Raw genomic sequence first — 144,179 nt, 5'->3', positions numbered from 1 at the left:
CATGTTTAGTGCGAGCATGGAAGTTGGGGTTGGCGGTTAGATATGTCGTGTCGATATTATCACACTAGAGAATTGGACAATGAGGAAGGTGGATGCCAAGTTCACGTAACAAGGATTGTAACTAGAGAGTTTCCACAGTAGCATGCACGATAGCTTGGTATTCAGCTTCAGTGCTAGAACGCACCACAATGGGTTGCTTATTGGAGCTCCAGGACACTAGATTATGTACCAAAAATATGCAATAGCCGACGTCGATTTATGATCATCTGGGCACCCTGCCCAATCAGCATCTGAGTAGATGGACAACTGAGGTGTCTAGTGCGCATTAGCAGGCTTGTGCATGAACTGGCAAGCTTTGTTTACTACAAAAGAGATGTTAGGACGTGTTAGACAGAGGTATTGTAAAGCACTAACAACACTCCTGTATAATGAGGGATCGGCGCATGGAGAACCAGTGAATAAAGAGAGCTGCTGTGTTGAAGACATAGGCGAAGAAATTGGTTTCGTAGCATGCATATTGGTCTGCTTGAGCAGGTCGGTGATGTAGCAACTTTGAGAAAGTAGAAGACCATGTGCAACCTGAATAGCTTCAACACCTAGAAAATATTTCAAGTCACCGAGATCCTTTACAGCAAATTCTTGGCTAAGATAAACAATGAGCTTTGTAATGGCAGAGGAGTTGGACCTTGTGATTAAGATGTCATCCACGTAAACTAGAACAAACAACTTGACTGAGCTGTGGCTTGAGATGAACAAGGAGGAATCCGAGGCTGAGTTGGTGAAGCCAAGAGTACAAAGATGTTCATGGAGTCAAGCATACCAGGCTTAGGGGCTGAGCCCGTAAAGGACTTTATGTAGTCGGCAAACATGGTTGGGAAAGCTTGGATGAACATATCCAACAAGCTAGCTCATATAAACTTCTTCGGACAAGTTTCTATGAAGAAATGCATTTTGGATATCAATTTGTCGAATAGACAACTGATGAGAGACAGCCAAGCCAAGAACCAATCGAATTGTCGTGGGCTTGACCACAGGACTGAAGGTGTCGAAAAAAGCAATACCTTGTTGTTGATGGTACCCTTTGGCGACAAGCCGGGCCTTGCGCAGTTCAAGTGTGTCGTCAAACTTGTGATTGGATTTAAAAATCCACATTGAGCCAATGATGTTCATATCTAGTTGCACAGGCACTAAAGACCAAGTGCATTTTTCATGAGAGTCGAGAATTCGGCATCCACGGCTGCATGCTACTCACCATGTTTGGAAGCCTCTGAGTAACAAGAAGGTGTCTCCAGGACAGTGGATGTGGAGAGGTATGCCCAAGGAATCGGGTATCTAACAGTGCCATTTGTGAAAACTTTGGGTTTGACAATGTTATGGTGAGCTCTGGTTGTCATTTGGTGAGCACGAGGTGCAGGAGATTCTGCAGCCGTGTCAATGTCAGGTGGTGGAGAGAGGTTGAGGGAAGGGAAGTCACTGGACGAAGGGGTTGATATAGAGTTTTCGGGCAGAGGAGATTGAATGTGATGTGAGGGAGAATGAGACATAGATTGTGATGACGTTTCTAAAAAGGAGTGCTCATATGGGTTGACGGCAGTATATTAGAAGAAAGAGAAGTGTTGTTGAGAAGTATAGGCATGGGCAAGGTGGTCATTTTTGGAAGTGATCGTTGCGGCAGAGTGGTATTAGAAATGTTTGAGTGAAACAGAAATGTGGACTAGTCAAAAATCACATGACGAGACACAAATATGCGGCTTGAGCTGAGATCAAGGCATTTGTAACCTCTATGAAGATTACTAAATCCAAGAAAAACACATCGTTTTGAACGGAAGTCAAGTTTATGTTTATTGAAGGGCCAAAGGTAAGGATAGCAAGTGCAACCAATGATTTTGAGAAAGGAGAAATCAGGAGCACGATTATGTAATTTTTCAAAAGGAGAGGTTCCAAGAGGGGAAGTGGGAAGACGATTGATGAGATATGTTGCTATTAGGAAGGCATCATCCCAGTAGGAGTGAGGAACACTACTATAAGAAAGTAGGGGGATGTCAGTTTCAACAATATGACGATGTTTTCATTCGACAGCACCATTTTGTTTTGAAGTGTGCGGACAAGTGACTCGATGTTGTATGTCGATGTTGGTAAAGAAAGTACGTAATGATCGGAACTCACCACCCCAGTCTGTTTGTACAGATTTAATCTGGCAATTAAACTGACGTTCCACAAGTTTTTGAAAAGAGCAAAAAACTTTTAAAACATCAGATTTTTGAGAGATGGGAAAGAACCATGTATACTGTTGAAATGATCAACAAAAAAAACATAATATTTATTTCCATTAGTAGATAGAGTTGGGGAAGGACCCCATACATTAGAAAAAATTAACTCAACAGGAAATTGAGAAATAGATTGAGAATCTGAGAATGGGAGACTGTGACTTTTGCCTTGTTGACATGTGGAACAAATGCTAGAAGGCTTATTTGTTGAGACTGGAAGCAAAAGTTTGGAGATGACATGACGGACAGTGAAGTAGGAGGGATGACCCATGCGACAATGCCAAATGTCGAGGGGAACACGCTTGCAAAAATTGGAGTGAGGGATTGAAGAAGAGGTCGGTCGTGATGGAAAAGTGTAGAGGCCATCCTTAGTGTTGCAGCACAGCAGAGTTGTCCCCGTGGCTTCGTCCTTCACCAAAAAACAAGATGCATGAAACTCAATAAAAAATTATTCTCAAGTGTAAATTGGCTCACTAAAAGTAAATTCTTCCTAATACTGGGAACATGTAGTAGATTAGATAATGTGAAGGAGTGTGAGGGAGTTTCAAGAGTTGTTGAACCAATATGCTTGATGTGCAAACCTGACCCGTCTCGTACTTGAATTTGATCACCGCCAAAGTATGGCTTTGAATTGATCTGGAGATTTTGTAGTTCATGAGTGTGATGATTCGTTGATCTTGTGTTGGGATACTAGTTTGTATCTGGTAAAGAGGAAGAGGCACTCAGATGGGCTACCATGTTGGGAGATGGTCCTTGAAAAGCTTGATCAAACTGATGATAACATTGGATTGCCGTGTGTTCAGTTTTATTACATACTTGACAAGTTGGTCGAGGAGTGGAAGAAGAAGGACTAGAGGAGTGAGCATGACTCCCTCGTCCACAGTAGCTGCGGCCACAACCCCGATAGTGTTGGTTTTGGTTTTGGCCATAAGAGCGTTGAGGTGGTCTTCCACCACGGTCACGAGGCTCATGTCTTGTTGCAACATTAACCGATCCAACAGTTGTTTCAAGAGTGGATTGATGTTGCTCAAGTCTTAACTCAAAATTGAGGAGATGACTGAACATCTCTTCAGTAGGCATTTGATCAATGCGAGTGGAAATATATGTTACAATAGCATCATAGGTGGAGTTGAGACCACCAAGGAGATAAGCTGTAAATTCTTGGTCCAGAAGAGGCTAGCCAATGACAGCTAACACGTTCGAGAATGACTTCATTTTCTAAAAATATTCAGAAATGGTCATGTTGGCTTTCTAGGTCGTAGCCAAGACTTGACAGGTTTGTATGGCATAGAAAGTGGAATAGGTAGAGAACATCTTCTCTAACGCCAACCATACTTCCCTAGAAGTGGTAAGTCCAACCATTTGAGCTAGTATGCCTTCAGAAAAGGAAGACACCAAAGTGCTTAGCACTACTTGGTCTTGAAGAAACCAAGTAGAAAATTTTGGGTTTGGAATTTCTGGTATGACATCGGATGTAGAGGCACCATTAGGATTGGGAATGGTGATAGGGGGAGGTGGATTTGATCCATTTACAAAACCGAAAAGACGCTGTCCGCGAAGGTAAGGGACAACTTGGGTTTTCCATATCAAATAATTATCTTTGGTTAGTTTTACTGTGAAAAGGCTCTGGATATTTACTGGGTTGATAGATGAGGATGAAGGTGAGGCCATTGAAGCAAAATTGACAGAGGTCATGATGATTCTCTAATACCATAAAACAGAGAAGATATTTTGGAAAAACTGTGGTCTATAATATTGCAACACATTACAAACATATAGACAATTTACAAGGACCGAGTATATTGTAAACTAGCCTAGAACCATGGATAGATTTGTAGGGATACAAATTAGAACTACAACATCTATTACTGCATGAGTTAAGGATCTAAAATCACGTTGCATGGGTGGCAACTCGTTGGCATGGTTGGCTATCAATGGGAAGATCCTCTGTTTCCTTAGTAAGACTTAATTCCTCTCGTGATATTTGGCTAGCACTTGAATGCAGGTTCTCTTCCACGTCTCATGCACATATTATCTAAATTTTTTTTAACCATCTACATTGAAGAAATGTGACTCATCGATCTCGGATTACTTGCAGAAGATCACATCTCTTGCTAATATTCTTGCTGCCGTTGAAAAACCTCATGAGGACTTAGAATTTATCTCGTACTTACTTACCAATTTGGACTCTTCATATGATTCTTTGGTGACATTTGTGATCACACAGGTGGATCCCTTCACCTTGGATGATCTCTTTGGAGACCTCTTCAACTTTGAAGCTCGACTTGACCAATAGAATTCAACAATTAATCTCAACATTGCCTCGGTTAACCTTGCTAGTAAATCTGATGCCACTCACAGATGTGGTTCTTCTAGTCGTGGTTGTGGCCGTGGCAGTGGTCATGCCTCGCTGAATTCATTTTCTTCTTTCTCCCATCCACTGTATCAAGTTTGTGGCGAATCCAATCACACTTCTCTCCAATGTTGGCTTTGATCACTCTTATCAAGCTACTCATCAACAGCTTCCCACTGCCTATTTTGATGCCCCCCTAATCTTAGCTTTGGCTCACAATGTTATGCTAATACAGGTGCTACCCATCATTTAATTAATGAGTTTCAAGACATGAATCTCCATGTTGAGGTGTATCAGGGTCATGATCGTATTCAAATCGGTGATGGTTCGAGCTTACCTATAGCCCATGTTGGGTCCTCTCGCCTTTCTTCACCTCAGGCAACTTTTCTTTTTAGACAATTGTTACATGTACCAACTAGAAGTAAGAATTTAAATATTGTCAATAAATTCACCATTGATAACAATGTTTTTCTTGAATTTAATAGTCCATACTTTTATGTAAAGGACGAGGAAATGGACCAAAACATGTCAAGACTAAAGATCACGAGCTCTATCCATCCTTTCCTACCTCCACACCTAGCTAGATCCTGACCACAAGCACTCCTTTCCTCTTTTGTGTCTCTTCAAACATGGCAATTCAGACTTGGTCATCCCTTTGTGCAATTTATTAAAGCTATCGTGTCTAGGTTTCCATTCTTGTGTCTTTTAATATATTAGTGTCTATCTTTGGTGCACGCTTGCCAACAAGGCAAAATGCAATACCTACCTTTTGAGTCATTTGTACCTCATTCTCAAGGTCCTTTAGGTTTAATATTTTCTAATATCTAGGGCCTTACCCCATCTTTCCAATTTTGGTAATAAATACTATATATATATATATATATATATATCTATTTATCATTGTAGCTAGCAAGTTTTCTTGGTTCTATCCCATATGTAATAAGTCTGATGTGCTATCTATTTTTTGATCTTTTTCCCTGCATGTCGAACGTCTCTTTCACTGCAAAATTAAAATGCTTCAATCTAATGAGGTTGGGAAATACCATAGTCTAGGCAAGTTTCCTCAGTTGAAATTCCATATCATCTCAAGTGTCCCTATACTCACCAACAAAATGGTCTTGTCAAACGTCAGCATCGTATGGTTTTGCATTTTGACTACCCTGTTACTTGATTAACTACCTCCCTATGCCTAGCTTGTCAGACATCTCCCCTTTTGAAAATGGATTGTGCTACACGAGCCTGAGAGAATCTCCTGATAAGGCATTTGGTCTTTCTTTTTCATATATTTTTTATACTCTTAAACATTAAAAACCAAATTTACAACATTATTAATCACTAAATTTAAAAAAAAAATTAAAATGGAAAAATGTCTCGGTACCACTCTCTTAAACCCCAAACATTTTCCTTTGAAAAGTTATTCACATAGCCCCTTGATTACACTTTATTGCGTGTGTTCGAGTGTGAGTGCTTTGCCCTACCCACAACCTTGCCAGCCTCATAAAATACATTTTCGATCCAAAAAGTGTGTTTATCTTTGCCTAATCTCTCAACATCGTGGCTACCTTTGCCTAGACCCCTCCACTAGTACCAAGTATACCTCCCACCATGTTGTGTTCAATGAATCCAGTTTTCCCTTCTCTCACTCACACCCTCCTATATCTGCTACACGTATTGAAACAATGCCACTTCCTACCACTTGAAATATTACACCCATTGTGTCCCCACCAATACTAAATCTCTCATTGGTCCAACCCTATCTTCACCATGTTCACAAGCATCTCTTGCAACCAGCACCCCGCCTCCTAACCATACTTCCATACTTGGTTTGCATCCATCATGCCGGCCTACTTCTAGTCCTATACCTGCCACAACAATCACTCTTGCCCATCTTTGGACCTGTCATTACCAATATGCCTTTGAGAAGTCATCCAATGCCTTTAAGGCTCCAAAATGCCATCTCTAAACCAAAAACTCACATTCAAGGCACAATATGCTATCCACTGCCCAAGTATTCGCTACTTACAATCTACCAGAGATAGAGCCTACTTGCTTTAGCTCAACTATCAAGTTTATAGAGTGGCGTCAGACCATGGATATTGAGATCAATGCAATGCTTCGTAATAGCACCTGGTACCTTGTAGAGCCTGTTGGATTAAGCAATAAAGCAAAAAATAGCAGACTAGCAGCATAAAAATAGAGAAAATGAAGGAAATATAAGGTATTTTCTGAGAAACCTCAATCCTACTGTTCATGGATTGATTCTAAAGGTTCTACCATTCATCTTCCAATAATCATGCTTATAAAGACTTACATAGAGACTTATGAAATACATTAATGCAGAAATACAACTTCCAAAATAGAACAATAAAAGGAAACTTAATAGAGCATAAATAGGAACATGAAAAGTCCCTTTGGAAATAACATCACACTTTAATACTTCTCCTCGATGTGATTTCCAATTACACCAGGCTATGATCTAAGAAACTGACACTTGTATCTTAAAAGTGCCTTTGTGAATATATCAGCTAGCTACTCCTCTGACTTGCAAAACTTCAAAACAATTTCCCCACTTGATTCTACTTCACGCAAGAAATGATATTTGATTGCTATGTGCTTAGTTCTACTATGTTGAATGAGATTCTTGGTAATTGCAATGGCTGATTTGTTATCACAGAAAATTTCAATAGATTCCTCCTATTTCTTCCACATGTCTTCAAGTGTTATTCTCAACCAAAGAGCTTGATTTGCACAACCTGCAGCTGCCACATATTCGGCTTCTACAGTGGATTGTGCCACATTGTTTTGCTTCCTTGAGATGCATGAAAACATAGCTGAACCCAAGCTGAAACAATAACCTGATGTACTCCTCATGTCATCAGTTGAGCTTGCCCAATCACTATCAGTGAATCCAACCAGCTTTGTTCTTGTAGCTTTCTCATACCAAATGCCAAAATTGATTGTTCCTTGCAAATAGCTCAAAATTCTCTTAGCAATACCAAAATGAATTTGACTAGGACTTTGCATAAACCTTGAAAGCAAGCTAGTGGCATATAGTATGTCAGGCCTGGTGTTGCATAAGTATAGCAAACTTCTCACTAAACTTCTATATGTTGATGCATCCACCTTCTTCCCAACATCATCTTTAGAAAGGCTGACTTCACATCTAATTGCAACACTTTCTAGCCCTTTTGAGCAGCAATTGAAACCAAAGCTCTAATGGTATCCGTTCGAGTAGCAGGAGCAAAAGTTTCATTGTAGTCTATATTGTTGTATATATCCCTTAACAACTAGCCTTGATTTGTGCTTCAATATGGAACCATCCAGAGTTAATTTTGTCTTATAAATCTATTTTACTCCAATAACATCCTTATTTGCAGGTTGAGGAACCAACTCCCAAGTGTTATTATTCTCAATCATCTTATAAGAAGAAATTAATTAATTTCTTCTTCCATAGCTTTTTGCCAAACTCTTTCTTTTGATGCAACAACAAAGCTCATGGGTTCAAGAGTGGCATAGTTGCATTGCTCATACACTTCACTCAACAACCTTGTTCTTCTTAAAGGAGATTCAGGAGATGATTCTTCATCACTGTCATCATAAGAAAATTAAGAATCTGTATGTCTTCTATTTTCAGGTTGCTGAAAAACATTTTCTTCAACTGTTTCTTCTTCTCTTATCTCAGTTAAAGACTCGAACGATACTTCAACATTCTTTTGAATTACTTTTTCAGCTTCCCAATCCCAAGAGGCATGTTCATTGAATTTAACATCTCTACTTATCACCAATTTTCTTGTTTCCAACTTAAAAACTCGAAAACCCTTTGAAATTGTGCTGTAACCCACAAAGACTCTTCTTTCAGCCTTCTGTTCCAGTTTAGTTCTTTTTTGAGATGGTATATGGACATAGCACACACAACCAAACACCCTTAAGAAACTTGCAGAGGGTTTTATCCACTCCAAGCTTCATAAGCAGCCTGTTTTTCCACAGCTTTTGTAGGTACCCTATTCAGCAAAAATACAGCAGTATTTACTGCTTCACCCCAAAATTTCTTGGGTAAATTTTTCTCATGTAACATGTTCCTAGCCATCTCCATAATTGTCCTATTTTTTTTTTTTTTCTCTCGAACACTCCATTCTGTTGTGAAGAATAAGCCACTGATAATTGATGCTCAATTCCTTCAACCTCACATAATTTATCAAATTCTTTGGAATTGTATTCAACACCTCGATCACTCTTAGACACTTAATTTTGTGACCAGACTGATTTTCAACTAAAAGTTTGAACTTCTTAAATGTTCCAAAAACTTCAGATTTTTCATGGAGTAAACAAACCCAAATCATTCGAGTAAAATCATCTATAAAAAGAATGAAGTACCTGTTGTGATTGTGAGTTGGAGTTCCCATTGGACCACATACATCAGTATGGACCAGCTGCAATTTTTCCTTGGCCCTCCAGCTAGTCTTGGATGGAAATGGAAGCTTATGCTACTTTCCAATCATGCAACCTTCACATACTTCAATTTCTTTCTCCAATAGAGGTAAGTCTCTCATCATCCCCTTTTGATGCAATAATCTCAAGGAATTGAGATTGTAATGCCCAAGTTTTTGGTGCCATAACATTGTCTCATTAACAGTAGCTACCATAGCATTAGGAAAACTCCATTGAATAGGAAAATTCCTACTTCTCCCCATTTTTATTTCAGCCAACTCCACCTTATTCTTTTTATCATAAATTATGCACAAGTTGTTTTCAAAACTTAAGGAGTAGCCATTTTCCATCTTTTGGCCTACACTCAATAAGTTTTGATCAAGAGAAGGAACTAACAGCACATCCTTGATGAGTTTGGTACCTTTCTTAGTTGAAATAGCTACTCTCCCCTTGCCTTTAGCTTCAACAAGCTCTCCATTGTCTATCTTCACTTTTGTTTTGACTAAAGTATCCAAGCTAGTGAAAAAGCCTTGATTAGAAGCCATGTGATTGCTGCAGCCACTATCAATGAACCAGATTTTCTCTTCTTGAGTGAGGCTTAACAAGCAACGAATAAATGCTCGTTTGCCTCCTTCTCTTATGATTAATTAGCTTGTTGATTTTTTTTGTACCTACAATCCTTTTCCACATGCCCAAATTTTTTACAATTCCAGCATTGTGGTTTCCCGGCATAGTAACAATTTTTCTCAAAGTGGTTTGTTTTTTTTTTTTTTTGCAAATACCACATGGTGGAAATTCTCCCATCTTTCCTTTTAACTTGCTTTCCTTTTGAGCTTGATCTGAATTTTTGTAATCCATTTGAGACTTCCTTTTATAATCTTTTACTTTCTTGTTCTTCAGATTCACTTTGGATTGAAATGCATGCTCTAAAGTATGATCATTTCTTCTAGCCAACCTTTGTTCATGGGCTTGAAGAGATCCCATTAATTCAATAACTGAAAGTGTTTGCAGGTCTTTTGACTCTTCAATGGCTACTACTACATGACCATACTTCTTGGGTAGACTAATCAAAATCTTTTGAACTATCTTTTGATTAGTCACTTCTTCACCTAGAGCACGCATCTAATTTACTAGATCAATTAATTTGGAACCATACTCTTTTACTACTTCAGATTCCTTCATTTTCAAGTTTTCAAACTCCCTTCTAAAGCCTTGAAGTTTGATGATTTTTACCTTAGTGTTTCTTTGAAACTCTGATTGAAGAATATCCCATGCTGCCTTTGAAGTTTCAGCCCTTATCAATCTTGGAAAGATTGATTCAGACATTGCCTGTTGAAGGATGAACAATGCTTTAGCATCCTTAGTGGTTTCTTGCTTGGATTGAGTTAAAGCCGAGGTTCGTTCTGCTGGAACTATCACCCTCTTCTCAACTACATCCCACAAATCTTGAGAGATGAAGTAGGTCTTCATTTTAATGCTTCAATACTTGTATCCTTTACCACTGAATACAGGAACTAGTGTTGATGCTCCAAAAGCAGCTATTGACCCTTAAATGAACTTGGCTTAGCTCCACTACCAGTTGTTGGATTAAGCAATAAAGCAAAAAACAGCAAACCAGCAGCAGAAAAATAGAGAAAAAGGAGGAAATATAAGGTATTTTTTGAGAAACCTCAATCCTACTATTCATGTATTGATTCTAAAGGTTCTACCATTCATCTTTCATTAATCATGCTTATAAAGACTTACATAGAGACTTACGAAATACATTAATGTAGAAATACAACTTCCAAAACAGAACAATAAAAGGAAACTTAATAAAGCATAAATAGGAACATGAAAAGTCCCTTTGGAAATAACATCACACTTTAATAGAGCCCACCTCCCACATGAATGTCATTGGCTACCAATGAGGCTGTCAAATCAAGCATAAGCAAGATGGCACCTTGGAATGTTATAAAGCCTGGCTAGTCGCCAAGGGCTTTCATCAACAGGAAATGATCAACTTTCAAGACACTTTCAGTCCAGTGGTAAACTCATGCACCATTCGATTAGTCCTTGCACATGCAGACTCTCATCGGTGGCTTATTCGACAATTAGATGAACAAAAATTCTTTCTTGCATGGTATTTTAAGAGAAAAGGTTTACAGGTAGTAGCCACCAGTTTCATTCACACTCAGAGGCCGAACCAAGTTTGCAACCTCCATAAGGCCATTTATAGCTTAACATAGGCTCCAAGAGCCTCGTATCCCCGACCCGGCTCAGTGATAAGCTCCTCTCCCCTTGGCTTCGTTAACTCAAAAGTCAACACATCTCTTTTGTATTCAAGGATTCCTCGATTTAGAGGCTCTAATGATCATGCGCTTACATTTCTTATCACATTTCTTGGTCTAGAGTTTGCAATTAAAGATATGGGCTAGTTAGATTACGTCATGGGCATCAAAGCAAGCTTCCTTCCATTTGCTCTTTTCCTCACACAACAACGTTACGTCGTCAACCCACTAAAGTAGACAAATATGATCAATGCAAAACTTGTTTTTTTCTCCTATGTTCACTGCTCATTCTCTCTCTTTATTTTGGCAATCTAATTGAAGATCATCACTTGTACCATAGCACAGTGGGAGTTCAACAGTATCTCTCCTTAACGAGCTTAGATATGAGCTTTGTCCACAACAAAATCTGTCAGTTTATGCATCATCTAGCCAAGCTTCATTGGACTGCTGTAAAACGTATTCCTAGGTATTTGAAGTACTCCATTGATCTCAGCCTACCACTAAAGTCCAGTCCATGTTCCACTTTGGCTACCTATTAGATGTCAACTAGGCTGGCTTTTTTAAGGATAAGCATTCGGCAAGTGGCTACTACATATTCTATGATAATAGTATCATCTCATGGATCTTTAAAAAGCAGTCTACTGTTGTACGGTCGAGTACAAAGGTAGAGTATCTTGTGGGCCCACGTGATCCCCTTCCTGAACTTCCTTATCACCTCCATCATTTCCCGTCAATTTTATTAAAGCTATTGAAGCAGTTGACTTTACTGAAGCAGCTGACTCTACTCTACAAGTTATCGAAGCAGCTGACTTTACATATCTTAGCCCTCCATTGTTGACTATGTGACTTTAATTATAATTGTGTCAAATCCCACTAATTGTGATGTACTTATATGTAAATGTATACACAACCTTATAAATAAGACAAGAGACTAACTCTCAATAAAGTGAAAGTAATTCACGAGAAATCTGTGCAAAGCTATCGTTCTTGTATTTGGTATCAGAGCCACTGTGAAGAGTGAGCTCTCTTTTGTTTACTCTCTCATGGCTTCTACTTCTTTGAATGTTGGGAATTTAGTTACATTAAAACTCAAGCCTGATAACTATCCATTGTGGAGAGAGCAAGTTCTTGGCTTGGCAGAAAGTCAAAACCTTGTTGGATATCTAACAGGGAAACTTTCAGTTCCTTCTCTTTTATTACAAGTTCCAGAAGGCTCCAGTGATGGTAAACAGGACGTAAATCATGAATATAAAAAATAGAAGAAAGCTAATCATATTCTTTGTGGATGGATCATAGGGACTCTATTCAAAGAGGCAATTGGACTGGTGATTGGCTTAGAGACCTTAGTTCAAGTTTGGACTGCTCTCAAAGAGGCATATGCTCAAGCTTCTCAAGAGCGTGAGTTTCAACTTACACAACAATTAACTTACATGCGTAAGGATGCTTCCACACCTCTCAATGACTATCTCAAACAATTTAAAAATGTTTGTGACAGCCTACCTGCCATTGGAAGTCCGATAAGTGACAAGACTAAAGTCTTTTCTCTATTGAATAGTCTTGGTGGAAAATATGAACCCTTCACCACTTCTATGTTAAAACCTCCAATTCCCTCATATAGAGAGATCATACTTTTGTTACAGAGTTATGAGACTCACATTACTCTACATGCCCATGGCTCTAATAATTATGTTGCATTTTTTAGCCATAATAATCCCAAAAATCCATCATCTCACAGTCCTAAAAATGGGCGTAACAATAATGGCTAATACACCTCTAAAGGCAAAGGTTTCCCACAGTCAAATAGAACACCTCATACATCTTCCTTTGGTCAAACTTTTCACTCTAATGGTTCTAAAGAACGAAATAAAGATGTTTACTATCAGATCTGTAGCAAACGTGGCCATGATGCCCTCCATTGTTGGAATCGCTTCAATCATTCTTATCAAGCCAATGATCTTCCTAGAGCTCTTGCTGCCATGACCATAGAAAATGGTGTTTCTGATGCAGAATGGACAACAGATTCGAAGGCTAGTGCTCATATGACATCTGATGTAGGTATTCTGAGTAACTTGCATCCATATATTGGTGAGGATCATGTTCTTGTGGGAAATGAAGATACTTTGCCTATTACCCACGTGGGTGAAATGTCTATACAACTCTGTTCCTCCAAAATACATTTAGATAATGTTCTGCTTGCTCCTGAGTTAGAACGTAATTTATTATCTATTGGCCAGCTCACATCTACTCATCCTATAAATTATGAATTTGATCATACTGGTTTTAATATTCTCAACAGGAAGACAAGGTAGGTATTGATGCGAGGGAGAAAACGGGATAATCTGTACGTGTTACCAATAGCGCCTACAACACACTTTTTAGTTCGGCATAAGGTTGTTCCTTTTAGCATTTGGCACCAAAGACTTGGACACCCACAGGAGACCACTGTTTCTCAGTTAAAAATCCAAGGATTGATACAAGTCCTTAATAAAAGTAAAGATTATTCTCTGTGTGAGAGTTGTCAACTTGGGAAACAAAGTCGTCTTCCATTTTGTTATTCTTTTAATAGATCATATGGTCTTTTTGATAAGATACATTGTGATTTGTGGGGTCCAGCTCCCACCATTTCAGTTGATAAGTTTAAATATTATGCATATCTCGTTAATGATTGTAGTCACTTTATGTGGCTTATTCCACTAAGAAATAATCAAATTTCTTCTCTCATTTTATTCGCTTTGAGATATATATCGACAGGCAATTTGGAAAGAAAATTAAACATTCCAATCGGATGGAGGAGGTGAGTTTACTAGTGCCGAGTTTAAACAACATCTTCAGCAAACTAGTATTATACACCAACTAAGTTGTCCTCGCACTCCTCAGCAAAATGGAGTTGTAGAGCGTAGACATTGAACCATACGTGAGTTAGGACTCACCGTGATATACCATAGTGGAGTTCCTAAGAGATTTTGGGTTCATGCTTTTGCTACGCAATTTTTCTAATTAACAAATTGCCTTCGGCCTCCTTGCATAATGCATCTCCATACTTTAAGCTCTATGGTCAATAGCCTGATTATTCATCTTTTAGAGTGTTTGGCTCAAAATGTTTTCCTTACATTTGGGATGCCAAGCAAAAAAAACTTGATCCAAAGTCTAGCCCATGTGTTTTTATGGGATACAGTGAGCATCATAAGGGCTATTGTTGTCTTCATCCTCCCACTCACAAGTTTTACATCTCAAGACGTGTTGTCTTTGATGAGCAGATTTTTCCCTTCAAAAATCCTGCCAATCTCTACTCACTGTCTTCTACTGTTGATGTATCCACTTTTCACAAGTGGCTCAATTTCCAGTCACTCCCTTCAGCTGCTAATCAATTTATTGAAGTTGGTATACCTGCTACGTCTCAGCCACTATCTGTGCCTCCCATAGAAACTGCTCATGAACTCCCAGCTGCCTTGACTGAACCTTCAATGCCTTCATCTTCCATCACAATAGCAAATATCTTGGATTCTAAGGTAGATTTGTTGACTTCTTCACTGGTTTGTGAACCATCTACCTCAACTAGCTTAATTTGTGACCTTACCACACCATCACCAGTGTTGCCTCCACTTGAAGATGTCACTTCCCCATCAACACCTGCTGTAAGGGACTCCACTTCTCCTACTATTGGCTCTTCACATCCTATGATTACTCGGGCACGTGCTGGCATTTATAAACCCAATCCCTGCTATGCCAATCTTCACAGTTTTATTACCCCTCTTTTGGAACCAAAGACAATACGTTCAGCTCTCAAACATGAAGGTTAGCACCAGGCCATGCTTGACGAATTAGAAGCTCTCCATGCTAACCATACTTGGGAGTTAGTGCCTCGCACAAATAATATGCATGTTATTGGATTGAAGTGGGTGTTTAAAACCAAGCTTAAAGTTGATGGCACAGTAGAAAGGTTGAAGGCCAAGCTTTTTGCAAAAGGATATCACCAAGTGCATGGATTGGATTTCTCTAAAACTTTCTCACTAGTGATTAAACCAAGGACCATTCGACTTGTATTATCTCTTGCACTTGTCCAAAATTGGTCTATTAAGCAATTGGATGTTAAAAATGCATTCTTGCATGGTACTATATCTGAAATTGTCTTCATGGATCAGCCTCCTGGGTTCTCTCATGATTTATTCCTGAATCATGTTTGCAAGTTGAACAAAGCATTGTATGGACTTAAACAAAACACAAGAGCTTGGTTTGATTGATTTAGCTCATTCCTTCTTATCTATGGTTTTAGTTGTAGCTTGGCCAACCATGCTCATGGCACACTTGTTCTTCTTCTATATGTTGATGACATAATTCTCACACGATCAAGTGATGCTCTCCTCATTCAATTTGTCGCTGTGTTACATTATGAATTTTCAATGAAAGACTTGGGTCCTCTTCATTTTTTCTTGGGTATTGAGGTCACTTATACAACTGATGGTCTTATCCTTTCTCAGTCTGAATATGCCTTGGAAATTCTTGACTGTACTAATATGACGGAATGCAAACCCATTGCCACTCCATTATCCACCAAAGTCAAAGTTGTTCACTCCACTACTCCATATTCAGACCCAGCTCAATTTCGAAGCTTAGTGGGTGCTCTCTAATACCTTACCATCACTCGTCCGAATCTTGCCTTTAGTGTCAACCATGTCTCTCAGTTTATGCAATCACCCACTAAAGGGCACTTTCAAATGGTTAAGAGGATACTTCAGTACATGCATGACACTCTTGATTTTAGTACTCATCTCCACTCAACCAGCAGTTTGGATCTTTATGCATTCTCAAATTCTGATTGGGCTGGGTGCTCTACTACTCGTCGCTCTATGACTGGATACTGTACTTTCCTGGGAAGCAACCTTATTTCGTGGTGTGGAAACAACCCACAATTTCTAGGTCTAGTACTGAGGCTGAGTACCGGGCTATGGCTCACACAACTGTTGAATTAACTTGGTTAAGTTTTCTTCTTTGTGGTCTTCAGGTTGTTGTATCTTCTCCTCCACTTTTTCTTTGTGACAACTTAAGTACTCTCTACATGACTATTAATCTTGTTTTTCATGTTCGAAGTAAGCATATTGAACTTGATTATCATTACGTTCGTGAACGAGTTGCCCTTGGCCTTTTAGAAACTCAGCATGTCTCATCTTCCTCTCTACTTACTCATCTTCCTCTCTACTTACTGATATATTTACTAAGCCTTTGAGTAAGCCTTCATTGCTTCATTTGCGTGCCAAACTTGGTCTCATGCCTCGCCTCAATTTGAGGGGGCCTATTAAAGCAGCTGACTTTACACATCTTAGCCCTCCATTATTGACCATGTGACTTTAATTGTAATTGTGTCAAATCCTACTAATTGTGATGTACTTATATATAAATGTATACACAACCTTATAAATAAGACAAGAGACTAACTCTCAATAAAGTGAAAGTGATTTACGAGAAACCTATGCAAAGCTATCATTCTTCTATTAATTCCTACGTAAAGTCAGCTACCGTTTCCTTCTCAGACGCAGCTTTATTCGCATCTATAGTCACGGGATTTATGGAGTTGAACATATGCATGTTTTTGGGAAACTCCCTTCCCACACTGATTCTGATCCTTCTCCTTTACTGCTTCCGTAATCACATCACCCAAACAGACACCATGATTTCCTCTGTTACCTTCGGTAGCATTATCTTTTCCTGTATCATACGCTGGAGAAGTCCCCCGATTACTGCTTCCGATCTCACGTTGCATATCCTGACGATTCCAACGTCTTGTTCCTTGATTTCCCGCTCACAACCAACCTCCATATGAAAAGACACTCTGTTCGTACGTACTTTGATCACATTGCGATTGATCACATTCTAAATGTCCATGACCCAAATGACCACAGCAGTAACAGAAATTAGGTAGTCTTTCATAGGAAAGCCTAACCCAGACAGGATCATCAGAGCCAATATTACTCATCTTACCTCGTAACAGAGGTTTCTTAACATCAATATTAATTTGGTATTTGTTTATTGTTTAATACTTTTGTATTTGTTTTGTACGAAATAAGTGTTATTCTTCTTTCTAGATTTCTCAAAATGACTTCTTTTATATTCTCAGAACAATTGTCATGTGTTGATCTAAGTGCAGTAGATTTAGCTTTCCATTATGCTACACTGCATTAGTCATCACGGTTAGATTTTATTTCCTACGGTGGCATGTAAGAGATTGCAGTAGATTTAGATTTTATTCAATCAATCCCTTTTGCAAAGACGTCCAGATGTATGGAGGGGTACTTAATCTCGTTATCCAAAACAACAACAATAGGAAATAGGATTCGGGTTTCAACTTCAAGCCAAATATATGATGCAGTAACTGATGATCAATAACGTCCTGACGCCAGAAATACAGCAGCTGTTGATCGGAGAAGGAAAATATAATTGCTGAGATCATAACTCTTTCGAAATCTTATATATAATTGAAAGATAATAAATGGAAAAGGCTGTGTCGCCGTCGTACCACCGGCCATGCATACACTTGGATTTTCAAATTAATACGCCAACGTGCATACTAATAGGTGATCACAGTAATCGTGCATATCAATCTGCCTTGATTTCAGTCGACCATAATTCATGGAGTTAATTTTTGTTTATTTCCTGAATTCAAGCTTTTGTAATATTCTGTACAGCAAGCAACTTAATTAATTGCTCATTCCTTTTATGCAAACAATTAGCTGTGTATAAATAGGCATATATCTCCCTTGTAATACAATATATATAAGTTTCAAATACAACACCGAAGAACAATTATTTATTCCTTTTACGTACGCCTTATATATAATAATATTATATATCTATGTATACGTACATGTCCAGACCGAAGAGCAAATGATTTAGGTATAATTAATACATATATGGAAGAGCAATCATTTTCTTCTTAATTACTTTCTGTTTTTGGATGACCATCATCAAGATCGATGATCTTACCGATCGTCATGACGTTGGCAATGAGTTGCATTTTCACAGCCTCTTCTATATTTATTTGCTTGAGTTGGATGGCAAATTGGATTCTCGGGATGCAATTTGCAGTTAAGACTACGAGCGTCACCGCGTCGAATAGCTCCATAGCTGATGAAGCGTGCATTTGCATCTCGAGCCAAAAGCCCACAGACCATAAACACCCAGATCAGGAAAATAACAGTTCCTTTGGACATTGCCATCATCTTGAATGAAGACTGCAAATAAATTAAGGTTCTCTGGTCTGCCGGATCACTTTATGGCGGCTCGAGATGCTAAGTACTAAGTAAGAAAGAAAGAGGGTTGCCGACTTGAACAATTCGAGGAGTAGGGTGCTAACATTTATAGCAGAAGGTTGTACTATATATAACCTTTTTCAACTTGAAAAAGTTTAAAGATGCTACGTACGTACACTTTGCATAGATCTGCATGCTTTAGTTTGTTAAACTCTATTTGTGGTTAGAGTTAGAAGGTGAGTTGTAGCATTTAGCTAGATAGCTAGCTTCTTGTTCACTTGGGCATATATTCTAAATATAGGATTTGCAGAGATTAAGTTGGTATATGTAAAAAATAAAAATGATAAATACACAGGTATTTCGGTACACAAATAAACACGAACTGTAAAATCATAGTTCACGTGTCAATTTGTTTTCGTGGATGTCCATGATGTCTGTAGCAATACTCATTAAAAATTTGTTTCATGACGAGGAACTCCAACAATCATGCGAATTTTATGTCTTTTATGAATTAACCTAAATCTCGAAGGGCAACGTACGTTGCCAAATTATTAGAATAGGAAAGATCATCGGCTTTTCATTGATAAGATCATCATGCGCGCGTGTACTAAAACGTGTCATTACGAATATTGATGCTAGAATATTACCAAGCTTTGTAAGAAATTTAGACATAATTATGCAATATAATTGCAAAAACATTGTGTGCCTTTAAACATGATAATGTTATTCAATTATTATTATAAAAAATAATCTCAAGTAGCTAGAAATTAAGAACTCCTCTCGATTTCGAAAGTATTGTACTTGCCCATCCATTCTCATTAAGGCCCGTTTAGATATTGAAAGTATTTCATCTCATTTTATCATTACAACTTTATCAAATTTTTATACAAAATATAATAAACAATTCAACTTTTCAAAATTCTAAAATAATAATAATAATAAAAAAAATATTTTAACAATATTTTATTCAACTTTCATCTAAAATCATCTCATCTCATCTCACTATACGTATAAACTGCATCTAACTCTTATAGATGCATGGAATCCGCAACTGAAATTGATATTAGCATAGAGATCGACCATTCGGTTTTACCATTCCATGTATCTGCATCATGGGAAGCGATACTTATATATATATATATATATATATATATATATATGTATCACCAATTGATCATATAACCATGCGTTGATGATCATGCATGAGCGATTAATTATCTCTATGTTAACACTACGATATTTAGGCATTTTTCTAATAATTTTTAATTTCAAGCGGTTGGATGCTAATGTCGGGTCCCGAATGATATTCTTCACATGAAATACCGAATTGGTGACAAAAAAGATATTATTTGCAATGAAATATTTCGCCAACATAATAAATCGCACAATATTGGAGAGGGACATAGAGATATGTAGAGTACCAGGTGGCCTTTGAGTCAATTGGAGAGATTTGAGAGTAAAAATAAGAGCATCAGAGGGAAGAAAAGCAAAAGATCGCACATTAATGCAGAAAGCTGGGAAGTATTTCAATAGACCGGCCTCATGTATATTAAACTCATAATGAGAAAAAGCAAGTGTACTATCCTTAGAATGAGATCGAGATCAGTATGTAAAATAATTATTGTGTGGAGATACTTTTAAAACGTCTAATAAGGTCATAACATACATTAATTATTTGATATTTTTGATGTTCTCTTATTGAGTTAATCGTTTTTTATTGGGAATTTTTTTTTTTTTTTCCTTTTAAAAGATTCTGGCACTTGAAATATCTTTTGAGACCTTCTTTCACTATAGACAACTACCTAAATCGCCTAATGGAAGAGCCGGCCCGCAAATACTCTGTATTAATTGTAGATTATACAAATACATTATATAGTGGCTGGGTTATTAACAAACTCTAGGTCTTTTAAGTCTTATCCTTAGCATGATCAGAATTATCCTTTAGATAAGGAAGGTCTAGAAAAATCAGTACTGAATTCACGCAAGACAAGATGCTTCAATTGCATGTCTTGTGCGAATTCCCAGTGATCCTTTTGCTAGACCTCCTCGTAAGACTGATCTTTCTCGTGCAAATGAAACCAAAAGTAAAAAATAAAAATAAAAATCTATTTTGATAGATTCACGTCATGAGATGCTAGGTGGAGCAAATGTCTTTAATCTCATCATATTTCGACTATTCTTAATAATTGGTTTTGGCATTTTTCTATTGCACTAATTTAATATTGGGTATTTGTTTTGTAGGAACTATTGCTATTTTTCTCTCTAGATGGATTATTCGCAATATTCTTGTTATGTCAAAGTGAGTTCTTTTTTATTTTCAGAATATTTGTGTGATCTAAGTGTACCTAGTAAAGTTATTTTCCCATAATTACATGCACTAATTTAGTTATGAGAGTCAGATTTTATTTCTTACCGTGGCATATAAAAGATCATTAATTACTTGGAGGACAATAAGTAATTTGGGTTGGTGATCATGTGCATGAATACGATGGATGATAGGATGGAGCGGTGTAAATCAAAAATTCTATGTGAAGTCGTTTTTGCGTACTTTTTTATGCACTCTACCGATATGATTGATTGCGTATTAATAAAAATTGATGTAGCCAATTACATCAATAAAGCGTACAAAGAGTATGTAAAAGTGACTGAATGTAGCATTACTCAATGTACGTAAATATAGGCACATTTTCATTATTGCATAAAGGATCCGATCTATCGAGCTGATCATCAGTGGAAGTAATAATTTGTTCAATCAGTAATGAAGATCATAGCAGTATCAATGAAGGAGTCGCCAATCCCTTTTGCAAAGACAGGTAGGTAAGTGTATATATGGAGGGGTACTTAATCTTGTTATCCAAAACAACAATAGAAAATATATAGGAGTCGAGTTTCAAGCTAATTAAATATTTGATGCTTGCAGTAACTGATCAATACACGAGTTTTGACGTCTAAAATGCAGCAGATCGAACGATCGTCGATGTCGTAGCTAGAAAGAAAATATGCTTGCTCGCTGATCAGATCACATGACGTCTTTTGAAATCTAAAAGAAATTCACTATAAGATAATAGAAAAAAATTACAAAAACTCTCTTGAAGAGTATTGATATATTTTTTCTAAGAAAACATTATTAGTTAATCATCTCAGCTTCCAAAGTTTTCAACCGCATGCATTCGCTGGTTGCTTACAATCAAATTAAGACTTCAAAATAAAATAAAACAAACTCTGAATATATCAAATACTAATAAAACTTTAAATAAAAGCCTAATCTCTTGAAATTAAGTAGAACTCGTAGACTAAAACTGTACTTTTGCAACAACTATATTGGGTGTCGTTTTACGCATATGTGCTTTGCGCGCATTTGACCCTAGAGAGAGATCCAGAAGCAGAAAGGATGAAATTTGTGTTGCCTAGGGGTGTAAAAAAATCCAGACAAATCGGAAAACTAACCCAAACCGAACCGGACCAGACCGGTTGTGCTGGTTTTGGACCGGTTTCTATAAATGAAACACTAGTCCGGTTTCGATTCCGATTAGTTTTGGACCGGACCGAACTGGACCGGACGGTTACTATTTATATATTAATATTATATATAATTTTTAATCACATAAAAAATAATCACATATATACTAATACTAATATTCTAATATAGACTATAGTTATACCCATACTAATATAATTATACTAAATCATCAAAATTAATACTAATATATAGCTATACTAATAGTCTAATATTAATACTATTATATTGTCTAATATATTATATAGTTATAACTAATAGTAATATATATATACTAATACTAATATTCTAATATAGGATTATCGCAGATTTTTTTTTTTACACTAGATTTCTTATTTTAGTTTTTGTTTTATAGATTTTTTATATAGCAGAATTTTGTTTATATAACATCTTTTTTTTTTTTTTATAAAGAAAATTTTTTATATCAGATTTTTTTTACATAGCATATTTCTTTTATAAAACAGATTTTTAATAGCAGAATTTTTTTACACTGCAGATTTTTTTTGTAAAGCAGATTTTTGTAAATGGTAATAGATTTTTAATAAAAGAGAATTTTTTAAATCAGTTTTTTTTTTAAACAGAATTTTTATGGCAAATTTGTGTATTATTAAAACCGAAAAACCGGACCAAACTGGACCGAAAACCTGTAAAACCAGAACACCGGTTTATGAGGAAAATCGGTGCGTAATCGATTTTGAAAAATGCAAAACCGGTGTCTACCAGTTTATCTTAGATTTTATCCAAAACCAGACCGAACCAGACTGGTTACACCCCTAGTGTTGCCGCATATGTAAAATTGTAAGGTTCTTGATATCAAGAACAAAAACTCACCTTCCCAGAATGCAAACAATCGAAACAAGACTCAAATGATCAAATGCAAGATTCTATTCTTGAATCTTGACAGAGAACTTTCGAGGAGCTCTCAACCTCCAATTCATTGACTCTAGAATTCACAAGATGGTTTTACATGAAAATGGCTACTGCTTTTATAGTTGCAGAAGCACGAAACTGAATTATAAGAACCAAAACTCACCGTATAGCTAAAGACTAAACGCAGGAACTAAAACACAAAATGAACACTTACAATTACAAAACTACTTACAACATTCCTTATTAAAACTAAACGCACCGTTTCATTAAAGGAATTACTTAGCCTAAACTGCATGTCGTATTCCTCCATCTTCTCATATCCTCAAGACCGTTTGAGCCGTTATTATTTCCTACAATATGCTACTTCTACTGCATCTATCACACAGTTTCTCCAAAGAGCAATCATCACCAACCTTCCTCCTCTCAAGGCACTGCCCCCAAGCACCCGTAACAATCCCTTCCTCTTTAGACCTTGCCCCAAGGCACCCGTAACAATTCACAAAACTGTGCTTACTAAATGAGGATACAAGGACTTTAACTTGTACAATAATTCCCATGTGTTATCTTCCATGCTAGCTCCTACACATTTCACCAAAACTTCCGTGGCAGCAAAATTCCTAAGCTTCTTCATTCTTCTGTCAAGAATCTATTCTGGCTCAAGTTGAATACATCCCTCACTATCAACTGGTGGGAGAGTAGATAAGGGAGAAATCTGGTCTCCTATTTTTTTTATTGAGGCATGAGACATTGAAGACAGGATGGATTCTCGATGATGATGGCAAATTCAACTTATAAGTAACTGTGCCAATCTTATGAAGTACTTGAAAGGGACCATAATATCTCAGAGCAAGCTTCATATTATGTCTCATGGAAATTGATTTCTGTCTATAGGGCTGTAACTTAAGATAAACCCAATCTCCTTCTTGAAAAATTCTTTCAGACCTCTTGTCATCTGCATAAATCTTCATTCTATCTTGGGCCTTTTTTAAATTTTCTTTCAACAGGCCTAGAATCTGCTCTCTAGTCTTCAAATGATGATCTACAGGAACATCGGCAGTAGTGCCAGCCACATAAGTTAACAGTCTTGGAGGGGGTTTGCCATACAAGGCATGAAATGGTGACAGCCCAGTTGAGGAATGCACAGTAGTATTATAGCACCATTTTGCCATAGGTAACCATGAAGACCAACTCTTGGGTTTGGAGCCACAATAAGCTCTCAAGTAAGCCTCAACAACCTTATTCAAAGCCTCTGCTTGACCATCAGATTGTGGATGATAAGCTGAACTCATTGCCAAAGTTGTTCCTTGTAGCCTAAAAAGTTCTCTCCAAAATGAACTTGTAAACACCACAACACGATCAGACACTATGGTCTTAGACAGTCCATGAAGCTTAAACACTCAAAAAAAAAAAAAAAAAAATCTACCACTTTAAAAGTTATATATGGATGAGCTAATGAAAAAAAAAAAAAAAGGCCAAACTTAGTTAATCAATCAACCCTAGTGAAAATAACTGTCATACTACTAGAAGAAGGCAATCCCTCAATGAAATCCATAGCAATGTCAAGCCAAGGATCTTGAGGGATGGGCAAGGGCTGAAGTAACCCAACTGGAAGCACATTCTCTCTCTTATTAACTTGGCAAACCTACTCTTTTACTAACTGCTTAACATCCTTTCTCATTTTAGGCCAAAAAAATTCTGACCTTGCCTTTTGTAATGTTTTATGGTAACCCAAGTGGCCTGCTTTAGGACTGTGGTGAATAAATTGTAATTTTTCTTCTGAAAAGAGGATACAGGAGCAATAACAATCTTCCCTTTTCTGAGCAATAATCCCTATTGTAAGGTATATTCCATAGGAACCTATGTACCCTGCTGCAAGGCATTTATCATATCAGAAATTTCCACAGAGTGAACATAACTTTCTTTCAATTCTGTCAACCAAACAGGAGTGGGAAAAGAAATCAAGGTCAGAGTTGCTGAATCTTCCTCCATCTTCCTAAAAAGTGCATCAGCCACCTTATTATCTCTACCTTTCTTGTATTCTACTCGAAAGTCATAACCCATGAGCTTTGTAATCCATTTTTGTTGAGCTTCAGTAACTATCTTTTGTTCAAGCAAATACTTTAAAGCTTGCTGGTCAGTTTTGATCTTAAAAGTCTGCCCAAGTAAACAAGGCTTCCACTTTTCCACTGCACATACAATTGCCAGGAATTCCTTCTCATATGTGGAAAGTAATAGTGCATTCCCTTTTAAAAATTTACTAAAGAAAGCTATAGGCTGATTATTTTGTATTAACATAGCCCCTAATCCAACTCTTTATGCATCACACTCTATAGTGAATTCCTTGGTAAAATCTGGCAGCTTTAACACTGGTGGACTAGATACAGCTTCCTTCAATATTTTAAAGGCATCCTCAGCTTCCAATGACAATTGAAAAGCATTCTTCTTCAACAAAACTATTAATGAGGCAGCTATTGAGCCATAATTTCTTACGAATTTTCTGTAGTAGCCAGTTAGGCCCAGAAAATCTCTTAATACCTTCACTGTTTTAGGTGTAGGCCATTCCACCATTGCTGAGATCTTTGTAGGGCCTGCTTTAACTCCCTCTCCCAAGATGATATGGCCTAAGTAGTCTACTTCAAAAACCCCAAATCTACATTTAAACTTCTTGGAAAATAAGGTATTCTGTTGCAAAACGGGTATGCATCAAATGCTCCTTTAAATCTTGACTATATATCAAGATGTCATTGAAAAATACAAGGACAAATCTTCTAAGAAAGGGTTTAAAAATACGATTCATTAACCCTTAAAATGTGGCAGGTGCATTGGTAAGTCCAAAAGGCATTACCTAGAACTCAGAGTGGCCTTCATGAGTTCTAAATGCAGTCTTAGAAATGTCCTCTTCCCTCACCCTGATTTGGTGATAGCCCGACCTCAAATCAAGTTTAGAAAAATATCTTGCACCATGCAATTCATCCAAGAGTTCATTGATCATAGGGATGGGAAATTTATCCTTAACAGTTTCTTGATTGAGGGCCCTATAATCAATGCACATCCTCCAAGTGCCATCAGCCTTTTTAACCAAAAGGACAAGTGATGAAAAAGGATTTTGGCTGGGTCAAATTACCCCATTGCTCAATAAATCCTGCACAATCTTCTCAATTTTAGTCTTTTGGTAATGAGCATACCTATATGGTCTCACTGAAACTGGTGTAGTTCCCTCCTTTAATACAATCTGGTGGTCACAAGCTCAATTAGGAGGTAAACCAATTGGTTCCTCAAAAACAGTTTAAAAATGTTGCAACACTTCCTCTACTTCTGGTAAAACTTCAGCTTTAGCTTGTTTTTCATCAATGGCTACCAATTGTAACGACCATCCCTCTTATCTAACAAAGGAAAACTTCAATATTTTTACTGCAGGTTCTACTTGAACTTTTTCATACAGCAGCCCTTGCAGAAGTAACTTCTTACCAACAACTTCAAACTGCATTGACATAGGACCCAAGTTTCGAAGCCATTGGACCCCTAGCACTATGTCACAACCCCCCAATGTCAATACATGAAAAGGAACCAAAAATTTAGTCCCCTGTACCCTTATTGTTTCCTCACACCTTCCTTGAGTAGCAATTTTAGTACCATTAGCTACCTTAACTTGAACAACTTCATGGCATTACTGTTAATACAACTAGAAATGGCATGAATGGAAACTTCAAGTTCTTCTGACCCATTCTTCAACACATTTTTTGGTTCAGGCAATAACTGTGCCTCAAGTTCCTCTACACTCTCAATGACTTCTTGATTCTCACGAGGATCACCATGTAAAAAATACACCCGATGACTCTTACACACATGATTATGATTCCATTTCTCATAACAATGGAAACATAGTCCTTTTTTTTTTCTCTTTTCATCCATTTTCTCAGGATGGACTTTTCTTAGTGGAAACAAACCCTTCTAGCCTCTACTCAACGAATCTACAGGCCTCTCGTTGTGAACTGGCTACTTATTAGCAAAATAACTAGTTTGCCTCCAAGAAATCCTTGAAGACAACACATACTCCTCCTGTAGTTTAGCTAACCCAAAGGCAGCTCCAAGATTTAATGGATTGAACATCTTCACAGGTATACGAAGCTCATCCTTCAATCCACTAATAAAACAGCTCATATTATGTCTTTCAAATAAACCTTTGAGCCTATCTGCCAAGGCTTCAAATTGTGAAGTGTACAAACTAATTAAAGTAGTTTGCTTTAGCCTATAGTCAAAGCCTCCATTGGGTCATCAAATGTTGATGGCCCAAATCTTGCTTGTAAAGTTACAACCAAAGATTCCCATGAATTAAACTGTTCAGGATCTAAGGCATTTTGATACCACACCAATGCCTCCCATTCCATATGATGCGATGCCACCATTAACTTCTAATGAAAGGGTATTTGAAAACAATCAAAATACTGGTTAGCTTTGAAAACCCAACAAGCAGGATCATTGCCACTAAAACGTGAAAATTCTAGTCTAACACTTCTTTGAAAAACAGTTCTTTCTTCATTAATTTGTGGTTCACCATCTCTATTTCTAAAGGAATTCTAGTTAACAGATTCAACCAAAGAACTCAAAACATTCGAGACTTGATCTAACCTGTCTGTTATGCCCAGAATTGCTTGTTGATGATCCTCCAATTGCTTCTAAACCCCTTCTTGATTCTTTTGAGACCCATGTTGATGACCTTTCAGTGCAGAATGTGTACCCTCCTCCATGAATTCACCTTAATTATATATAAAGATCTTTAATTATATATAAAGATCAAAATTAAAGATATAATTGACAGAAAATAAGGGAAAAGATAAGTACTGCATGTCGCCGTAGCAGTAGTACCCAATATGAATGCATGAATATATACACTAGCTTGGATTTTCAAAATACGTACGTGACCAACGTACACGCGTCGTATGATGCATGCATGAGTTAAGATGAATATATTCATGATATATAAGTACTCATGTGGCTTCAAAAGGAAGTATATATATAGAACATACGCCTTTCATATACAAATGGTATAATAAATAAAACATTGGGACAATACACACAGTAAGTCGATATAATCTTATACATACAATATGTACGTCCAGAAGAATAATTAATTTATTTTAGATGCATGGAATCACAATCGTTTATTTATTCCTACTGTTGGACGCTTATCATCTTGATCATCATCTTATTCATGATTATGTAGTGGAAATCGGCAATGAGTTTCTGTTTCGCAGCCTCTCGTGTAATTATTAGCTGGCACTTGATGGCAAATCTCAGACTCAGGATGCGTTTTGCAGTTTGCATGAACATTACCACCTATTATAGCTCCATAGCCGAGGGTGCGTGCACTTGTATCTTGAACCCAAAGCCCGCTAATCATAAGCATGCAGATAAGGAAAATAACAGTTCCTGATCTGGGCATTGCCATCGTGCTTCAATGGAGATTGCAAATAAAGATTCTCTTGTCTGAGGGGAGTACAGCTTTATGGGCTGGTGAAATGTTAAGTGAGAAAGAAAGAAAGAAAGAGGGTTGCTAGCTGTCTGACTCTGGGGAGACTAGGAGTTGGGTGGTGTTGAGAGATTTATAACGCATGCAATCGGTTGTGCTAAATATAACCTTTTTGCATAGATCATGATCTACAATGCACGAGATTGTTGTTTACTATTAATTCATCGCCAAAGTTAGAAGCTGGCCGGGAGCAATAGTATATGGATAGCAGCTCCTTTTTCTAAATATAGTATTTAAACAAATACAGTTTGAACAAAAATTGGTTTGACGATGAGGAACTTGAAAATCATTCAAAGATATATGATGTAATCTTTCTTAGTTATCACGTAACTGTGACCGGTATATGAGTGTTAAGGGCCTATATATCCATATTTTTATTAATTCAAGCGGCGTAACACCGTTGTACGTATATATACTAATTTAGTTATAAACAATATTTAAAATTAAACCGATTATAATAATGACATACATGAACACAAGACTTATTTTATTAGTTTTTATTTGAAATTCAAATTTAAAATTTGAAATTTCATAATTTTTAATATAAGATCAATAACTAACACGTGGAGAATCAAGTTTGTTGTAATAGAAATGATATTTGCAGTCGTGGTTATGCAAGCGGCGTGCAGTCGCTTTGAAAAAAGTAAATTAATATAGGACCCACATGAAAAAAAACTAACTTTTTAATCGTGGACCCCACTCTTTTTCAAAACGATTGCGCGGCGTTTGCAATTCCACGACTGTATGTAGTATTGCTCTTTACATAAGAGATATTTTAAGTACATGTAATATAACAAGTAGTGTATGATGAGAGTATCATGCCATCCGTACTCCAAGAGTTCCTTACATATAAAATGTAGTGCATGCTTATCAATTTCATTTTAGCATGTACATGGTTGTCCTTGTTCTGCCCACTCCATGCACGTACATTGTCCCGTTTAGGCAAATTAACTCATTAGCTAGCTTATTGAATTCATGTGTTAAGAATTAATGCCCGGCTTCCTTGCATGCATTATTGCATGGCGCCTTAACTAGCTTGTTGGAGAAATTATTAATTATTAATTTTGTTTATGACTTCATTATGACGTTTTAAATCTAGCATTTAAAAATGGAGAATAACTTCCAGGCGGTCTAACCAATTTCTCCCAAATAACATCCTCCAATGGAAGTGTGCCACGTAGACACCACATATTATCAAACGTGTGACCGCACTGCAGAGGGACAATTTTTTTTTTCACTCCAGTCGAGCCCCATCCCCCCTCCCTCCCTCCGGAGGCCATGCACTCACTCCCTCCCCCCCTCTCTCTGACCTCTTTCTCTCCCAAGATCTGTAGCCGTGTTTGCACTCCATTCAACTAAAGAACTAGGGGTTTGGAAGCTATCTCTGTTTCTGCTTCAACAAAGTAGTAAAAGAGAGCTCTATGCTGCTTTTCATCAATGGTCATGTATCTTGCATACTGCTGGAAACTAACACGTGGCTGCCTTGGCAAGCTGATCACGACTTTATCATCTCAGCCTGCAACTAAGTTCAGTGCCAAGAACACTTGCAAAAGAGTTGCATAGATGGTTCCCATTATGATCCCGGATTTCTGTAGCATAATGAGATTTTGGGGGAAGAGAGAGAGATCAGAGAGACGAAAGGGCGATGCAATAGTGGGGAAAGATGATGACTTGCTAGTTTTTAGGAGTTGGTGATGGATATTCTTTAGAGAAATTAATGTGATTAAGAGCAAGAGAGGTGCGCCGGTGTGGAGACTGAGAGGTGCGGCGGTATGGGTAGTGGGTTAGGTTTGTGTTTTGAGAAGAAACTTTTCACACGATTTCTGTAGATTTGATTTTACTATATATCTTGTGATCATGCGGTTCAGTTCATGTGATTTGTATGTAGATTGGTCACGTGTCTACGTATTATTTGTGGCCATTAAAAGCCAGAGAACGGAAGCTCCGTTCCAAAGATCAGGGACTGTTAAAAATATTAAGTGTAGAGAAATATTGTTTGTAATTATTAAGAAAATACATTATAGATTTAATTTAATTTCATATTCCTTTAATTTAGAAGAAATATTCACTACAAGAAAAACGAACTTTTACGATCAATTTATAGCAACGAAAAGACTATCAATAGTCTTTTTGTTGCTATAAATTGGTCGCAAAAGCCCATTTTTTTTATAGTGATTTTTTGAATTGTATACTTTTTAGCTCATATTTTCAAGTATTTAAATTTTCAGTGGTATATTTTTTATTCTTTTTATGTATGTATACTCATTTTATATTTTGGATGCAAAAATTTTGAACTTTAAGAAAATATAGAAACTATTTTTTCATACCTTAAAGATTACTCAAGAAATATTTTAGATGGAATTAGAAAAAGATTTTTGTATTTTTAAAATATTTTAAGAAGTTTTTAAATTTTGTGGGATCAATATTATTATTATTTTAATCAAATTTTATTTAAATTTAAATAATAATAATTAGTTTTTTGTTTTGGCTCAACGTGGTTTCACCAATGGAACTGGCGGATGATGTGGCTTATACCAAGAGGAAACACTAAGGCCAAGTTGGCAAACTAGCCAATCGTGTACATCTGATCTAAATATCATCCTTGAAGGATCATAAACATTGGAACTAGTACTTAATTGGTCAATATTCTGCATAAAAGAAATATTTTTAAAATATCAACATGAACCAAACAATATCTAATAATAAAAATCTATTCATGGTCAACCACACTTAAATATGGGGGACAAAGGAAAACAAGAAAAAAAGAGAGAGGGAAATATTTTAAAATAAGGAAGAAAATTAAGAAAAAATGACAAGAATACTGATCAAGCCGCATGCTGCAAATGAGTAGCATAGACGTAGTACCCCCGAGAACTTGGAAAGAGTAATGATTCTATTCAGACTGATGATCAGTGTCCCAATACGAGCTCATGATTGCCGAGATCCTCAGACTCTAGGCCATCGAATGAGTTCACTGAGAGGCCTGTTGAGGCTGAAAAAGAGACTCCCATCTTGTTCTCCACCTTGAAAGTGTCGTCAACATCATCGTCATCATCGCCATCCTCGCCTTCCCGGCACAGCTCACCCTTATCGGTATGGGCATTATTACAATGACTACCATCATGTTTGACTGTATGAATAGGTGCAAACTCAGATTCATCGGCCTTTGCGACTTTGATCAATAATAAGCAAAACAAGAGTGTCCCCATGCCGAAAATAACCACTCTGGATATGGCCATTGTTGTTTGATGGATGGTGTAATGGCTCTCTAAGCTTTCTCGTGAATGTATATATTTTGTTGTTTTATGCGTAGATTAGTTATTTTCTGGTGTTTAATGGGGGTTGAAGGAATGAAGATTTAAAGAGAATGTTGTTAGCTATAATAAGGATCTGTGTTTGTGGCCTTAAAAGGAAGTTTTGTTTGAGTTGAGCTGGTCTCAAGGCAAAGGCAAAGTAGTGGGGAATTGACAAGTGTCCTCGATGTGAAGCATGACCGTTTGCAAATATGTTGTTAATCAAAAGGATTGATCCGAAGGGAAAAAGGCTGTCCTAGAAACTCTTGACTGCAACATATTTGAGTATTTGTGTCGGTTTAGAATTTGTGATGGTCAGTATAACAACTTTTTGTGACTGTTTCTTTAAACCGCCGCTAAAGTTGGAAGACAATTTGACCAACGTTCGAATTCAAACTTTTAAGGTTATAACATTAACAATACAAGCTGTCGTTTTATAGTTAAGTACGTTTGAATGTATATCGAAGAACATGCGAACACAGATCATACATTCGAATATATATTTATACGTACAAATAATGTTGAAATTTATTCGAGTATTCTAGATTTATGTGCGAACTTACTATTTTAAGATTATATTTATATTGTTTGGCTGATTTACGTTTGAATGTTATAAGCGACGTGTGAACGTTATACAGCTTGAACATACTTTCTTCTAGAACGAAATTAAATAAGTGCATGTTTGAAACTGCGGTTGAAAATATTATTTTTAACTTAAAATTTATAACTTAGAGTTTAACGTAATAAACTCTATTATTAAAAAGCTATTTATTGTTTAGGATCCGTATGTCTATAGCACTTTTAAACATACTTATTTATTTAGAAACAAATTTAAAAAACACTTTTTGACATAAAAATGACATAAAAGGGCATATACTTGATAAAAATAAAATATTATAATAAAATAATAACAAAAATAGTCTAATATATTTTTCAATAATGATAATGAAAAAGAAAATTTCTTTAACGATGCATAAGTGATAGGAGAATAATGAAATATATTGATGGGCAAAATCATGAGTAGATTATACGGAAATAATAAAAAATATAGATTGACAAAGTTATCATTGTGCTAAAATGACGAGGGTCATTTCGTAATGTACATAGCACAGTAAAATAGGTATTACTTTTTCTGAAGTGCTTATGACAAAAAGCATCACTTTAGTGCTTATGACAAAAAGCATCACTTTAGTGCTTTTGTTGAAATGTAGTTTTCTGCTTTTTCTTGGTTTAGAAGTACTTTAATATGAAACTACCAAACAGATAAATTTTGTCATATAAATACTTTATATTGTTCTACCACACTTTTTAGACATCCCACCACAATCACAAACAGGCCCTAAGTACTTAACATTTGAATGTATATATATTGGACTTTAAATTTGCAAATTTAAATATCAGACTAAAACAGAGAACATAATATTAAATAGGAAATTAAAAATTAAAAAATTTTGAGAAGCAAAATACATAAACAGGAAATAAATTCATTACTCATTTCATTATAGAAGTAGTAATTAGTAACCTGAATGGTTAAAATATGCAAATGCTTGTACATATGTTCAAACTAAGGGAGATAACATTTAAACTATTTTTAATAACTTTCGAGCATCAACATATACGTCCGAACCAGAGTAATTTACATTTGAAACACAAAGTTATATGAGAATCATGTGAAAAATCATGTGCGCATGTGACTAGTAATGTTTGAATGTAAATATGTTATGGTTCAAACGTAGGTAGTGTCTATTGTTTGAACATTAATTCCTAATGTTAGAACTAAAGTAGTTTGTGCAAATGTAAGTAAACTACATTCCCATGTAATAGTTATGTTCAAATAGTCAAATGTAATGTTTGGACAAATATGCAAACGTTCGAACACATGTTCGAACTATGGAAGATAACATTCAAACCATGTTCATAGCGTTTGAAAGTCAACATATTATTTGAACAAAACTAACTAACGTTCGAAGTATATAGTTATATAAGAACATGAAAAATCACGTGCGGGTATAACTATTAACTGTCGAACTTAAATATGTTACCATTCGAACACAGACAGAGTCTATTGCTCGAACATTATTTCCCGTTGTTAAAACTAAAGCACTCTGTGCGAATGCAAGTAAATTACGTTCACACGTAATAGTTATGTTCGAACAGTCAAATATAACATTCAGACTATGTTTGAGCGTGTGAATATAATGTTCACACATATACACTATGCTATGTAGAATATTACGTTTGCACACAATATAGCTTCGTGCGAATATACTTTAGTTTTAGTTCAAATGTTATTATCAAAAACTCAATTCCTGCCTTCCTTTCTCGCAACAATAGTTGTATTCACGTTTGAATTATTTGGTGTTAGCGTTTGAACATAAAGCGCTAATTGAATATATTTTATTTTTTAAGAATACATGATATTTGCAGTCCTATAGTATGTAAGCCTCGCACACTCTCATTTTCTTAAATGATTGTTTCATATAGATCATGAATTTATTGACTTTTTCTAAAGGGAGTGCGCTGTGCATGCACACCTTAGGGCTGCAAATAGCACTTAATCTAAATACAAAAAATAACAATGATCCAACACTGTTCCCAAACCCACTAACAATTTAATTCAAATTTATTTTGACATGTAATGTATATACTATACATCGTGCATAACATACCAAACTTGGAACACCCTATTCTTGAATAGTTATATATGATACTAATGATCACTATATATTATATTGTCACTATAGCGTGTGTGTGTATACATATAATAATATGTAATAATAAGATAGTACTACTATATGATACTAGTGATACTATAATGATCATATAATACTATACTAAAGTATCACTATATATTTTTTGTGGCGTCCACAACCCCTACGTGTGATTTGGCGAAAGTTGTGACGTCAAGGTATTAGCTGCTCGAGTCACACATCTCAAGCACATTATGAAAGCAGTATGTGTAAGCATGAAATGTATAAGTGTGCATTTATAAAAGTAGTGGACAAATTAAAAAGGGCAGTCTAAAATGCTATAATACCATAAATTAAAAATTACATCACCTAGCAATAAACCATAACTCACCAAGACTCCCAAATACTAACATAAAGTTAATTACAGTCATCCGACTAAATACTAGGAAAAACACTAATCAATGATACATAAGGGGAAAAGTTTCCAAGTCTTCACTCCTCAAGCGGAGTCGATCCTCCATATTCATATCCTTCCTCTGCATCAATGTTTACGGAATCGTAGGTGGGGACATTACAGTGAGATTTCGCAATCTCAACTAGTAAAGCCAGCTATTAACACCCAAAAATGCAAGCACGGAAAAATATAAATATTTCACAATAAAGGAAAAAATTGAGATCTTTAGCATTACCATTGTACAACCAATTTCTTTCTCAATATTTACAGAAAAAGCCACATACTTAAAATCACCTTTTTAAAAGCCACCATTTAATTAAGGTGTGCACCATGGTCTCTCATAGGGACCATCTGTACACTTTGGCTCCCTTTGTCATACCACAAGTAACGATCGCATGTGTGACTTTGTAATGAGTGATGCTCAACTCTACGCTAGGCACGTATGTGACTAATCATTCTCAAGCTTCCACGAGCAAACAATGTTATCATCTCATCCGAGCTTGTTGTTGCCCAGCAACAACCTAAGGCACGTCACTTAATTTTATACTCTCCTGAGTTATCATATGATCTCCACTGAGATAATTCCTCATCTCGACTTGGGGTTGTGATACGCACACATGTACCCACAAAACACATTTTAATATTTTGATGCAAAAACCAAAATCTTTCCAAGTTTACAGCACAAGCACAAAGTAGAGTACAAATAATAAATTAATGATAGATAATAAATAAAATGCAGTTATGCAACAGGTAATTATTATATGACATTGCATAGTACAATTCTGCAATCAAACATAGTGTAGCACACAATTTCATGGCTTCATGTCTTCACAACTACATCATGTGATTCACAACGCTTCATTCGAAACTCGACCAACAATTCATCACCAACTATAGATTTTATTCCAACACTCCACAGGTCCTTGGCTACTTAACCAATTACAACCAAACTGCAATAAAACACAATTTTTCAATGTCAGTATACCAAAGTCTAGGGTTTTACTTACAATATGGAACGACAAATTTCTGGATGATCAAGTGGGCTGCCTAAGGTATCTCGTGAGTTTACGTGCACGTGTTGCTACGAGACAGAAAAACAATTAGTTAAATCTAAACACTACCTAAACATTAATATATAATAAGAGTGGCACCCGGCTTATTGATGTGGCGTCTGGAGGGGTGAAGCATGGTAGCAAAGGTGGATATGCACAATTTAAGGGGGTTTATGGCTAGGGAAAACTTAAGGATGGTAGATTTGACATAAATAAAGGGTGGAGGAAAGGGTTCTCACAGTGGAGGGAAGCGGTTGGTGGAGGAGTAGAATTCTAAAAAGGGGATCTAGGCATGAGTTTGGTAGATTTAGGGGGGAAAGAGGTCAAGTAGAAGGGGAAAGGTGAGAGGGTGGCAAAAAATGGGGGCCCACAGTTGAACCCTAGATAATATTTCTAAATAGAATGGGAATGAAACAGAGAGAGGGAATGAGAGATCTGGGAGGTAAATGACAAGATTGAGGGAGAGAAGGGCAAATCTAAGGGGCTAGTTGTGGATAGTGGCTAGAAACGGTGTGGGTGGCGGCAAATCTAAACCGAAAGGGGAAGTGAGTCACAAAGCAAAACAGAGAGGGGGATAGAGGCGTTTGAGGGTTTGGGCTACTATTCACAATGGCTAGTGGCTCAGCTTTGATCATCAAGCGATACTACTGTGGATGAGACAAAGAGAAGCCGTGAGGGAGAAGAAGGAGATCTAGAGTTTGAGGAAGGGAGAGGCATCGCGGGTTGGCTTACCTATTTATTGTGCATGGTGGAAGGAGGTGGCGTGCTTGTTGGCTGTTGGTGGTGGCAAGGGCCGTGAGGGGTAAAAAATTTGAAGAGAGAGAGAGAGAGAGAGAGAGAGAGAGAGAAGGAAGAGTGGCCTATGAGGTGCAGCGATGGAGGTGGAGCAGAGGCTAAGCCCACTGGTCGGCATGGGAGAGAGAGCCATTGGGGAGGGTGGGCGGTGTGGGAGAGAAAGAAAGAATGGGAAAAAGTGAGTAATTTTTTAAGATTTTCACCTTTTATGCAAAAAGGGCATCATTTAGGAATAAAGGGCTAGGTTTTATTTTTTCTTCAAATGGGCTTCCACTCAGGCTGAGCCCATTGTCTACATACACACACATTCAGAGCATTCACAATGGTTTGTTTTATCTTATCATTTAAAATATATCATCAAACTTCACTTTTTTTTTTTTATTTTACATAATAACTTTTATAATATCATATATCAGCTTATTTATTTTTTTCTCATATTATTTAAATAATCTTTTTTTATTCTTTTTAAATATTTCATTTCCACCAATAAATTTGCAATATCCATATATTGTTTTATATTTGCAATATATTTTTATATACAATGTAATATAATTCAGTCCTATACACACAAATAAAAATTATAACCCAAATAAAAATTAAAAATAAAATCAAAATATGAAAAAATTGGTTGAAAATATTTCCAAGGCATTTTTAAGAAAAATAAAATAAAATAGATGTGTTACAAATGATGAACAATAAAAAAAGAATTTGCTTACATGGTAAAACTAAAACTCAAAGTAAAAGAAAATCAAGGAGTAAATGAAATTTAAATAGTAAAAAAATGTTTACAGGATAAACAGTACCTGCTACATGTAGCGGGTTACTGTAGCTAATTGTATTTTATATTACCTTTTATATAATCGGATGGAACTCATTTTTTGAGTAATTTTTTAAATAATTTAAATTTATTATATAATACATAAACCATTGAGAATACTCTAAAAGAAAGAAAAACCCACTTTCAAATCAGTCTTGGGCTTCACATGCGCTGAACTTCACATTTTTTAATATATCATACTAGTATATCTATCATATATGATGATATATGTCGTATAATTACGATATAATGATGATATATCATATATATACATATTGTGATATATGATATACTATAATGATATATATAGTAATTTACATTAAGTTATTTATATAGTATCATAGTGATATATCACATACTATATATATATAGGCTATATATTATATATGCTATATGGTATTAATTAATAATATACCACATAGCATGTATATATAGCATCTATCATATTAGCGTGTGTGTATATATATATATAGCATATTGTATAGTATCTTTTAACTGTGTAAATCTTAATTGAACTAAATTATGTACTAACTTATGAGAAATGATACGTTTGAACGGATAATATATTATACCATATAGCATGTATATATAGCATCTATCATATTAGTATATATATAGCATATTGTATAGTATCTTTTAATTGTGTACATCTGAATTGAACTAAATTACATACTAACTGATGAGAAATGATATGCTTGAATGGTTGTATTATCCCTTTGAACGAAAATAGGACTTGAAATGAACATTTGAGCAGGAACACTCCTGCATTGAGAGTATGGCAAATTAATAAAACTCCCTCAAGGGTCACGTTCGCATGTAAGGATTATAATGTTTGAATGGGTTATGAGGACACAACCTTGGCGGGACACTTAAGTGGGATGAGAAAACTTTTGTAATGTTGGAACGTTTATATGTTAACATTTGAACGTTAGTTAATTTGTTGCAGTAACTTTTCCTTTAAAAGAGTCCCCGTTATAAATAAATAGGAATGGTGTCGTTCTTCTTATTTAAAATTATTGTATTGACAAAAAGTTACTACGATAAGTAAAAAATTTACAAACAAAATTGTAACGCACTAGACAAGTCTAGGGCGTATTTAAGCTGAGGGGAATGACATTCACTCCTCATTTCGGCTACCTCTGAGAGAGAGAGAGAGAGAGAGAGAGAGAGAGAGAGAGAGAGAGAGAGAGAGAGAGAGAGAGAGAGAGAGAGAGAGAGAGAGAGAGAGAGAGAGAGAGAGAGAGAGAGAGAGAGAGAGAGAGAGAGAGAGTCTAAAATTCGTTTGCTATGTACGAACCCCCACATTTCTGTTTTGTTTTATTTGGATTTTTCTTTAATTTTTGATAGCATTTGTTTTGTAAATGTATATTAATTTAATGTTGTGTTTGTTTTTAAGAGTTCTATTTGGAGCTTGTTGAAGGGATTTGGAAGTGAGAGAGTGTGTTGGAGGTAGTATTCTAGATACCTTGTTGGAAATTTTGAGTTTGGTTAGATGTTTGAAATGATTTTAAGTAATGTGATGTTGGTGCTATGTAATGTTGTTAGACTAGCACTATGTCTTATGATTATATTTGTCCCTCGTATAATGTTTAGTACATATTGGTAGTTAAGTTGTTGATTTTTGTTTGAGATATGAATGTATTTATTTCGATTTTTATTGGATTTTTATTTGAATAAATTGATGGGGTTTTGCAAAATTTTGAAGACGTGGTTTGTATGGTCCTAATGTTTGGTGGTTGTAAAGTGGTTAAATAAAACACTTGAGTGCGTTTAATCAATTAATGGAATGGGTTAGTAACATGTGATAGATTTTATAACTTGGGTATGCTTTTTATAATTAATATATGCTTTGAATAAATTAATATTATGTTTGATCATTGATGGTGTGTTTTGCCATATAGAATGATTTGTATCATTCTAAAATCATATTGCCAACGTTCGAACAACGTACATGTGCAAACGTGTTTTACTAACCGTTCACTCTATAATCGAACGTTAGAAAAAGTAACATTTGGATGATAGTCGGCCGAGTTCACGTTCAAGTGTAAAGACATACGTTAAAACATACTTTCTATGACGAAGATGGACCATCACAAGTTCTTGATCACATTAGCCAAAAAAAAATAATAAGACAAAGTGCATACGTCCGACTGTCGCAGAAAATATTGTGTTGATTAGACAGTAAACCGACATAATATATATTTTATGAGGCGGTTGTTGTGTCCGTGTGTGGACGGGTTTTAACCGTCACAGAAATCATTTTGTGAGAGTTTGTTATGTCGCAAAAACTACAATATGTTGTAGTACGCCAAACTCTGCACGACCAATATCAAGATATGTTGGCCCATAACATCGAGGCTGCTTTGTCCATAACCAAAAAAAATGATAATGAAATCAAACCATCCACCGCCAATCTTCAGAGGCAAAAAGATTTTATTACCAACATAATATCAACAATTGGACACCAATTTTCCCCAAGTAAATGATAAGCATTCATCGGGGTTTCACATAGTGTAATATGGTGGATGCTGCCATCATACTTGGTGTGCAATCAGGGAATCTCAATTTTGAATCCTGTTGTAACAAGTTAGTTATAATCATTTCTGAAGGATATAGAAGTCTGATGATCTTTTCAGCAGCAATGATCTGTTCTTCTCGGAGGCATCTATCGTGTATCAATTCCCTGCATTCAACCAAGATGATAAAAGTTATACATAACAAGGTGAGAATCATCATTTCCGCTAATTTCAAAAGCTTTGCACTTCTGTACATCCCATAATTTTGATTAAAAAAAAAAAAAAGCAGAGTTTCAAGAATTATGCTTGCATCACAACAAAAATTGTACATGAGCAGTGGGGTAAGCTTTGTAGGTGTGCATGCTTCAAAGAGAGCTTCGGGAATAACAGCCGAGTCCAATAGAATATTGGGAAGCGAAATATATGATATCTTCGCTTTATAACGAATGAACCATTCAGTTAGGAAATGGGCTCGATAAGCAACAATACATGGCAACCGCGCAAGCTGCAACTCCAAAGCAACTGTACCAGAAGTGCATAACGCAACCCTACTCGCCTGCAAGTTGTTCAAGTCAATATGTGTAGAAAGCTTTGGCTAAAGTTTTAACAAGAATTGAAATCTTATGTAAACCATTCCTTTTAGCTATACTTCAGGTGCTATACCTCAGGTATCCAGACAAACACCCAACTAGATGCCAATTTTAACATTGCCAGGTTCAAGACCTAACAAACCTATTATGAGTCATGACAAGCCTACATATGATACACCGAAACACCAGCTCTCAAGGTAAGTCACTAGTATTTCATATTTCACTCATAGATTCATAAATAAAAACAACATAACCAAATGTGCATCACTAGGATCGACTAAACCAAATTTTCTAAGAGGCACTTTGACAAGATCTTGATGAATTTACATCATGTGTGCCTTCACGTATTATAATCCAATAATTTGTCTTCAATTGTAGTTCTATTTTGTTTTTTCAGTTGCAATTACAAAACAGTAACAAATGGGGTTCCAATAAACCCTTGTTGTGCCTCAGCAAGGAAATTTTGACATATCAAATGTTGTCATCATTTATTACACAGAGAGGAGAACGGGGAGGACTAACACTGAATGCATCATATTTGAGCTTTGGTGATCCTCCTGGAAGCAACAAAACAGGCACAGGCCACTTATGAACGACTTCCGTGATGTACTTCTCTACATGCTGATTCGGAGCAACATGGATGACTGACATCAACTCAGGAAATGATTCCTTTAATAATTCCATAGTGTTTGCAAAGATGGGAAGCATTCGCGTGACCTCTTGCAATCTGCTTCCAGGAAGCAAACTAATGACTGTGGCCCCTATTAAAAGTAAAGTACATGAAGTGCAAATACAAGGTGGAGCTGTGCATTTCAATGTCAATATATATAATATTGATACATGCAGATATGAGCACAAACACAATGTTCATGAAAAAAGAAATTCCAGCCCATGATTTATAATTTATATCATGATGTCTACTAGGAGATAACGTGTGAGTCTTACAAGTTGCAGTTATTTATTAATAATGTCTGTTCCACATATCACCTGATGAAAAAAGCAAAAAACTTAAGGTGCACCATCAAGAAGGTATGGAAAAAGGAATCATAGCATGCTAAATACAATTCAAAGTTTCAATCTAGTCATCTCCATCAACTCCCAATTCTCAGATGTACCAGAGACTGTTGTACTCCCTAAGAATAAACTATATCACTCTGCACTAGAGAATATTTATAAAACCGAGAGCTTCACCAGATAACTTTACCGGCAGGTATTGCATTTTTACTTCGAAAATCTTCACAATCTCCATCTACCTTCCACTCACATGGTGAGACGTCCTTTCCCTAAACAGAGTCACCCAGATGCATAAGTACTGAACAAACTTCACATGAAGTCAAATTGAATAATACTGACACTAGGAATGAAGTTTGGCCTTTTTTGGTAACCTGGTCACAAAGAAATTAAAAATAACAAATAGATGTATATTTTCCCTGAGAAAACAACACATATATCTGACTAATCGAACACGTGGACTCAATCAAAAAAGCTACCAGTAAATTTAAACCAGACCGGAACATGAATCCATACCGAATTCGGATAAACAATATCCTCCAGAATGGGGTGGCCAACAAAGGTTGCATCCAAGCCATTTGATTTGCAAACTTCCTCCTCATTTGGAAGTATGCAGAATACTTGATCCACAAATTCAGCTAGGCCTTTGAGCCTTGCTTCACCCCCTCTCCATGCCCAGAATGATGGTGCTACATAATGGAAGTGTACTGGACTAACCAATCCTCTCTGACTGTAATTAGCTGAAAAAAAGATTCCTCAATTTTTCTACACCATACTAGTGGTATAAGCAGCACACAACGAATGATTAAAACTGCAATTAGCTACCGCAAATTACCCCGTAACTGCTTCAGGAGACGAAATGAGAACCCCTTGGAATCCACTGTTACAACAACATGGGGCTGGAAAAGAAAAGCGGCCTCTACTGTTTCCTTCAGCTTCAACTGAAATTTTCAAGCTTTGGTATTAATATGTAAGGTAGGTAAGATGCATTCATACAAAAAGCTTTCCCTCACAATGCAACGGACTCAGAAGTAAAAAGACCATTTTGTTGCTCCTTACTCTGAATTTATTCAAATGCGGCAACAACTCCCATATCCCCATCACTGAAATATGCTCCATAGGAAACAGAGAGTTTAATCCTTGCCTGGTCATCATGGATCTGAATAGATACAACAGTATACCATCTTAAAGGGAATTCATAAAGAGTGCAGTAAGAAAAGAGGTGACACTGGAGGGGTAGCTCAATTGGTCAAGCTTTGGGTTTGCTCCCCAATGGTCACTAGTTCGAGTCCCCTCAGGGCCACTGGAGGTTTACCTAGCCGTTAACTTCAGGGCCCCATGGGATTAGTCAAGGTACACGCAAGCTGGCCCGGACACTCAAGGATATCAAAAAAAAAGAAAAGAAAAGAGGTGACAGGTTCATATTCTGTTGCAAGTTATTAATTTCACAAGCATACTAAGATAAGCAGAACAGGATTATCTGTTCAGAATTCGTTGGGAAGGATTCATGCTAAATCACTATTTCTTACTCCATGCATGGATGTCATTCACACGAATCTTTTCTCTTTCCATGACAAATCTTTAAGAAGGAAAGTAAACGCCAAGTAAATCAATTTACCAGAAAAATCTTACATAGTGTCAGGTCACTTGTTGGACTAATCAATAACTGGAAACTTATCAGGGAAAAAAAGAAAAAAGAAAAAAAATGTAACTGGTAGACAACAAGTGCATCATACATTTAGGTACATATTAAGAGATTTTGTCACAAGAAGTGCATCTAATGAAAGAGCTGGGTAAGTAGTAGCTTACCCTCCAACACCCGAGAAACGGGTAGGAACCAAACAGTGCTTCTTTAAAGACGCCATGAGACGAGAACCAATGGAATCCCCTGAAACCTCTCCAGCAACTATGAAGACCCTCAATTCCCCATCTTTTGCAGCCATATCTACTACAGCTCTGCCTGGCATTGATATATACCGTCTCCATAGCCTAGAGAAGCCCACATTACTGTCATTGTCCAGCTTCCACGGTTTTCTGAACAACATTTCCAACATGTCCTGAGCATTCTGCCCACAAAGAAATATTTATGTTAAAGAAATTCACGTCACGACCAAAAGTGAATATAGATCAACAGAACGAAATTGAAAAATAAAAAAGAAACTACATAATTCAAGTCTTTATTGTATTCTAGTACGTTTTTAGAGTATTTAAGATTATTCTTAGTTATTATTAATACAAAATAAATGATACTTATTAATCTATCACACAATGTGTGAATTACAGATGCCGATCATCATGCACTAGCATTATTAACTAACAAATACACAAACCCAATTCATTCATACCCATTACGGACTTTGAAACGAGTGTAGTACTATTTAAATGAGTTCAACTAACTGATAACATAAGAAATATAGTTTCATTCCGTAAACAAAAACAAAAAACCTTGTATGCTCGAATTTAAGGAATATAGAGGCAATGCCGGCAAGACTCAAACACAGAAAGTATGAGGGAAATTTTAGAGCCCAAAAGAAAAAAAGAAAAAAAAAAAAGCATCAAGGAATTAACTTGAGCAGCAAAAACTCTAGCATTCATATGAAACATACAATTTTGAGTAGACAAAGAGAAATGAAAATGAAATCATCTCATTCTGGGTAAACCAAGACTATGAAGACGAGAAATAAACTACAGATAATCAGGCTTGTTGATTTAGCTACACAGAAGAGAACAGAAAGCACTTACAGGTAAGAAAGGAGTCCTGCTAGAAAGAATCCTAATATTTTGCACACCCCGCACACCCTAAGGTGGAGGCGACGTGGAGCCTTTTCTTAATAATTAAAAAAAAAAAAAAACAAACAAACAAACAGAAGTCACAAGCGTTTCTGGGCATAGCATAGCATTTCTGACCCAGTGGTTCTTCTTCTTTCTTCTTCAACAGCGGCTTAGCAATTCTGGTCGTTGGAGGCAGAGGGGGTAATCACAAATTTCCTTTCTAATTTTCTCTGCTCTAAACCATTTTTACCGTTCAAGAACGAAAGGAATACGAAGGTGGTTTCGCCGATTTAACCAATCAACAACTGCATAGCATTTCTGGGCATAGCAGTAACGAACTTTCCCAAATAGAATTTGGTTTCGCCAGATCTGAACTCTCTCTCAAGTTGCATACAATGGATTTTCGATTTTGTATTCGATTTATTAGCTTCACAGCTGTAAACCAAGGGCCCTAAAATCCCTCTTAATATCCCTTATCAAAATCAAACCCAGCTTTCGATTTTACTCGGAATTCTTTCTCTCTCTCTCTGATGTTTATAGCTCCAGTTGCATACAATGGGTTTGTGATTGTGAAATTCGATTTATTAGCTTCATAGCCGTACACCATGGCATCCGTTCCCCATTCTTTTTACATAAACATTCCTCTGCGGGTGAGCCGTGGTCTTCAGGAGGAGACGAAAAGGCTCCATCTTGTTTTTTATCAGGGTAAAATCGACTTTTCACAGTGCGAGTCGGGGAAAGAGAACAGAAGGCCGTCGGGCGTTTCGTTTCAAAGTACAGTTTCGGCAGCACTGAGAAAGTGGGTACGTTAGGAGGAGTCTATTATTTGCTTATATTGGTTAACTAAACGTCATCGTTTGATAAACTATATCTGGGCCAATATATATTTGCTTGGCCCTGAATCAAATGAAGTGGGCCGGAAATTAGTTAAAATTAATATTGTAATGGATTGGGTCTCATTCATAATTATAGGCCTAGATGGGCCATTTTGACCTTAGCAATCTACAATTATTCATTAGCTAGCTAATTTTTGTGATATTCTTGCACACTAATTTTACATGAAACTCAACCACAATCAGTAATGATAACACTCAATAAGGTTGTAAATATATGATCTAGTTATTTATTAGAGAACTATTATAAATATAAAGAGATTGCATAAAAGTAAATTTACAAACTGGTATGACTTCATATGATCCGTTAGATCTACTTTACATCAAAGTAACTTTACAATCTAACGTACTATATCAAGCCACGTTCGTTTGTGAATTTACTTTGGTATAATTTATTTGTGACTAAAATATTTCTCTATTTATTAACTTGTCTAGCTTTAATACGTACAAACTCGGCTCGAGTTGGATTTTTTTTAATAAAGGAATCAAGTTTGAGTTGGTTTTTTTTTAATAAAGGAATCAAGTTGAATAATATATGGACTTCTATAATAAACAAACCAAACTCATATAAGTTAGATTCGACTTGTATAAGTTTGTATAATTCCTTGTTGATGATTTTTATAGCATTATTTTTTAATCGATAATAGAAAATCATGTTCCTAATAAGATATATGTTGTTTGAATCCTTCTGAATATAAATCTTCTATATCAATAGATATGAATGTGTGCATATATATACTATATAAAGATATTTATTGAAACTCAATCTTGGTTTTTCTTAGTTTGAACCTAAAATCATAAGGATTAATATATAATAAATAAGATACTTCAAAAAAAAAAAAAAAAAACTCATATATGGTTTATTAAAAACATAAGATTTTTTTAATTTGTTCGTATATATAGTTTACCTTCCTATGATCTTAAAGCTGTTTATAATCTCAACATAATTGAGTAACTCGTATATAATCAATATACAAATATATGAAAATGCATATAATTTTAATACATAAATTAAAAACTTATTTCCTTTAAGAAAACAATAAATTAATGATCGGTGAAGATCAAGGTTAAACTTGTTAGAACAATAAATGAATAACCAGTTCACTATAAGAAAACTGTTTATTGACTGTCAGTTATTTATTATCAAAATGATTATTTCTTATCAAAATGAGTCTATTCTTGTCACAAAAAATCATTTCCGTTGCAAATAATTTTTCATAAATGCTCATTTTTCTTATGATTCAGCTGTGAACATAAAATTTTGATTGATAATAAGCTCAACCTTGATTGATACAAAATATTTTATGTTCGAAATATACATTTGCAAGAAATACAATTTGTTGCAACTTCACAATTTGTAAGGAAAATAATTCGTTGAAATAATGTAAAGTACATTTACAATGAAAGTGTTTTGTTGATGAAATACATTTGTAACAAATGTACGTCATTGCAAATGTCCATTTGCAAGAAATCTCTATCGTTGTAGTATAATATATTTGCAACAAATTGATTCATTGCAAAAAATATGTGCAACGAATGTACTTTTTTTTTGTTTCAGTATGTTTGCAATGAATGCATGCATTTCATTAGTGAACTACATTTGAAATGATGTGGATTCATTGCAAATGCAATACCACAATGAATCAATTCATTGCAAATGGACATTGCTACTGTATATTTGCAACGAAGTGAAATTGTTGCAATTGTAGAATTTCAATGAAAACAAATTGTTGCAATGTGTTTGCAATACATTAAATTCATATTAAATACATATATGTAAGGATGAAATTCATTTCTTCAATACAACGAACAAAAAATATAACTCGTTGGTATACACATTCACTAACATGGCAATTCCAAAAGTAGGGCAACGAATATTGTTCATTGAAAATAGTCAGTTGTAACAAACAAAGGCTTTTAACAACGATATATTTTTCTTGCAAAAAGTCTTTCCGTAGCATCCCCAAAAATTCAAAAAAGTTACTATATATTCACTTTTTGCTCTATCTAGCTAGTCTCATGGCCGGATGGGATGATTGTAGCTGAAAGTTCACGATTAACTTAATTTGTGGACGTATATGCTAAATATGCATGTACCAACTAATTAGAGTACTATTAAAAAAGGTGAATGGCCTCCTTTCGAGCTAGAGCTAGCTAGGATCCATCGTAGCGTACGTACTGGTGCATATTGCACTGCATGGCATATATATGGCCGGTTGTGGCCGGCGTCGGCTGATAATTGAGGACTAGTGTACGTATACATATGGATGGCCTCCTTTCGAGCTAGCTAACCGATCGTAGCGTGGTGCATGGCATATATATATATATATATATAATATTATGGTAATTGTAATATACGTATGGCGTCGGCGCCTGATAATTGTAATTAGCATTAGAATGTACAAGAACGTACTAGTGTACGTACGCGGTATATAGTAGATATATAAATGTTGTACGTACGTAGTTAATTTATTGCATAATTGCTAAGGAAATATATATATATATATACTACTTGGCTTTTTTACTTTATCTCAAATTCTTAGCATTAATTAAAACCCAGCACGGCCTCCATTTCTGTTGCGGAGCTTTCAATGCATCCATAGAATTTATTTGTGATCACTTTCATGGGAGTTTGCAACCACATGCAATACAAAGGACCATGCATTAATCTCACTCTCTCTCTCTCTCTCTCTCTCTCTGCGCTTTGGCGTAGCTGTTAGGTGGAAGTTGTACGTGATGATCTCAGTGCCGAGTCTAGTACTGTTGCCCCCAGCTACATTGGCCGGCTCATGATCTCTCAAATAATACATGGGAGAAGTTGACGTACAATTATCTTTTATGGGTGATTACTTGTAATTTATAAATATGAGATTGATCATCGTGCAAAATAATCACATGGAACTCATAAAAGGAAAACAAGTTAAGTTAATTCTCTTAATTATTAAAGTTATGATGAATATAATCAGTAAACCAAACCTGTTGGGATTTAAGTAATTTTCTGGAAAATTGATCTAATTTTCGATAAAATATTATAGCTAGATCGATAGCTTTTTTTCTTGGGTTTTGCAAATTATTAAGGCTAGACACCACCTAAATAATTAAGCATATTTTAGTCAATAAAGTCTTGAGATAAGCTTTTATTGAGATTTGAAAAGGTAGCGATCGAGAAAGGACCGCGTTGCTGGGAGAATAAAGTTTTTAGAGACACGAGTACTTTCTGATTTTTTTATAAAATTCTTTTGGTTTTGTATTTTTATAATCATAGAACGTCCTGATACAAATGAAACGATGTTGAAAATTATTCTTAAAGATTGTTTTGGCCTTTCAAAGATAATTTTGGATTGAAAGTGAATTGTTTTTCTAGAAAATTTCATAGTAATAGATCGTAACCTAGCATGCATGCATGTTCATCAAGTTCAACGCCTATACATAAAAGCTTAATTATATATACGACTCCATGCTTAATCATGAACTATGTTTTACATAAATTTTATTAATTTGAGACCTTTCACTTAAAACTACAGATCATCAGTTAACATTATCAATAACTTGTAGCAGATTTTCTAGATATTCCATTTTCACTATCATATAGATATATATATATATCGATGATAAAGCTATATTAAATATTGCAGCTCTGATAAAGGAAATTCCTACTAGTAAATATTGCTCATGATGACTGTTCATATATATGTTGACAAACTCAGCCCATAATTAATTAATGGAAGTATATTGAGTAGGCTGCAGCAATTAAACCTCCCCAACGACTTCTCTACCCTCAAGTTTGAATCAAATGCACATTAATTTTACAACCGATCATTCTCGATCGTTATTTGGAATAATAAGGATACCCCATGCATGTTCTATTTATTATTTCTCACTACAGGCCTCTCTCTCCAACCCAACGTTCAAGTTTGTTCCAGAAATGGCATACACACATACCACAATATTATGGCTCCTGTTAATCCAGTTCCTGGTACTGTTAACCGAAACAGGTGCCAAAGTTCCGGCAATCATCGTGTTTGGGGACTCATCGGTGGATGCTGGAAACAACAATTGGATTCCTACCATTGCCAGGAGCAATTTCGAGCCATATGGGCGTGATTTTAAGGGCGGGAAGCCAACTGGAAGATTCTCCAATGGCCGAATTGCTACTGACTTCATCTCTGAGGCCGCTGGCCTCAAGCCAATAATACCAGCCTACTTGGATCCTGCATATAACATTTCAGACTTTGCCACCGGAGTTACATTTGCTTCTGCTGGGACAGGTTATGACAATGCAACTTCTGGTGTGTTGGTAAGTAATTAAGTCATGATCCCAATCAAACTAAATTAATTTTCTCAAATAAAATTAAAATTATGGGATGCATGCAGTCCTCTTTCTTTCTTTCTTCTCTTTTACAAAAACATTATAATAATTTTTAAAGTCTACATATAATAATATTTCTGAGTTTGCCTGTCAATTAGGGGTTGGTGTTGCAAGCATGTCCTCTGATCCGAGACTGATCGAAAATTGTCTTATTTTCTGTTAAAAAAAAAAAAAGGAACGTACGTCCTAAACAATGATCAGCAGCTAGCCTGTCTTTTTGTATTTCATAAATTTAGAGGATTCTGATTCCTTGTCCTTCTTTTATGTATGCGTTTCTTTGGTAAACGTGATCTAGAGCATAAAATTCCTCCCATAATATTAATGATTCTTTTTGTATTCACTCATTATCTGTTATAAATGCTTCTTAATTAATTGTTGCATTAATTATATATATGAACTTCTGCCTTGCAGTCTGTGATACCACTTTGGAAGGAATTAGAGTACTATAAGGAATATCAGAAGAAGCTGAGAGACTATCTTGGAGAAACTCAAGCTGATCAAAGAATAAGCGAGGCTTTACACATGATGAGTTTAGGAACAAACGATTTCCTGGAGAACTACTACTCCTTCTCTGGAAGCCGACGTTCATCCCAATTCACCATCACACAGTACGAAGACTTCCTGATTGGAATAGCCGGAAATTTCATCAGGTCGCTCTATGGTTTAGGAGCGCGGAAAATATCCCTGGGAGGGTTGCCTCCGATGGGGTGCCTGCCATTGGAGAGAGCCACGAATGTTATGGGAGGGAACGACTGCAGCGACAGGTATAACACAGTGGCTTTGGAATTCAATGACAAGTTAAAGCAACTGACAATGGAGCTGAACAAGGAGCTCTCTGGGATTAAATTGGTGTTTTCAAACCCATACTACATTTTCATGAACATCATAAAGAGTCCTTCTTCGTTTGGTAAGCGCTTTAAATTAATGTCTGTACTCCACCGGTAGTACTTGCTACCTGCGCATGCATGTGTGGGATTCATGTCACTGCAAACATGCATGCATGAACCCCTTTTTCCTCCTTTTTTTTTTTTTTTTTTTTTCCTTTAGTCACGTACCCTAGCTCCCAACTACCACTTGAGACTTATATACATGTTACGTACCTCTCTTTGAAATTTAAGTAATGTCACTTTACAAAAATAGAGATGTTACGAACAGTCATAGAGTGTGTAAACGCTATAAAATCATTTTGAAAAAGAGTGGAGTTCACAATTAAAAAGTTAGTTTTTTTTCATGTGGGTCTCGTATTAATTCATTTTTTTCAAAAAGACTACGCAATGCTTGTACAACCATGACTGCAAATATCATTTCTCTTAAATATCCTTATTTTACAACATGTGTTGTGTAAATTATTGTGAAATGTGTTGTGTATATATCATTTCTCTTAATTGGGGCGGTAGATGAATCCACCAATATTTTCCTTTGATTTCTGTTTTTTTTTTTTTGTTTTTTTTTTTGGGAGAATTTTAGTAACTGCTTTAGGTAGCGCTGGCCTTTAATTTATCATAAAGCTGCTATGTATATTGGCTCTTCATCTCAACCTTTGCATGCAGTACTTCTACCTGATCTGTTTTTGCCTGCTAATTAAAACGTATATCATGTGCATGCTGGCATGTTCGATCTAGTCTGATGAATAATATTGCATACATGCATGCAGGATTTGAGGTGGCCTCAGTGGCATGTTGTGCAACCGGGATGTTCGAGATGGGATATGCGTGCAATCGAAATAATTTATTCACTTGCAGTGATGCAGACAAGTTTGTATTCTGGGATGCCTTTCATCCAACGCAGAAAACCAATAGTATCATCTCCAATTATATAGTGAGCAAGGTTTTGCCTGAGTTCCTTTGATGTCCGTTTCAACTATGAAGTTTGCAGTACTAGTACTTCTCATCATGCGATATATAATATATATGTATGTATGTACGTATGTCTAGATGCATGGACGCATGCAGCAGCCCATCATAGTCATGCATGTTATGCATATGTACGTTTTAAATATTGACGACGATGGTATTATATATACAGATCATATCGATCTATCGATTGACACGTCATATATCATGTGTTTGTATATATACATAAATTGTTATATTTATTATAGATTATGATATTGAATATGTGAATTTATTATGGGTTATTATTTATTTTTGTAAACCACTATCTCAAAAAGATGCATTGGTGAGTGGTAAGAGTGTGTCCTTTTAAAAGAAATTGTGTAAGTTCAAATCACCATTTAATACTTTAATTTTAACAAGATACTTAGGCTGAAGAGGTACTACACATATGCTTAGGCTGAAGAGGTACTACACATGGGTTGAATAGACACAATGTTTGATGTGGGCCTAGCCGGCCTATGTGAAGACCCACTTGGATGAGTACAATGTTTCAAAATAAATTCAACTGCAATGTTGAATAAGTGTTTCAAATCAATGACCTCTATTAAAGAATGGAGGTGTCCAACCACTTTCCCGTCCTCATATTTACTCGGGAGTACGATCGAGAGTAGTTGCGAGTTCGAACCCGGCCCTTATCATAGATCGACGATCCATGGTCCCTAAGGACCAGGGGTACGTACTACCATATTGCATTCGGCCGAAAAGTCATATTTAACAGTCAAAGGTCAAAGAAAGCTAGCTAGAAGTGAAGTTTCTAAATTGGGTAGCTTGAAGATCAAACCACAAAATGGATCAATTAACACCAATGAAGAAGAAGCTAGCTCAGCGCGCAAGAAGGGCGCCCAACTGCACCCAACACCACCGACATCCGTCGCTGACTATTTAATAAATGGCAGTGCTTCCGACACCAATCCTAACCCTAATCAGCACTTAAAATACCTATAGTACTTTTAATATAGCAAAACCCGTTACCATGATATATAGTAACTTCACATCATTTAGTTCATATATATATATATATATACTAGTAAAGCAGCACGTGCGATGCACGTGTGCCCAGTCGATATTTTTCTTAAGCGTAACAATTTAAAATTTTTTCAATTTAGCCATAAATAGACAGAATTTTATCTATATTTTAACAATTTTCTTCCTCTTCATAATAAATATTATATACATTGTTTGCAAAATATTCATTGCTATAATACAGCACTCTAATAAACATAACTACAACTATACACGAGAACCCTGTCTTTTTTAGACAATGTGTCATCAAAATTGTTAAAATATCAGTGATTGGACCCCTGTCGATATAAACTTTCTAAATATTTAAATATAATTAAAATATCTTTTAACTTTAAGTTCTTTATCTAATGATATTATTTAATCGTTACAATTTTTAAAACTTTTAAAATAAAACATAAAAAAAAGGAATTTATTGCATAATTTATAATTTTTAACATAACAGTATTGAGAGTGATGAATAAAAGAAGCCGGACATGATTAAAGCCACTTTTTAGACAATGTGTCATCAAAATTATTAAAATATCAGTGATTGGACCCCTGTCGATATAAACTTTCTATCCACCTTAGTATATTAAATTCAATATTTTTGTCTGTAAGACAAGCAATTAAAGGGCTCGACCACCAACACACCATGTGATTTACGCGCATTATCGGCCCCATTCACCACCTAAAAGCTGGCCCACCAAGCCCACAAAGATAAGACCCCTCTACTTGGCGATATCCCATTGACTATTGATTTTATTAAATTATTTTTTCTTCATTCGTCGATTTTCACAAAAGTAAGTGTAATTCACATGCTTGGGCCCGCATTCCTTTATTTTTAAAAAATATATTTAAAACATGGATTTATATTTGAAAGTGCCATGTATACTGTTTGTTCAATTAAAAAAGGTTTAATTTGTTTGAGCCATGTTCACACCATGAATATACAACTCTAAATTACCATGCATAAAAAAACTCAGATCTATCTGAAAATTATTTCCTATTATTCAAACTACAGCGCCCAACAACACTAATACAAAACCTTATGCTTTATTGTAATCGTATTTGTCTATATTGACCAACAGAGATCTCAAACCAAAGCCACGACTTCCAGTGCCAATTCGAGTGTATGCAGTCACTTCTGGAGAGACAGACACTGATGCCCCAAGAACATATAGAGCAAATGTCATTCCTGGTATATTTTGAAGACCACTATATTGTTAAGCTTAGTTAAGATTGATTGGATATGCATGATTAATTGCATATTTATATGAATCAATATTTATGTTCATAATAAGGATATGAAAGTAACTGGTACAATCTTTCTTTCCAGGAATCTTAATCTTCTCTGAGGTGGAAGCAAATGATTCCGGAGTTTTGAATTCAGCACATATCATCATTGCCAATAGTCAATGCATCCATGTTGTGCTTTGGAAACTAAGGGCAGAAAATATTTACAGCCATTACTTGCATACAGATAAGAGTAACCAGTAGAAAAATATGGAAAAAAAAAAGTAATCAGGCATGTAGTTTCATCCCCATTCAGTGAAGGCCATAGGAGCATGGTTTCTAGCGTCTTCCTAATTTTGAACACGAAAGGATGGCTAATTGAATTTCTGCCTCTGATCTACAATGCAGAAAAAACCTTTACATTAGCTGTGGCATAATTATTATTGATGACGCTTTGGATCAAAGTAATCAAGAAAAGCAGTACTTCATGATCACATTAAAATATATTGATATCATAAGATTATTACCATAAGGGAGGTGCAAACTGAAAACAAACAAACTTTTGTCTTCAGTATATCCTGAGAGCTGCTACATGTTGTAACTCGATGCAAAGAATTGGAAATACAACCTAACAAATCAAAAGGCAGAGTCAAAAAGTATTTGAACATGAAAATGAGAAGACACGCAATTAAAACCGCAAGTAGAAATGAGAAACCAATAATTGCTTCCAGAAAGTAAAACCAACACCAATTACATCAATTCGGAAACTTTTAAAAAAGAAAAAAGAAAAAAAAACCATAATCAAATAATCAAACAGTCTCAAGCATAAGCCAAATAAGATGCACTAATAACAAGGTTGGGCACAGTTGTTGATACTTGGGAGTGAATGCGACCACAAAGCTCAGTAGCAACTTTTCGTACATCGTCAAATTCAAACTTATGAAATGCCCTAAAATAAAGAACTGAAGAAATAAGTACATTTCATTAAGTATACTGAAGCAACTGAGGTTATTCATGTGAATCAACCTGTTTAGAAGGAGAGCAGCAGCACTGTCATGATTGTTGATATCTTGATCCCCTGGAATTTTCCCAAATAATAAGCAAAGATTTTACAAGTGAACTGTAACTAAAAAATTTGTAAAATGAGAAGCTTCAATTGAGATTTAGAGAACATTCAATGGGGAGATGAATGAAATTATTAGATCTGAAATACTATCTGTTAAATACAATTAGTATTTCAGATTCATATTATGATTTTGTAAGAAGTGTGCATTATTAAAGGAGAAATAAAATGAAACACATAGAAGATCTATCAGAAGATAAAAATACAAATATGAATATTTGTGAAGCATTATTTTATTATGTCGAAGCAAAATTACAGAAATTTGAGACTTTTCGCCTCAATCTTTAAACGCTCTTGCTCTTCAAAAATCTGCATGTCTTTCCTATCTAAAGGAGTAGCCACTCGAAAAGAAGATTTAAGCAAAGATTTTAAATCTCTGTTATCTCGCTTTAGTGCTTCTATCTTCATGTTGGACTCCATAAGAAGCCGCTGAAGGATAGCAATATTCTCGTGGAGTTTGTCAACCCCACCAGTCCTGGATTGTAGTCGCTGAGAATATGCGACAATGGCTGATGAGTATCGGGTACCGAGACTCACAAGCTCGTAGATAAGTTCATTATCTGACTTATTAGTCAGATCATTATTAGATTGCATAATAGCACCTACGGAAGAAGCAGAAACAACTGGTGAACGAGGTGCAGAATACCTCATGTAGTGGTAATGAGAAGATTGATGAGTCATTGCAAAGTGAGAAAGCAGAAAAAGATTGCAGAGTAAGAATGCAGACTAATTTCAGAAAAGTGAAGAAGATGAGATGCGAAAGATGATAAAACTGAATAATTCTTTTATAGAGAAAATTATAACGACTCATCTCTTGTGAAGCATTTCTCTACAACAGAGAAGAGTAATGTAGTATCATAGCTACGGTGCCTGACATCTACAGAAAAACAAAGTAGTGTCATAGCTATGCGGCGCCTGACAACTACAAAAGAGCAACGTAGTATCATAGCTGCGGCGCCTGACAACTACAGAAGAGCAACGTAGTATCATAGCTGCGGCACCTGACAGCTATAGAAGACCTGTAAAAATTCTACGGATCAGAGTTGTCTGGTTTAAAACAAAGGGCCACCGTTTTTGTTGAAAAGAACAGAGAGAGAGACAGAGGTTAACAGCTTAATTTTGATGAATTCTCTACTAACTATGTCATTTAGAAGAATATTTAAAATATATCGCTTATGTTTTTCTAAGGCAATCGAGAGCTTACCACTGAAATCGAAGATCTTAGACATGGGTACGGCTGAAAAAACCCAGGAGATCGAATCCGCACCGTTTTCCACCAGAAAACCCTCCAAAGAAAACAAAAAGAGAAACCCAAAGAAGACAACGGCCAAAATCTCTTTGTACAGAGCTTTAGGCCAGGAGTTCATGAGAGTAACAAAACTACCAGGACATGAAAACCCTATGAGATAGGGCAAAAAAAAGTAGAGAAAAGAAGTGAGAGGAAAGAGAAGGTGAGGAGCGAAATGATAGAAGTCGGGGTGGCTCAATGGGGAATAATTCCAAACATGCACTTACACTACAAAAATAATGCTTATTTGTAGTAAGTTATTTCTTATGTTCATGTTAAAATGAGCATATTTTTATTGTAAATAATTAATCACAAATGCTTATTTTTCTTGTAATTGATCATCATCTTTTTCATTAGCTAATTTTACAATCTTTTACAAATATTATGATTCTTCATAATTTTTTTATAAAGTAAATTTGGCAAAACATTTACAATATGATTTCCAGGACGTTCAAACGTCGATGCACGTGTGCCCAGTCGATATTTTTCTTAAGTGTAACAATTTAAAAATTTTTCAATTTAACTATAAATAGACAGAATTTTATCTATATTTTAACAATTTTCTTCCTCTTTATAATAAACATTATATATATTGTTTGCAAAATATTCATTGCTATAATACAGCACTCTAATAAACATAACTACAACTATACATGAGTACCCTGTATTTATATATTACAATAGTCAAAAGTTTCAGAAGAGAAGTCTGGAAACTCATTCTGCTGTTCCTGGGACGTTATTAACAGATAATACAGTAAGTTTGTTTTGGCGTAACCTCCCAGATTCATTCATCTGCGCGCCCAAGACTATGATCCACTCATTATTTTCAATGTTGTTTGCAATGTTTTCAATATAAGGCAGATGTTCCTGTAACAATGAAAAAACATATAAAAAAATAATGTATCAAAATTTTTAAACGTATTTAAATGTATAGATTTTACCTCGTCTGTACGGTCTATAAGATCAACAGCTGTGCATCCCAAAATTTCCTCTGCCAAAGATCCAAAAATAACAACGGGTGTCGATGTGGTATCATCATACACATCTAAATAAACTCGACACCTGACAGCAATAAATAAATTATCATTCGTTGATATCAGCAAATAAAATGTTCTAACTACCATGTAAAAATTTTTAATTTCAAAATATGAGGAAAATGTTTACCTTGCCCGTGCAATTGCTGCATTCTTACAACTATAGCATATGAAGTTTTCACCGAGGTCATAGCCAGTTGCCTTGTTACAATTCTCGCATGATACGTAGTGGAATGACTGGTGAAAATCAACCATTCTAAATTTGCCTCTAACCAAATATGTGGACCTCTGCATTAAGACAAAATAACTATGTGCACTAATCAACATCTAAACAATACCGTATAGAAGGATTCGAAATTCACCCTTATTACATAAATTAAATCCAACAAACAATCAACATTTCAAATTGAAGCATATGCACAGTTCTGAATCCACAACACACAATTCACAAATTGCCATCCTCCATCTCCATTTCATTCCAACCAACCTCCAATCTCCATGTCTCAAAAACTTAGAATAAAATTAAACAATTCCAAAGAGTGAAAAAATGAATTGTATTCTTTAAAATAAGAAATTTGGCTTTAAAAAAAAAAAAAGAGAAAAATATACCGCCATTGCTGGAGCAGATATCAGTTTTTCTGCGATTTCAGATACTTTTATGATTGGATCGGTAGAACTACTTGAAGCTGATCCAAAACTATTTCCAATGATTTCTTCCAGTAATTTATCATTTTGTACTGCACTGAAAATTTGAATTAGTAAATAAAGTTAAACATCAATAGAAACAAAGAAAGATTTACAATGAAAAAAATCACATTAAATTTATAGTGTATTTAAATAAGTTATTTACCATGTACGTAATGCAACAGAAGATGAAAGAAGGGGTTCAACAATAAAGACGCTCGTCGGTCTTGATGACAGCAATAGGCCTATATTATAAATATGAATGAATAAATATACAAGTATAAGATGTACAATTAACAACAATGTTAATATTAACAGGAAGTACCATTATAAGAAGAAACTTTGATCCGTGTTCCTAAAATAATTGGCTTTGCCAGAATAAGGTCAGAAATTTCGCGGCATTCGTCATGAACAAAGCGATTCCACATTGTTAAACGCAGGAGTTTTAGACTATTAAAAATGATAAATGGTGTTAAATTCATCATAATAAAACAATTATAATATATTAATCTAAAAATTTTACCAATGTGAGACAATATACGTTCATACCCTGGATCAATCAAGTATATCTCTTGGATCAACGATTTTTCATGGTTCGTATTCACTTCATTTGGCGGGTTCATATGAATTGCAAGTGCCAAAATATCTAGTTTAGGAAAAAAGAAATTGTTACTTTGCAGTTAGAGGGAACTATATAAAAATATCGACATTTATATAATAGTTACCTATTTCAGCATATGTGTCTATGTGTACGCCAAGTTCATTCAAAGGAACAAGGTTATATTCTGGCGGTCTAAGTGCTGGCTCGTCTTCTTCGATCTCTTCAACAATGGTCTTGGAGTTTATTGTCCATTGAAACTGATATGGTCCTCTTTGATGCCTTGGATCCATTGTTCTTACCAAAGCATTTGCGATATAGTATGATTGGTAGATATACAGTGTATCATTACGTAGATCGATGTCTTTCCCAAAGATCACTGCCTGAACGCGATTTCCCTGTAAGAAGACAATGAATAAATTTAATTGTTTAATTTTGAACCATACACAAAATAATGATAAGTAATGAAGAGTAATATTTTAATACCTCAGAATCTAAAAGTACCAAATTTTGGTATTTTGTTGCTGAATTTTGCGCCGTACGTTTTGGTGACTTTTCTATAACGATCATTTTGATTTTCCAATATCTTGTGGCTGGAGTAATGTCCCTAACAGATGTATATACGGTTCGCATGTTCACTATAATTAAAAATTAGATGATAAACAAATGTGAATATATAACAAAAAAAATTTATAGAATTATAAAATGAAAAAAAAAACAGTATATGAATAATAATAACATAAAAGAATTGGAACACTCACATGATATTACAAAAGACATCAAAGTAATTAGAACACTTGCATGATATTATAATGAATTTGTTAATCTTAAAAAATTTCTATATACAATGTTTTTTGTATAATTTGTTTCATAAACAGCACTTCTCGTTGGTCTTATGAGCATTTTGACCGAATCAGCAGTCTTAGCTCTTGAAAGTGCAACATATAACTGTCCATGAGAAAAGACAGGTTCTGGTAAGTATATTCCGACAGAATTTAACGTTTGTCCCTGTGATTTATTTACTGTCATTGCAAAACTTAACCTAACAGGAAATTGTGTCCTCTTAAATGGGAAGCCGTTATTTTCAGTTGTTTCTGGTAAAAATGCAATTCTAGGTATAAAAACTCTTTTACCACTGTGGTGACCAGATGAAATTCGTGCATCGATCAGATTACGACTAAAATTGCAACAAGTTAATCGTGTTCCATTGCAAAGACCTTCAGAAGGATTAATATTTCTAACTAACATAATAGGACAATTTCTTTTAAGTAACAATTCATGTGGTGGCAATCCGTTCGGTGTCAATGTATTTAAAAAATCTTCCATAATACCTTGTTCAGATACATCAATTGTTTCATCAAAGCTATAATATCGTACAACGTCGCCAGGGAATTTGTTAATGAGAATAGTATTTATTTCATCAACTGACCGATTTTTTGGAGTTAATACAGCTCGATTTGACATTTCTATTAAATTGTCTGGATAGTTAGAAATATTTCCAAAAACAGCATCTAATAAAGAATTTAGAGAGTCAAGATCATTGGTATAGGGAATGGTCATTTCTTTGGGAATTTCAATATTTTTGTCAATAGTTATGGGTGCGTTACCATTGCCAACTTCAATTAAATAATGCGAGAAATCTGGATCTAATCTGGCTCTCATATTTTTTGTTAATTTTATTTTTTTTAAAATAGACCATAAATAAGAAGAAGCTAAGCTTGAATCAATCTGTTGTTCTTTTGTGCTATTAGGAATCACAGGTAATACTTGTCGAAAGTCTCCACCAAAAACAATAACTTTGCCACCAAAAGGGAGATCTGTATCATTAATATCTTGCAACACTTTATCTAATGCTTCTATTGAATGTTTTGTAGACATGGGTGCTTCATCCCATATAATTAATTTTGCAAGTCGTAATAATTTAGCAAGATTTCCCTGTTTACTCACATTACATGTGCTGCTTTTATATGCATTTAATGGAATCTTAAATCTTGAATGTGCTGTTCGTCCTCCAGGTAAGATGGAGGCAGCAACACCGGATGACGCAGTTGCAAGTGCTATCATATTTTTCGATCTAATTTCTGCTAGAAGTGCTCTGTATAGAAAAGTTTTATCGGTACCAGCAGGGCCATCAACGAAAAAAGCACCAGCTTTATTTGATACTAATGTATGCAATATCAAATCATACGCATTTTTTTGTTTAGAATTTAGGACTTGTGATGCAAGTAAATCTTCAGTTGGAATTGTGACTACTCGTTCGTCGTCAATTTCTCTATTTGTAAATTGTTGCCCAGATGACTAACACAAGAGGGGGGGTGAATTGAGTTGTATTAAAAAAAACTAACAATTATAAATCAAATATATAATATAAAATATAAACAAAATATGAAATAGCAATAAATATAAAGAGTAAGGGTAAGAGAGAAGCAAACTCAGTATGTTAACGAGGTTCGGCCCCACTGCCTACGTCCTCGCCTCAAGCTACCCCTTGAGGATTCCCAAATTCACTATTCAACCTCCTTCAGGTGGAGATAGAAACCTATTACACCTTTGAACAACACCGCTACAAAGGATCCGTGTAGAACACCCTCTACACTTACAATCACCTTACACGTGGTGATTCAACTATTCCCCGTGTAGAATACTTTCTACACACACAAGGGTTATACACACCCTTTTTCTGATACAAAAGCTGATAGTGGGTAGGTTATCAGAAAATACTCCTCAATGAGTGAAATAAGAACAATACAGCGCAAACTATATCTCTCAGAATGAACAAGGATTAAGGCTCAATGTTTAGAGAAGAGAGAATGAAAGCTTTGAATGAATGTTGTATGCTCTTGGTGTTGTGAATGTGAAGCTCTCAAATGATCTATTTATAGGCATATGAGACTTCATATTCAAATTTAAAAAGATTCACATGTCAAAGACAACATCATTCACTTTTTCAAAAAATTCAAATAAAAGGTTCTTCTTTTTCAATTGTCAAAGACAACATCATTCACTTTTTCAAAGAATTCAAATAAAAGGTTCTTCTTTTTCAATTGTCAAAGACAACATCATTCATTTTTTCAAAAAATTCAAACCTAATCTTTTACTTTTAGTATAAGTCTAAAAAAGCATCAATCACTTTTGAAAATATTCAAATAAAACATGCACATGTGAAAGATGACAATCAATCATCTTTAATATTTTCAAAGTTCAACCCTTTAATCAAGGCATGCACATGCAAAAGATGACAATCAATCATCTTTAATATTTTCAAAGTTCAACCATTTAATCAAGGCATGCACATGCAAAAGATGACAATCAATCATCTTTCAAAATTTTCAAATTTAATTTTCAAAAAATATTCATGCACATGTGGAAAATGTATTTTAATGCTTTATGATAAAATATTAATTTTGAGCATTAATCCTAATTTCGAATTTTGAAGAGATTTACAACATTACTCTATAATTTTAATGTGAACTTATTCCCTTCTTGCTCATGCTTGTTTCCTTGATGTGCTTGACTCCATTGTGTAGACAACTTGAGCTTGAGACTTCTTTATTCTTTGAATTCATTTGTTATCATCAAAATCCATGTGTAAATATATAATTACACAAAACTTGAAATCTTGGGTTCAACAATCTCCCCCTTTTTGATGATGACAAATACTTGATAGAACCTGAAACCTGAATTAATACTTAAGCTCCCCCTGAGAATGTGCGTTAGTTTTTCAAGCAAAAGTATAAATATAATTCCAAATATATATAATAAGTTTAGCAATTCAAACGATGTTAATGTTCTAGTCTAACACTTCTCCCCCTTTTGGCATCATTAAAAAGGATCCGCAACAAGTAAATGGACTGAAGAAAACGATGCGTTTAATAGTCACTGTAGATAGTTGAAAAATGGAGCCGTCCGTGACCCGACAAGTGCTGCAAAGCCTCGAGGCCTAACTCTATGAATTTAATACGGCTGAAGATTTAAACAATCGCCTGATGTTGTTGACAAACGGGATTGAAGGCTCCGAGTTTCTATAAAAAAATGATCATTTTCATCTATCAGATGCCAAAAAAATAATCACTTCTTGACCTGAGTTCTGTTTTTCCACAACGATAGAATGGCTGAGCAATTCTCTTCCACTAATGTTCCAGACTTGAATCAGGAACCCTTGACGCATCAATCATCAATCTTCTCTCCTGAGGCCGTCAATACCATGATAGGAGCAGTGAACCGTTTTTCTAGTAAGGCTGGTTCTGAGATTATTGCAGAATCAAGAATGCTCAGTAATCAATATGCTGCCTTTGTTATGATCATGTCTCGAAGGTTAATGGCGAGGGTGAGTGAGATTGATCATCTTAACATGCAAATATCTGAGTTACGACAGAAGCTTGCTAATAAGGATAGTGAGAATAAAAGGCTAAAGCAAGAAAACCAATAGTTGAAAAAATTTACAGATTGGTATGCTCATGATCTGCAACCACGAATAGAGGAGCTGGAACGAGAAAGGGTTCAGATACAAGGTCAACATCGGCAGATAACAGCAGAGGTTCATCGTTTACTAGAAAAATAGGGACAATCTACTGTTAATCTCGCTGGCTTAGTAAGAAAACTTTTGACAATGTGTGTCCAGCATATCTTGTATTTCTTTTGACTAAATAAGATTTGAAGAGAAAATAGTTTGTCTTATTCTTTATGCTATCTCTATAAAATCAGTCCTGAAGTTCATCCAATCCGCATCAAGTTTTCATCTCATCTCTATAACTCATCTGCATTCCTTCAGCATTCTCGTTTTAAGCCTTCTATTCTTTTCTCAATGGCTCATTCTTCTAACATTTCTCTAGATCCATCCATGAGGCATTCTGCATCTCAACCTCCTGTTCTTTCTGCAGCTACCATTGGTGCCATATTGCAGCAAGAAAATAATAATCTGACTAATAAGTCAGATTTTGATGCTATTTATGACTTGGTGAGTCTTGGGACTCGCTACTCTTCCTCTATTGTGGCTTTTTCTCAACGGCTACAAGCCAAAAATCACGAAGTTGAAAAGCTCAAAGAACAAATTGTTGTACTTCAACAAATTGTTCAAGAGTCTCACACAAGGGAAGGAATCATTCGGCAGAAGAATAAACAGTTGAAATCTTTATTAGATTCTTCATTCCGCTTACCGGTTCCCATGAATAAGAATGACATGATATTGTATGAAGAGAATGAGCGTCTCAAACATGAGGCTAAGAATCTCAAATTTATGTAAAAGTATTAAAAAAAATCTATCTCTATTTTTATTGACTCTGGTCTATCTTTTAAGAGATATTCATAGCATGCATCATACCTATTTCTCTTCTGATCATACATAATCTATCTTCTGGTAAAGATTTTGTGAAAATATCTGCTAACTGATCGTGTGTGTTTGTGAACTCTAACATTATATCACCTTTTTGCACATGATCTCGAAGAAAATGATACCTTATTTCAATATGCTTAGTTCTAGAATGTTGTATTGGGTTCTTTGAAAGATTTATAGCACTTGTATTATCACATTTGATTGGAATGTGATTATACATGAGTTTAAAATCTTCAAGTTGTTGCTTCATGTAGAGAACTTGAGCACAACAACTACCCGCAGCAACATATTCTGCCTCAGCAGTAGATAGTGCAACAGAATTTTGTTTTTTACTAAACCAGGAAACTAATGCATGACCTAAGAAATGGCATGCTCCACTAGTGCTTTTTCGATCTATTTTACAGCCAGCATAATCTGCATCTGTGTAGCTGATTAGATCGAAAGATGTGTGCTTAGGGTACCATAACCCTAGGTTAATTGTACCACTAAGATATCTAAGAATGCGCTTAACTGCAATTAAATGTGATTCTTTTGGAGATGATTGAAAACGTGCACATAAGCACACACTAAACATAATATCTGGTCTACTGGCTGTTAAATATAATAAGCTACCAATCATACCTCGATATATCTTCGAGTCAACTGGCTTACCGGATTCATCTTTATCAAGTTTAGTTGATGGGCTCATTGGTGTTCCAATTTCCTTAGCATTTTCCATCCCAAACTTCTTCAGTAATTCCTTAATATATTTTGATTGATTGATGAATGTCCCACTTTTTGCTTGCTTAATTTGCAATCCGAGAAAGAATGTAAGTTCACCCATCATGCTCATCTCAAATTCTTCCTGCATAGTCTTAGCAAAAACTTGACACATATTTTGATTAGTAGCACCGAATATTATATCATCAACATAAATCTGAATCTAAAGAATATCATCATTTTCATATTTAATGAAAAGAGTTGTGTCGATTTTTCCTCTTGAAAAACCTTTTTCAATCAAGAAACCACTAAGTCTTTCGTACCAAGCTCTAGGAGCTTGTTTAAGTCCATATAGTGCTTTTGTGAGTTTGAAAACATGATTTGGGGAAATATGATTTTCAAAACCTGGAGGTTGCTCAACATATACCTCTTCATTTATAAAACCATTTAAGAAAGCACTTTTAACATCCATTTGAAAAAGTTTGAAATCTTTATAACAAGCATATGCAAGTAGCATTCGAATAGCTTCTAATCTTGCGACAGGTGCATATGTCTCATCATAATCGATTCCTTCTTCTTGATTAAAACCTTGGACTACAAGTCGAGCTTTATTTCTAGTAATGACTCCAGACTCATCTTTCTTGTTTCTAAAAACCCATTTTGTTCCAATAATAGTATAATTTTTGGGTCTAGGAACAAGTGTCCAAACATCATTTCTTTCAAATTGATTCAACTCTTCTTGCATAGCTAGAATCCAAGATTCATCAAGAAGTGCGTCATCAATATTTTTGGGTTCAATTTGAGATAGAAAAGCAGTATGATTACAAATATTTCTAAGAGATGATCGAGTACGTACACCTTGTGAAGGTTCTCCCAAAATTTGTTCCACTGGATGATCTTTCACAAATTTCCACTGTTTGGTTGCATCTTGTATTAAATTTTGATGATCTTTCCTGATGGCTCCATGTTGAACTTCCTCTATTGTTTTCTCTTTGTTGAGATTGAGACTTTCTGTGTTATTTATACCTCCTGTTTCTTCATCAATAGATTTCTTGGAGAGTGGAGAATTAGATTCATCAAATACTACATGCATAGATTCTTGTACAGTCAAAGTCTTTTTATTGAATACTCTATAAGCTTTACTATTAGTAGAATACCCGAGAAAGATACCTTCATCAGATTTTGCATCAAACTTGCCTAAATTATCCCTATCATTCAAAATAAAACATTTGCATCCAAATACATGAAAGTAACCAATGTTGGGCTTTTTCTCATTCCAAAGCTCATAGGGGGTTTTATCTAACTTAGACCTTAGCATAACTCTATTTATAACATAACATGCAGTACTTATCGCTTCGGCCCAAAAATAACTAGGCAAGTTGTTTTCATTGAGCATTGTTCTTGCCATCTCTTGAAGAGATCTATTTTTCCTCTCTACTACCCCATTTTGTTGAGGAGTTCGAGGAGCAGAAAAATTATGCACAAAACCGTTTTCATCACAAAATGTTTCAATATTTTTATTAACAAACTCTTTTCCCCTATCACTTCGGATACTTGAAATAGTATAGCCCTTTTCATTTTGAATTCTCTTGCATAACTTGGTAAAGGCATTATGTGCCTCATCTTTATGAGCAAGAAAGATGACCCAAGTATATCTAGAGAAATCATCAACAATAACAAATGCATAATATTTTCCTCCTAGACTTGCAACTCTATTTGGTCCAAAAAGATCCATGTGTATCAGTTGCAATGGTCTAGTAGTGGAAATATGTTTCTTAGTTTTAAAAGAAGTTTTTGTCTGTTTACCAAATTGACATGCATCACAAATTTTGTCTTTAAGAAAATTTGTTTTTGGTAAACCTCTCACAAGATCATTTTTTGAAAGTTTGGAAATAAGTTCCATATTGGCATGACCTAATCTTCTATACCATAGCCAACTAGTTTCATTTTGAGCTGAAAAGCAAATAGCATCTTGTGAGGTAATTTCTTCAAAATCGATTGTATAAACATTATTGTTTCTAAAAGCAATAAAACAAATATTACAATCATGATTATTCAAAATAATGCATTTATCCATTTTGAAAGTAACTGTAAATCCTTTATCACATAATTGACTTATGCTCAAAAGATTATGTTTTAAACCTTCAACAAGTAGAACATCTTCAATTATGAGAGAAGATTCATTACCAATTTTACCTATTCCCATGATCTTCCCTTTCGAGTTGTCTCCAAATGTCACATGTCCTTCTTCTTTAGATCTAAGATCAAAGAACTTAGTCTTGTCTCCCGTCGTGTGTCTTGAACATCCACTATCTAAAAACCATTTATTTTTGCTTGTGGAAGACTTCATGCATACCTATAAAAACAATTAAAATGATTTTTCTTGGTACCCAAGTTCTTTGGGTCCTTTATTTATTAGTATTAAAAGAAACAAGATTTTTAGGTACCCATATGACCCTAATAGTCATTGTATGATTTCTTCTAATAGGACAAGTATGATAATTATGACCATTTCTATTACAAAAATTGCAAATAGCATGTGACATATATGAAAAACTTGAATGATTATAATAATATCCTTTTTTGACAAAATTATTTTTATGAAAAGAATTTTGAATATTAGTTTTTGATGTAGAATGATTATCAAAGAAATTTTTATAAGGTTTGTATTTTTGTTTTGGCATATATCCCAAACCTGGCTTGTCAAAAACACATCTTTGACTACCAAGAAGTTTTTCAAAATTTCTTTTTCCATTCGTAAAGTTTTCAACAATATTTTCTAAATCGGTTTTCTTCTTATTCAATTCAAGATTTTCATCTTTCAAAATGATACTTTCTTTTCTTAAAATTTCAATTTCGTTTGTTAAAGAAGAATTTTTCTTTTTCAAAGTAGTATACTTGATACCCAATTTTTCAAATTCCTCATATACCTCTTCTAAAATATTTTGCAATTCTTCATATGAAGGATTTTCAATATTATCAAGATTTGTTACCTCAATGTCATCTTTAGCCATAAGACAAAGATTTGTTGATTCTTCATTACTTGCTTCACTATCTGAGCTACTTGAATCATCATCCCATGTAGCTTTCATTGCTTTCTTGCCCTTGTTTTGATCTTTCTTTAGCAGAGGACAATCTGGTTTGATATGACCAGGTTTATTGCATTTATAACAAATTAAAGTGTCATTTTTACCTGAATCTTTCTTGGAAAACTTTTTGAAGGATTTCCTCGGAGGAGTTCTATTTTTCTTCAAGAACCTCTGAATTCTTCTTGTTATCATCGCAACTTCTTCATCTTTATCGTCATTTTCCTCATCTTCATCACTTTCACTTTCATGAGGAACAGCTTTAAGTGCTAAGCTCTTCTTTGGCTTTCCTTCTTCTTCTCCTCTTTTCAATGTGTACTCATGGGTGATAAGTGACCCGATGAGTTCATTGACTTCGAGCTTCTTGAGGTCTCTAGCTTCAAGAATCGCTATAACTTTTGATTCTCAACGTTTTGGTAAAGAGTTGAGAATTTTTCTTACTATCTCCACCTTGGAATAAACTTTGCCAAGAGCTGTCAAGCTGTTTATGATGTTAGTAAAACGAGTGTGCATACTAGAAATAGATTCATCATCATTCATTTTAAACATTTCATATTCATGAGTAAGAATATAAATTTTTGATTCCTTGACTTGCGAAGTTCCTTCATAAGTTACTTCCAAGTTATCCCAAATTTCCTTTGCCGTAGCGCAATTCATTATTCTATTAAACTCATTTCCATTAAGAGCATTATATAATAAATTCATAGCAGTTAAATTTAAAGTATAAAGTCTATCGTCTTCACGATCAAACTCTTCTTCTTCCTTTTTGACCTTTACTCCACCAACCACTTTTGTTGGAATATAAGGTCCATTTACAATACATTTCCATATTTCTCTACCTTGAGCTTGAAGAAATATTCTCATTCTAACTTTCCAGAATGAGTAATTATCTCCACAAAAGAGTGGAGGCCGACTACTAGATTGACCTTCACCAAATGAAGCTGCAATGTTAGCCATAAGATCTTAACTCAAAAGATAGTTAATCTTATAATAGAGCTCTTAGCTCTGATACCAATTGTTGCCCAGATGACTAACACAAGAGGGGGGGTGAATTGAGTTGTATTAAAAAAAAACTAACAATTATAAATCAAATATATAATATAAAATATAAACAAAATATGAAATAGCAATAAATATAAAGAGTAAGGGTAAGAGAGAAGCAAACTCAGTATGTTAACGAGGTTCGGCCCCACTGCCTACGTCCTCGCCTCAAGCTACCCCTTGAGGATTCCCAAATTCACTATTCAACCTCCTTCAGGTGGAGATAGAAACCTATTACACCTTTGAACAACACCGCTACAAAGGATCCGTGTAGAACACCCTCTACACTTACAATCACCTTACACGTGGTGATTCAACTATTCCCCGTGTAGAATACTTTCTACACACACAAGGGTTATACACACCCTTTTTCTGATACAAAAGCTGATAGTGGGTAGGTTATCAGAAAATACTCATCAATGAGTGAAATAAGAACAATACAGCGCAAACTATCTCTCAGAATGAACAAGGATTAAGGCTCAATGTTTAGAGAAGAGAGAATGAAAGCTTTGAATGAATGTTGTATGCTCTTGGTGTTGTGAATGTGAAGCTCTCAAATGATCTATTTATAGGCATACGAGACTTCATATTCAAATTTAAAAAGATTCACATGTCAAAGACAACATCATTCACTTTTTCAAAAAATTCAAATAAAAGGTTCTTCTTTTTCAATTGTCAAAGACAACATCATTCACTTTTTCAAAAAATTCAAACCTAATCTTTTACTTTTGGTATAAGTCTAAAAAAGCATCAATCACTTTTGAAAATATTCAAATAAAACATGCACATGTGAAAGATGACAATCAATCATCTTTAATATTTTCAAAGTTCAACCCTTTAATCAAGGCATGCACATGCAAAAGATGACAATCAATCATCTTTAATATTTTCAAAGTTCAACCCTTTAATCAAGGCATGCACATGCAAAAGATGACAATCAATCATCTTTCAAAATTTTCAAATTTAATTTTCAAAAAATATTCATGCACATGTGGAAAATGTATTTTAATGCTTTATGATAAAATATTAATTTTGAGCATTAATCCTAATTTCGAATTTTGAAGAGATTTACAACATTACTTTATAATTTTAATGTGAACTTGTTCCCTTCTTGCTCATGCTTGTTTCCTTGATGTGCTTGACTCCATTGTGTAGACAACTTGAGCTTGAGACTTTTTTATTCTTTGAATTCATTTGTTATCATCAAAATCCATGTGTAAATATATAATTACACAAAACTTGAAATCTTGGGTTCAACATAAATTCATCTTGACCGTAAAATATATCGGCAGGAACAAAACGATACATATTTATATCTTTTCCCATAGATTCTAGTGTGGAAGCAATATCTTGTAGAACCATCTTCCTAACAACTGTTGATGACACATTTCTTATAAGAAAATCTGTAGACATTTCTTTTTCAAATCGCTCCCAAAGTTCTTTTGGGTTCGTAGGATTGCAATACACCAAAATTGTTGAGAAAATGTGTCTTAAACTACTTGGTATTTGATATAGACAAGCTTCTTCTAAACAATCTTCTAAGCTACTATCTTTGTTTAACAAACCATGAGAAGTAGCTGCTTCACGATACGTCGGTAGTACAACACCATTAACTGTTCTTGATTTCTCAAATGACGTTGCTCCTCTGATATGATTCAATAACATCCGTATATAATATCTTTCACCTTCAAATGGATTGGCTGTAACAATTCGGCCTATAACAGTTTTTTTTTTCCTCGGAGTCCAAATTCTACATTGTGAATCCCAAACAAATTTTTCAGGAAATTCTCTATACAACAATTTTCGTGCATTCTCGTCAATTTGGTTTCTATAAAAGAATTCTGTCAACATCGATTTTTTGGATGTATACGAGTTTAACACATTGTTTAGATCTTCGTGTGCACGAAAAGACACCAAATGGTGATCTTCTAGGTGTAGGTGCAAACTATAAACTGATGGATACATTTCGTTAAGCGTGAAACTGTATATTCTCCACATTGCTTCAGGTGGAGTAATCCATCTTCCCGATTGAAATTGTTCGATTTCGTCAATTTGTTGGTTATTTTCTTTGCTAATGATATTGAAAGCAACACGATCATGTCCTTTATAAATATACTTGTATAGATATTTAACAGCTTTAACTGTACAACAAATCTCAACGTTAATATGACAATTATATTTGGAAACAAGATACGGATTGTATGGAACAACCCACCGATTGTCTAAATCTTTTCCTCTAATTCTAGCAATGACTCCATTGTTAGAACGTTTGTATGAAGGAAAACAATCAGTTTCAACAGTTGTATTAGCTGTAAATTCTTTGGGGTATCGATTCTTACATATGCCGTCTTTGTCCATACATATATTGGCTGGATTTAATATTCCGCAAGGACCATGCATCATGTGTCTAAGGACAACTTTATATAAATGTAAATTTCTCGTTTTGTTAGGTATTTCTGCTGAAACAATTTCGTCAAAAGTTTCAGGTGCATAAATTCTCCAGTCTTTCTGAAGTATAATTAAGAAATGAACATGTGGTAGACCTCTTTTTTGATATTCGATAGTATAAACATATGCTGCAACCTTACCAAAAATTTCTCGCTTAAACATATCAATCTTCAATTCTTCTAATTTTGCTCTAAAGATTCTTGCAATTAAATCAGGGCGGTTCTGAACTTCTTCATGTGGATTTAGTTGTTCTAAGATTTCTTCCCAATTTGGATTACATGTCATGGTTAGAAATATATCAGGTTTGCCAAAACGTTGAACTAATGCCATTGCTTCCATATATCTCTTCCGCATATCTCTTGGACCTCCAATAAAAGATGAAGGTAGAATAATCCGTTTTCCAATATTGGATGCGCAAGTTTCTCCAACTGAAAGACTATCTACAATACCTTGATACACATCTGATCTAATCTCATGTTGTTTCGAGCGAAAATAATCTAGTCTTAACGTTTCAATTTTAATGTACATATCGACAACAAATTGTTGCAGCAAACGACCAGATAGTAACAAAATTGACATGTACATATCTCTTATTTGTAATTTGAAACAATAATATTCACGATATGAAACCGTTGGTACTTTCTTCTTATTCTTCAAAACTGAAAATATAATAAAATATAGTTTAGAAAATTTAGATGAAACTAAAATACATAATTAAATTTACATAAATTTTTTATTACCTTGGCCTTCTTTTCGAAGAAATTCTTCCGCGCTATTTGAATGTTCAATAAAGTGTGATTCTAATGCCTGGGCATTTAACGATATCGTTCATCTTTCTACTTTTTTGATTCCCTGGTGCCAACCCGAGTTACCGAAAGGAAACAATAATGGGTATTATAATGGATCATAACATCCAAAATAATACTGAACAATATGACTGCCTCCTGCTTTGTTAAAAACAATAATGTCTCGACCTTTTTGTTCTGTACAGTTGTCAGTTTCTGTCCATATAGCTGCTACTTGCGATAACGACGGAGCATTGTAAACACGTTGGTCTAAATCAATATCTGATCTTATACGAATTGTATGATTTTCAAGACTTGAAATGTTGCTGAGGGTTCTAAAGAAGCGACAATATGGATTAACCTCAAGTATATCCATTAATCGAGCAATGATAGAAGGATCTAATCTTTCTGCGTCATGAATACGATTTTCTAACTCGTGCTCCGTATCGAAGAAATATAGTTGTAAATATGAAGGATGCCCATCTTCAGGAACTAAATCCTCAATATAATGATACATCTGTCCCTGAACTCTAAACGTGTAGATTCCTTTGTTTCGTCTGCATAATTCTTTATCAAATATAACTCCAAATGATGTGAAAGCGAATTTATTATTGTACGTGCGTGCATATGTACAAAACTTTTTAGACTCGACTGAATTAGAAGTGAATAATTGATAAAGCTCATCTGAAAATTGATTACGGCTCAACGCTATTGTCCCATCAGCGCAACAAAAGCCGTTTGGTTCATGGTAAAATTTTCTTGCTCCACAATATTGGCACGAAAGCACAAAAGGGTAAGTGGTTTGCCTCCAAAATGTCAGTTTGTAATATTCGTCTGAAAGAAGTACCAACTGATGAAGTTTTCTGAACACTGCCAGAGTTGCAAGTTTCTATTCTAGATAGAGTAGATGCGGTCCTATGTATAATGTTACCAGAAGTGTTAATATTTGACGAAGATCCGATTTCTCTTGTACAAATAATTTCATCATCGTTTGAATTATAAGATACATTACGTTGAAATCTTGTTTCTGTTTGTTTTTTCTTACTTCTGCATTGTTTCAGTTCAGCATACCTCTACCGCTTTTTTTGACGTAGTTCTTCTTTCTTCTCCTCTGATTGAGCAGCGTACCAATTTTTTTTTCCAACACCATTTCCAGATTCTTCAAAATTTATTTTTAAAGAATTTTAGATACAAATTAGTGAAGATACAATTTATGAAATTTTAATGTTCTATGTAATAAGATCGGCTTACCAGTTAGCATTCTTAGAACGAATCACAACTTTTGTAGGAATTTGACAGACTAAGAAGACATAAATAACAACTTGTCAAACACGCAGACATACAAAACAGAGAAACGAATATCCAAGGAAAGAAAAAAAAAAAAAAAAACAAGCTTGCAATTATGTATCTCTAAAGCATAAAGAAATATTATATATAAATAATAGCATATGATTAACATTCATATCAAACCAAATATTAAATAACAATCTTATTGATTTGTAAAATAACATAGACAAATGAATTCATAAAATAATACAAAATAAATAGAGGAACATTTATTTATATGGATAATAACAAAACATACCTGGAGATAGAGGACAAATGAAAGATCAGTAGAAAATGAGGAGATCACGACCCAGCAAATCGAGGAGCACAAAGACAACGACACATGCAACAACTTTGCTGTAAATGAATATGTTATAAAACATCACACAACCACTCTGATAATATATTATTATTTATTAAATAAGACTATATTAACATATCAAAAATTAATCTGTTAATAACGCACCTCTGTTTTGTAGGCATGATCATCACGTTTATTAATTTGTTACCTTTAGGAACTTTTTTTTGTATAAGTTTTTTAGTGCTTTTTTATTTTTAAGTCAAAAAGTTAATTAGGATGGTCCAATAATCAAAAGCAACCGGATGATCATCATGTTTCTTGTTTATAATTAATTAATAATATATAAATGAGATAGAGGTAGTACTCATGTTCGATGTGGTGAGATCAATTAATTAAAAATTAAATCGAAAATGAATTGTTGACAGGGAAATTGAATTCCCGGAATAGTTGAAAGGGATTTGGATCATTTTCTCAAGTTCATACATTCTTTAAACTATGGAAATGGATAGGTGGGAAAGCGGTTCCGAGGCAGAAATTTAACCCTGCAACGGTGTAAGAATAAAAGAAAGAAAATTTTAGGGAATTAGATAAAGAAAATATTAGTTAAAGTTTTAAATGAAAGGTGATATTACTAATTGAATGAGTTTTTTAAAATTATATTTAATATTCAATAAATATTTATTTAATTTTTTTTTTAAAACTTAGGTAGGGTAAAATAGTAGAATATCAACTATCAAGTGAAGGGCATTGGGGAGCAAGCAAGTGAGAGTGTATAAAGTAAAAGTAATAGCCGTTGAAAGGGGATTGGTTTAGAACTTTTAAATGACATAAGATAACTCTACTTTGATGAATTATGCATAAAATATCCCAAGATCGTTTTATACAAATCTGGTTCTGTTTTAGTACTATATATCTATATCTCTTCTTTTTAACAAATCGTTGCTTTATTGTGTGCTTTGGTGACCTAAAATTAACTGATATAAGTTTCTAAACTCCTCCTGGCTGCAGGTAAGTGATCATCATTTTGCCTAATCAAGAAACTCCAAAAGATCAAGTTTTGATCACCTCAAGAATCCTAGCTTGGAGTTCACTTTAGGGAGACCCGACTGGCACAGCAATGAACACGACTAATTTCAATTAATGGTATGGCCATAAATATTGTTTTAGTATTTCCAAGATAAGGAAATAGGGGCAGGAAAGAGCACTAATATATAATATTAATATAGGTACTACAGTTAGTCATGAGCCACTAAGAAAAATCATGATCTCTCTATAAGTTTTTCTTTTTTTATTTCTTTTCTTTTTTTGGGGGTGGGGTTTATGATCTTCTTCTGTAACTTGCTTTCAAGTCTGTACATACTTCTTGTGCTAAAAGCTGCTCATGGTTGTGAGGTAATGTGAATCAGTAAATTTCATGAATGAAGCTGCAAAAAGTAGACGAAAAGAAAAGAAAAAAGAAGGAAGGAATCAGTTATAATGGTGCATTATATGGCTTTTATTCTCTCATCTTTTTCAATGCCCTCCTCTCTATCTCTTCAATCTGTGGGGTCATTTCAAGTGATAAGTATGTGAAATCTTGACTTCTATGGTACCTCTTTTGTTTCTTATGGTCATTAAGAGATTCATGTCTGATTTGAAGTTTCATTTTTGGACCAAGAATATTAGTATATATTTATAATAAGATATATATATAGGTTTGAATAGGAGCGAAAAGGGTCTTTTTCTTCAACTTCTGCAAGCTCCTTCGAAACAGCTGCTGCAGAGATTTTTATTTTTTCTTTCCTGCTTTTGAGGTCTCTCTCGCCGTCTTTGGGGATTCGGCACTGCCTTTTCTCTGTGCAAATTGGTGGCGCATTAAAAGCGGGGCTTTTACTGAGCTAATATTGGTTTTAAAGGGACGCGGAGAGACATTTGTAGCTTGAGATTTTGCCCATTATTTGGACGCAGTTAAGGCTCTTCCCCACCTGCTAAATCTTGGGATGAAGAATACTTGACACTCTGTTTTCTCAACCGTACTGGCCTCCCTCTAATCGTGCGCTCTTTCTCAGTCTTTCTCTCTTTAAAGCCACTAATTTGTCATTCTGAAAACAAGGAAAAGGTGATATTACTGTCATTTTGTGTGGAAGACAGATCTGCGGTTGCTTCAATGTTTTCGCGAAAGAGACCTCTCGAAGAAGGAAGTTGAAAGTGGTATTGAGTTCGCGTTTTATTTTTTGGTTCTCTCTTTAGTCTTGTTCGTGAAAAACATGTTACGACTCTGCCCCTTTTGTTTCCAAGCTTCGTAATTTGCTTCTTTCTTTTTGTTTCTGTTCTCCTTTCTCCTCCATCTTTTTTTGGACTTTGTGTGGAAGCTTATGTTTTTTTTTCCCCCCTTTTTTTAAGAGCTCAAGGAATTTTCTGTTAGTCGGATCTGGGGTCTTATTGGCTTTCGTTTTCTGGGACTGCGTTTGATTGTAGATTTTTGTCTCATTAACTGTCTTTTATATGTTTCAGATCTACCGGGATTTAGACGTTGCCTTCGGAGAAAAACGGAGACAATGTTGCCTCAGAAGCAAGCAGAGGAAGCAATAGTTCCCAACATTAGTGAGACAGAACACGAGGGCAAGGATGAAGAGAAGGTGGAAGAACATTCCGTGTTCAGTGTCAAGAACTTTCTCTGGCATGGTGGTTCTGTCTGGGACGCATGGTTCAGCTGCGCTTCCAATCAAGTAAAAACAATTACGAAAACCATAAAGAAACACTGATTTTAGCCTATTCCTTTCAAACGAATTAATAAATTTTGGTTCTCTTCTTTCACAACAGGTTGCGCAAGTGCTATTAACACTTCCTTACTCTTTCTCTCAACTGGGAATACTATCAAGAATCTTGCTTCAGGTATTCTATGGAATAATGGGAAGCTGGACGGCTTATCTGATTAGCGTACTCTATGTAGATTACAGAAGCCGAAAGGAGAAGGAAAACGTCAGCTTCAAGAACCATGTGATACAGGTTGGTTCTGCTTCTCAGAATCACCAGCATGGTCATAAAATATTCTTCCAAGTAATATCACTCCTTTTATTATATATAGATCAGATCGATCACCTTTCATGATCATTTTGGTATTAAAAACTCGATCTCACCTCTTATAAATAATTTCTTCTATATATATTTATTTATTTTCTGACGTCATAAACAATATTTACTTGTTCATGATCATGTACTTAATTTCAAGTGATATATATATATTCAAGTAATTGCTAACAAGTTTTACCTGTTGGGGATAATTATTATTATTATTTGTCAATAAATAAATAATTAAGCTAGGGTGGCCAGTACTCATTAATTTTGTTGACTTTAGTAACTGTGAATAAGAATTTCTAATAACCAAGTATATAACTTATATATGATTACTTTAATTAGGTTAGTGGTTACCATAGAAAGACTAACTTTTGTTGACTTTTATCTCTACCATTCATATTATATATAGTTGCTTGTAATATATGTTTATTATTAACCAGCTTCTTGTATATGGAGAGGGGGATCGAGATGATCGCTCAGCTACGAGAATTATAGTAAGGAATATCAGATCAATAAATGAAGATAAAAAAATAACACATGGAATGAAAAAATACCATGAAAATGAAACTTATAAAAAGCATAGATCGATATCACATATCAAAATTCTTGAATAAAATATTTTTCAAAATTAATTTGCCATTCAAAGCAAGGATCCACAAAAAAATTATAAGTAGAGACCAGCAAAAAGAGATATATAATATATATATATATATATATATATATATATAAAAGCACTTACAGGTCTTGAAATGAACAATAGAGAGTCTTTTATATATTTAGATCTCTTGATGAGAACAATTCCTGTTTAGACACAAAAGGCATTGTAAGTTTAAATTGTATTATATATATACACAGGCAGATTATGTGTAGGCAGATTTTCCTTACCATGAAGAAAGAAATAAAACTAAGGAAATACGTACCTTCTGAAACAAAAACCGAATCAGCAATACGAGACGAAGTGAACACAAATGAGCCATGAAGACCGTTTTAAGGTGCCTATTGTCCTCAATCATCCATACGTCCTATCACGCTGCAAAACTACTGTTGCATGATGTCTGCTCAAGTACTTGACACCATTGTTTTCAAATTAGTCCTAACAATTTAAAAAAATATATAATAGTATAAAATAATAAAAAAAAGTAAGGAACCAAGATATGTTTGCTTTGATTACGGAGGACAAGGCGGGACCAACATTGAATAAGGATTTGTCATCTACTTTCCAATGACAATTCGAATCCACACGTCTAATATCAGTTATCCAGTGCACTATCACTATTGATAAAAAATTTTTAATATACGTAATCCCTGACATCACTTCGGTGGAAAAAATCATTTAGCTTGATTTTTGCACCAAGTTCAGATGGATTGTTTCTGTATGGGGCTCCACCAATGTTTGGTTAATTATATAAAATTAAAGAAGTACAGTAGTACCAAATGAATCCACTAACCCATGACTCGATATCATTAAGCTTTGTTGATATTTTTTTTTTTTATGCCCAACGTACCCTTAGTTATATTGCTATGACCCACACAATAATTAACAAAAAGAGGATTATTATAGAGTGAATCATCGATCATGTCAAGATCATTTAGTTTTGCACCATGATGACAAGAAATATTATATTAGAATATTATATAGATCAATGGTGTTGGCAGCTGGCTAGATGCCTAACAAACAAAATCAAAAGAAACATGCATATATAAGAGAAATACTATTTTGCCGTCTGAAGTCCACCGCTTAAAATTCTTTTAATAATTTTATGAAGGTCTTGTCCTACGGAAATACACAAACATTGATTTTTGCACCAAGTTCAGATGAATTGTTTCTGTATGGGGCTCCACCAATGTTTGGTTAGATGTCGACTTGATCGCGACTCTGCTCTAATCATGGATCGACCTACTCCACTCAACTTGCCCACTTTCCATCCAAACCAAATACTATCATATATACAAATCACCGTAATTGTCAAATAAAGCTAAGGGCAAAACTGGAAATAAAAATGTTAGACGAAAAAGACTGTAACTCAAGCTATTGGCACTTATTAATATAAAGATATATATATCTGTTTGTAAGACAGTCTATTCATGCACAAAATGCATTAATACTATTCATGTAGAGGTCTGCGGCATGATCATGATCATCAATTTTAGTATAAAAAATCTTTTTTTTTTTTTTTTGTAACTAATTTATAACTAACAGCTAGAAGACCTGTAAAAAATAAAAATAAAAGGTAGTCATCATGTGTCCCAACACGAAAGCAGGCTGCTTTTTAAAGTAATGATCTTCTTCTCCTACAAATCGTCAGTCATGAGTACCACACAATATGTCAAATTTGTAATTATATATCAATTAAAAGGTAGAATATATAAATAATCACTTACGTATATGAAGAGTTGATCAAAACCCACGCAGGCACTCGTAACTCTTGATACGCACTCCCTCATGTTCTTGTTCCTCATGCCTAAGCTCAGCCGGGACACAGCTAGCCGAGTTGGCCAGTTCCCGTCACCATGACTCTGTGTGCTCCCAGCTCGTATTGCCTAATTTATTTAGGGTTATGTCATCAATACTTAAATGAGCATGTAGTATTAGTACTGCATGTTGTGTCCAACATGACAGACGGTACTAATGATTATCTCTAAACGGATGCAGGGCCCTACTATATTTATAAATATTATAAGACGCACTTCATCAATTTATCTCTTACTTGAGACCCTGATCAAGTTTAGACAAGAACTAATTCAGAGATTCATCTTGTTCCATCAAATATTGTTGGTTTTAGAAACCAGATTACAGAAAAATAATGAAAACAAAGGAGAAAAACAGGAGAGAACTTCAACCAACAATTCTTTAATTGATTTTATTGTTCTGCCGTTTACAATTCACCAAAATACATCTTGAGAATAACAACAATTAATAACATATTATTCCAAATAAATCAAATGACTAATAAGTAGCAGAAAACTAAATATAGCTTGTATAAAAAACTCCGTCAGCCTTCAATACTCCCCCTTGATGCTGTTGAGTATTGCTCTTTGGAGTCCCACATCGGTAGTGAGTGAGGAAGAGGCAAGATTCATGAGTTATAAATAAGAGGCTTAGCCTCATAGTTTAGGTGTACCAGTCAAATGTTTAGCTAGTAATTTTTTACTCTAGTTAAATTCCTCTATTGTCCATTTTTATAAAATGAAAAGAGGTGTGAGTTAAAATTTTGTTAGTGGAGAAAGCTTTGTGGGTGTATTTGGAGTGAGGAGAGAAATTGTGTGATTGTAACAATGTTTCACATAGTGGATTTTCTTCTCTGGGTCTGGTGATTTTTCTCCTGTTTAGGAGTTTTCACGTAAAATCTTGTGTTATTATTATTTCTCTATTTTTTTTTTTATTATGCCTGCAAAGGATAGATCCTAGGGAGGTGAATTTGGGAGGTCTAAATTTTCAACAATTGGTATCAGAGCCACTAGGTTCTTTTTGTGGGGTGGAGTTTTGGTGTAGTAGTGTGGATACGAACAATCTAAGAAGGTTCTGTCTAGGAGATTGAAAATTTTAAGTGTGTCCATTGTGACCCTCCAATCTTTCTTGGAAATTAACTTAGCGAGATACTATTCATTTCTACAGTAAATTCATCAAAGCAATGTCAGGAAGTAGGGTTTCAAATCTTGTCAAATTTGAAGTGAAGAAATTGGTTTACACAAGGCGTTGAAGGCAGATCAACCCCTAAAGTCAACAGTGATACTAATGACTGGTGAAACGGCTAGTACAAGGAGCGGGTTTGGCAAGTGGTTCCAAGTTAGTAAATAGAGATACTGGTATTGATGCTAATGTTGTGTCTTTCTCCATGAAAAAAGAGACATGTATATCCTCATGGCATGCCGCTAATTTCTAAAGTTGTCATGATAGAAGATGTATTAATGTTAGCGGGTCTACAAGTTTGCACACAGGTATTGGTTTGGCATTGATGCAAGGTGTGTGGTGAAAATTTATGTCGATGGTTGATGAACTTCCAGGAGAGCCAAACGTGGAAGTTACACCATAATTTTTCAAGAAGGTTGTTTTTCGACATGGGCCAAAGTGAAATGATTGGAATTAGTTTATTCTAAGTGGATATGCTTTTATGGTGAAGCATGATAGCAGAAACTATGAAGATCTTCATTGAGGTGGAGCTTGGCTGTGGGACCAGTCAAAATCTCAAGGTGGAGATTGTTGAGTATTGCTCTTTGGAGTCCCACATCGGTAGTGAGTGAGGAAGACGCAAGACTCATGAGTTATAAATAAGAGGCTTAGCCTCTTAGTTTAGGTGCACAAGTCAAATGTTTAGGTAGTAACTTTTGACTCTAGTTAAATTTCTTTATTGTCCATTTTTGTAAAATTGGAAGAGGTGTGAGTTAAAATTTTGCTAGTAGGGAAAGCTTTGTGCGTTTGTTTGGGGTGATGAAAGAAATTATGTGATTGTAACAATTTTTCACACAGTGAATTTTCTTCTCTGGGTCTGATGGTTTTTCTCCTGTTTAAGAATTTCCACGTAAAATCTTGTATTGTTAATATTTCTCTATTTTTTTTTTTTGTTATGCCTGCAAAGGGTAGATATTAGGGGGGTGAATTTGGGAGGTCCAAATTCCTAATAGATGCATTTTCTTCAACTCTAAGCATCAAACGCAACTTCTGAAATTTGTCTTTAGAAATTGCCTTCGTAAAGATATCAGCCAATTGTTCTCCTGACTTGCAATACTTCAACTCAACATCTCCATTAGCAATCATCTCTAAGATAATGATACTTAATAGCAATGTGCTTGGTTCAGCTATGATAAACTGGAACTTTTCCCATTGCAATTGTTGACTTATTATCACAGAAAATCTCAACTGGAAGTTGTTGCTTTGCTCCTATATCTTCAAGTATTCTGGTCAGCCATATAGCTTGATTTACAGCATTAGCAGCAACAACATACTCTACTTCTACTGTAAATTGAGCCACGGAACCTTGTTTTTTTAATCCCATGAGAAAATTCCAGATCCCAAATTAAAACAATAGCCTGATGTACTCTTCATATCATCAGTAGAACCAACCCAATCACTGTCAGTGTACCCAATTAATTTTGAATAAGTACATGATTTGAAAGAAATACCATATTTCAAAATTCCTTTAACATATCTCAACACTCTTTTTGCAGCACCAAAATGCACTTGATTGGGATTTTGCATGAACCTTGACAACATGCTTGTAGCAAACATGAGATCAGGTCAAGTAGAAGTGAGATATAGCAAGTTGTCAATCAAGCTTCTGTAAGTAGCCCCATCAATTAATTTTCCCTCATTTTCTTTCTTAATTTTTTCATTTGCAATTAGAGGAGTTGCCACTGGTTTGCAATAAGCCATATTAAACCTCTTAAGTAAATCTTCAACATACTTCTTTTGAGAAATGAAGATGCCATCATCTTGACATACTTCCATACCAAGAAAATAATGCATTAAACCCAAGTCACTCATTTCAAAAGACTTCATCATGTCTTGCTTGAATTCTTCAATCATCTTTGAGTCATTTCTAGTTATGATTAAATCATCAACATATAAGGAGATTATGAGCAAATTTTTACCTTTGATTTGAACATGAAGTGTAGGTTCACTCACACTTTTCTTGAAGTCTTGTTTTCCAAAGTAATCATTGATATTGTCATACCATGCTCTAGGTGCTTGTTTAAGCCCATATAGAGCCTTTTTTTTAATTTAAGCACCCTGCCATCTTCCTTGTTAAAGCCCTAGGGTTGCTCCACATAGACTTCCTCTTCAAGTTCTCCATTGAGGAAAGCTGATTTAACATCAAGTTGAGAGATCTTCTAACTTCTTTTGAGATGCAAGTACACAAACAATTCTTATGGTATCTAATATTGCCACAAGAGCATAAGTTTCATTGAAATCAATTCCAGCCTGCTGTGAGTACCCTTTAGTAACTAATCTTGCTTTGCATTTCTTTAATGAACCATCAAGATTGAGATTCCTTTTGCAAATCCATTAAACTCCAATGATTTCTTTACTGCCAGGACAAGGAACAAGCTCTTAGGTATTATTCTTTTCAATCATCTTAATCTCCTATCAAGCCTTTGTTCATGTGCTTGCAGAAAACCCATCAGTTTAGTAACTGAAAGTGTAGAGAGATCCCGAGATTCTTCAATGGTAGAAACCATCGAGTCATATTTCTTAGTTAAACTAATGAGGATCTTTTGTACAATTCTCTCATTAGTTATGGCCTCTCCATAAAGCCTCATTTAATTAATTACTTCAATGAGTTTTGAGCAATACTCTTTGGGAATTTCAAAATCTTTCATTTTGAGATTCTCAAGCTCCCTTCTCAACCCTTGAAGCTTAATAGTTTTAACTTTGCTATTTCCTTGAAACTAAGTTTTAAAATTTCCCTTGCTTGTTTAGAAGTTGTAGCTCTCATTATTCTTGGAAATATAGATTCACTTTCAGCTTGTTGCAAAATGAATAATGCATTCGTATCCTTATGTTTTTCCAACTTGACTTGACTTGAATCAGAACCACCACAACTTGAGCTTTCACTGGATCTTGGAACTCCAAACTCGATGACATCCCATAGACCAAGAGACAAGAACAAAGTCTTCATTTTTATGCTCCAATAGTCATAATTTTCACCATAAAACATAAGAATTGATGTGGATGAACCAAGGGCAACCATTTTTCCCAAGAAGATCGAGACATTGCATCTCTGATGCCAATTGTTGGTTTTAGAATCAGATTATAGAAAAAGAATGAAACCAGAGGAGAAAAACAAGGCAAAACTTCAACCAACAATTCTTTGATTGATTCTATTGTTCTACCATTTACAATTCACCAAAATACATCTTATATGCCATCTTGAGAATAACAACAATTAATAACATATTGTTCCAAAGCAGATTAATAAATCAGATGACTAATAATAACAGAAAACTAAATATAGCTTGTATAGAAAACTGAATCAATCTTCAATAAATATATACCAATCAAATGATGAACCTGCACGATAAGCTGGGTCTATGCATTAACCATATAGGGATTCATAGTTGATGTTATGTTTGGTGGTGTGTTTTGGCATAGAAACATGTGTGTCTTGAAGTGCAAAAATAAATACAAAGGGAGATACAGGTCCAGATGGACCCCGTGATGTCGCTGCAGTAAGATCGCGGTGTTCAGGAAAAGAATAAGAAATGAACAATATATTCCGTCTATGCATTAACCATCTAGGGATTCATAGTTAAAACATCTTACAGGAAGCTAGTTCTTGTTTTGGTTAATGTTGTGTTTCATCGGAGAGTGAATATAATATTTTGCTGTATAAATTATGTTTTATTTGTTAACTGAACCAAGAAGATGACCAATTAATAGTAAAAGAAAGAGATCGGGTGATTGTTGCAAGATCGTCAAAGCCCCCTGACCCTGCAGGGAGATTGAAATTCATCGATACAAATGATCTACCACATAACTAAGATAAAAACAATTGCTTAGAGATTACCCAATGCACATACACCTAGCAGGATCATGGTCACGTGCAGAGTGTAATCTATAGATCATGTTCTTCTGTTTCCGCAAAAGTTTGTTCCTTTCAATTTGTCTAAATGCCTCCTTCAGCAGTTCACGAATCTCATGATGTCATATTGGTTGATTTGGAAATCACGAGTGCTGAGTCACGAGTCACGAGATCTCTTTCTGCTTGAATTTAATAACTACGTACTGAGCTAGTGAGCTAGGAGTACTAGGGAATTCGGCCTCTTGAATTCCCAGCTACAAATGCTTGTTTCTAACTTTCTGCCATCTGTAGTTTTCTTCTCCCACTACCCAACTTTCGGTTCCCTTTGTCCCTTGTGGGAATCTATTCCCCTGGTACCATGTTTCCAGTGAATTTCTTCTTCTTGTTCTTTTTTTACTTCATTCTTCTCCATTAAGAGGCAGGAGGTCCAAGTTCTTTTCTTGCGGCTTCACTGTTAAACACCTTTCTGTACCAAAATGTGAATTCCTTGAAGAACTACTCGGTTTCTAATTATGTTTCAGGCCATGAGTTACAACGTAATAAACATTGAGTTCTAAAATTATTCTCTAGAGAATTATATGACATAGGACATGTAAGGACTGGGGTGTAACTACTGCATTCCTATCATCTCTCTCTCTCTCTAGCAAAGACTCCCACACAGATCATCCATATCCGTTCATATTTAAACCGTGTCTCCCCTAATCATTTTAGGCGCTATCCCATGAATTGACTGAACTCATCTGCACTTTGATCTCAAATAATATGTTTGTATAGTTCTGATTCACGGATCTCTCGGCAGTGCCTTAATTTCTGAAGTACCAAACAGAAGGTATCAAAACTTGTCTGTTAGTATCTGTCTGAACTAAGAATATTCTTATTTTAAACGACAAGTGCACCATCTTTTATAAATATATACATACATACATACATATATATATATACACACACACACACACATTATCTTTGGCATATTCTGTCTCAACTTTTATAAACACATTATCTTTAGCATATCCATTCTATGATATTTTCTATACAAAAAAGTTTCTTCCTGTTGATGATCACAGATAGGTAATATCTCCCCAACAAAGAAAAAAAGAAGATCATTTCAATTTTGGAGAAATTTACGGTCCTATTCTTAGATATTAGTCGCGCCATGCACCTGCATGATACATACGTTTCGTGTGTACCATACTACCATTGTCTCCATATAAAAGATACCATAAAATTCCCCAAGTATTTTTTTAATTGGTCGATCATCACCGGCCGGGCTTCGTGCTGTGCTGCAAGAAGCATTCAACCTAGTACACCTAAATCTCAATCTCAATCTCAGCAAAGATGTTGGACGACGTCAACTTTGGCTACAAGTAGAGGACCAAAGATTCACAGAAGTACTAAGAAATTTCAGCTTTTGCAGTCAAGCTGTGTTCCCAAGAAAATAGCCATGTCGAACAAAACAGGTCCAGTGTTATCAGCAGCGTGAAAAACAGTACTAACCTTTTCCCTGCCAATCATTCAGGGGTGGTTGGTTAGAGTAACAAGTTCAGAGGGTGTTCCTCGTACAACACATATCAGCTTTTACCGCGCGGTTAAAAATGAGAAATGATATGTCCAAAGTTTCATAATACATATTGACAAACTTTCCATAAACCTTCGTTAAAAAAGTAGACACCACCTTCCAAAAATATATATAAAAAAAATTATTTTTTATTAATGAAATCCATTTTTTTTATAAAGAACTTGTATATTTGTCTATTTAAAACTTGTACCAAATATTACTAGTTAAAAGTAATTATAAATACAACAAGCATGCTCTGCATTAGGTCATCAATCCTGATATGGATATTATAAAAGACAATACCCAAAAGTAAACACTACTTTTTTCTGGCAGATTTATACATATGAATGGGAAAATCATAATAAAAAAAGGTTATCGAATAAACATTTGCAATATTAAACAGATCAGAAGAGTAGGACATCTTTGTTGAACACAAAATAATAGAGTTACAATAAATATAGAGGGCTTTTGTGCTTTTTTGTTTTTTTTTTTTTTTGGGGGGGGGGGGGGGGGGGGGGGGGGGGGGGGGGGGGGTGGATGTGTTACATATTTAGAAGAGAGAGAGTGCAAAGCCTCTTCACAGCCTACCTGTCAAATTCAGCAATCCACCAGAGCTTCTGCCACAAGCTCTTCCAGCAACTTCCCCACTATTTCCTTTCCAATATTATATATTTCCAATCTCAAAATCCCTTCCCACCCTTTCCCCACAACCTCCTTTCTCACAAGTCTCTCCACCACGAGGCTGTTGCTGTCCTCACCATCCCATAAATCACACCTCCCCTCACTAGAAATCCATTCCTGCATTTGGTTCCACACCCAGTCCACCAGCATGGGTGATGCACTCTCTAAGAGTCTGCTATTGGCCCCATTACAGGGCCTTCCCATTGGGTACTTGTCTGTCGACCCATAACCTGTGATTTCCATTAGTGCGGCATTCACACAATCAAAAATAAGCTTCCAATTTGATCTATTTTGCCGTCGCTTAGCCTCAGGCAGAAAATTCTTTCCATGAATGGCGGTGACCTTGTCTCTCAATGATGGGTCCAATGGACTATCAAGCGAATGCCATCTAGCAGAAAATTTCTCAGACTGCACTTCCCCATTGAGACCAGCCATTGATAATAATGTTTGGGCAAGGGCGAGCCAATCTTGTTCTTCCACCTCACTGCCTGGGGAAACTGAAGGTTTTTCTGTATATCCTGTGGCTGTCTCTGGACAAGAATCATCCCAGTACAGTGTCCGAGCTATTGATTCTATAGGTGGTGATTTGTCAATCAAGTTAGACTTAATAGGCAACTGTCTTCCTGTCAAATGAAAGACAGATTAAGAATAGGTCATATAAACGAATGTTTTCCTAAAATACACAGAGATATAGAGTATATACCCTGGTGGTCTGGCTTCATATTACCAAAGGCCTCTAGAGATGTGTTATCATCTTCAAATGGTGGTTCCAAAACCGAAATCGGACTCGGCTGGTCCTGATTCTCACTGATATTCCCGGGCATTATATGCTTCTTTACAGAAAATCCTGCCTGCAAATGGTAATGACAACTCTTGCTAAATGATATAATCATGGAATTCGAGTGTTGTAGCAACAAAAAACAGCAGTTACTTTTCTCCCATAAGTAACAACAAAAATGGCAATTAGCTTTTTGCATAAGTTACAATAAAAACAATTATAATTATAAAAAGAACTAAGGGAAGCCATTAACACTGCTTAGTTATATACATTCAGTCAATAGTTCTCTTTTACAGTGGGACAAGAAAAGGGCCTTAAACAAAGCAGCATCACTTCACAGGTACCAATAATATGCTGGGCAATGTAACAACCCACATCATTGACAAGTGCATATTTATACGTTATATAGCCAGGATATTCCTATTTTAAATTTTTCCATTCATTTTTTTCTTTGTGCTCAAGCATCTCAATCACATTATCAAAAAACCACATCATGATTGGCATTTTTTTTTTCTTAAATACAGCTGCATTAGGCACAAACACCATATCGATTTTCCTGTTACATATAACCTAACCTAGGAATTTTCTATGATTTCCAGTCACCAATGGCCTCCTGTGATTATTGACCATTTTAAAGTTCATCCATTCGAAGGGTATAGTTTCATTAGTTGAGGGCAAGTGGTGCAACCACAAAAAGATGAATTTCCATGGATGAACGTGTAATATAGAGGTAATACCTCCATAGTACATTGGAGTTTTGTTTAGGAAGGCTAAGTTTAAAAATCAGAGAATAGGTTACAAAGCAATTGGTGGAACAATTAAAGAAGCATGGACAACAAAGAAAAGAAAAAGATCGTACACTACCTCCCAAGTTGTGCCTTGCTTTTGTCCCATGCTGGTATCTGGAGAAGTTTCACCTGATGGTCCATGAGGTGCGGAACAAAGGCCACCATCAGCAAGTTGAGAAGTGGCATCACAGGTCACCCCAAGAGAATGTAATAGAGACCCTTTTGCTTCAGAGCCAGCATATTGAGATTCATCTTTAAACTGAGATGCAGCATGTCTATCTTTACTCGATTTCTTATTCCTGGAGAAAAATAAACTAGAAACTTTCCCCTTGAATGATGATTTCATACTCTTTGCCTTTGTCAGCTCCTTGGGAACATGCATTTTTCCAGCCTCAGGTTCAGACACTTCAACATTGAGTCTCGTACCAGACATCGTTGAAGATACAGGGACAGATTTTGACCTCAAAAGATTTTTAGGAGAAACAACCAAACATTCTTCTTTATTTACATTATTACTTAAGCATGAACCTGATTCCACTGATTCTTGTTCCTTATTAATATTCTTGTCCTCAGATCCTGCCAACTTCTTTGAATCTGCAAGTGCCAGCATCTCACCCAAAGTACTTGAGTTTCTCCAACCATGTCTTTGATCTTGAGAACTCCCAACTGATGCCATCATGGCCCACCTTTCAGATAGTCGCTTCTTTGCTTCTCTACAAACTGATGACTCAGGAGAACATGACACACGGCTGAAGGAGGACGAAGAACAAGGGCTTCCAAACCTATTGATATAATCCCATGAATGCCTGGGAGACGGTGACATGACTTCCGAATCACTAAGATCTTCCACTGCAGATTCATTCTCTGATTTGTCAAATGAACCATCATTGCCAGTATAGCCATGTGAAAAAACACAAGAAAGCAGAGTCTCATCCATTTGATGACCCATCAAATTTTCACGCATCTGGCGGGTGATCTCCTTTGCCACTTCCCTCGATTCTTGAGCCTCATCATCTTCAGCTTCCTCATAAAAGGTTTTACGATGTAATATTCTAGGCGACAAGGAAGGTGAAGAAACAACAGCCTTGATGTCATGAGGCTTGCCAGGGCTAGGCTTCAATACCACTATTCGAGTTGGTTGACCCGGAAATTCATCGCCTTTCTGATTATTGTAAGTAGGAGAATATCCAGGGTCATTCTTGCCCCACAGAAGTGCTTGGCCCACTTGGGCTGGCATCTTTATTTGTTTATCACTCATCCTACCCGATCCTTGAAATTTGTCACCATCAACCATCTTCGAAGGCCTAAGAACAGTAATTCGCTTTGTCTCAGGAGGTGGAGCAGTTGACTTTAGATCATCCAAACGTTGAGAAAATAAAGCATTTGGTTCTTGCAATAACTTGTGGAATAAATCTTCATTGGAACTTAAAACTTCCAAAGCATCTTGAAACTCCTTAGACTGGCGAAGTTTCTCATCTGTAGCCAAACGTTTTGCTTCCATGAACTTCCGACGAACAAGATCCATTTTTTTGTCATCAATCTTTCCGTCATGCCTTCCTTTCTGTGGTGATTTGTGCCTCACATAAGTTGTCTGTTGTGGACACCGATCACATGGCAATCCCTTATCAGAAAAGCCATCTTCTTCCTGCCAAGATCCTAGTGCTATCCCTGAATGACTTAAACTACGTCGAGAATAACCTTTTGCATGGTTTCTTTTTGAAGCTGAATCAGGCTGTGGTCGGGGGAGGGCATCAAGCCCCATCAACTTCGCGACCACATTAGGTGGGTTGTATTTAGATTCCCCTTCTTTTTCCATTTCTTGGTTTATAAGTATCTTCATGGGTGTTCCATTTGCCTCGTTGTTTGATATTCCCCTTATGTTGTGCACAATCTGCACATTTCACAGAAAAAAATAGGAGTCAGGGACAGTGGAGTTTATTATTGCTCAGACGTAAACGGAAATGTTTACTCACTTTTGAATATTAGTTACAGTAAAACATCAACTAACTTACAATTTTCTCCTCTATCTGATCTCCAAAAGGACTCCATGTCCTTGCCACAACTGATCTACTCCTTGTGCGTGAAGAATCTGCATCAAACAACTCCATTTCAAAAAGGGTTAGAAATTATATTTGAGGTTCAAGTGATTAACAAGACAAGGAAAGAATAACTGACAAGATATGATTTACCATCAACGTGAAGGATTTTAAGCTCTATGCCAAAAACATAGGCAGAGCAATGAGCATACAGATGATAAAATTAAATTTACATTCTTTTTTCTTTAAGTTAAGCTCTTAGCAGACGACTTTCATGATTATAAAAAATTGTAGTAAATAGATCAAGAAAAAAAATGAGAAAGGAAACCACCATCATAATGAGGTTTATCCGTTAGCAGCCTATTTCCAGGAACGCCTGAACTCAAATCAAAGAGATTCACCATTCTTCCAAGACATCCTGGAGAGGGTTTCTCGGTACTGTGAGATTTTGTGGCTTGAATCCCATTCATTTTAAACACCTGCACTGAAAAAATGTCAGAAAACTAATCTAAAATAGCATCTTTCCCTATTTAATTAAATATAAAACGAACTACTCCAGAATGCTCATCAACAAGAATGTGGCCAAATTTTTTTTCCTTACAAGTATAACAAGAAACGGTTATTACAATTAACACAAAGAAGAGAACTTGCCGATTTTTAGATGGTGTAGAAAATGCATACAAGCACAATACATACATATACACATTCACACATATTAACAAGCTGCATACCTAAATTTCAGGAAAAAAATGAAGGGGGAAAAACAAGAAGATTATTTTTTTATGAGTAAAAAAAAAAAAAAAAAATCCTACACTTTCTACACAAAAACCTTAAGAACTCCAATTTTCAAGCTCAAATCTAGGTGTTACATTTATTCAAAAGAGAGGGGAAACTTGTTCAAACTGGTCATGGCCTAGATTTAAATGGAATGATGTGATATTCAGTATTTACTTTTTCCCAAAAAGAAACACACTTTATTTGGTTGGATTAACACTGATTAAAGCCTTAATCCGATAAAGACCCACTCTGTAAAATCGTCATTTCAAGCTCCAAATGCCCAAATTATAATAAAATAAAGCAAAACCCCGAGCAGAAATGAAGCACACCCAAGTATATGCACACTGTAACCGGAAAATTAAAACACACACAAAAAAGGAAAAAAACAGCTTTTTATTAGATTCCAAAAGTAAGGCAAAAAGGGTAAAAGAAAACTCGAACAAAATGCAGGATTTTGAGTACATATAAAAGCTGTGGTCACAGCAAAAACACAGAAAAGCTAATATAGGAGAGAGAATTAGATTCGACTTCCACAGACATCAAAAGAGGAGGAAAAACTCACAGCAAGAGGGGAGACAGACAGAGAAGATTCACAGGCAACAAAACACAGAAAAGAAAAAGGAGAAAAAAAAAAGCTCCGACGCAAGCCGAAGCATTTTCAGATAGACAGAAAAAGAGGGAAGAGAATCGAGATGGAACCTGGAGTGGCCTGAAAATGGCATCGCTGTGAGAATGCGCGCCGCAGATAGAGTGTGATCTTACGTGGCACGACGGGATCGGCCGCTCCCCGAACGTGAGTGTGGGCGGGTGTGAGAGAGAGAGGGAGGGAGGGAGAGATTGGTGAGGTGGTTTTGGTGGGGTATTTTCGTGGAATGTGGTATTTGAGAGAACCGTATTGGCTGAATGGATCCCCAACCGCCCCCCTTTCTGACTTTCATTTTTTCCGCTCTCTCTCTTTCCAAACAAAGAGTTAGTACATTTTTTAGGCTGTGATGAAAAATATTATTTTTTAACTTAACTTAAACGTTAATACGGTTAAGTTTTATTATTAAAAATTTATTTATTATTTAGAATCCTATATGTCTAAAATATTTTTAAATATATTAGATTTATTTAAAATAAATTTAAAAAATTACTTTTTGAGATAAAAATAATATAAAAGGACATATACTTGATAAAAATTAAATATTATAATAAAATAATAAAAAAAATAGTGTAATAGATTTTTCAGTAATTATAATGAAAAAGAAAATCTCTTCAACGATACATAAATAATAGGAGAAGAATGAAAAATATTGATGGATAAAATCTTAAATAAACTATACGAGAATAATAAAAAATATAGATGGGTAAAATTGTCATTGTATTAAAATGATGAGGGTCATTTTGTAATATACATAACACGGTAAAATATGGACTACATTTTCTAAAGTGCTTTTGACAAAAAGTATCATTTTGATACTTTTGTTGAAATGTAGTTTTCTATTTTTTCTTAGTTTAAAAGTATTTTAATGTAAAATTACCATACGGATAAATTTTGTTATTTAAGTACTTTAGACCGTTCTATCATACTTTTTAAATCTCTTACTACAATTCCAAATAGGGTCTTAGTCTACCTACAGTTTTATTTGGAGATTGCTCACGTAAATTCATACAGTTATCTTTAAAAAAAATTTAAATTATAATAATATATTTCTCACAATGATATTATTTTGTCTTTTGCTCCCATACATCAATGGGTCTACACATGCAATCTCCCGCTTAAGACTGTAAATAAAATTTCTTTTTAAATAAAATTATAAATGTTTATTTTATTTGTTATTTAATTTCTTTTTATAAATTTTAAAATAAAAATGCTTGTGATGATTTTGAGCTATGATGATGATGATAATAATAAAAATTTATTAATTTTATCAAATTTTTATTAATTTATTAATTAAATTATTTTAAAATAATTGCAAACCAAATTGTAATATATTTCTCCAATAAAAAAGAAATTCTCTAGTTACCCACATTAGTATTATCTAGGAAATAAAATTCATAAAGAAAAAACAATTCTTCAACTACCAAATAAATTTGATGAATACAATATCAAATATAAAATATTTACAACTTTATCTTTTATGTTTTTTAAATGTCACTTTTAAACATGATATATAATTTCAAGAAATTTAGAACTATCTCTATGTCATGCTTAAGGCAAAAATTCCATCATTATATTTTTATAATATCACATTTATGCAAGGCATAAATCTCTTAAAATATTTAATTTTGTGTCTTTTTTTTTTAATATAATATATATATATATAAATATAATAAAATAAAAGTAAGCCAAAGAGTCACTCATCCACACCACACCTACCCATCATCGAGGAATCACTTTTTAGCTAAACTCACCAAACCACATGGACAAAAATCAACAATTCTATAATAAACAATGCCACACACTTTCAGCCCCTCAATCCCTTTTTATAAAGTAAAATTATATGAAAAATATTTTAGATACAAAAATTTTAATACAAAAGTGAATTTACAATATAACGTAGCATAACGTGGTATATCAGATTATAAAATTATTTTTATTATAAAATAGTTATAACAAATTTTATAGAAATATATCAGTTTGTATATTTATTTTATGTAATATTTTTGTGTATATAGCAGTTGTCAAATTATATTATTAACCGTTACGAGTTAGGGATGACGCAAGGCACATGAGATCGAATCTTAATAACCTTATTTATCTAAAAATAAATAAACGAGAAAAATGAGAAACTGCACCTTTAAACAATTGGGAGTTTTATATTTTGCATATAACTTGTTAAAATCAACGTATTTTTAACCTTTATTTATGAAAAACTTACACTTTGCATCAAAGTTAGATTCTAATAGTCAAGATGAACGAAAAAAGGACTCAAATCTTATAAATGGCGCAAAGTGTCCAATTGTTTTTTAAAGTTCTTAGGGTGCAATCAGCAACGTGCGAATTTTGATAGTGTAGAGTGTAAAATATAAAACTCTTAACTATTTGAGGTATAAAGTAGATTTATCTCTTAAATTAATGAACGTACAAGATTCTATTTTGTCAATTGCTTTGTTTTTTTTTTTTTTTTTTTGATTTCCTCCAAATCCTTCAAGAACATAAAAAATGTTGAGTTCACTTGTACCTACTACACAAAAGGCTGAGGACCATAGTATCCGGCCCTTTCTTGAAAAGAAGACAGCCATCTAGCTATGAGCAATTTAAGAGTGGTCCAAACACAGGACACTATTCAGAAGAATGACATTCAATTTGCAAAGGAGACGACTACTGCTCCATACATCAATTTGGTTGGTGGTAAAAATAAAAATTAAAAATTATTAAAAAAGAAAAAGAAAAAGAAAAAACAGGCTGTGGTTTTGAAGCTTTGCAAGTTTTTTTCTTTGATTCCCTGTCCTTTTTCAACTGCTAACAACATGTCAACACCTTTAATTCTGACATGATAACCTGAAATGCATAAAGGAAAATTAAAAGAACCCACGGAAAAAATTCACCAAACTGGTGCTTAATAGCAGACAAAAACAATGGTGCAGGTACCCCTAAAAACTGCAGCACTTTAATCCAGATGTTGACAACAGTCACCATCCCTTTCCATTATTTACCTGTTTTTTTTTTTTTTTCAACATTTACCATGGGGCTATCATCTCGAGGTGAGTATTCAAAAGGAAGGTAAATGAAAGAGGTACCCCTACCTAGATTAAAAAAACAAAAAGTAAACACAATCTTCAGCCATTATTTTGAGAAAGTTATTAAACCCAATGCAGATTTCTAGAGCATTTCTAACATGTTCCATGAACAAGTTGGAGTTTTTCTTTGAAATTTCCTTTTTCTTCTCTAAACCAGTTAGCAATATTGCGCAGCTTATGCAACTATAACCATAAGCAGTCAATTTACATCAGTTGATAGACCATATAAACTATGGTAATCAATTTGATACACTATTGATATACCTAATTAGCCCTCGTGCCTAAAACCATTGAATGATGGACATATCTCCAACAATGTAGCCATGGAGACAAACTGCCCAGAAACAGATCGTCATAATCAAAGCATGAAGGATCCACCCAGAATGCTTGCAAGCATCAAATGTAATTGACTCCACTATTATCAGAATACATTTGTCCATAAGTTGCGTCCCAGCTTGATTCATTAAGCGGCTCTGGGGATGCCTTGTCTTTGTCCCGAAGTATGTGGAAATAAAATGACGACCAGTCTTCAATGTTCACAATATCTTCACTGAAATCACTTAGGGTTCCCCTATGGCTGGAAGCATCCAGATGACTCTCATTCATGTCGTTAAGCAGAAAATGTGAAGATGTGCCTTCCCCTTGGGGGGATTGAAGAGCATAATTGAAAGGTGAATGATGCTTCTTTGAGGACCCAGTAGATGAATGGCAATTCCATTCTACATCAATATCAAGTTCAGAGGAAAGGAGGAAACCTTCTATACCAGGATGATGATATTTCTCACCAAGAACCTTGCTCATTATATGACGGAGGCTTTGAGGGGCAAAGAAGATGCTGCTATCTTTGCATGTGGTGTCATTCTCACAATCTTCATCCAAATTAAGATAGTCAGCTGTAATCGGTAAAGGTAAAGGAAAACAATTAAAATCTGTGTATATATTTTCCTGGCCTTCAACAACACATCTTCGAAAATCATGATCACTATAGCTGGCTGACTGGGACCAAGGTAACAAAATATTTGGAGAATAAATGGACAGGAAAGATGATTTAGTCAACTCACTCAAACCAAACCCATCATCGAGAATGTGTTGGGGATCATTGCCCCATGAACTTGATGAGGGAGAATGCACACTCATCTCTGTACTTCGACAAATAACAGATAGGTTTCTTTCATCATGATCACAGTCAAAGTCCCAACCTAGAAGAAGAGCGGGTGGCTCTCTTTCAATCACATATTTAGTTGGATCATGTAATTCACCTAATTTCTTGTGCCCACTATATGCAAGCTGAGATTCATATCCTTGAGATGTAAAGCCATAAGCTAAATCCCTATCAGAACATAGAACTGGAGCTCTTTCTCTGAATTTATATCCAGGTTCCCTTATTTCATACTTAAGACGTGCTATTTTAGAATCACTAGTAGGAGGGTGATAATTTGAGAGAACAGCTTCCTCTGATCTGTTCAACCAACAAGATGAATTAGGACCATCATCCAAGTGTGAACCATTGTCAAGCTCCACATAGTTTCTTGCAGGTATATGATTTAATTTTTTGAGCTCAACATCCGACTCCAAAGAAGCAAGAAACTGAGATTTGGTATCAAGATTCATTTCCGCTGACTTTAGATTCATAAAAACCTGCCAGAGAAATAACTACTCAGCTTACTTACCAACTCCAGCAAAATAAGTCACATCCACAAAGAAAGCGAAAAGAGCATACACTTTTCTTGTTATTTTCAGGGAAAAGGCGACTGAGAAGCACAGAAACAAAATCATACCTGAGAAAATTTCTATAAGTCCATGATATAAGGCTTAAACAAAATGAAATAACTTATTAATACTAATGAGCCTAACCCCTTTGAACAAAGATCTTCAATATTCGGATATGAGGTCTCCACAACCCATTGCCGTAGTTTCTGTCTCTTTCTAGAAAATATTTCTCCATGCCTGTGATGAGCTCCTGAACATAATGAAATACTTGTGAACATTTAATACCACTCAAATTGTGAGATTAGGAAGCAGTGAAAGATTGTTATAATCTAAACTTAATAAGCAATAGAGCTCCATCTGCTAGCCAAGAAGATGAAGAGAAATAACTTTTGGAATCTTACAATAAAATTTTAAATAACTTGTGAAAATCAATGTTTCCTTCCTTGCCATCTACGATTCTGGATTCCAAATTTACATGATATATTCAAACTGAGCAATGAAAAATTCCATTAGTGGGTCTGATTTGACAATTTACAAAAGTTCAAAGGAAATTTTATGCCGATATATGAAAAACAGTGACGGCAGATACAATCAATCATGTAAAATAAGATTATGGAGCAGAATACCACATTGATAGTGAGATTGAAAAGGCTGGTAGAGAATATTCTAGTGTATAATGTTGAAGACTGATAATACTCCAGCCAACTTTTAGGATGCCGAAATCAAAAGCCCACAAAATGAGCATACTTAGACAAATTTTCATTATATTACAAAAAATGGTCATAAGATGGTGGAATTGCACCCCTTTTTTTCTTCTGTTTCATGATTCGCTATATGTGCACTTACATTACTTTTTCAAGGCATTCAAAATCAAGCAATGCATTTCTGACCAAAGATGAGAAGCTAATTTATAAGATAATCCACTATAAATGTTAAATTTTTATGACCAAATCAAGAAAAAGAAGTGGAAAATAGATTGCCAAGAAAACTGGGGATAACCAACTCCAGGTATTTCACAATGAGGATAAATGTTAAATTGTTCCAAAGTTACGAGCAATCATATGTTCTCATGTAATTCCTTCCACTTTTATTTATAGCTTAACCAAAAACATAAAAAAAATAAAATAAAAATAAAACAAAAGTAACTAAGAAGAAGCATACCATGTAAAAAATAATATTAAATCACCCCTAAACAGCACACACCTGACTTCTTTGATGCCTCACCAGGGGGTGAAAGAAATGAGCTAAAGCTAATAGGTGTAATATTTTCAGCTAGCAATGAGGACCTGAAGTCATTACACCTATTTTTTACACAGTTGGTACCCTCTGCATGGTATAGAAAAAGCAAGTTATAATCCCATCCCGATCATTGCATTGCATAATAGTTGAAGTATTGCTAATTCATGATTTGAGAATTTTTTGCATTAACCAAAATTAAGAAATAAAAGGAACTTAAATAAACAAATAAACACACATCAGTTGAGACGAAATTCTGTAAGACTTACCTCCAGAACAGTCACTTATTTTGAACTTCTTTGCCTGCTTATTCTCTTCCTGCAATGTATCTGAGTGAAATATGTGCCCTGAGCTTTCTTTCACTTTCCTAAAAAATGCAAACTCGGACGTTTTGGGATCATCAGCTGCATGTTAAATTCGAATGGAATGATTCATTAAACACAAGTTCCAAGCATCGACGATCTTGCAAAACTAAGTACAACATAATGACAACAGATGCGGCTCCAGCAACTTGAATTTTGGAGCCCTGCTTCCTTCAAAATGTGTAGAAGAAGGGTGTAATTTGTAACTTAGGATTATCAACATCAAGATATTTAACATTACTTTTTATTGCGGCTGACATCTACTAGGAAATGAAGAACAAAACAACTTTAGCTGGAACGAAGAAGTTGATCTAAATGATAAAGTTGTTAGGAAGACAAAAACACTTAGGACAATCTCCAAGCTACAACTTGATATAACATGTTTAGACACCACCTTAACTCAAGTTAGAAAAATAGAATAGTGGACAGTAATGTGTTATATCAACTATTCACTTTTGATTACTGGTTAACAGATAAACTCACACGTATATATTCCAAGATACTAGGTACACTGAAAAACGGTAGACCTAAGGTATGGAAAAAAAATAACCCCGTGCTTGACCATTCAAGACAATTTCATCAAACATAAACGCAATGCAAAAGAAAAAGAAGCAATACATATCTAGAATTGCAAATTTGAAGCCACAAAGTGAATGCTAATCTCATAATTCCTCTATATATATACAACATTCAATACACGCGCACACACTACACACACATTCTTTTGGTGAAATTTTCCAACAAAAGGAGAAAAAGGATAAAGAAGGCACCGCAACATTGAAACTTAAGCCTATTTTTTCAACGTACAAAAAAAGCTCCTTGAAAAATATTTTATAGATATCCCGTGAAAGGTGGGAATACTTAGAACCAAAAAAGGTGCAAGAACGGAAATTCAATACCATAAACCCTAAAGAAAATATAAAGCAACTACGCCACAAACTCAGAGACCAATTTCTCAAGCTAAATACGGTAATGAAATGAATAATAAACAACTTGAAAGAAGAAACATGAAGTAATTATTTAGAAAAAAAAATATGATGAGAATTGAGAACCTTTGGGTCCCTGGGATGTTGGATTGCAGAATTGGGAATGGGAGCGCCCAACTCCATAGAGACTCCGTAGTGGTGGTAGAGTTCGGATGGGTGATGGATCATTAGGGGTAGCTTCTGAAATCCGTTGCTTCATCTTTCTGTGGCCTCAGTATCAACTGCTCTATTTGGCATATAGTACGGATTCGTGATTGCCATTGCCAATTGCCATCAGCGACGTTGAGACGAGAACGAAGAAGAAAGCAGAAGAGTGACAATTTGTGGCGCCAGCCACTTTGCACGTGAGTGGGAGGTTGTGCCTTTTTATTTTCTTTATTTTTTTTCTTTAACTCTTTAACAAATTACAATCCAATTTCAGCTTGAAAAGTGAACTTCCTCACATTACTGACTATATGAATTTGAAAGTTTCTTTTTTCAATTATTATTATTATTATTTTGTAAGCAAGTTTCATTCCTGAAATGATATTACAAAGTTTCCATAATCCATAACGCTACTTAATTATACATAATTATACATAAAACTAGGAAAATAGAGGATCCTTATCACTATGGAATTCTAAAACACAATCAAGAATTTGAGATGGGGAATGCTTCCATAAACAAGATTGGAAGTTGCCCATTGCGCAATATTATGCGCATATTAATTCTGGGATTGATGAATTTTCCTAACACTCCATTTTTCAAAACAATGGAGTAAGTGATGGATGTTCTTGGAGATCAACTGTATTTCCCAATCTATTGATGACTTTGAATTGCAAACAACCTGAATAATCTGTTGAGAGTCTCCTTCAATGATGATCTTTGTTAGTTTTCTATTCACTGATTCTTGAATTGCCATTAATGCCACTGCAGCTTCACCCACATTTGGGTTTGTGGAATGTATGAAGTCTGTTTGGATATATATTGGAGTTCCTGCTTTAGATCTGCATATGCATGCTATTGTGCTACCATGAATTCTTACTACCACATCAAAAGAGAGAGTGGAATCCAGGTAGAGGTGCTTGCCAGTTGTTTCACTACAAAGTTTTTTTTTTTTTTTTTCAATATAACATCAATGTTTAGTTCTCACAAATGTGTAAATCAATTTCATTTAAAAAAAAAAAATTCTTTCTCCCTCCTTTATATAAATTAAACATCATTGATACAATTCATACTCATTATATGAGAGGTTCACATTCCATAACAAAGAAGAAACAAACACATCCTGTTGGGTAAATTTGAAGGTGTAACACACCCACTAGAAAATGATAGGAGAATCCCACTGACTTGCTCTCTTCTAGAGAAGCGCTTCCACAGAGAAAGAAGAAATAGAGGTTGAATGAAAAATAGAAAAATAGGAAATTTCTATAACATTCATATTAGGGTTTTATTTATAGTAATATTGCAGTTCATATATGATGTTAGATGCATTACCTTCCATTCTTGAGGCCATGGGCTAGACTAAGACAGATAACAAGTCATTAACATAACGAATGGGCTGAAATACAATATCCCAAAAACAACACACTAACTAACACCCAAATGAACGTAAATCTAAGTTAGACCACTAAGACTAAGCCCAAAGACCACCCATTAAAAATTAAAAAGTACAGACTAGCTAAAGTCTTCTGAAGCTTCCCACGTGAATCACTTCCCAATCAATTGCTTCCACCCGAATCTCTCATCCCCTTCTTTGAGCAAGTTGAACCTTAGGTTGCGCCACCTGTTACAAATCCCTCCCCCTTAGAGAACCTTGCCCTCAAGGTGATGAAAACTCAACCTTTGCCTTGTTCCCAGATTTCACCATCCGCCGAGCTATCACTTTCTTAGCCTGAGAACTCGATCTTCATCGACCGGAGGCAATACTGGAACCACTAAGAACTTTGTCCCGATCTTCTTCTTTAATCATAAGATGTGAAAAGTGGGATGGATCCGTGAGCTTGAGGGAAGATCCAAGCGATAGGCCACCTTAGCGACCTTCTGCAACACCTTGAAGGGCCCAAAAAACTTGGGGGATAGTTTTTGGGTATGCTGATAAGCCACTGAAGACTATCAGTACGGTTGGAGTTTCAAGTATACCCAGTCACCCACTTCCTACTCCTGATCTTTCCTCCTCAGATCGGCATATCGTTTCATCCTCTCTTGTGCTTTTCGTAGGTTTTCTTGGAGCAACTATGTGATCCTTGGAAGGGAGGTTGGCTTCCACTACCTCCATCTGAGCAGTGCTAAGTACGTAATCAACCATCCTTGATGGTAGATAACCGTACAGTGCTTCAAATGGTGTGAACTTGATAGTTAGGAGAGGGGTGGTGTTGTACCACCATTCGGCTAGGGGTAGCCATAATGACCAGTCCTTCTGTCTATCCCATGTGAACCACCTTAGGTAGGTCTCTAGGACTTTATTCACAGCTTTAGTTTGCTTGTCCGTTTGGGGGTGATATGCTGTGTTAAAGTGACATCTAAACTCCTTGCATTATAAATAATTCCTACCAAAACTTACTGGTAAAAGTTTTATTGCGATTAGACACAATAGAAGCTGGCAACCCATGTAGTTTAAAAATGTTCCTAAGGAAAAGTTTGCTCTAACAAGTGTTTTAGACTTTGTTGATCAATCTTCATTACAAAAGTCTAGCCTAAAAGGTAAAGTCTCCACTTTAAGATAGCTGAAACCAAGGCATAAAGCTCATTCTCATAAGTAGACAACCCAACGATCTTCCCTTGAGTGTTTGGCTGTAAAATGCGATAGGTTTGCCCTGTTGCATCAAAATTGCCCTCACTACATTCCCTTCACTACATTCCCTGATGCATCGCATTCCATTGTAAATGGTATAATGAAGTTTGGTAAAGCCAATACAAGGGGTTAGGTGATAGCCTCCTTCAGTTGATGAAAAGCTACTTTGGCATCTTTTGTCTAGTGAAAGCTATCCTTTTTAAGCATCCTGGTTAGCAGTGTTCCAATGCCTCCATAACAAAATTAAATCTAAGGTAGTACCCTGTTAGGTCCAAAAACTCTCCCAACACCTTTAAGGGATTTGGTAAGGGCCATTCGATCATGGTTCTTAACTTATCCGGGTCTACCTGCACCCATTTTTTAGATATTAAGTGACCTAAGTAAGCAATCTCACTGTATCCAAACAACACTTTGATTGTTTCGCATATAACTTCTACTACCTTAGAATCTCTAGTGTAATTCTCACATGTTTCTTATGTTCCTGCATTGTTTAGCTATAAATTAAGATATTGTAAAAGAAACAAGTATGCATTTTCTCAAATAAGGTCGAAACACCCCGTTCATAAGACTTTGAAAGGTGGAAGATGTTGTAGTCAACCCAAAGGGAATCACTAGGAACCAGTGTCCTTTGTGAGTCCTAAAAGCTGTCTTGTCCGAATTTGGTGATACCTCGACCTTAGATCCAACTTCGAAAATACAATGGTCCCTTGTAATTCATCCATTAGCTCATCCACTACCAGAATATGGAACTTATCTTTTATAGTGACACTATTAAGACCCCGATAATCCACACACAGCCACCATGTCCCATCCTCTTTCTTAACCAATAACATTAGAGAAGAGTAAGGACTTTGATTAGGTTAGATGACTCTATGGATAACAATTCCTACACTATCTTTTCTGTTTCATCTTTTTGGTATTATGGGTATCTATAAGGCCTTATAGAAATTGGCTTTGTGTCGGATATCATATTTATAGCATGATCATGGGACCTTGGGGGTGGCAGCCCTTTTGGCTCAAAAAAAAACATCTCCATAGTGTTGTATTATGGACTGCAGTTCCCTGGGCACTTCATTTTGTTACTTCTTCTTCTCTTCTAAATCCCCTTCAATCACTTGTAAGATGATTCCTCTACTTTTCAACCCATTCAGTTTATTAATTGACCCTTCTTCGATCATTTTAGTGGCAGCTAGCCCTTGCAGCTCATCATCTTTCTCACGAAAGCAAAACTTCATAGTTAACTTATCAAAGTTCCATAGTATGGCCTAATTCCCTTAGCCACTATATTTCTAGCGCCATATCACACCTAGCCAAGACTACGACATGCACATCAATAATAAAAATAGTGCCTTGTATTTTAACTGGGATTCCCTTACATTTTCCTTCACTCAGGATAATTTCTCCACTTACCACTCTAATATTCACCTTATTTGAGTGATCAAAAGGGAGTTTTGCCTTAGTTATCACTGCTAGGTTCACAAAATTATGAGTTAAACCCGAGTCTAGGAGTATGATTACCCATTGATTTCTCACCTTTCTTTTAACCCTCGTGGTTTTTGAGTTGCCTAATCATGTTAAAGCATGTAGAGAGATCTCATGCTTTTCCAATATAGTTCTAGGCTCCACCAAACCAGCTTCTCCTTCCCATTCAACTACTCCTTCCTCAATTTCACTAATCCCCTCATGTTCCCACATCACTTCATTCAGAAGGTATAGTTTTGAGTTTTGGAAATTATGTCCCGAACTCCATTTAGCATCACAATAGTAACAAAGGTCCTTATCTCTCATTTTCTTTCATTTGGACTTGGTTGATTTTCTATATGGGTAGGGTGGGTTTTGAGGTGATTTTTGGTTTTTTGGTTGGAGGAGGTTTCGAGTGTTTGAGTATGCTAGGGTCAGGGGAATAAGTAAGGTGGGTTCTAGAACTCTTTTTGGACATGATAATGTTTTTTTCCTGAACTTTTTCTAGGCCATAAGCTGAGGTTAGAGTAGGTGGGTTAAACATTCTAACTGGCAGCCTTATATCATCCCTAATTCCACTTAAAAAATAGCTTAATTTGTATGTCTCAAAAAGTCCTCTTAGTCTATTAGACAAACTTTCAAACTTGGCCTCGTAATCCTCCACAAACCCATTATGTCTTAGCCTAATAAGTGACTCAATCAGGTCATCATATGCATTAGGCGCAAATCTCAATAGTAAATATTTAATAAAAGAGACCTAATCTGTGATGACCCGCTTTTACGTGTATTTTCATTGAAAGAGTGTTTTTAATTTAATTAATATATTAGTTTATTTATTTTAAATTATTGTATTTTAAATTGGTTTTAATTTATTTGATGTGGTGTTTAATTTATTTTAGTCGTTTTACGGTTTTTAAAATCGTTTTCGGCGGATCAGTTTTTGGTTTCCGGGAGTGAGGATTGGACCTCATTTTTTCTCTTTTCTCTTTTTCTTTTTTCCTTTTTCCTTTTTCTTTTTCTTCTTTTCTTTCCCTTCTTTCTTTTTCTTCTTTTTCTTCCCCGGTTTCTCTCTCTCCCCGCGCAGCTTTCTTTTCTCTCCTTCCCATCGCCGCCTGTTTAACAGCCCAGTACGCCACCGTCCGGCCGCCGTGTAGTGCACCACCCCCACCAAAATCTTTCCTTCCCACCAGTGATCATCCCCACTAATTTTTAGAGCCATCCGACCAGCCGTTAGCCGCCATGCACAGCTGGAAGTCACGGCACCAACTCTGTTTTTCCTCTCTATTGCCGATTGCTTTCTCAGCCCAGAACTGCCGCTCGCTGACGGCGTGGCCTACACCACCCACCGAGTTTTCTTCCCCTTCCACCGGTGAACATCCCCACCAAGTTTCACCTCCATCCGAGCCACCGTTAGCCGCCACGAACTCCTTCAAGCCACACGGATTTTCACCGATTACGACGTCGTTGCACCACTTCCGGCCACCATCTCTTCACAGCTTCTTCCCCTACCTCTTGCCAACATAACCCACCCATTTCTGACCTCGATCCATTGCCAAAACAGCTCCCACGAGCTCAACTCCGATTTGGGCTTTTTCCGCTTCCACCGCCACCCACGGCCAAAACTCACTTCCTTTAGCTTCATAATCATCTCAAAACCATTTCCTATCAATTTCATGCTTTGGTTTGTCCCCGTTCAAAAGTGGGTAATTTATTACCCACAGCCACAGTGTAAATTACACTGTTACGTTGCTTTTCCTCCGCCGTTTGCAACGCCGCGAGCTTTCAAAAAATACCGTATAACGCTGTAAGTATTTTTCAAATTCTATTTTTAGATTTAAATATATTATGCTCTTACAATAATTATTTATCTGGTTGGTTGGTTGGTTGATTCCAGACTGAATCCGATGAGTTCGGGGGTCGGATGGATTAAGGACGAAGTTGCTTGATGTGTTGATTGGGATTGGTTGGTTGTTTTATGTCTTGAGGTTGCATTTATATATTGCATTCATGCGCATTTTATTTTAATTGAGAAAGTCATGTTTTGTTGGCATAAATGGATTTCGGGTGCATGTGTCTCACGAGCTTAAGCCGGGATGTGTTATTATCTTGGTGGAGCTCCTCTGGTCACTCGGGAGTAGATAATACTAACTGACATCCCCTAAGTTGTCGCAGGGCGACGACCGGATCGCACGATACGGTAACGCTGTCGTGTCGACTCCATGATCCCTAGAGTGGCGGGGACTAGAGGATGGCCTGACCAGGGACGTGCTGGGCACGAGTCTGGGCATCGCTCGTTTAGGTGTCACATGCGTAGTCGTTAACTGCGGTGTGGCACAGAGCCAGAGTGTGCGGATGATCCCTAGGGGAGATCATGGTTCATGCATAATTGGATCGTTTTTATGGTTTTGGTTACGGGTCATTTTCTAGAAAAATGGCGAGATTTGGTTTTGAGGCTTTGTGATCCATTTTCTGGGAAAATGGTGGTTTGGGTCATTATCTGGGATAATGACGAGACTTGGTTTTAAACGTTATGTTTTTGGGCCAAATGGGTTTTTGGCGTGCGTGGAAAAATATGGTTTTACGGGTCATGTGCATTGGCTTTTCTTTCATGCATGTTGTTTGAGTTAATATATTTTTATCTAGTGGTGTTTGGATTTTACTTACTTGCGACACCATTTTTTGGTTCTGTAGATTTTGGTGCAGTGATCGAGGAAGAGGAGAAGGAGGCTGAGCCCGAGGATGCGGCTCTGCCGGAGTTCTGAGTGGAAGTTAATGTCTTGTTGTTGGATTTGAATAATATTGTAGTTTGTAATATTTTAATATGTATGTTTTGAACAGTTTTGTATTAAACAATGAAAAATTTTGGTACTTAGTTATATGACTTTGCTATCCACTGCGTGTTTCTTCGTGCACATTTGTTGCTTATACACACACTTGGCACACGTCGATAGGGTGGTGACCCGTGATGTCACCATCTGGACGTCTCGACTTCCCTGTATCCGTGCGTGGGGATTTGGGGGCGTCACATAATCTGAGATCTGTCCAGTTTCCTCTAGATCCTGAAACCAAACCAAGGCCTTTCCCTCTATATGGAATGAAGCAAGTTTTATCTTATGTTGTGGTAATGTATTTTGAAATGCAAAGAACTAATTTACCTTGTAAATCCAGCCCGCAGGTTCCTCTCCATGAAAGACAGGGAAGTCTAGGTGCACTGTCCTATTCGATACCTCCCTTATCTGATACTGGTGATGTTGATGTAAAGGTGGTTGCTGTTGGTGCTACATCTTCTCTCTCATTTGAACGCTCGAGGAAGACTCTCCAGGGTTGACCTGCAGATTTCTCCTATGCAACTTCACTGTAATGACAACCAACTATTGTACCATGAACTCATTTTGCATTTTTAATGCTAAAAGCTCTGTATCTAGTTGTAGATATTGGGCATCAGTAGACTTTTTAAGATCTTGGTATTGAGATTCTGAGGATTTTTTTAGGGCAGGGAGCCCATCCTGTAGTTGATTGAGTCTAGTTCTTTCCCATGCTTGTATACTTTTTTTTTTTTTGCACAGAGACCAGTGTCTCTCTGACACCACATTTGTAATGCACCCACCAGAAAATGACAGGAGAATCACAATGACTTGCTCTCTTCGAGGGGAGCAACTCCACAGAGAAAGAAGAAAGAGAGGTTGATGGAAAAATAGGAAATTTCTATAACATTCAAATTAGGGTTTTCTTTACAGTAGTGTTGCAGTATATATACGTTGTCAGATGCACTACCCTTCCATCCCTAAGATTATGGGCGAGACTAAGACAGATAAAAAGACTTTAACATAATGAATAGGCTAAAATACAGTAGCCCAAAAACAAGACACTAATTAACACCCAAATAAACATAAATCTAAGTTAGACCATTAAGACTGAGCCAAACACATCTAACTAAGCTCACAGACTAGACCCATTACAAACTAAAAAGTAAAGACTAGTTGAAGTCTTCTGAAACTTCCCACGTGAATCACTTCCTAGTCAACTGCTTCTACCCGATCCTCTCATCCCCTTCTTTGAGTAGGTTGAACCCTAGGTTGCGCCACCTGTTACATAAGAAAGGAACCTCGATCTCAATAGAGAGGAGATCGACATTCAAGTGAGATACACACATATTGTATATAAGCGTCATGCACTTTTATTAAAAAATATAGATAAATATATGACTCACATAAAACATATATTTTTTTAGTGGTGGATCTCTTTTTTAAAAATAGAATTTTTTGCTTGTATACTTTATGACTATATCTATCATTATTTATTCAAATGTTAAATGATCATAAATTTAAAATAATTTCGAATTTCAAAACCAGCTTGTTTTCTTTTGTCTTCTGTATATAATCTTCGAATACATTTGCTCTTGTGGAGTCGCGCTATTCAATCCTAAGAAAAATAACATAGATCAATCAAAATTTCTCTCTCCCCCGGAAGCACTCAAACCGTAGATACTTTGCACCGAGGACTAAGTGGCAGTATTGTTGTTATCTCCCCTTTAGAGCTCAATCTGCATCTTTTCTCTCTCTGCATCTCAGATCGAATCCACCGTGCATGTAGATCTTTCAATTTTCCGTAACATTTTAGCTCAAAGATTTCTCCAACCCCACTCGAGTTACTCCACACGCCAGACACCCAGTAAGCAAAAAATGACAAAATGAAAGAAAAAAAAGACACAGATGACATGTAATCACATTATCCAAAGAATTGGGATATGGTGCACAGTTGGCAGCACCATAGTGGAGGAAACGATTGATTTAACTTGCAAGGATCAGATAATTCTCACAAGTTTATTCAAAGCCTCTCAATCTTTATTCTATTTTGTCCGACGTTTACTTTTAAGCTTTATTCATTTTGAAGAGAAAGTGTCTGTGGGAGAGAGAGAGAGAGAGGGAGAGAGGAGAGTACAAGATGGCAAGCTGCAACATGGCATCAGCTGCTTCTGGGTTTGTGCTAACAGCAAATGTTACAGGCAGCACAAGCTCATCTGCTAGGAGCAGCATGTTATTCTTCCCTTTGAAGAACAACAGCAGCAGCAGCAGCAGCAGTTCAAGGCTTGTTGTTAGGGCAGCTGAGGAGGGGGCAGCTCCACCACCCGCCCCTGCACCAGTTGGAGGTGAAGCTCCAAAGCCTAAGCCACCTCCAATTGGTCCCAAAAGAGGAGCTAAGGTGAGTTCCCAGTTTATACACACACATATATGTGGTGAAGTGCCAGATGCATTGATTTCAAAGCAACTTGCAGTAGATGAAGGTTCTTTATAACACAATACATGCTTAATTTGTAAAAGAGAATTTCTGGGAAAACAAACTGCCATGAAAGCCTATATAGGATGATGGTGATATCACTCTTCTTGGTCCAATAGCTAGGCTTTGCAACAAGTTCACCCAAAGTAAATAACCCAAACGAAGGTAGGACTTTCTGCCAGTTGAACCCCTGAAATGTTAGCAGCTATCTAGCTCTGAAGAGGAGCTGTGAGGTGTAGATGTGTGATATTTGTGGTGGGGATTCATAGGACCAAGGCATATTGGATATTTTCAAATTGATCGATTTTCAAAAGAAAATACATAAGCAAATTGCGACAAAAAAGACGAAGAAGAAGAGGAAGCTTTAAGAAAAGTTCAATCTTGAGAGGCAAAAACACCTCATAATACTTGTGATTCTATATCCTACTATCAGGGACTAGTAGAATTGGCTGAGTCAAAGTTATTTGTTTCCATTTCACTAGTTTTAGCCATCTTCCCATCATCTTTTACATGTATGATCTGGCCAACAAAAGTGAATGAAAGTACTACTTTCACTGCACAGGTTAAGATTCTTAGGAGAGAGTCTTACTGGTACAATGGCATTGGATCTGTGGTAGCAGTCGACCAGGTCTGTGCTCTGCCTCTCTTTTCCCTTCAATGTTACTCTTTTTTTTTTTCCTCTTTTATCTTACATATTAAGCATAAGTATTTGACTTTCTCTATGGAAATAATGTGTTTCACAGGACCCAAAGACTCGCTACCCGGTGGTGGTTCGGTTCAACAAAGTTAACTATGCTAATGTATCTACAAATAACTATGCTTTGGATGAGATTGTAGAAGTTTAATGAGTCATATGGTTGTTGTACTGTTCTTATAATTGTAATTCTCCCCACTATTCCACCCTCTAGCTTCAGCTTGTTTGTGCCCGGAATCTGTATCATACTCTCTTTGTTCTTGTTTTGTTCGTCCTTATAATGTTATGATTGCTGCTCCGAGTATCCAAATTGATATTGTTCATTACACACACGATACTGGCTGTAATCTGAACCAGTTGTAAGAATAAAAAGGCCAAGATTAATCCTACAGTTATGATTGCAGGACAATCTCTTGCGCCTTCCCCATAAGTTTTCCAATTTGGTACGTGTAATATTGTTGTGAACATCAAATTCTAAGATGAGGATTGTTGCACTCTTCATTTTCATTGTAAAAATCAAATAACTGATTAAGAACAAAGCAAGCGTGAACCAAGGAAACACACAAATACACTCTTTTATTTGGTAGTTCGGCATAGCTTCAATGCGATTTGCTTAAAATGGCTGCTGCTATCAGTACTCAAACGTGGCGCATTACACTTGAGATTCCAAGACTATTCCATCGCATCAGACAATCGTCCAGTTATCCAGAAGCCAAAATTAGCCAACTATTCCTGCATATATTCTGCTGAACTTTAAAACTCTAATAATTGTTTCTTGCTTCAGTATAAACCAAGACCTGACAAATAACCAAAAAACAAAAAAAAAAACTGTAAATAATAAAGCATATAGAGGATTCTCATACATTCTCAAAAGGGTCAATACTTGATGATAATCCCATTAAAGTTGGGTTTTGGGAGGGGGATGACTTACCATCCCATCCTTTTCAACATAATGCTGCCCTTGAGCGGGGCATTGACACGAACAGCTCAAGAGTATAGCATTGCAAGATGATGGTCACTACCATCTTGGACTCTTACACCAAATCTATAAAGCAACGTATGGTAGAACATGGTTCTGTCATAGCCTCAAATTCTAAACCCCAAAATGTAATGCAGTGCTTCTGCTCTAAATAACTCTGTCAACTCTGTTATTGGAGGTAACGATGAAGACAAGGCTGCTAAGCACATCAGTCCAGCTGATACAACCACAAAAGGCAAGATCTCACCAAAAGGAAAACCCATCCACTGCACTTAATGTTAGCGTATAAGTCCAGCTGCAGATCATATTTGTATCATTGACCATACACACATGGTACGATCTCACCAAAAGAAAGCCTACCAATTGCCGTTACTCACTTCCATACATAGTTTAGCTTGGTTCCCAAGGTAATTATTCTCTCCTCACGGAATTGAAATTTTATTCAATGTTTTTCTTGCTCTAAGTTGTATAAAACCCCCTACCTTTGTGCATGATGTACGTAATATAAAAAGCACCAGTTGTAATTCTGCGTTTCTCTCAAACCATGTTAAATGTTCATCAAGGAAAATTATTTGGTACTCTCAGACTATAGACGGCATGATATTCTCATCCCATCATAACATACATGTAATTAAAATTACTTGAGTAAACATTAAATTTTATTGGCATGACATCCTAAGTACTGTGTCTGTGCCCCGGGAAATGAACATATTCTCATCCCAAGATTAATAGAAACTGTTCCTTTGCCCAAGATATATCATCACATTGATTACAATGAGGAGAAATATTCTTGGTTGCATGATTATACAACAACAATTAACTAACTCATTTATCTAAACTACTAAAGCCATCCAGTTATATGCAGGATGGTTCAGTCTCCGTTGATGTCTCATGCAATGATCAACTACAAGTCTACATCTGAAGTGCAGGGCTGACAAAATTAAACCATTCTAAAATTATCCCACTAATGGAAAAGGCTAAAACACCCTCATTTAAGTTGCCTTTCTGGACACAAACTGAAAAGGTCTAACCTTGTACAACCATAAGGTTGGTAGCAGAAACTTGTGAGTCCCTGTAGTGGATGTGCCAGAGAGTTAGTAGAGCAAATGAAATGGAAGATCTGGACAATGCCTTCTCACCAATTTGGCATGAATGCATGTATCCAAAGCTTCTGCTTGAATGGTGGAAGCCAGCCGGAATATATTCAGCAATTGCAATTAGTTGTAGACAAGTTACACATGGCTAATAGGATTTTTGGCCCTGCTTGTGTTCTTTGGCAGAGCTGGAGGTCCAAAGTTCGAGAAAAATTGGTGTGTGAGTGTATGTTTTTTTGGGGGTGGGGGTGGGGGAGGGGGAGAGAGAGAGATGCACAATTTTCCCAGTTTGGAGCAGCCTGTTATGATAACTATAATGAATTTTAGAGCTAATAAAACAATATGAAAAAACTGCTCATTTCCTTCTCTTGTGATAATTATCAAAATTAACCTTGGCACTATCAAATTGAACGCTTAGTAGTAGACCCTACTGTTCATATTTTTGGCAGAGAATCAATCATGGATGTTTTCACAGTCATGATCTTCATTGTGTTGGTGAAATATCTTCCAAATAGTTAAAAGTAGGAACAACTCAATAACTTAATACATATGCCTCCAGCATGATATCATAGTATGCATGTTCATCATCATACCTTGCCATTGATAACAATCCTCCTTGTATATCAAAAGAATAATACAACAAAAATACTAATAATCTTGCTCACAAGAAAAAAAGTCGGCTATATGTTAAATGCACGAGAAAAACCTATTCTAACAGAACACTGCATAGGTAGGAAGTCAGGGGGAGGACAGTAAAAAGAACACATAAATTAAAGTATAAATAACCAACAGATATCACTAAGTTCACAAGAAGGCATCATATCTTTTATCATAAAGGAGTGAAGGGATGTATTATAATTCCAGGAAGCTGTGGAGAAAGAGCCGTTTGTAAACAAGATAGTTTCTTCAAAGTATTCTTCCATCCATGCCATCCAGGAGACCTGACCACATCCCCTTTGCAGGAGGTAATTGTGCAACAAAAGCATTCCAAGGAGGGTAACCAACACCACTGCCACGGACACGCCCATCCATCCTCAAAGATAGATACCTGCAAAATGAATTACAAAAAAAAAAAAAACCTAAAATCGCTTAAACACACTTATGCTAACTTACCACAACTATTCCAAGAGTATCTGTCCCACAAACAAACCTTTTACAGCTGATTATATGGATTGAAAAACTCAGTAAAATTTTTCTTTCCAATCTCTAAAGATGAACAATGATTCGGGCCATATTTCATTACTATCAAAAGGAAAGAAAATAAATACAAGAATTAAATAAGGGGGGTGTGGTTGGGAGATGTTGGAATCTAACATGGCGTTAATTATAATAGAATAAGGTATGCATATATGCATGTCAAATTCATGAACTTCACTGTTCAAATGTATAATACATAGAATACTTACACAGGAGAATCAGAGGAGACACCAGCCAGCTTCTTCTGTTCATCTAACCACCTATTGTTGATAAGGAGAACATTAGCTATGAGAGAGATAGCAACGGTTTTATAAACTCTTTTTTTAATGAACCTGGTTACTCACTTGGACCACTCAGAAATATTAAAAGGAGCCAGCTGCCAGAGTCTCTTCCTTTTGGCGGTAATATCCTGTGTCTCTTCATTTTCATCAAACTCAAAACCAGGTAGATTTCCATCTGTAGCAAAGGGTACTACAAGCACCCCTCTGTCCAAAAGGCCTTCAGTGAAAGGTTCACTTAATCGAAAAGACTCTGCAACAAAGGATGCAGGGCCAGCACAGATTACAAGGCGAGCAATCCCTCTCAAAGAGCTGAGAGGAATAACTCTCTTTTCGTCCACACGGAGCTTAAGATTTGAAAGGCTTTCCTCTCTTGAGAGCCTAGCCAGTTGTGCATTCTTAGCAGTATTATCCCTTGAATAAAGAAATGCAAAAAGAGATACTGCTCCAATGTCTATGCCAAGACCGTTCAAGATTTCGGGTACTGCAGCTGCCCTTGATGAATTTGTTAATGCAGCAATCAATTGCGTGGTTGCTATTAATCCCCCCAGAGAACCACTTGCTATGAAAGCAAGATAAAAGAACATCCGAAAAGACCGAAAGGGAGAGAGAACTTCGCTGCGTATCTTGGCTGTAGAACTGGAGAACAAATAAAATTATGCTTACAAGGGAGCCTCACATGTAAAACAGAACTTGATAGCAGAAGCATGAGTTGGAAGTACTATGAAAAAGAAAATAAAAATTACTAAAATGAGAAGGGAGAATCAAGGTTTGCCACAGCCATGACGAAATGAAGGCCGATCTGAGTGTCATATTCCAAAAATTAAAAATAAAACCATACAGAAAAGGTATGGATGACAAATAATTAGTCTTTAAGTCTATGTTATCTGCACAAATGACCCGATCCGATAATTTTTCCTATAGTTACTTCTTTTAATTTATCAATAGCCAAAAACAAAAGTAGTCTTAAATGTTGTGGCTGCTTCCACATGAAAGACCTCATTTTACGGGCTTAGGACCCTGCAAGCATGCAGTAATGCAAATATTGCATTCTTATGGTCACAAGACCCAACGAGTCAGTACATAACTATGTTAAGGAAAATTTCAATTGGGGTAGTTACAAGCATAAGGGGACCTAAATGTAAACGTACTTTATCATAACACGAAAACTTAAGCCCTCAAAACACAGATAATGAACCTTGAAAGTTAGAACCAGATGCTAAACCAAAACTAATACATATATGATGAATACAATTCAGAGAGGGAACCAACCACACAAATTTGTATGCGCAACATTTGCTCGAGACGTTGGACTTAACCCTCTCACTTCACTCACAATAATACATGCCACAGTAAAGCACTGAACATCCAAAAGAAATTCTGAACTCCAAAACGGCCCCAATCAAAATTTAATGTGTAAGCAAGCGGAGAGAAGAGAGAGAAAGCACCTAATTTCTGTAGATGGGGAAGACTTATTAGCAGTGGAGCGGGTGATAGTTGAAGAACCTCGCTTTGGGGGGCGTGGAGAGAGGGATGATGCTGCAACAAAGTTGTTAGAATGGACCCATCCAGTGTTTCTAAGAACATGAGATGGCCAGCAGAGGAATCTGAAGATTTTGTCGTTGTTGTTGCTGCCGCCTTTTGATTGATGAGGATAATTCGGGGGTCTGAGAACGTACGGACCGTTAGCCACAGAGGCCATGGCTATGCTCTACTTTAGCTGGTGAAAGTTTGCCGCTTGTTAGCATAATATTTTGCTAACCCGTGTTTTTGGATGGATGACCAAAATACTGCCACGAAGACGGTTGACCGTTGCCACCTCCTTGTTCCGTTGTTGTGTACCTCTGATATTTGTAATATTTCTATAATTATTTTCAATTTAAAAAACAATGGCTATATATTTTCATAAAGAAAAAATTCAATCATAATTTTTTTTTTTAAATTTCTTATTTTTACAAGAGAAAGGGGTGTTGCATCTTTATCTAAGCGTCACCGTAGGATTTTGTTAGCTGAGAATTGGGTAGGAGAGGTTTTTGATAGTTGGAAGTTACGTGTGTTAATTCAAAGAGAAATGATAGTTTAAGAGTACATGTGTGCTGCATAATTATTTTAAAAAAATTAAATAAATATGAAATTTATATAAAAAATAATTAATTTTATAATAGTAACCTCACTCTTTTTTAAAGTTATTATACGGCATTTATACACTCAATAACTATATGTAATATTACTCTAATTCAAATCGAGTTTAAGCCATAATCTAAAACTTTGTTTTAGAAAATTCAATAAACTTTTAAACAACTAACACTACTAAATTAAGGTGAATTCTATCTTTCAAGTTGAATTTAAGCTGAGTTTACACCTAACTTCATTAAAAAATTCAATATATCTTTAGACAATCAATACTAATAAGTGGCGTAGCACATTTAGGCCCCCGACCCGATCCGAAAGTTTTGAACTCAATTACTCGACCCAGAATGAAAAGTTTGAAAACAGAACTCTTTCATTGTGCTTTTGAAAAATCTCGGTTAGGGTCGGTTAATTTCCAATAACCGAAGCGCTACCGCACCTCAATACGCCCTTTCTCTGCCTTTTTTTATCAGTCTCAAACCAATTCCTTTATTTTTCCTTTTCTTTTTTTTGGAACTTTGGCTTTAGAACCTCTTCGCCTGCTTGCTCCAGAGTTACCAAATGGCCTCTTTACAAATTTTGAAATCCCCTTTCACTCTGGTTTCAATTCCCCTGCCAAACTTTCCAAGAAAATCGAGCTTGGAATTGGATTCCAAGAAAAATTTTATAAGATTTGGTTGGAGTAGGAGATCCAGGTACTATATGACCAAAGGTTTTAGGTAGGATAAAGCCTATCCCGAACCGACCCGATAAAGCATATTTCGACCCGACCCGAAAAACATGCCTTCCAAAGTACCTGAATTCCCAATTAACTGCTTATCCAAAAATTGACTGGCCAAAAGGTAATCGGTATTCAGAAACGTTTCCTTTTTTTTTTTTCCCCACCTTAATAACCTAAAATATGAGATCTTGAAAACTCCATGTTTCCTTCGCTAAGAAAACACTTAGCGACCAAATAGAGAGTTACTTTCTTTTCCTACCCTAATAAAAACAAGTGTCAATAAAACAAAAACAAAACTTGAAACTAAAGACAAAGAAAGAAATACGAAAGACGAAGAATGAACCAAGTAGGAGAAGCCCGCTGTTGCTTTGGTTGTCACTGTCTCGAGTTTCACAATAGACCCTAAAACCTTTGGCAGGGAAATTGAAATCGGAGTGAAAAGGGATTTCAAAATTTGTAGAGAGGCCATTTGGTAACTTTGGAGCAAATAGGTGAAGAAGTTCTAGAGCGATTTCATTGCCAGAGTTCAAAATAAAATAAAATAAAATAAAATAAAAACAAAAAGAAAGGAACTGGTTTGAGACCGAAGAAGGAGGAGGTGGGGAGAGGGCGTATTGACATGTAGTAGTACTTCGATTACTGGAAATTAACCAACTCTAACCGAGATTTTTTGGAAGCATAACAAAATAGTTCCATTTTCAAACTTTTCATTATGGTATTTCGGAATTCGGGTATTTCGAAAGGCATGTTTTCCAGGTCGGGTCAGAATAGGCTTTATCGGATCGGGTCAACAGTCCTACTAATAACACCACATACATGCCAAACAATATGAAAGCAACTCAAACCATTGAAGTTCTGAACAAGAACTTTTGATATATTTATTAATATATCAAATATATTAATAATATACATGTATGTCACATCAATTAATATTTAAAAAAAAAAAAAACATTACAATTCAATAATGAGTCCCAAATAAATATTAAGTTTATGCTATGCGCCAAAATTCTTTTGATAAAATTCCAATGCCTAAAGAAAGTCAAATCGAATGTAATATTTATCACTTATCTGAAGAGTATTAATTTTCTTAGTCAAAATACCATATTGGTCAATCTGAATGTCTATTTTATGGCCAATTATACTATCATGCACAATCTAGTGGGAAACTTCATCGAAGATGTCCCAGACTCTAGCATAGCAAAAGCATTTAAATAAATAAAGTTACTCCTAATCTTTTGAATTTTAGAAGCTTATAACAGACTAAGAAAAACCCATTTCATCATTTGTTCAACCACCCGAACTCCTTACCAGGTTAGAAAGAAAAGGCATATACCTTACAAGAATGGAAGAAGTGAAGTTACTAGGAGCTTGGCCTAGTGTTTATGGCTACAGAGTGATATGGGCTCTGAAGCTCAAGGGTGTCAAATTTGAATATGTAGAAGAGGATCTTTCCAATAAGAGTGATCTTCTTTTGAAGTACAACCCAGTTCATAAGAAGATCCCTGTGCTCGTTCATGGTGGAAATCCAATTGCTGAGTCCACTGTTATTGTTGAGTACATAGAGGAGGTTTGGCCCCATGATTCCTTGCTTCCGGATGACCCATATGAGAAAGCCAGGGCTCGGTTTTGGACAAAGTTTGAAGAGGACAAGGTAATACATATTTTAAATCTCTCTATTTATTTCAACTTCTTTGGTTTCAAATTGTTTCAAGAATTAATCTTTTGCTTGATAAAAGTGAACTGGAAAGTGTAAAAAAATCTGGCAAAAAATATGACTGAGTCTCTAATCACATGTTTCTGGATTCCATAGAGCCCCACTTTCTTTGGTTTCTTTCATTTTGTGGGAGAAGAGCAAGAGAAGGCAACAAGAGATGCCAAAGAGGTGCTGAAAATAATAGAAGATCATGGACTTGGGGATAGGCAGTTCTTTGGAGGCAATAAGATTGGATTAACTGACCTAGCCTTTGGATGGTTAGCAGCTGGCTGGCTTGACGTCATGGAAGAAGCAGTTGGTGTCAAACTGATGGAAGCTAATAGCTTTCCACGCTTACATGCTTGGACTAAACGCTTCAAGGAAGTCCCTGTGATCAAGGAGAACCTTCCTGCTCGAGATGACATGTTGCCGTATTTCAAGCGCCTGAGGCAGATATTTATTGCATCTTCAACATCATAAATGTCAGCTTTGGAATTTTCCATGTATGCTTTGTTCTTTATGTTTCGTTATTCAGAGTTGGAGTTATAGAGAATAAGTACTGCAGAGGTTTCAATGAATATATTCCCACACTTTCATTGATAGAAATCTGTATTGTTATATACAAGAATGAAGAGAAGCTAATTTAGGAAATACATATACGGTAATGCTAGAATTATGCTAAAGTTTACAGCAGACAGCTATATAATACAAAAATAGAATCAGCTACAAGTATGGAATTGATGACCGAATATTTGTCATGATTTTAGGCTAAACATGCTCTGTTTTGATTTGAGTAGAATCCACGCATGTTTCCCTTATAGGAGTAGAGCTTGGACAATATCTATCATTTGAGATATATCTATTATCTATGGGGCTAAGATTTAGACATTTATTTCCATCCAAGTACGAAAAAAAGTGGATCCGTTTTAGGCCAAACTGCACCAATAGCTTCAAAGGGTAGGGAGGCCCTTTGTTGTCATTGAGAATGCCCGAGGAGTTTTGCAACTCTTGAGCAGTTAACCCATTTAGATTTTGTCTGGCTTATGGCTCTGTGAGCTAGCTTGCTTGTTATTTCTGAACAATTTTCATCCCTCGGCCAATTTGTTATGGGCTTTGTATAATAACATGCTTGTTTGGCTCGATAAATGCTTAACAAGCATGGAGACAAATTAGAGTGCCTGATTAGACACATATTGAACAGATTTCCTATTCCTAGCAGTTATAATTTTTTTCGTTTGATGTATGGGCCACTACATAGCTTAAAACTCATGATTTGACAAGATGCTTGTGCAATGATGGAGGTTCTTTCCCAGGGAATGGAAAGGAATCGCAAGATACCTCGAGTGATATTGTCAACTCGTGCAAATATATGCAAACACAACTCACAGACAATCATGTAAGGTTATGTTTACACTTTGATAGCGGAAATAATAGACTTAAGGCAATCATGCTAGGAAACCTAATATAGGTAATGATGTGAAGGTAGGAAACACACATACTCGTATTATCAAATCTCAAATCCAGGGGACCCATTTCTTTCTTCTTTCTTTCTTTCTTTCTTTCTTTCTTTCTCACTTCTTCGAGTACTGTACCCATTTCAATATATGCCTCTATTTGCGGCTTGTAATTTTAAAGGTTTAAGAAGAAAATATGATTTGTGTTATGAAGTCAATGAAAATGAAAGAGTTTCAAGAGATTGATAGAGAGCGAGAGAGGTGATTCTTTTATTGATTTGTATATCATATAACATCAATATACCCATATATATAGGGTTACAAAAGAGACTATGCTTTTGACGACTAACACTATACATTTGACGGCTAGCTAACTATGCTTTTGACGACTAGCACTATGCGTTTGACGGCTAGCTAAATGTGGTCATACAATTCAAGATAGTTTATAACACTTCCCATTTGGATGACCATATTTAAAGAATATGCCTCGTTAAAACCTTGCTAAGGAAAAACCCTGTGGGAAAAAAACTAATGACGAAGGAAAAATAATACAATATTCATGTGTACAGTCGAGTGTTTTAAGATTGTCTCATTAAAACCTTGTAAAGGAAAACCTAGTGGGATAAAACCTTAGCGAAAGAAAAAGAGTACAATCAGCACAAGTCTTCAAGACATTACTTCCCCTGAAAAGTGTATGATAACAGGTCTTCAAATCTCCGCATTCCAATGTTTTGCATAATTTTCTTAAATGTTGCAGTTGGTAATGCTTTTGTGAATAAATCTGCCAGATTATCACTTGATCGTATCTGCTTGACGTTAATTTCACATTTCTCCTGAAGTTCATGAGTATAAAAGAATTTAGGTGAAATATATTTGGTTCTATCACCTTTGATATATCCTCCTCTAATTTGAGTAATACAAGCAGCATTATCTTCGTATTAAGTTGTTGGACTATCATTAATCACTGGAAGACCACACTTTTCTTGAATATGTTGAATCATTGATCTTAGCCAAATGCATTCTCGACTTGCCTTATGAATTACAATGATCTCTTTGTTTGGATCTGAAAGATAACTCGCATCTATACATCCAACTAACTGTGGACTTGGTCCATGTTGATAAAATAATCACAACTAGATCTTTCTGCTCATCACTACTCTTCTGGAGTTGTACTCTTCTGGAGTTCTTGTAAATAATACAGTTAGTGGAGAATTCATCAACATTAAACCGCTAACCTCATTTTTTAATAAAAACGGTGGCCAGCTTTTTAGATCAGACAAGCACCGCGGATTTTCAACTCTTCTGTAGGTGTCAGGCGTGCTGTCAGGCGTCGCAACTGTCGGGCGTGCTGTCAGGCGCCGCAAAGCTATGAAGTTATATTTCGTTTCTTTTCTCTTGCTTCACGAGAGATGCTGTATCATAATTTTCTCTATAAAAGAGATATTCAGCTCATCTTCATTCTCATCTCATCTTCTTCACTTTTCTGTAATCATACTGTATTTTTACTCTGCAATCTCTTTCTGCATTCTTATCCTATAATGGCTCAGCGATCTTCTCATGACCAATATATGAGGTACTCTACACCTCGTTCATTAGCTGTTCCTGCTTCTACCACAGGTGCTATCATGCAATATAATGATCTGACTCATAGGTCAGATAATGAAACTATCTATGAGCTTGTGAGTCTCGGTACCTGATACTCATCATCCATTGTCGCATTTTCTCAGCGACTGCAATTCAAAACTTGTGGAGTTGACAATCTCCACGAGAATATTGCTATACTTCAGCGACTTCTTCTGGAGTCCAACATGAAGATAGAATCAATAAAGTAAGAGAATAGGAATTTAAAATCCTTGCTTAAATCTTCTTTTCGATTGCCCACCCCTTTAGATAGGGATGCCATGCAGATTCTTGAAGAACAAGAGCGTTTGAAAAATGAGGCAAAGTGCCTCAAATTTCTGTAATTCTTGCTTCAAGATAATAAAATAATATTTCACAAATATTCATATTTGTGTTTCTATCTTTTGGTAGATGTTCTATGTGCTCCCTTTTATTTCTTCTTTAATAATGCACACTTCATATCAAACCCATAATATGAATCTGAAATACTAATTGTATTAAAAGATGGTATTTCATGACTAATAACATCATCCATCTTCCCCTTGAAGCCGCAAGGGTTTCAGATTTATATTTCAAATATGTGCAGTTTCATGAGCTTTTCTGGAGTCTCAATGACATTTAAATCATATATATAAACTGCAATAATAGCTTGTTTCCATTTGCGTTTGGATTGCTTTAGATCATATAAGGATCTTTGAAACTTGATAGAATACATATTTCCAGATGTATTCATATTAGAAACTTCAAACATTTTCTATCCTTCAGGGATTTTCATATATATATCATGATCCAATGATCCATATAAATATGCAGTTAATCATGCATATCCAAACTCTCGGTAACTTTCAAGCTAATAAAAATCTTAATATGATTTCAACCACTTTAAAATCATATCAATATTGTTTCTTCGAGAAACTAACTTGTGATTTCTATATCACATTTTCATATTAAAAGTTTCAGGTTTTTTATATCATGTATATAAATATCCACTGATATTTAACAAAAATTACCTTTTTAGGTGTTTGAACTTCAAGTCCATATTTATCACATTTTACTTAGTAATATCAATTCTGCAGGAATTGAGAAACTGACTCGTGATTTATATATCACATTTTTATTTCCTTTCCATAAATACCCACTGACATTCAACAAGCATCACCTCTTTAGGTGTTTGGACTATAAGTCCCGATGCATCATATTTTACTAGTGAATTAATTCTGCAGGAATTGTTTCTTTCAAATTTGGCCAATATTTTACGTCGTATTCTTCGACGGTTCTTGATTCACTTTCTCCATTACTTCTGGTAATGTCAATTGCCATCTTATATGGATATACGTTGTCGACAACGATTTTATTTCTATCCATAATTTCTCCAATATTCATGAAATGTATCAAGATCTCGTTATTTTCAGGTACCTGTCCCTCTTCAAGGGAAGACATTTTTATGAAAAACCTCTTCAGGAGGCACTCTTCAGGAGATTTATACTCTTCAAGAGTTTATATAAGAGAATTTTATACAGAAAATTTGGATGGACTTTATTGCTTGTTCTGTGGGTATGGCCTCTTCAGGAGCACCAAATTATTTGTGCATTTCTCTCTTGAGATGCTCCATCTTTCACAGGCTTTTAGATATGTCTTTAGACTGCTGAATTTCTTAATTGTCCTACAGAGACTTCAAACCTCACTTGAATTTTAGCAGCTAGAATATGAGACATTTTTATCTTATTGCATCCAAAATTTAATTATCATCTGAACTTCTGGTTCACATATGATAATCAAGATAACGTCGAATAATTTCATCTTATTTGCTTCAAGCAAATTTTTCTTTCCACTTCTGGTGGTAAGACTTTATAGTAAAAGAATCTTCTGGTTCTTTTATGGACGTCCATATGAAAATCATTCGACTTATCGTAATTGATTTTGGATTATCAAGATAACCATGAAAAGATACAAATATTTTGAATCATATCACCTTTTGATGCATCATAATATTTGATTCAATAATTTGTATAATATCATCTCAAAGTGAAAGTTTACAGCTTTTCCAATAAGAGCTTCTGGCCCGAAAAGATATTCATTATCACGTCCAATCTCTTAGTTTCTTTGAATGAAACGCATCATTCTTTTTACTTCAGGGAATAGAATGATATAAATTCATTATCATTCACTTCAGGGAATGATGTAGATCTACTAAGACGTGATTAATGATTCTTATCAAAAGCTCATTATTTTGCTCAGTCACTGAAAGACCTGATACAAATTTAGAATATATTGTAAACGTTTGCATTTCATATTGCTACTTCAGGAGCATACTCGATATTGCTACCTCAGGAGCACATTCGAGACGTTCATTCAAATATATATTCTTTCCACAATTTCAATTATGCAATTTCAGGTGCATAAATCATAATGAACTTTTGGTACAAGTATCAATCATTTAAATTATGAGATACTCAAAAGCTATTATTGATTTAGAGCGATCCTTCAGGGATGCTCCATTTTCATTCTCAGATAAATCATATCATAAATAATTTATAACAAGTATAAAAGAATAAATAAAACTTGTATCTAAACTATGTAAATAAATATAGAATTTATCAAATAATAATAATGAATATAACCATAAATATTCACTTCAGCAATTATAAATAATATATTAAAAACTTATTTGAAGTTGAAGATTACTAACTTTAGAAATTTGAAGTAGAAGATCATTTAATCTTATCGTGATACCTGTGATCTCGGTCTTCAAATGCTCCAACGTAACCAAATGCTGAGGTGATATTTGTGATCTCGGATTCAATAATTTATCAAATAATACCTGTGATAGCTGTTGACTTTAATCCTCCAACGTAACCAAATGTTTTACTCCTCCCACCTGCTTTCTATTCCTCGCAAGTTGTTTGAATAAAAACAAAAAACAAAAGTAGTAAGGTCCCATGTGTTTCTAAAAGTAAATCCGTCCAAAATGAAAAAGGGGAAGAAAACTTTGCTTTTTGATTTGGAAAAAGCTCCAAACGTTTTTCCCAAGAGTCACGTGAATGTGTCTCCATTTCATTTTGAAAAGAAGCCAAAAACCTGGTGCCCCACTTTTCTTTTTCTCTGTCTTGTGAGTCACTTTTAAAGACTTTGTTAAAAAGTCTTAAAGTCTTATCCCTACTTTTCTAAATGGGTTCCAGTAGCGCTCAGGCAAGTCTGAACTGAAACGCACTCACAACACAGCAAAAAGCCGTGATTTGAAGAAAGATATTAGGGAGGATTTGGACCAAATATAGAAAAGAACTTCTTCATTAATGTTGCGGTATCGGCACAAGCGAAATCTTCTTCAGCTTCTCCGTGTTCCTGAAACCTGCAAAAGTAATAATCATTACCAAACGAAGCTCTGAAGCCTTCCTCTAGATCTGAGGTTGGGTTCCAGGCAATCATAGCTCCCCAGTCATGGCCGACAAAGAAGACCTGCTCCTTCAGGCCAACCAGCCCGGCCGTCCGTTCGCAGTCATCATGAAGGACTGGGTAGAGCCACCTGAGAGTCCCGAACAGGACCCCCCTTCCGAGCTCTCCCCGAGATGATCCACTGGTACAGCCGGCACCTCTTGCTTTAAGTCTCAAAAGCCACCTCCGAGTACATAAGCACCGACGAAGAGGAACAACATGCTGAGACCCAGAAAAAAATCCTCCCATGTTGCCGTCCGATTTCCCCTTTACTCTCTGTCATTGATTTTGTTTGCACACCGGCCAACGTAGAGATGAAACGAAGTCTCTGTTTGTAGCAAGGAAAACCAAGTCCTTTTATACAACAGACCAATTCTTATGTAAATTAGAGCTGCATCTGCTGGATCTATTTTCATTGGATCTATACAACTGCAGAATCTCTGCGGTCTGTGATGACTACTGCAGACGTATCGTCCGGTCAACTTTAATCGTTGAGCCTCGAACTGTATCAGGCCAGGGCCAGAGCATGCTCGCCGTAAGACTATAACTGCCATGGACGTCGTCTATGCTTTGAATCGGCAGGGCAGGACCCGTTATCGAGCAGCACTGAGCTGCAACTCCTTCCCGATTCGCCAATACCCAGAATAAACCGGAGGATCCGAGCGTACGAGACGGCTGCCAATGGAAACTCACAGATCATCTTGCTGGATGCTCAGGAGAAACTAAAAAGAAATTCAACGGAGGAAGCCAACGAACAAGCACCAGATCTGAGAAAGGAGAGAAAAAAAAACTGAACGACAGTCCGTGTTCAATATATGTTTCGGCTTGCAGTTTCACCTCCAATTTCCACTTTTTCCGAGAAAGAAAATGGAGTTGGGAAAGAGGAGGAAGATCACGAGAATCGTGCTGATAACGTGTTATGAAGTCAATGAAAATAAAAGAGTTTCAAGAGATTGAGAGAGAGCGAGAGAGGAGATTCTCTATTGATCTGTATATCATATAACATCAATATACCCATATATATAGGGTTACAAAAGAGACTATGCTTTTGACGACTAGCACTATACATTTGACGGCTAGCTAACTATGCTTTTGACGACTAGCACTATGCGTTTGACGACTAGTTAAATGTGGTCATACAATTCAAGATGGTTTATAACAATTTGATGATTTTGTATTTCCTGTCAATCAATAAGATTCGAGAATTTTGACTAAACGTTTCCAACTTGCACCAACAGTTTGTTTGATGTAGGCAATGACTTGTTTAGGACAATTTAAGCGACTGCTTGTTTCATTTCATGAAATAGTTAGTTGATAGCAAGAGTTAGATACACTCTAAAATGAAACCAGTCCGATTATTATTGTGCTTCCATGAACACTGGAGAAAACATCATTTTCTGCCCAACCGTTATTATTCTGGGTCGACAAAGCAACTTGATTATTGTTGAAACACATTTTCAATGAACTGGTTTTTCATCACAAATTCAGCCTTTTAATTCATTTTCAGCTAGGAAATTAATCGTTTTACAAATGGGCAACGTTTTAATCGTTTGTTGCTTGTTTCATTTCATGAAATAGTTAGTTGATAGCAAGAGTTAGATAGCAAGAGTTAGATAGCAAGATTTAAAATGAAACCAGTCCGATTATTATTGTGCTTCCATGAACACTGGAGAAAACATCATTTTCTGCCCAACCGTTATTATTCTGGGTCGACAAAGCAACTTGATTATTGGTGAAACACATTTTCAATGAACTGGTTTTTCATCACAAATTCAACTTTTTAATTCATTTTCAGCTAGGAAATTAATCGTTTTACAAATGGGCAAAGTTTTTGTTGTTTGTGGTGGTTTCCTCAAGGTATACCAATTTTTCTAGCTTTTCTTGTGGTTTGATTTCAATCTTTTTAATCATTCCCCACTCCAAACAATTCATCCTTCATATACTCACTAGCTTTTTATTCTGAAGGTCTGTTGAGTGCAGCAATTGCTTCTCACATTTACGTTTCTGAATGTTGGAAAATAAGGTGAATTCTTGACCTTTAAAATTAAATCGGTTAGGGTATAAACTATTGTCTCTACTTCAGGATGCATTGTAGCTTATACACTGATCCTGCATTCCCACAAATTTCAGCACTATAAAAAAAATTGCTGCAAATGATTGTCATTTTACCTATTTGTTGGTTCTAGCCCAAAACCTGAAGTAGTCAAACCATTAAATAATTTGGTTTCGACAATTTTCAGGTAAGACTTCTTGCTTCAGCGTATAGCTGGCAGATTTTGAGATTTGGTTGCACTAGCCTTGGCCTTCTGTGTGCTTATGATGATCTACTGGTAACGTGACTTGTGATAATAAGCCAGTCCTGTTAACCTTGGACAAGATAAAGCAGGATATATGGACTGACAACTGAACATGAACAGCAGGATAAAGCAGGGGATTTGAGTTTGTCTATGAATCCATGGAACATGGTCATGAGAATTGAACCCTACTCTTGTTGCTTCTGGAAGATGCAAAACATACTATACAATTTAATTTTGACTTATCAAGTAGTCATGTGAGTCTGACACTCCAGTCACTATCTTACTGATACCATGAATGTTCTGGAGTTTTATTTCATCAGAATGGCATGGAACCTGTGTGTCAGCCTGGATAGGATAAAGCATATTTGGAAATAACAGAGATTAAAGTTCCAAAGTAATGAGCTTGTTACATTCCTCCAAGTCTTCTGATATCCACAAAATGATTCCATGTGTCATACTTCCGATGAAAAATATGTCCAATAATTAAAGAGAGGCAGACTCAGACAACATAATTTCCAAAAGAGAAAAATAAGAAATGTAAAGAACGATGTATTGATCTAATTTGGTTTGATAACAAGGAAAGTTCATTTGTGGGAAGAACGTGGACAAGAAATGAAGTTGAATGGAGTATTGTATGGTTTTTACTTTTTAGTATGGTTTATTATTGGAAATGTGCCTCCCAGGAAAACCATCAAATCGGTCAATTGAAATGTACTAAAAAAGTACTAAAAAAGAGTACAGCATAACCTAATAAAGAAATTATAAAAAAAATAATTGAGGGTAATAGGTTGCATCTTTGGGGAAAAAGCTTAGCAGGCGATTGGCCTCAAGTTAAATCTCAAGCATGACATTGTCGATTCCGGGCTTGCTCAACTTTAGGTGTTAGACTTAAAATCCAATACTTCTTACTCCTCTGAACTACATACCCTTGCAGGTCCACCCTCCTGAATTAGATGACACAACCACGTGAAGGAAGAGATTTACTTTGGCAGACTAACAATGGTTAGTGAAAATGGGCCCTGGTGATGGGATAGTGGCAGGGGAAAATGGTGGCCATCCCATGTGTTATTTTACTGTTTTCCCACTAAATGTCTCGATTTAGAAGAGCTTGGAAACATCAAAATAGAGTACAAAGACAAGGGACACATACTGCAGCTGTTAAATGCGGTACTCAGGTTTTGTACAAAGTGAGTTGCTGATTTGAGGTTTTGGCAACGAAGAAAATAGATAGACCATTGAGTTGAAAAGTTTCAGTTTTTCACTAAGTTGCACAGGGGCTCGTGTGAGCTGTTTCTAGCACTGTTTTGAAATGCAAAGAATATAGAACAGGGCCTTAATGCGGCGCTGGTTCCAGTTTGGAGTCAATGGGCAGTGTTTTTGGGCTTTATTTCTTGTACAGATTTTTTCCTCTTTTATTCTCCTAGAGCATGGGACGCTTTCACCAATAAATTACAGTGTTACTCAGCCTTATCTCTGATGTTATCTGATAATTTACATGCAGTATACTGAACATCCAGTGGCCAAAAAAATTGCAGTAGTTCCTCCCAGAGTCTACACGACTCCATGTTTTGTCCTCATTTTTAACTTCTCTAGTCTTACTCCTAGTTATTTCTACCCAGGACAAGATAATTGGAACTTTATAAAAGTTTTCAACAAAATCTCCCAACTCTTTGTCACACCATTTATTTATTTTATTTGCTGTCATTTATTAAAAACAAAAAAAAAATATATATATATATATATATTTTTATTGGTTTGACGGTGTGTTTGCTTTAAAATTGGAATTATCTGAAATCCCATAAGCCATGCATCCCCTACTGCATGATTGATATAATTATAAGGTATACATGTGTGCTTGCTAGAAATTAGAATGCTGTAGAAACAGCCTTGTGATAGGTCATGGAGAATGGATGGTTGGATTTCTCTTTCACTTTAAAGCGAATTTAAATGTTTGACTTGTTATTCTTGGCTGTTGTGGATCTAAGGGGTTATGGAACTTCTGTCCATAGCTTTTGAATGAACTAGCTCAGCTGTGTACAGCTTTTAATATGTTGGAAATTCTTTCTGAATATCATTATTATATAATTGGCTATATATTGTGTGGGCAGGAAAAACCTTAACCATGCGGGAACTTAATTTTCTCGAAGTTGATATTGGAAACGTGGGTAAAGGAAAGGAACATTGTTAAATTGTTTAATAATTGAACTTTCTTTCTTAAACCTAATCAGTTTGAGTTTAGTACAATTGTGTGCTACTTGTACCTTGTTAAGATACAATCATTTTTGAAATTAATAACAGAAAAGTTTCATGATCGAGTCCGGGCAAAGTGAGAATGTTCAACTCTCTGTAATTTTTGTCTAGCATTCTGAGTTCTTCTCACATGAGTGCAAGCTTTCAAATAAGCTTTACAGTGAAGATTTAACTGTAAAACTGGTTCTTTGTGCCTCTATGATATCCATGTGCATGGCAACAGAGACTTTGTAAAATCTATATCATATCAGTGAGTTGGTCAACCTCAACTTCAAGATAATAATTTTAATGGGAATAGTGATGTGGAGCCATCTTGGAATATGGGTATCCTCCAAGAGAAGAGAGAGAAGGTGGTGGGTGTTGTGGAGCTAGTTTCCATTGCAATGGGACCTACTCGGCTGATGATAGATGCTAATGGGCAAGTTGCCAATCTGATGAAACATTGAATCAGTGGGCCTTTTCCTTAATAAAGCTCTGATGGGTAAGGGAGGAAATGATGATAGGTGGTTTGATATTCAATAGCTAAATTTCAATAGGTCTCAACTGAGGGTGATGAACATCATTTCACATTTCAGACACAAGAATATTATTTGTTTATTTGATCAGTAGTTGCAACTTCATTCTTGATGACTTAGGAGAAACCATTTATAGAACTTTTGAAAGAAAAAATGTGGAGAAGGAAGATTGTCATTTGATCTCTATCACTTGATATTAAAATGGATGTGAAATTTACCAGGAATGAGCATACAAAAGTAACAAAACATAAATAGAGGGAGAGAGTATTGCGGGGGACAGTAAACTGTCATTATACTTCAAAGAAGTGTATGAAACTTCAAAACAAGAAGACAAAGCCTCATCATCCTTAGTCTACAAAATGCCCAAAAACACATTTTGAAAACTTGGGCCTTCGGAGAGGGCTCCGAGTCTGCCGTTTGTCTCTTTCTTTGTGTGTTTATACAAAGTCAGTACTTTTATACACTGCAAGAATCTCACTAACAAATGGATGGTTAACTTGAGAGTTTTTTAATGTTTAGAAATGGGAAATGCATCGTCTATGGCAAGCGATGGTTCGCTTCTTTTGCTTGGTTTCCACTTGCCAGACCTGACCAATGTCTTGTGCTATTTTCACGGCATCTGAGGATGCACCCAAGAGTCCTCTCCTTGTGAACCCAACTGCATACAGCCCAGAATTTCCTTTCCATCCATTTGGGAATGGTGACTTTGGGAACCCATTCTTGGAGAAGAATTCACCTTCCTGAACATAGCATAAACCAAAAAAAGATTAGCCCATTTGAGTAAAATAAAGCATCAATATTAAAAACAAAAAAAAAAAACAAAAAAGCTTCCAAGATAATTTTTGTTTTGTAAAATATTATAGGTAATGGGACAAATTCTATGCGGCCATAAATGCCTCACCATCAGCTCAGAGACTGACATTTTTATCTGAGCAGGTTGAAAAACCAACTGCCACAACTGTCTTTCGAAAACCCAAAAAAGGAAAAAAAAAATGAAGACAAGCTGAAGAAATGAAAATTTTTCTCACCTTAAGCCAAGAAGGGACGTTGCTGCGGTATCCAGTAGCCAGAACAACTGAATCAATATCAAGCTTTTCGCCATTAACAAGCTCGACTGCTTGTCCGGGTAGAAACCTCTTGATTCCAGGGACTACCTTAATGTCCCCGGATCTGATTTTCTCCAATGCGCCAATGTCCAAGACAGGGGTCTTCCCCAATGTGTTCTTATACTTCATTGGACCAACCTCCGGCCTTTTTAGCCCATATTTTTCAATGTTTCCTAGCACCAACCACGCCAAAATCAACAACAGCTTGTCAACCAACCAAAGGGGTAGCCATTTCATCATCGAAACCGCCAACTCAAACGTAGATTTTCCAAGAATTTCTCTTGGCAAGACATGGACCTGCACAGCAAAGACAGACAGAACACATCCCATAAGAATCCAAACCCAGAAGCGCAATTTCATTGAAAGAGACTTGTTTTGTTTTGCTATATATATGGAGTACTTACCGAGCTACGACAAACCAAAGATGGTGAGGCATTGTGGTTGCAAAGATCAAGGGAAACTTCCATGCCTGAATTGCCACACCCCACGACTAATACTTTCTTCCCCCCGAACTTCTCGCCGGACTTGTACTCACAAACGTGAATAGCGTCGCCTTCAAACTCCGCTAGTCCTTCAATATCTGGCATCACACACTCGGCATTTTCGCCGGTGGCCACTACTAGCCAACGGCTAATGTATTCGACTTCAGTGCGAGTCGAAGCAGCGCTTGTTGAAACCGTCTTGACCAGCCAAAATCCGCTAGTCTCATCGTACCTAGCGGACTGAACGCACTCGTTGAATTGTGGGTTGATCTCAAAGTGTTTAGCATAGGATTCAAGATAGTTTACGAACTGTTTCTTTGTTGGGTATTCAGGGAAGTCTTGTGGGAAAGGAAGCTTAGGGAGCTGGCAAAATTGCTTGGGAAGGTGAAGCTTTAGCCTGTCATAGGTGCGCTTTTGCCACAAGGATGCTATGCACTCAGCCCTTTCAAGGACTACAAAGGATACTCCTTGTTCTCTGAGGCAAGCAGCTGTGGCTAGCCCGGATGGCCCGGCACCGACTATGACCGGACCGTTAATCCAAATGCTTGGACGAGAGAAGAAATCCTCATGATCTGCAAGACGAAACAAGTTCTTCATTGTTAAGACGATTCTAGCTCTCAGTTATGGAAGAAACTAGGTTGTACAATAAGAAGTGTCAGACAGAAGCGGTTTTGCGGACAGCTTGAAGAGGATCAAAGTGATAAAAAATAAAAAAAAAACAAGCGGTTGTGAGGAAGCTAGAGAGTGCTTGTGTTTTTGAGGTTTGAAACTTGGGAGGGAGCTTTGTCAGAGAAGAGAATGTGAGTTCGGTTTGGTTTGGTTTGGAAGGAGAGGAGGGGGTGGAGGGGGCTTAAATAGTGGTACTGTTGGGCATAAGATCGAGACGAGAGTGCATGTGATCAGGGAAGGGTGGGGGGAAGTTAAATGCGCTTCAAGAGTCGGTCTCAAATCCTAAGCCTTTTGCTTTCTTTACAATCTTACTAAATTTTAAGAAAAAAAATATTGGGTCTTTCTCAATAATTCTTAGTTAAAATATTGTTAAAGGGCTAGCTTATATTCTTGTAATAAATTTCATATTTTCTCGGGAAAATTTTCGTAAACCAAGTTGTGAAGGGCTTATAGCGCGCTTTTATTTTGCTTTCCTAAATGGGGGCATGTTGGCCGGTGAAAAATTAATTCCCCTAAAAAGACAATCGAGTAAACACTAAGAGAAGTAATCATGAGCTAAAAGATATCATCATTCAACAAAATTAGCTTGAGATGCAAAATATTAGGATGTAAGGCACTGCAGTTTAGATAGTGAGATGAGATGAGATAAGATGATTTTAAATAAAAATAAAAAATTGAATAAAATATGATTAGAATTTTATTTTTTAATATTATTACAATTTTGATATTTAAAAAAGTTGAATTGTTTATTATATTTTATGTAAAAATTTAAAAAATAATAATAATATAAAATGAGATAAAATGAAATCTTTTAGCGGATGATTTGGTTTAATTTGGAGAAATTTCACTAAACAAAAGTCAAAAAATAGAATTAGAAGGAGAATTAGGGAGCAATGAATTAAAGTGATGGGCCATGCTCATCTGATTCTATTGGCCCACAACCACTCCTGAGCCCTACATTTTGAGTTAAAACTAAATATTTATAGGAAAAATATAGTTGCAAGTATAATTGTGTATTAATCTATACATTAATATGATGTGATTAGTTAAAAAGTAGATTTTATTTAAAACAGTGTTAATTTAAATTTTAAGTATGAATAAATGATTTTATTGAAAACAGTGTTAATTTAAATTTTAAGTATGAATAAATCAGTATTAATACACAGATTAATACGTGACTGTTCTTGTATGTAACAAAACTCACATTTATATAGTCGGACTTCAACGTGGCAATTAGGGAATCCCCGGAATCATGCTGACTAGGATGAAGAGCAGGTTCTCACGTGGAGGAGACTGGTCATCAAGTTGAAAGGTGGGCCTCCATCTTGGACCCCATGAGCCTGCAACAAGCATTGGGATTGTGACTTGAAAGGCCGTTTTCCGGCCCACAAGCCCATTCTGCCACCTGGGTTTCACACCACGTAAGTGCCATATGTCGGCCCCACACGTGTCAAACATACAAAAGATCCACTCCACCTATGGTATTAATTTTCAGCCTTTCCACTCTAGTGATCATGAGCTTAATTAAGTATTTTTTAACTTTTTTTTTTTTCTTAAAGAAGAGAGTAATGCTAAATGTAGTCATGAAGTGTACAAAGTATTATGTAGTCTTTTTGAAAAAGAGTATGATCTATTATTAAAAAACTAATTTTCTTTTCATATATCATGTCTCGTATTTATTTATTTTTTTTAAAGTGATTGCGTAGCGCTTACACACTCACAACGTAAATATAATTTCTCCAATATATATAGTTATATATATGGTTAATGGCCCATGCATGATTAATATTGCATGCCCTAAAATACCTGAATTTTATATTAATATAGATCCGGTGGCCAAACATCGATCATTTAATTGGAATATGATAATTTACTCAAATGAAATGAAATGATTAAAATACTCAATATTATAACTTTACAACAAAAGTATTATACTGAAAGGTTTAATAAACTATTTACTCATCAACTAACTGAACAGATTATAATTTATTTAATCATGAGAACATGAAGCTGGGAATCCTGATCATGCTTGCTGATCTAGATTGAAGTAGTAGTACTAGTACTAGTACTAGGATGATCATCTAGATATAGCTAGCTAGCTTAGTAGTTATGGAGCATAAATCAGAATATTTTGATGTTCAGCAAAGCGTCTTGAGTTTCGTTCATGGCACATACGTGGAAGGTTAAGAAGTGGAAGCTGCTTGCTAGGTTATAAATTAAGAAATTAATGATGGATGTTACTTTCGGTATATATATATATATATATCTTAAAGAATATTAACCTAGCTAGCTCCAACTTCCAAGGTACGTACTCGAGACGTGTTCTCTTGATAATATATTGATCAGAACTATATATACATATATGGTCGACGTATGGTGGCCTGGGTTTCAGCTTTTATTTGTTAATCAATGGATTTATATATGATCCTGATCAGTACTATATATTTATATATAAGTGTGTTATCTGGGTTTTTCCCTCGTGTGTCTAGCTAGCTAGGCTTATGTCAAAGTACAACTTTGCAAGGACATTAAATTAAGAGTTTTGATCAGTTGGGAAAATCATGTTGTGCCCCCACTCACCCACTTGCCGCTCTCGAGTGAACTACATTAATTAATTAATTTCTAGGGGAAGAAGAAGATCGAGATCAAGAAGAAGGAGAAGATGATCGATGAAGAGGGAGGCATGTGCATGAAACCTTGAATTCCACAAGGGTCTCTCCTTTTCATGAAAAGTTTGGGAGCTACGAGCTTGGCGTTTCTAAGCCTTTGCATATTAAATTTGCTTTGGAATGAGTGGACGTAATATCATCAATATTCCAGTACCTTTACTCTAGTCATGGCCCCCAAGCTACCCCTTTTTTTTTTAATATACAAAATAAAAAAACAAAAACACAGAAAAGAAAACAAACAGAGCCTCCAAATGCTACAAACGAAAGGAAAGCTAGCGATAGGATCAAGGAGAAAATAGAAAAAAATTTCTGTTTCGTGATATCCTGCATGCATGATATGATGATTACTAGGGATATGTGTGTGTGTGTATATGTATGATCTCTAGCTAGCTCCCACCAACCTTGCATTCTCCACAGCCAGCTTGGGGAAGCTCGTGGAGGCCTTTCTACTTTTAGCTAGGATCGATGAGATGGGAGTTCTCTTTTCTTTTTTTTTTGGTTCTTTCTATTTTGTTGTATAGCATGAGATAGATCGTAGGGGTTTCGTCCAAGTTGCTAGCTTTTAGATATGGTGGTCGGCGGAACTTGCTAAGAAGAAGCATTAATTAAAGCGCGTTTGATCTTTGAGAGTATATCTTTATTTATTTAATTTGTGGGTAATGGCTATTAATTAGTTAAATAATTAAATAATGCTAAAGTTTTGTAGAACCGTAATTTACAATTAGTTTGAGTACTCACGCGTAAAGAAAAGCTAATCAAGAAAGGTGCAATCATTAGGATATGACAATTAATGGTACTTTCTTAACTTAGAATTAGTAGTTTAAGCTGCAGTTAGCTAGCTAGCTAGCTGCATGCACCTTTCTTAAATCTTTTAAATCTTATTTAATATCGCTACTCACATCAAGGTCATGGGATCAGCAACACGACATGCTGATCTACGCAATATTCCTGCTTCAAAACCTACATCTCACTGATCATCTATATACATGACCATGCATGCATGCATGCACCAAAATTCATTTACAACGACTGCCCTAGACCCCTAGCTAGCTAGCTGTATATATATACGCACCCTTTTTAACCAATTTATAAGAAAATAATAGAACCCTAAATCCCGATATATATGTATTCATGATCTCCCAAAATACCAGAGGCAGGCATGATGCTTTAGTTCATTTAGATAATTAAGCAATCAGGAAACTGCATTAGTAATTTATAATCTCCCTCATCATGAGAAGATGCCCTGCATCCATGGCCATTAATTTGTAAGTAGTACTACTAATTAATTAAAAAATTAAGATCTCAGAAATACTTTTAACGTATTACTAAGAAGTTTAAGCTATCTAGATTAATTGCTAGTAGTAGTACTAGTCCTTCATCATCATCATCTTCTTCCAATCAACTACTTAATTCACGGATTATTCCAAAGTGGACGCAGAAAGTGATCAACGCATGATCAGCAGTATAATCTAATTGGTAATTTATATATATAGGACTGGCGGTGCCAATTATATATTTACATAGAAAAAGTATAAAGATTCCAATTATAATTATAATAAAATGGTGCGGTAGTACTTTGTCCTATCTATTGGCCGATGCAGCTAGCTAGCTAAGATCAGATCATATTCTCAGGCAACCATTTTGTGTTTTTCACATCTAATTTAAATGACACAAAAAATCATTTTTCTTTTAATGTACGTCGTCATGTTTGATATATGTGGTATAAGGACTGATCGACGATCGAATAGTTATAAGCAAGTGGAGAGCATATATGATTATTCCAATGATAATTATATATAATAGTAATAATAAGAATATATAATAAGGTGGAAATTTAGTGGCTGCATGGTTAATTTATGAATTCCCTAAGATTATGATCATCAGCAAGTGATAAATTTTCCAAAAATGTTACGTATATGCATGCACATTAATTTCACAGATAGATTAATTGTAGGTACGAACGTACACGAGTATAATGTATTACTTTGATCATATATATTATATCATGAAAGGCAGTACGTACGGGATGGGATATTGTATTCCATGAACTACGTACGTACCAGTACTACTACTACTACTACTACTGCCACAATGCATGCATGGACGTCGTTGGAGCTTTATTACTAGCTACGTACTTTGCTTAATCGATCGTTAGCATATTATAATATATGCATGCACCACTTTTTTTATAATGTTATTATATATATACATTTTTTTTATAATGTTATTATATATATACATATATATTACATGATTAATTGTGTATTCCATGCACATGATATATATATATGCATACAAAAAAGATACATCAAAGAAATTAGACAATCAAGCTGTACTTGGTAAATTATTCACATTAATAATGCAGGTCGATTCCATTCAACGTACGTACATGATTAACTCATGATGTTTTATTTTCCATTTTCGTTCCTTTTCATTCTGCATGCCCTACAATTAAAGTTTGGTGGAGTCTCATATATAGCAGCAAGTGCATGCCAACAGTACTAGTACTACTACTAGTTTATGGTCAAACATGTGTACGTACAGAAGCTGGGATCAGCTAGAGCATATATATATATACACTTTTTATATGGGCTTTATAAATTGAACAGAAAAATATTATTCATATCTTATTGAAATTGCGAGGTAGGTGATATATTAAAATTTAGGGTTAGGTTCAACTGATCATGATGATCGATCACGAGAGGGCTCCAAAAGATTGCGATCGAGAGGTTCTAGCTTTTGTAGTTATGAAACGTTCACACACCTCTCTCTCTCTCTCTCTCTCTCTCTATCTCGATCGCTTTTCAACTTTCATATATATATATATATATATAGAAACCATGATATATATATATATGTAGAGAGAGAGAGAATACCGACGGCGCCCACGTCTTTCATAATAATTATTGTTTATTTATTAACAAAAAAGTACGTACAACTAGCTGCTACACTAGTAATCTATGAAATCAAAATATTTCATTTCGAGATATTTTGATCTAGCTATCTAGAACGTCTAGCTAGCAGCTAGCTAGGAAAATATCAAATAACTATGAGGTAGATTATTAGAGAATTTGGTCTAATTATTAGCTAATTAAGAGCGATAATAAGATGATATATGCTAAATGGAGAGAGAGAGAGAGAGAGAGAGAGAGAGAGAGAGAGAGAGAGATTAATGCATGGTCCTTTGTATCGTGGTTGCAAGCTCCCATCTATGGATGCATTAATAATATATATGCTAAACGGGGGGAGAGAGAGAGAGAGAGAGAGAGAGAGAGAGGAATTATCTCGATCAATGATATCCTGATCTATTTATTTGTCGATATAATATAAATGACATGAAATTAGTGAAAGATGGATCAAAATTTATATACACACACACATATATATATATATATGCGGTACGTACCGGCCAGCTGAGAACTTTTGGAGAAAATAATGGAAGATGATGATAAACCAGGAAATTAAAACGCAAAGAATATCTCAGCAAGTGATCTATATATAATGTAAGCTCATTAATTAGAACCTTAGAAAGATACAGAGACCGGCAAAAATACCCATATTATTAATTAATGTACAGGAACGAAAAAGTACTATATGTATATTAAATAGAAGGAATATTAATTTTTAATTCCGGCATATCATGTTTGGATCTGATTGGGTATAATGAGAAGCAAAAATCCTAGTAATTAGTATATATGATTCGTACCAAAATAATAACGGTCAAATATTCTTGTTCAGCTAGGGTTTCTGACTTTTTGTCACATGCATGTATATAATTATATTAATATGCCCAATTAAAAGACAATATATATACACATAGTCACGACAAATACATATGGTCAGCATATGATCATCGATCGATCACAAATGTCATTTATATACTCATTTTTTTAACCAATATCAATTATATATTTTGAATTATGAGGTCTTGATCAATATTTTTCCTTTATTTTCTTACTAAACTCATTAATTAAGGTTAATTAATATCTGCACAATATTGATGAAAAGAAAAGAAAGCTTTAAAATTTTTGTTATTGGTCTCTAGTGACTGTAGAATAATATCATGACATATATTAGTTCAATATATAATTAATTAATTGCATAAGTAAATGCATATATAGATTGAGTACAATATGGCATTACTACTCAATTAAGAGTATTTTGAAATAGAAATGATACTTGCAGTCTTAAGTGCGCAAGCGTCATGTAATCATTTTTAAAAAAAATTTAATAAATACGGGACTCACTATTAAAAAATTAATTTCTTTTGTAGTGAAAAGATTTCTTTTGTACTCCACTGTTAATTTTTTAACAGTAGAGTACCCGGCTGCTCTTTTTCAATTTTTCAAAATGACTGCATAACACTTGCGTACTCTATAACTATATATAGTAAAAAGAATTCCCTAAAATAATATAGTTTGTAGAATCACCCAAAACTTTGGATTAATACACTAATTAAATAGTCGAGACATGCTATTAACTAATATCAGGAGCATGATTTATATATATAATTGATTTTTTAATCACATGCTATTGAACATGGAGCTTAGAGTTCATTAATTAATAAGGAGTAAAAAACGAATTAAGGGAATACCCATTAATAGACTTATTTATATATACAAGGAATTATATTTGAGGCAGCTTAATTGACGAGTGATCTGATAATCATTAATGTTAATCCCTTCATGTGATTTTCATTCCTTATTTGCTCAATTTGTTGAAACACTTGATCCCAACGGCAATTTTAATATCAATTAGTGTTAATATTAATTGATGATCAGTTTTGAGGATCAGGTCGGTACGTAAAACATCTTGATCGAATAATGAAGTTTGAAGCTGCCTCCATGCACCTGATCCCTATAATTAGGCATGATCCAGAAACCATGTTAGGGGCATTGCACCTCGATCTGCAAAACCAATTCATGAAAGAACTGCATGCTGCATGCGTGCAGAGATGATCATTTAGAAGTACCTAAATGTCTATATTAATATTTTATATGAATTAATTAATTTTATCTTCATCCAAGGTGCCGCCCCTAGCTAGCTAGCTAGCCAATTCCATGGTTATGGCAAAAACCTCGCAAACTACACAGATTTAGACATTTTAGATATTGAATTGAATTGAGATGAGATGAGTTGAGTTCTATATAAATAGTAATAAGTTGAGATGGTACAGTAAGTTTTGTAGAGGCTATTTAAAATAAGTTTAGATATGTTTGAATGTTAAAATGAGTTTAAAAGTATTTATAAAAAATTGAAAAAAGTTGTGGATCCTATATCTAAAAAAATGTTGAGTTGAAAAAGGTTGTGAGTCTCAGTATGTAAAGATGTTTTGAGTTGATATGAGTTTAGTAATTTAAGAGTTATGTGTTTGAATGTTAGACTACTTAACTTAAAATTAGACTAAACTAAATTAATTTTAGTTTAGTTCAAATTTCAAATGGGACTTATTCTTCCAAGTTGGGGATTAAAGACTTAATCAGAATTAAAAGGTAGGTAGTGATCATCAGCTCATGAGGTTTTGATTAAAAAAATAAAGAGGATAATTTAAAGGTGGGCATCATGTGGTGGTAATTCTTAATTAATTAATGGGACGTGCATGGTTTTATTTTTCAGGATTTTTCTTGTGCATCTAAAGGCCAATGTCCTCCACACCACATGTGACATTATTTTTTTATATATGCTTAATTAAAGTACAAATTAATTATTAAATTAGGTTAATTATGTGTGAAATCTCCTTTTATAATTTATTTATTTCGTGCACTTTTCTAGTTGATGGATAATTAGTTTCGATTGATTTTCTTATTTTATTTTTATATGTAACCCGAGCAGTCGCATGCATAAAACTTCGATCGATGTGCATGGTCAAATGTACGTGGTCTATCCATGTGCAAATAAGCTAGAAAATCCTGACCTCTAGTTGATCAGAAAGAGAGATATTTGATGTATAAATGTCGGAATTCTACATTTAATTAATTAAATTATAAAAAGGGTTTTTTTTTTTTTTTTTGGAAGCGGCCGAAAGCTTTTTCGACATTCCAAAAACGTGTACGTGCGTGGGTGTTTCAGCAGCAATAGCAAGAAGGGATTCATGCATGCACAATCCACGCACGTCCCATCCCATCAATTTGCCCCATTTCTATCTACCTTTTCTATATCGATCCCTCCAAAGCTAGCTAGCTGTAAGAGTCGTGAGACTCATATCGGAATTGCAGTAATTAATAATAATAAATAATAATAATAATAATTAATTCTGCCGGCCCTTATGATCGATCTCCATGTTTTTCTAGGAAAAAAAAAAAAACTATATTTATTATATATGTTGTGTGTGTGTGTGTATATATAATATAATGTTTCACATGGCAGGCACGCATTTTCCAATATTATTGATGATGCCGGTAACGACCTTAATTTAGAGGATGAATTAAGAACTAAGATTTCATGCATGCATCGATCCCTTGAACTGATCATCAAAAACCGTCCACACTTAAAATATTGTAATTAAATGTAATGAGATGTATATATGCAATCGGCCATCATCATGTGAGCCTCCTTTATATATATATATATATATAATATTAATATTTAAGATCAAAACATGAGAAACATAATATATATATATATATATATATATATATATATATATATATATATATATATATAATTATTTCACTTAATATTAATGGAACATGATTTTGACCATAAAACTCAAAGAGAAAGGAAAGATCCAATATTGTATAATGATGTCCAAAAGATTCACAAAGAGAACAATAAGCATATAAATTAAGTACTCCACGAGAAAATATTCAAGCAAACATAATAATCTTACTGCCTTTGTATATTTATTTATTGGAAAATACTTTAGCCAAAAAAAATCCCACATAGGCAAACTCACAAACTGTTGTAGTTCGTTAGATTGTAAAACTATTTTTATTATAAAGTAAATTTAATGTATAATATGAAATTATATCAGTTTATCATGAGTTATTTTTATGTAATCTCTTTATGGTTATAGTACTTTTTTTTATTTACTTTTCTCTGAGTATATTTTCTTTTTTAACCTCTGCATTTAGCAAGCATTTCAAGAGCATCGCTAATTAATTTACTCAAAATTTAAAACTTCAAATAAGATAAATTAACATGCTCATTGTTTAAGATACGTGTTATTATTCTAAGGCTTTTACATCATATGTACACTGCTTATATGACATAATTTGATTTGGTAAATAATTTTTAAATTTAAATATTACAAATCAAATCTTTTTTTTTTTTTCTAAGCAAGCATGTTATATTATATATTAAGAAAGTTGTAGAGTTACATAGTTCATGGAGGATCAAAAAGAAAATAACGAAAAGAACTATCTAAGGGTATGCTTCCAAAAAATGATTGGTTGCTGCCCATTGCGCTATAAAGTGCGCACATCGATTTGCAATTCGATGTATTTTGACTATGACCCACTGTTCATGAAGAGCGAAGAAGTGTTGGATATCACTTATGATGGGATTGATTTGCCAATTTGGAGAAGATGAAGCGTCTTCTACTGCTGTAATTACTTGTTGAGAGTCTCATTCAAAAATGACCTGAGTGTGGTGAGATGAGTCAGCCATTTTTGTAACTAGGAGAGTTGCACTTGCTTCTGCCACAAGAGGATTTGTTGAAGTGATTTTTTCAGTCTGTATTTTTAAGACTTTACCTGAATGGTCTCTGTAGACTACAAATATAGTGGAGAAGTTATCTCTAACTGCAGCATCAAAAGTGTAGCTTAGGAAGCTTCTGAGTGGTGGTTGCCATTTTTTGAACTTCTTGTTTTGCTTCAATTCCCAAGCAACTTGATAGTTGAGGTAAATTTTGTTCAGTTGAGTTTTGGCTGTCTCTAATGAGAAGTTGAGCTGGTTATGCACAATGTCATTTCGTTGTTTCCAGATGAAGTCTAGAGTTATAACTGTGAAGAGTTGAAAATGGTGGATCTCTACGTCATGAAGGCCTAATTCTACTTTTAGATAGAGACACATTCTAATCCATTCTGTAATTGAGTGAATTGGCAAGTTTTCGAAGTTTAGAAGCCATGAGCTTTGACTTCATAATATTCTCACTATAGGGCATTTGACAAAGAGGTGGAGTAATGTTTCCTCAGCTTGGTTGCATAATGAGCATTCAGCTGAACTTGATCTTGAGATAATTTCATTCACTTTTGTCTTGGTTGGGAGAATGTTCCATTGCAGCTTCCATAGTAGTAATTTATGTCTTTGATGAATTTTCAACTTCCAAATCAACTTTCATGAATTTTCAACTTTTGCCACATGACTTACAAATCAAATCTTACTTAAATGTAAATGATGTATTCTACATACTAGCCTGATAATAAAATAATTATAATTAAGACATGCAAGATCGCTGTTCAAGTATATATCAATCTTCCAATATTAATGAACAATCCAATTAATTAAGTGACTTTAAAACTATAATAACGGCAAAAATATAACTAAATACCACAAGAATAATATTTCTTGACTAGGAATACAATATCTTTGCGAACATGACCAACTAATTAGGGTTTTCCATAAGAAACAAGAACGTACGTACACATGAACGTCTGAGGATCATTAGATGCCTGTGAATCTTACATGACCATGCATCAACAATTAGAAATATTACGACTTTAAAGAGACTGAAAGTGAGAAAAAATAGTCAAATTCGATTTAAAATAAAAAAAAAATTAAATAAAATGTGACAAAGTAAGTACTACATCATGTGTATATATAGAGCAGACAACCGCATTATACGTACCTCTCACTCACACACACACACACACACATATATATATAGTTAATATTAATCTAACTTTAGACTAACTACCTGATTATAATGTTGTACTTGTTTATCATATTAATTAATTAATTAAGAATTATTATCATAGCCCTTGCATCTTTTTGCCAATCATGAACTATGCTTAATTCCCTGCCCTGCTAAATAACTACCATTGATTGTGACTTCATATTATATAAATATATATATATATATATATATATATATATAACTTTAAATAAGTACGGTTTATATATAACTTTATATGAGAGCAAAACGGTCCAAGTAATTCTACCTATATATTATAAGATTAATCAAGAAAATCGGACACATTAATTCCCTTTATTCACATGTATAAATTATTATCCCATATATTATATATATATAAGATGAATTTGTACCTACTTTCAATGGTGGCCGCAAAAAAAAAAATTAATAATAATAATAATAATGATTCAAAGGACGTGATTAGATGCGTCAAGGGATTATCTATATGGGGAAAGTCGGAGTTGATCAGTTTGTACCATGCATGTGGCCTGCAGCAGCATGGTACGTATGAAAATGACTGACTTGGATTCGTCCCGGCCAGTGCATGGGTCACATGAGGTTACATAAATGATGCTCATGCATGGCTATATATATGATTGAAAATTTGAGAGTATCATCAAAGTTATTGCGTCGGCTGGCCACCATTTTTTTTCCCCCTTCTTTTTTTGGTTATATTCGAATATATAAAAGTTTATTTATTTATTTAAAATGAGGCCCAATTAATATTATTGATGCATGCCCAAAAGGCATTGGAGAACTACTTTGTAATGATCTGTTGGGATCATAGGAAAAATGATCCCCTAACTAGCCAGTCACCATGCGCCACCGATCGATTCCATCATCATCAAGGCCTTTATTCTTGATGTTGTACTGACCAACATAATTCCTCAGCACTCGTGCATATGATATAATATATATATATATATATATATATATATATGTTTGTTCCATATATGCAGTGGTTTCGTTTTCTTTCTTTTTCTACTTTGTATTTTTTTTCCTCTATCTTGTTGGAAACTTCAATAACGGGACCAAAATTGGCAGGCAAAGAGGTGCATGGTGCATGTGGATCAAGATCATGACCTAGAGAAAGTCATACTTATGTTGGTCCAGTCTAGCTCTAACGGGGAGCAGAGAGAGAGGTGTTGAAGTGACCTGGAACCCATTCTCCAAACATACTGTTCACGAAATGGCTATCAGGTGAACCCTCCACTCCCATTCTCCAAACATATTGTTCATGAAATGGCTGTCAGCTGGTGATCAACCCTCGATCGATCGAGACCACTATCATTCGATGTAATGCAAAAGTAAATTGACACCTAAAATCAGCATCTATCATCATGCAATTAAGCTAGCATGTTTGTACTCCTGCCAAAATCTATCCCCAGATACGAGCAAATCCAAAGTTTGACTAGCTAGCATTACCAAGTGTACGAACCACGACACCATTACCAAGTGTACGAACCACGACACCGGGTGCCATGATCTGGACCGCCGAGATTGATCGACGAATAGCGGGATTACAGCTGTGCTGGCTTTGAAGAATACAAGGGTGGTCCAGTTACACTAGGGGGTCCTTATGGTCCAAACCCTAGTGAGAGAGAAAATATTCTTATATATATGCATGGTAGAGAAACCTAGCTATTGGCCACTCCCATGTGAATTCCTTATGGTTAGCAGCTTGTTACATCGAAAATTTGCTCCCAAACTCAAGAT

General features: G+C 35.4%; 12 protein-coding genes and 1 pseudogene across 17 annotated transcripts; 4 read left to right on the top strand and 9 right to left on the bottom strand.

The window, feature by feature from the left end:
• Positions 1–31,174: 31,174 nt before the first annotated feature.
• LOC122306566 lies at positions 31,175–31,833 on the bottom strand. The gene has a single exon (XM_043118987.1). It carries the CDS (start codon positions 31,716–31,718, stop codon positions 31,389–31,391), a length of 330 nt encoding a protein of 109 aa, XP_042974921.1. The 5' UTR covers positions 31,719–31,833; the 3' UTR covers positions 31,175–31,388.
• Positions 31,834–39,995: 8,162 nt separating this feature from the next.
• Positions 39,996–45,279, bottom strand: LOC122306102 (probable lipid-A-disaccharide synthase, mitochondrial). 2 transcript variants are annotated; one of them, XM_043118502.1, is made up of 9 exons: positions 44,440–45,279; positions 43,507–43,763; positions 42,757–42,856; positions 42,533–42,638; positions 42,214–42,437; positions 41,891–41,969; positions 41,209–41,447; positions 40,426–40,652; positions 39,996–40,263 (listed from the first exon to the last, which is right to left on the bottom strand). In XM_043118502.1, the coding sequence occupies exons 2-9, from the start codon at positions 43,749–43,751 to the stop codon at positions 40,074–40,076; spliced, it is 1,410 nt and encodes a 469-aa protein (XP_042974436.1). In that variant the 5' UTR covers positions 43,752–43,763; positions 44,440–45,279; the 3' UTR covers positions 39,996–40,073. The 2 variants fall into 2 exon arrangements, with proteins under 2 accessions (XP_042974436.1, XP_042974437.1); XM_043118503.1 differs by having other exon boundaries at positions 44,605–45,279.
• A 3,918-nt stretch (positions 45,280–49,197) lies between these two features.
• On the top strand, positions 49,198–51,785 carry LOC122306658 (GDSL esterase/lipase At2g04570). Its single transcript, XM_043119106.1, has 3 exons — positions 49,198–49,659; positions 50,143–50,638; positions 51,386–51,785. The coding sequence occupies exons 1-3, from the start codon at positions 49,288–49,290 to the stop codon at positions 51,577–51,579; spliced, it is 1,062 nt and encodes a 353-aa protein (XP_042975040.1). The 5' UTR covers positions 49,198–49,287; the 3' UTR covers positions 51,580–51,785.
• Positions 51,786–56,904: 5,119 nt separating this feature from the next.
• Positions 56,905–59,052, bottom strand: LOC122306544. Its single transcript, XM_043118969.1, has 8 exons — positions 58,716–59,052; positions 58,540–58,636; positions 58,316–58,440; positions 58,157–58,235; positions 57,916–58,048; positions 57,437–57,594; positions 57,214–57,334; positions 56,905–57,139 (listed from the first exon to the last, which is right to left on the bottom strand). The coding sequence occupies exons 1-8, from the start codon at positions 58,879–58,881 to the stop codon at positions 56,987–56,989; spliced, it is 1,032 nt and encodes a 343-aa protein (XP_042974903.1). The 5' UTR covers positions 58,882–59,052; the 3' UTR covers positions 56,905–56,986.
• A 4,905-nt stretch (positions 59,053–63,957) lies between these two features.
• Positions 63,958–72,496, bottom strand: LOC122306543 (annotated as a pseudogene).
• A 2,840-nt stretch (positions 72,497–75,336) lies between these two features.
• Positions 75,337–81,877, top strand: LOC122306948 (auxin transporter-like protein 2). 3 transcript variants are annotated; one of them, XM_043119532.1, is made up of 4 exons: positions 75,342–75,796; positions 76,100–76,314; positions 76,409–76,594; positions 81,830–81,877. In XM_043119532.1, the coding sequence occupies exons 2-4, from the start codon at positions 76,144–76,146 to the stop codon at positions 81,860–81,862; spliced, it is 390 nt and encodes a 129-aa protein (XP_042975466.1). In that variant the 5' UTR covers positions 75,342–75,796; positions 76,100–76,143; the 3' UTR covers positions 81,863–81,877. The 3 variants fall into 3 exon arrangements, with proteins under 3 accessions (XP_042975464.1, XP_042975466.1, XP_042975465.1); XM_043119530.1 differs by lacking the exon at positions 81,830–81,877 and having other exon boundaries at positions 75,337–75,796; positions 76,409–76,751; XM_043119531.1 differs by lacking the exons at positions 75,342–75,796; positions 81,830–81,877 and adding an exon at positions 75,836–75,887 and having other exon boundaries at positions 76,409–76,755.
• A 3,504-nt stretch (positions 81,878–85,381) lies between these two features.
• LOC122306100 lies at positions 85,382–91,773 on the bottom strand. 3 transcript variants are annotated; one of them, XM_043118499.1, is made up of 7 exons: positions 91,498–91,773; positions 90,353–90,500; positions 89,998–90,074; positions 88,062–89,876; positions 87,123–87,270; positions 86,327–87,042; positions 85,382–85,684 (listed from the first exon to the last, which is right to left on the bottom strand). In XM_043118499.1, exons 2-6 carry the CDS (start codon positions 90,489–90,491, stop codon positions 86,336–86,338), a joined length of 2,886 nt encoding a protein of 961 aa, XP_042974433.1. In that variant the 5' UTR covers positions 90,492–90,500; positions 91,498–91,773; the 3' UTR covers positions 85,382–85,684; positions 86,327–86,335. The 3 variants fall into 3 exon arrangements, with proteins under 3 accessions (XP_042974433.1, XP_042974431.1, XP_042974434.1); XM_043118497.1 differs by lacking the exon at positions 85,382–85,684 and having other exon boundaries at positions 86,261–87,042; XM_043118500.1 differs by lacking the exon at positions 85,382–85,684 and having other exon boundaries at positions 86,261–87,042; positions 90,353–90,505; positions 91,498–91,744.
• Positions 91,774–94,551: 2,778 nt separating this feature from the next.
• On the bottom strand, positions 94,552–99,171 carry LOC122306099. The gene is made up of 6 exons (XM_043118496.1): positions 98,885–99,171; positions 97,740–97,874; positions 97,438–97,560; positions 96,379–96,484; positions 96,245–96,302; positions 94,552–96,162 (listed from the first exon to the last, which is right to left on the bottom strand). Exons 1-6 carry the CDS (start codon positions 99,015–99,017, stop codon positions 94,921–94,923), a joined length of 1,797 nt encoding a protein of 598 aa, XP_042974430.1. The 5' UTR covers positions 99,018–99,171; the 3' UTR covers positions 94,552–94,920.
• Positions 99,172–107,902: 8,731 nt separating this feature from the next.
• LOC122306098 (photosystem I reaction center subunit IV, chloroplastic) lies at positions 107,903–109,333 on the top strand. Its single transcript, XM_043118495.1, has 3 exons — positions 107,903–108,254; positions 108,892–108,957; positions 109,073–109,333. The coding sequence occupies exons 1-3, from the start codon at positions 107,997–107,999 to the stop codon at positions 109,172–109,174; spliced, it is 426 nt and encodes a 141-aa protein (XP_042974429.1). The 5' UTR covers positions 107,903–107,996; the 3' UTR covers positions 109,175–109,333.
• A 2,337-nt stretch (positions 109,334–111,670) lies between these two features.
• LOC122306096 (protein LOW PSII ACCUMULATION 1, chloroplastic) lies at positions 111,671–114,338 on the bottom strand. Its single transcript, XM_043118494.1, has 4 exons — positions 114,020–114,338; positions 112,638–113,210; positions 112,503–112,553; positions 111,671–112,144 (listed from the first exon to the last, which is right to left on the bottom strand). Exons 1-4 carry the CDS (start codon positions 114,271–114,273, stop codon positions 112,003–112,005), a joined length of 1,020 nt encoding a protein of 339 aa, XP_042974428.1. The 5' UTR covers positions 114,274–114,338; the 3' UTR covers positions 111,671–112,002.
• Positions 114,339–116,594: 2,256 nt separating this feature from the next.
• On the top strand, positions 116,595–117,841 carry LOC122307863 (probable glutathione S-transferase). Its single transcript, XM_043120975.1, has 2 exons — positions 116,595–117,073; positions 117,233–117,841. The coding sequence occupies exons 1-2, from the start codon at positions 116,765–116,767 to the stop codon at positions 117,593–117,595; spliced, it is 672 nt and encodes a 223-aa protein (XP_042976909.1). The 5' UTR covers positions 116,595–116,764; the 3' UTR covers positions 117,596–117,841.
• A 5,597-nt stretch (positions 117,842–123,438) lies between these two features.
• Positions 123,439–123,870, bottom strand: LOC122306542. The gene has a single exon (XM_043118968.1). The coding sequence runs from the start codon at positions 123,868–123,870 to the stop codon at positions 123,439–123,441; it is 432 nt and encodes a 143-aa protein (XP_042974902.1).
• A 5,057-nt stretch (positions 123,871–128,927) lies between these two features.
• Positions 128,928–131,081, bottom strand: LOC122307952 (probable indole-3-pyruvate monooxygenase YUCCA8). Its single transcript, XM_043121086.1, has 3 exons — positions 130,194–131,081; positions 129,712–130,086; positions 128,928–129,423 (listed from the first exon to the last, which is right to left on the bottom strand). The coding sequence occupies exons 1-3, from the start codon at positions 130,866–130,868 to the stop codon at positions 129,199–129,201; spliced, it is 1,275 nt and encodes a 424-aa protein (XP_042977020.1). The 5' UTR covers positions 130,869–131,081; the 3' UTR covers positions 128,928–129,198.
• Positions 131,082–144,179: the final 13,098 nt, after the last annotated feature.

The sequence above is a fragment of the Carya illinoinensis genome, chromosome 4, assembly GCF_018687715.1.
Source record: "Carya illinoinensis cultivar Pawnee chromosome 4, C.illinoinensisPawnee_v1, whole genome shotgun sequence".
Classification (NCBI taxonomy): domain Eukaryota; kingdom Viridiplantae; phylum Streptophyta; class Magnoliopsida; order Fagales; family Juglandaceae; genus Carya; species Carya illinoinensis.
The sequence above is the reverse complement of the archived record's forward strand: the minus strand, read 5'-3'. Positions and strand labels throughout refer to the sequence as shown.

Excerpts from the sequence above, each read along its gene's own strand:
- LOC122306566 (XM_043118987.1), bottom strand. The coding sequence starts at position 31,718 with ATGGCCATATCCAGAGTGGTTATTTTCGGCATGGGGACACTCTTGTTT.
- LOC122306102 (XM_043118502.1), bottom strand. The coding sequence starts at position 43,751 with ATGTTGGAAATGTTGTTCAGAAAACCGTGGAAGCTGGACAATGACAGT. Across the intron at positions 42,857-43,506 it reads CGTTTCTCGGGTGTTGGAGG|ATCCATGATGACCAGGCAAG; the intron begins GTAAGCTACTAC and ends GTATCTATTCAG. Across the intron at positions 40,653-41,208 it reads TCAAATATGATGCATTCAGT|GCGAGTAGGGTTGCGTTATG; the intron begins GTTAGTCCTCCC and ends AACAACTTGCAG.
- LOC122306658 (XM_043119106.1), top strand. The coding sequence starts at position 49,288 with ATGGCATACACACATACCACAATATTATGGCTCCTGTTAATCCAGTTC. Across the intron at positions 49,660-50,142 it reads ATGCAACTTCTGGTGTGTTG|TCTGTGATACCACTTTGGAA; the intron begins GTAAGTAATTAA and ends TCTGCCTTGCAG. Across the intron at positions 50,639-51,385 it reads AAAGAGTCCTTCTTCGTTTG|GATTTGAGGTGGCCTCAGTG; the intron begins GTAAGCGCTTTA and ends ACATGCATGCAG.
- LOC122306544 (XM_043118969.1), bottom strand. The coding sequence starts at position 58,881 with ATGGATCCAAGGCATCAAAGAGGACCATATCAGTTTCAATGGACAATA. Across the intron at positions 58,637-58,715 it reads AGACACATATGCTGAAATAG|ATATTTTGGCACTTGCAATT; the intron begins GTAACTATTATA and ends TTCCTAAACTAG. Across the intron at positions 57,140-57,213 it reads TTATAGACCGTACAGACGAG|GAACATCTGCCTTATATTGA; the intron begins GTAAAATCTATA and ends TCATTGTTACAG.
- LOC122306948 (XM_043119531.1), top strand. The coding sequence starts at position 76,144 with ATGTTGCCTCAGAAGCAAGCAGAGGAAGCAATAGTTCCCAACATTAGT. Across the intron at positions 76,315-76,408 it reads TCAGCTGCGCTTCCAATCAA|GTTGCGCAAGTGCTATTAAC; the intron begins GTAAAAACAATT and ends CTTTCACAACAG.
- LOC122306100 (XM_043118499.1), bottom strand. The coding sequence starts at position 90,491 with ATGAATGGGATTCAAGCCACAAAATCTCACAGTACCGAGAAACCCTCT. Across the intron at positions 89,877-89,997 it reads ATCAGATAGAGGAGAAAATT|ATTGTGCACAACATAAGGGG; the intron begins GTAAGTTAGTTG and ends TGAAATGTGCAG. Across the intron at positions 87,043-87,122 it reads TATGAAGCCAGACCACCAGG|GAAGACAGTTGCCTATTAAG; the intron begins GTATATACTCTA and ends TTCATTTGACAG.
- LOC122306099 (XM_043118496.1), bottom strand. The coding sequence starts at position 99,017 with ATGAAGCAACGGATTTCAGAAGCTACCCCTAATGATCCATCACCCATC. Across the intron at positions 97,561-97,739 it reads AATAAGTGACTGTTCTGGAG|AGGGTACCAACTGTGTAAAA; the intron begins GTAAGTCTTACA and ends TATACCATGCAG. Across the intron at positions 96,303-96,378 it reads GAAGATCTTTGTTCAAAGGG|GTATGATTTTGTTTCTGTGC; the intron begins GTTAGGCTCATT and ends AAATTTTCTCAG.
- LOC122306098 (XM_043118495.1), top strand. The coding sequence starts at position 107,997 with ATGGCAAGCTGCAACATGGCATCAGCTGCTTCTGGGTTTGTGCTAACA. Across the intron at positions 108,255-108,891 it reads GTCCCAAAAGAGGAGCTAAG|GTTAAGATTCTTAGGAGAGA; the intron begins GTGAGTTCCCAG and ends TTCACTGCACAG. Across the intron at positions 108,958-109,072 it reads CTGTGGTAGCAGTCGACCAG|GACCCAAAGACTCGCTACCC; the intron begins GTCTGTGCTCTG and ends TGTGTTTCACAG.
- LOC122306096 (XM_043118494.1), bottom strand. The coding sequence starts at position 114,273 with ATGGCCTCTGTGGCTAACGGTCCGTACGTTCTCAGACCCCCGAATTAT. Across the intron at positions 113,211-114,019 it reads TCCCCATCTACAGAAATTAG|TTCTACAGCCAAGATACGCA; the intron begins GTGCTTTCTCTC and ends TTTGTTCTCCAG. Across the intron at positions 112,554-112,637 it reads AATATTTCTGAGTGGTCCAA|GTGGTTAGATGAACAGAAGA; the intron begins GTGAGTAACCAG and ends TATCAACAATAG.
- LOC122307863 (XM_043120975.1), top strand. The coding sequence starts at position 116,765 with ATGGAAGAAGTGAAGTTACTAGGAGCTTGGCCTAGTGTTTATGGCTAC. Across the intron at positions 117,074-117,232 it reads CAAAGTTTGAAGAGGACAAG|AGCCCCACTTTCTTTGGTTT; the intron begins GTAATACATATT and ends TGGATTCCATAG.
- LOC122306542 (XM_043118968.1), bottom strand. The coding sequence starts at position 123,870 with ATGGGAGGATTTTTTTCTGGGTCTCAGCATGTTGTTCCTCTTCGTCGG.
- LOC122307952 (XM_043121086.1), bottom strand. The coding sequence starts at position 130,868 with ATGAAGAACTTGTTTCGTCTTGCAGATCATGAGGATTTCTTCTCTCGT. Across the intron at positions 130,087-130,193 it reads CTTTGGTTTGTCGTAGCTCG|GTCCATGTCTTGCCAAGAGA; the intron begins GTAAGTACTCCA and ends TTTGCTGTGCAG. Across the intron at positions 129,424-129,711 it reads ACGTCCCTTCTTGGCTTAAG|GAAGGTGAATTCTTCTCCAA; the intron begins GTGAGAAAAATT and ends TGCTATGTTCAG.